This window comes from Mesoplodon mirus (assembly GCF_964341445.2).
Source record: "Mesoplodon mirus genome assembly, chromosome: 3".
In the NCBI taxonomy this organism is placed as follows: Eukaryota; Metazoa; Chordata; class Mammalia; order Artiodactyla; family Ziphiidae; genus Mesoplodon; species Mesoplodon mirus.
In genome coordinates this window covers 23,798,112-23,940,035 of record NC_138978.1, presented here as the reverse complement: position 1 = coordinate 23,940,035, position 141,924 = coordinate 23,798,112, and the positions used below count along the sequence as shown (strand labels likewise).

At 48.4% G+C, this 141,924-nt stretch overlaps 4 protein-coding genes and 1 long non-coding RNA gene across 11 annotated transcripts in view; all 5 read right to left on the bottom strand.

The window, feature by feature from the left end:
• The window catches only part of RPS6KA1 (ribosomal protein S6 kinase A1), a gene marked incomplete at its 5' end in the record, with an annotated part of 36,509 nt that extends 3,740 nt beyond the window's left edge, over positions 1-32,769 (bottom strand). Inside the window, 18 exons of one of the 5 annotated variants that reach the window (XM_082612568.1) lie at positions 6,597-6,755; positions 7,121-7,210; positions 7,432-7,557; positions 8,897-9,027; positions 10,485-10,587; positions 10,843-10,907; positions 11,861-11,949; positions 12,264-12,334; positions 12,712-12,854; positions 13,201-13,238; positions 13,966-14,072; positions 15,646-15,725; positions 15,907-15,987; positions 17,827-17,908; positions 18,180-18,296; positions 26,533-26,577; positions 27,934-27,979; positions 32,640-32,697. In XM_082612568.1, the coding sequence (XP_082468694.1) occupies positions 6,597-6,755; positions 7,121-7,210; positions 7,432-7,557; positions 8,897-9,027; positions 10,485-10,587; positions 10,843-10,907; positions 11,861-11,949; positions 12,264-12,334; positions 12,712-12,854; positions 13,201-13,238; positions 13,966-14,072; positions 15,646-15,725; positions 15,907-15,987; positions 17,827-17,857 (1,314 nt within the window). Of the gene's footprint in view, positions 1-6,596; positions 6,756-7,120; positions 7,211-7,431; positions 7,558-8,896; positions 9,028-10,484; positions 10,588-10,842; positions 10,908-11,860; positions 11,950-12,263; positions 12,335-12,711; positions 12,855-13,200; positions 13,239-13,965; positions 14,073-15,645; positions 15,726-15,906; positions 15,988-17,826; positions 17,909-18,179; positions 18,297-19,144; positions 19,280-21,081; positions 21,142-26,532; positions 26,578-27,933; positions 27,980-28,327; positions 30,516-32,639 lie in introns of those variants that run through there. The other 4 variants (XM_082612569.1, XM_082612566.1, XM_082612567.1 and 1 more) reach the window with 4 other exon arrangements.
• Positions 32,770-38,967: 6,198 nt separating this feature from the next.
• Positions 38,968-48,603, bottom strand: LOC309801441. Its single transcript, XR_014293593.1, has 4 exons — positions 48,498-48,603; positions 40,117-40,188; positions 39,660-39,841; positions 38,968-39,359 (listed from the first exon to the last, which is right to left on the bottom strand). It is a non-coding gene; the product is annotated as an uncharacterized lncRNA (long non-coding RNA).
• A 29,025-nt stretch (positions 48,604-77,628) lies between these two features.
• On the bottom strand, positions 77,629-81,402 carry HMGN2 (high mobility group nucleosomal binding domain 2). The gene is made up of 6 exons (XM_082615644.1): positions 81,200-81,402; positions 80,156-80,200; positions 79,923-79,952; positions 79,507-79,557; positions 78,984-79,079; positions 77,629-78,491 (listed from the first exon to the last, which is right to left on the bottom strand). Exons 1-6 carry the CDS (start codon positions 81,212-81,214, stop codon positions 78,456-78,458), a joined length of 273 nt encoding a protein of 90 aa, XP_082471770.1. The 5' UTR covers positions 81,215-81,402; the 3' UTR covers positions 77,629-78,455.
• Positions 81,403-82,540: 1,138 nt separating this feature from the next.
• DHDDS (dehydrodolichyl diphosphate synthase subunit) lies at positions 82,541-110,707 on the bottom strand. Of its 3 annotated transcripts, none has more exons than XM_082615641.1 (9): positions 110,628-110,707; positions 109,802-109,917; positions 107,637-107,753; positions 105,113-105,255; positions 102,290-102,406; positions 102,076-102,177; positions 95,097-95,211; positions 92,447-92,554; positions 82,541-84,852 (listed from the first exon to the last, which is right to left on the bottom strand). In XM_082615641.1, exons 2-9 carry the CDS (start codon positions 109,862-109,864, stop codon positions 84,613-84,615), a joined length of 1,005 nt encoding a protein of 334 aa, XP_082471767.1. In that variant the 5' UTR covers positions 109,865-109,917; positions 110,628-110,707; the 3' UTR covers positions 82,541-84,612. The 3 variants fall into 3 exon arrangements, with proteins under 3 accessions (XP_082471767.1, XP_082471769.1, XP_082471768.1); XM_082615643.1 differs by having other exon boundaries at positions 82,541-84,849; XM_082615642.1 differs by lacking the exon at positions 110,628-110,707 and adding an exon at positions 110,551-110,598.
• Positions 110,708-115,150: 4,443 nt separating this feature from the next.
• Positions 115,151-127,390, bottom strand: LIN28A (lin-28 homolog A; the record flags this gene model as incomplete). Its single annotated transcript, XM_082616291.1, has 4 exons — positions 115,151-115,432; positions 116,163-116,347; positions 126,713-126,897; positions 127,360-127,390. The coding sequence occupies 4 exons, from the start codon at positions 127,388-127,390 to the stop codon at positions 115,216-115,218; spliced, it is 618 nt and encodes a 205-aa protein (XP_082472417.1). The 3' UTR covers positions 115,151-115,215.
• Positions 127,391-141,924: the final 14,534 nt, after the last annotated feature.

The window sequence follows — 141,924 nt, the reverse complement described above, 5'->3', positions numbered from 1 at the left end:
TTCCGCTCTCAAGAGGAAAAGTCTTTACGATGGCCTGATGGCCCCACCTCATCTCTCCCCTGCCCCCTACCCACATCCCTTGTGCTCTCTGGTCCTCTAGCACTCTCCTCCTTGCTCAGTTGGCTTTGGCCACATCAGCCTCTTTGCTCTTCCTTCAACATGCCAAGCACACTCCTGCCTCAAGGCCTTTGCACTTGCTTTCCCTCTTTCTGGAATACTCTTCCCTTAAGCATCTGCCTGGCTCATTCTCAGTTACTTCAGGTTTCAGCTCAAATGTCACCTTATCAGTGAGGCCTTCCCTAGACCATTCCATATAAAATAGCAATCACGGACCAGTACTCCTTAGTCTCCTCATCCTGCTTTATCTTTTTTTTTTTTTTCGGTACGCGGGCCTCTCACTGTTGTGGCCTCTCCCGATGCGGAGCACAGGCTCTGGACGTGCAGGCTCAGCGGCCATGGCTCATGGGCCCAGCTGCTCCGCGGCATGTGGGATCTTCCTGGACCGGGGCACGAACCTGTGTCCCCTGCATTGGCAGGCGGACTCTCAACCACTGCGCCACCAGGGAAGCCCACCCTGCTTTATCTTTATCCATAGCATTTACCACCATTGGATATTTACTTAATTGTCTTCTGAACCCACCCACTGGAATGTAAGCTCCACGGGTGTTTTGCTCACTGCTGCATCCCAGCATTTAGAATAGTTCCCAGCACAAAGTAGGTATTCAATAAATAACTGCTGAATGAATGGATGAATGACACTTAACTAGTGAGGCCTTAAGCAAATGACTTTCCTCTGGCCCCATTTACTCATCTGTAACCTGAGGGGGCTGAACCACTCCACTTACTTGTCATCCACCCCCTCTCCCTTGGCATGGTTCTATTCATAGTCATTCCTCTAACTATCGCCTAATTATCGACAACTCTCAGATCTCTGACACTAACCCAGAGCTTTCCTGAGTCCACGCTCATATAGCTGCTTACCAGATGGCAACCACTGAATGTCCCATAGACCTTCAAACCCAATACATCCCAGACTAAACTCATTCTCACCCTCCTTCTCCTCCTCCCATGAGCTCCTGGTACTTCCTTGAGCACGGTCAAAGACCTTCAATGGCTCTCTACGACCTGCAAGATAAAGCCTGAAGTCCCCATCCTGGTGTGGAAGGCTCAGCTGTCCGTTCCAGCCTTTGTCCACCACATCCCTCAAGCACCCTGAGCTCAGGCCAGTGGGGGTTCCTTCAGCCATAAATAGCCGTATCTCTCTGTGGAACACTGGCTCACCCCCAGCACCCAGCACAGGGACTCGCACAGAGCAAGTGCTACGTGAACGCTGTGCAATGAATGAATGAATGACACCTCTGAAACACACAGAGACCTTGCAGGTTAGATCAGCTGAGTCTCGCAGGTTAGTTGGCTTTATGAGATGGTCCTTGCATATTCCCCGTAGAGCCAGGCCAACAGGCTCAAGGGGCAGCTGCTGCGCACTCCAGCTGACAGTCATCATACAGCAACTCGGGCCCAGGTTTCAAAAGCAGCCAAATTACCAAACAAGAAAACACCCGCACTGTGGAGGCCAAATGCAGCCACTGAGTCAACAGGCTGTGGCTCTGGCAGAGTTGTGATTTCAGTCAGGAGGCAGATGGGCCAGAGTGTGAATCCTGGCTTTACCAGCAGTAGCTGTGTGATCTTGATGTGTCACTCAACCTCTTTAGTCCTTGGTTTTCTCACCTGTAAAATGGGGCTGATAAGAGTGCTTGGCCCCCCAGGGTTACAGGAAGGAGCATATGAGTTATGTACCAGAAATATTTAGCACAGGGCTTGGAAAATGGCAGCTGCCGTCACAGTAACACCAGCACTCCCTGGGGTTGAACCCCCCATCGTGCTGGACATTAAGATACAGTGAGTGCTTGTAAGGAGCCCTTAGGGCTTCCCTGGTGGCGCAGTGGTTAAGAATCCACCTGCCAATGCAGGGGACACGGGTTCGAGCCCTGATCCTGGAAGATCCCACATGCCGCGGAGCAACTAAGCCCGTGCGCCACAACTACTGAGCCTGCGCTCTAGAGCCCGCGAGCCACAACTACTGAAGCCCACGCACCTAGAGCCTGTGCTCTGCAACAAGAGAAGCCACCACAATGAGAAGCCTGCGCCCCGCAACAAACAGTATCCCCCGCTCACTGCAACTAGAGAAAGCCTGCATGCAGCAGCGAAGACCCAATGCGGCCAAAAATTAAATAAATGAATAAATGTATTAAAAAAAAAAAAAAAAAAGAAGCCCTGAAAAATTAGACGACAAGAAGGGTAGGAAAATGAAGGGACAGATGCTGTCCAAAGCAGCATCCGATCACACACAAGTCAGGGGCACAGACTCTGGGGCCAGTTTAGCGATGAGGCTTTTACTTAAGCTCCCAGAACCTCAGCTCCCTCACTTATAAAATGGGCAGAATAATACTAATACCCTCTTCATAGGTTCGTTGGAACAGTTAAATGAGTTGATGTGCAAAGTGCTTAGGATCTGTCTGGCCTGTGGAAAGTGCTATGTGGAGCAGCGGCATCTCTGTCATCACCAGCACCATCGGAGGATGTGCATTAGGGCGCCTGTGACCAGCCACACACACACAAAAGGGTGAAGTTCTTCTACATAAATCATCTGGCTAAACAGAGAAGTCAAAGTGTGAAGCCCTGCTGAGTTCTCAGACAAGCTGTCCCCGGCATGCTGGGGCCCTTACAGAAACGATATGAGGGAAGCAAGAGACCTGAAAGGGCCCACGTATTAAACAAAGAACTCTTGCAAAATAGATGAAAAAGGCAGACAACCCAATTTCTTCAAACGGACAAAAGACCTGAACAGACATTCCATAAAAGAGGCTGTCCAAATGGCAATAAACCCACGAAGAGGTGCTCAACTTCATCAGTCATCAGGAAAATGTAAATTAAAACCACTATGAGATACCATTCCTCATCTCCTAGAATGGCTGTGATTAAAAAGATGGAAAATACCAAGTGCTGGAGAGTACCAGAACTCTCACACGCTTCTGGGAGGAGTGTAAGTAGGTAAAACAACTTTGAAAAACTGGCAACATCTACTAAAGATGAATATACACTGCACTATGACCCAGCAATTCCACCGTTAGGTTTACACCCAGCGTTAAAATAGGCAAGTGTTCACGAAAGACAAGTGTTAAGAATGTCACGGTGGCATTATTTGTCACAGTCAGAAAACTGGTAACAACTCCATGTCCATTAATGGTAGAAAGGACAGTTAAACTGTGGTCTATTCATACAGTAGAAACCACACGGCAACGAGAAGGAGTGAACTGCAGTCACACGACATCGCAGATGAATCTCAGAGAGTGCTGAGTGGCAGAAGTGAGATATGAAAGAGTACGTTTATATAAAATTAGAAGTTCACGGGCTTCCCTGGTGGCGCAGTGGTTGAGGGTCCGCCTGCCGATGCAGGGGACACGGGTTCGTGCCCCGGTCCGGGAGGATCCCACGTGCCGCGGAGCGGCTGGGCCTGTGCGTCCGGAGCCTGTGCTCCGCAATGGGAGAGGCCACGACAGTGAGAGGCCCACATACCGCAAAAAAAAAAAAAAAAAAAATTAGAAGTTCACTGAGAATGGTTATCCTTGGGGAGGGTGCAGGGACTGGAAGGGGCTCAAGGGGGTTGGGGGGAACTGGAAATCCTTCAGTTCTTGATCTGGGTGCTTGGTTACATGGGTGTATTCACTTTTTTAAGATTTATTGAATTATACATGATGATTTGTTTATGTGATATTTCAATAGAAAGGTAACATTAAAACAAACGGGAGGTCCCAGTGGACCCTGCTCCTGGTCAGCCCCTTCCCATTCCTCGGCTGTCATGAGATTCCCAGCTTCTAGACCACAGATGCTGCCAAAGTATAATCAGCCCCGAGAATCTCCCTCCAAATACCTCCAAGAGAGCTTCCCATTTCCTCATCATCTACCCCTGGTATTTGGAAAGGGCCAGAAACTTTAGAAGCCCATAGATTCCAAAATCCCACAGATTTTCTTTGGGCAAGAAACAATATTCTCCCATGACACCGCACCGAGCAGCTGTCTGTACTGGAGCTCACCAGCCCTCACGGAGGGTCTCACTACTTTTGGAGGCAGCTCCCACTCTATAAAGCCCTTCCCTGCTCTGAGTTGAGGGGGCCCACTGGGAACGCACTGCTTCAGCTCTGTCTTCTAAACCTTCTTTGGGTAACATTGGCTAGTACTCACGTGAGAACAAAACAGGAAAAGGAAGCACATTTATTGTCTGACCTGACATGTTTCCATATCAGTTTGTTTGCACTGGCCATTTCAAAAACCTAAACCACTTCAAACACGACCATTAACAGTACATGTGGTAAACAAACTGAAGCTCTGGTTATGAGGTAAAGATCTTTTTCACAAAACTTTTACTTTATTTTTACAAACCCTAATGGACTGATTCAGGCCAAGGTCCTGAAAGGCTGAAACCATTGCATGAAGGGTTGGTGAGGACCTTTATGATACACCTCAGGCCCATCCACTGCCCGCCACCCATTCACGCATCCCCAGACTGTGACCACCGACACGACTGATGACTAACGGGGGCAACGAGATGTTGGCTCAGGGACATGATGCTTTGTGAAGTACACTGTGCCTCCCATGGAGTGTTATTGACTCCTTGATCCCAAAAAGAAGTTGAAGCTAAACCTAATTAAGACTTTGGAGCACCTTGCAGTTTACAGGAAGTATAGGCAATAGAGAAACAATTAAAATGATGCCATGAGGAAGCAAACAGACACATTCAGAATGTGGGACAGGGAATTCCCTGGTGGTCCAGTAGTTAGGACTCCATGCTCTCACTGTCAAGGGCCCAGTTTCGATCCCTTGTCAGGAAACTGAGATCCCGCATGCCATGCAGCACAGCCAAAAATAAAAACCAAAAAAGATTTGGTGAATCTTGGGACTTCCCTTGCAGTCCAGTGGTTAAGACTCCGCGCTTCCACTGCAGGGGGCGCAGGTTCAATCCCTGGTCAGGGAACTAAGATCCCCCATGCCCTGTGGCTCGGCCAAAAAAAACCCAAAAAAGATTTGGTGAATCTTAAAGGGAAATGTTTTTCCTTGTACTGTTCTCTTCTTTTTTTAAAAACTTTTTATTTCATATTGGCGTAAAGTTGATTAACAATGTGTTAGCTTCAGGTGTTCAGCAAAGTGATTCAGTTATACATATACATGTATCTATTCTTTTTCAAATTCTTTTCCCATTTAGGTTTTTACATTATATTGAGCAGAGTTCCCTGTGCTATACAGTAGGTCCTTGTTGGGTATCCATTTTCAATATAGTGGTGTGTCCATCCCTTGTACTATTCTTTTAACTTTTATATAGGTTTGAACTTTTTCCTCAATAAAAAGTGGGGAAAAATACTCCAGCAACAACAAAAAAGAAAGTAAGAAATTGAAAGAGGGAGAAGGAGGGAGAAGGAGAGGGAAGGAAGAAAAGAGGGAGGGAGTGGGGTAAAAATCTTGACAATTCTTGAATCTGGTTACGGGGGGTTCATTATTCTCTTCTTGTACTTCTTGTATATGTTTGGAATTTTTCATACTAAAAAGTTAATGTTAAAAAAAAAAAAAGGCATAGCAATGATCTGGTCCTATTTCCCCGTAATGTTTCTGTGGCCTTTTCCAGGGGCCTGCACTGGACCATGGTGCTTCCCCGGCACAGCACCTCACTTCATGCCTCATCCAACCTGTGAAGGGGCAGCTCTTACTGTCATGAGTTTGCAGATGAGGAAATGGCTCAGAGAGGTGGGAGGCTTTCCCAACCTAACACGCAGAACTGGACACAGCCAGTCTCATTCCAGAGCCTGCGTCCTTAACCCCCATACTGCCTGACCAGAAGCACCCTAAAACATCATCTCGTCCAGAGAGAAACTCACGCCGACTCTGTTTTCAGCTTTGATACCCTATAAGGACTTTTTCTAGCTCCACCTTGTGCAATGATAAGGACAAGTCCTACGGTTCGGACACACACTCTTCTGTAGCACCTGCTGTGTTTCCAGCAGCGTTTCCTCTTGCATCCACTTCCTCTGTCCTAATAGCCGAACCCATGGCCGGCTTCACCACCCTGAAGGCTTGCAGCTTCCACAGTGATCCTGCTCGTTCCTAACTTAGAGCCTCACTCCCCATCTGTAGCCCTCCACCCAAATTCCTCAGTCAGACATTCTGGCTCCATTCTTCCTGGACTGTGTGACCTTGGGCAAGTGAGCTCACATCTCTGAGCCTCAGCCTTCTTACCTGGAAAGTGAGGCCAATAACAGCACCTACTTAACAGGGTTGTTGTGAAAATCAACTGAGATAATGTAAGGAAAGAAGTCAACATGACGCCTGCCTAGGTCCTGAATAAATGTTCCTTTTCACAGTTTGGCCTCATCTCTCCCTCCCTCCCTTCCTTATGTCCATCCACTCGCTCCCTCACCCATCCCAAGTCTCCCCTCTGTCTGGCTGGTTGAAGACTGCCTGGGCCAGTCACAGTTCATACACTCTGTTTATGGTATGACCCTTGGCTGCCCCCCACGCCCACTTGGTGCCCCCTACCCAAGACTTACCCCCTGGGAGTGCAGATACTCTACGGTCTTGCCGATGGTGTGCAGGACGAAGCTGGCCTCACGTTCCGAGAAGAATTTCTGCCGTAGGATCTTATCCAGCAGCTCCCCTCCCCGCATCAGCTCTGTCACCAGGTACACGTGTTTGCCATCATCGTACACCTGCCAGAGACCTCACCATCAGGTCCCTCCCCTTGATGCCACCAGCTCACCAGGACAGGAAGGAAGGAATGACATGAGGCTTGGGCGTGTGTTCTGCTCTGTGCTTCAGTCACCCTGGCAGGGCCTTCACCTATCTGGGCCCCTGGACAGGATGCTGGCTCTGTCCTGATGGGCAGGAAAGCTCTCAGAGACTGCCTGGGTCTGAAGTGGAGGGCACTTGGGTGCAGCCAGACCAGAGGCACTAAGGGGCCTCCCCATCCAGAAGCAGAGGAGGAGGATCAGAAGTCAAAGGAATGGCAGCCCCAAGACCAGTCCTAGAGTCGAGGGTCCCCAGCCCCAGCCCACTCTCAAGGACCCCCACTTACATCTTTCAGAGTGATGATGTTGGGGTGCTGCCCGTACCGCAGAAGAATCTCAATCTCTTCCGAGGGATCTCGCTTGCTCTTGTCGATGACCTGAGGAGAGGAGTGCACGTGGTGGTGTCCAAGGGACCGACTCCAGACTCCCTTCCCGCCACAGAGCCCGTGCTGCAGGGCGTGGAGTCTCAGCCGCACACCTTTCACCCATCCACAGAGCCTCAGGCACCAACCCTCCCCCACCAACAGGCCAGGGCTACATAGCCCCCGACCTCCACCCCGCCGAGCGGCCCCGGCCGAGACAAGGTCGAGAGGCCTACCTTGACAGCATACTCCATGGTGGTGGCCTTGTGGACACAGCGCTTGCACTCGGAGTAGGAGCCCACACCGATCGTCTCTTTTACCACATAACCGTCGGTAAAAACCAGGTTCTTTCCGTGTAGTTGCTGCAGGAGACCAACAGGTGGGACTGACCCCAAGCTCTAGGAGAGGTCATCCCCCCAGAACCCAAGGCCTTGGCACTGTGGAGATGGCACCGGGCAAGAGGCTGGAGGCCTGGGGTAGAATGTTGGCTGTGTGACCTCGGGCAAGAATCTGCCCCACTCTGGGCCTGTTTTCTACACTATTATGATGGGCACACTCACTCTCTCCAGGGTGCCTGGCTGCAGTCTGTGGTTAGTGGGTGCTGGAGGGGGCAGGCAATAGGCCACAACACACATGGAGTGGTTTGAAGCTCCGAGAAGCCCAGGCAGGACTGAGCGGGATGCAGGAGTCCTGAGCCAGGTCCCAGCTCTGCCACTTACGTGGCCTTCAGTGAGTCGCCTCCCCTTTCCGGGTGACACAGCCCACCTCAAGGGGTGTCTCGAGGCTCTGAGACATTAACAGTATCAGATGCTGCTATGGTGCTGCAAGCGTGGCAGGCACTATTCCAAGCACTTCTCACCAGGTGACCCACAGCCCGTGGACGGCCCTGGTTCATGTCTGTTGTCCTCACATCCAGTCTGGTTTAACGTTTGTCCGCGACCAAGATATCCCAGGTGGATAATAAATCACATAGTCACCTTAACTTTACACACATTAACTCACATAATCCTCGCAACAATCCTTGGAGAAAGGTTTTATCATCACCCCCATTTACAGATGAGGAAACTGAGGCACTGGGAAGGTGAATGTCCCCTCCACAGTCCCTGACCTTGGAAGCTCTGACCCAGGCAGGGAGCTCCAAAGTCTACATTCTTTTTTATTTTGTTTGTTTGTTGGTTGTTGTTGCTGTCGTTTTGTGGCCGCACGGCGCAGCATGCAGGATTCTAGTTCCCAGAGCAAGGACTGAACCCACAAACCCCTGCAGTGCAAGCATGGAGTCTCAACCCCTGGACCACCAGGGAAGTTCCCGAAGTCCACCTTCTTGCCCCTCGACTCTAAATTTCCTACAGAGCCGGGAAAGTGTGTAAATGGGGGACAAGTGGAAGGAGACGCGAGTGCCACGCCACCCACCCCCGTCAGGACCAGCCACTCCCCAGCAGCACCACCCCGGGCACTCCCTGGCATTTACCCAGGCCCTACAATGTCCTGGCTCTGTGTCAGGAACCTCACAACCGTGTTGTTATCCCTGTTTTACAAATGGGGAAACTGAGGCTCAAGGAGGCTGGAGGCCCAATGGGCTCCACAGTGGCATCAGGGTTTGAACCCAAACCTATCCAAGTCCAGAGCCTGTGTTCTCAGCCGTTCTGCCTTGTGGCTTCTAGGTGGAAAAGGACAACTGAGCAGCAGCCCCCTGCCCCTCACCTGTACCACCGAGTGCAGGGGCGCCTGCGTGGCCCGAGGCTTGCCGTCATCCTCCATCAGGCCAGTGGCCACGAAGCTGAAGCCACGGAAGAGCTGATGGGCACCAGCGCTGGGGGGGATGCCTGGGGAGTCTACAGGGGCAGGAGAGGGATGTAAGCCAGAGGAGGTACCCTTGACCCGAGGCAGCCCAGCAAAGTGGACCACAGGGGCTTCCAGGCCTGCCTCAGCAGCTGGCCGTTGTGGCAGCCTGGGCAGGGCCCCTCATCCCCGGCCTTGGTTGGCCCATCTGCCCATGTGGGTTTAGACCAGCCCAGCCCTGACACACAAGGAACAGAAAGACCCTCACCTGCAACACCCGCCCAGGCCAAGGCACTTTATCCCTTCCTGGAGGCCTCCCTGCCTCTGGTCTGCCCCTTCAGGTCCATCTTCTGTGCAGCAGCCAGAGGAGTAGTTCCAAGCACAAGTCTACCCGCTGCCTGTACCCTTCAAATGCTCCCCTCTGCCCTCAGGAGAGCCCAGCTCCTCAGCCTGGCAATGAGGCGCTTGAGAGCTCAGCCTCCTCTCTCCCCACTCCACAGCTCAGCCACGCCAAGCTTCTCAGATCCTTAAGGAAGACTCCGAGGCCCTGCACATGCTGTTCCTGCTAACAACAATCCACTCCTTGTCCATCCTTTGAGGCTCAGCTTACACACTGTTCTCTGAGAAACCTGGCCTCATGCTGCTCCTCCAGCCTCTCGCCCCATTAAGCTGCACTCGTCGTGCTGCCCAGAGCTGTCCTCAGGCCTCCTCCCCCACTACAGCCTGAGCCACAGGAAGGCAGGGCCTGGGTCTGTCCTGTTCACCATCAACGCTCCCATGGCTGGCACACAGTAGGGACTTGGTACGTATTTGTCAGATCAACAAATAAAGATGGGACAGACTGCTTGGAGAAGTGCTAAGCTCCCTGACATCAGAGATGTGCAAGCCACAGTGAGAAAAGCACCCCCTCTGCTAAACCTGCCCCTCCAGAAGACCTTGAGGACGAACACTCTTCCCCAATATCTAGCCAAAATGTTAGGACTTACCAAGTTCCCTCCCAGAAACCCCCTACTTGGCTTCTAGCAGTAACCCCAGAGACTGAGTGGGTCTATGGCTGAGCCCACGTTTCAGATGAGTCACTGAAGCCCAGTGGTCAGAGTAGCCAAAGCCGATTCCCACACTTGCCCCTGACCTGTGGGCACTGTCACCTCTGCTGCCAGACCGTCTCCACCTCACGTGTTTGCCGGGTCAGATACTTTAGCCCTGACGTGAGTGTGAGCCTGATGTGTCTGGTCTTCCCAGTGGGCTGAAGATGCCCGGGGCAGGGGTCCCGACTTCTCTATTGTGGCCTTCACCCCCACCCCCTCACCCAGGCACAAAGAGGCCCGTAGAGTCCCAGAGTGGGACGACCAGGCAGAATGAGATGGAGACAAGGAGTCAGAGACCCATCCACCTGTCTGCCCACACACCTGGGCCTGCCGCAGCCCTGACCACCCCTGTGCCCCAAGAGGCCCCTGACTCCCTGCTTCCCTCCTGTACCAGTCCAAGACAAACCGGACAAAGGGCGCACCCTTGGGCGTGCGGGATGTGAACTCAGTGTCAAAGTAGAAGGTGTCATCGGGTTGTGCCACAGCCGGCTTGAAGGGTGGCTTGATCTCGCGCCGGTACAGCTTCTGCAAGGCGGGGCGGGCACAGTGGTCACCTTCGCACCTCCACAGCCTGCCAGCAGCCCCGTGCAGGAGTCAATAGCCTGGACGGAGCACAGGCTAGGCAGACAGGGCATGACCGCTTGCCCTTGGGAGGCCAGCCCATGCCTCCAAGGCCATGGTGTCACCTCTGCTTCTTATGGGAGGCCCTAGGCAGTAGAAGCCCCCTCCGACCACAGCTGAATCCCTGACTGGGGCTCTGGGGTGGACAGACACACTCACATTCCAGTCAATGGTGGAGTAGAAGGCATGCCGCTTGATTTCCTCTGCCCCGTCAGGGCCGGAGCCTGAAAAAGCCCAGAGGAGAGGTCTGCCCTGGGACGCTCTAACCCGCAGACACCCGCCCTGTCCCCCGAGCAGCCTCGCCTCCCTGTGGGGCAAGTGGCTGGGCTCACGCTGCCCCAAATGCATCCAGCCATCACCCTGAGGCCTACTGCCCACTCGGCATTTTCACTGTCTGGAGCCCCTCTAGGAACAAGCTCCAATGTACTGACAGGAGAAGGAAAGCCCAGAGAAGAGAGGCCAGGCAACTCGCCCAAGGTCAAAGTCAGGACAGGCCGAACCTGTTCCGAGATCTGCAGGGGGCCCCCACCTCCCTCCCAACTCAGGCCTCATCTCTGCTGCTCTTATCCCATTGCCCTTGTCAGCCACTAGACAGGCTCTCACTCCATTCAAGCCCAGGGACCTGGACGGGACCTTACAAAGCTGGTCATGATCCAGGTGAACCCAGGAGCCAAGGAGCCAACACATACTGAGCAGCTGCTACAGGCACATTCGCGTGACTTCATTTAATCAACAGAGCTTGAGATCATTGTCCTCCATGGAGACGAGGACCTAGGGCTCTGGGGGGAGAAGTCAACTGCCTTGGGTCAGTTCGCTCACAGATGGTACTCACTCGATCAACAAAAATTTGTGGAGGGACCACTGGGTACCGAGCAGTGGGGTCCTGTCACGGGGCTGGGACTGGGGCCTGAGCCTCTGACGCCTGAGCTCGTGCTCCTGCCGTGCGGGGCCTCTGTCCTCATCCCCAGGGGGAGTACAGATGACTCAGTTCCTGCCTTCCCCCTACACACAGGTCACCCCACTGCCCCAAACGCCACACATGGAGCCAGAAAGCAGGGTGGCCAGAGGCATTGTCTCCCCACACAAAGGACAAGGGCCCCTTTCAGCCCCCGATGTGGCCCCGTGGCCTAGGCCGCAGCTGTACCCCGCTCCCCTCCCCTGAGCTGGGGCTGCTTACCGAGCCGGTTGGCAGGATTCCGCTTGAACAGGGACCGCAGGAGGCTCTGGGCTTCTGTGCTCAGAAACTGGGGCATGCCTAGCTTTGCCCTGAAACGGCCCCCAGGTCTCATCAGGGCTGAGCTCCGTCCCAGAGGCCCCGTCTCACCTCCCACCTCTGTCCACGCCTAGTTTCCAGATCAGTCCAGACAAGCCATCCTCAAACTCCCCTCCCAAAGACTCAGGGATTCCCCTCCCACAGGCCCCTATGGATGAAAAGGGAGCCCTAGAAAGCACAATGCTCAACCCAGAGGAGTGTCTCATTAATGGGGAATCTGAGGCAGGTGCAGGGTGTTACTCTGGTCCCCAAACTGGGGCCAGGCATGGAGGAGACCCTGAGGTGTCAGAGAGGGGCTGGAGCTTACTTCAGAATCAGTGTCATGGTCTCCTTCCGGTCCTTCCCCTGGAAGGGCAGGGAGCCCGTGAGCATCTCAAACTGCAGAGGACAAGGGTCCGTTCAGGCTCTGGTCCCATCTCCCATGCCCCCCACCTCCTCCCACCCCAGCCACTCAGCTCCATGCCTAGGAGGTCCGCCTGGATCAAGAACTGCATCCGTCCCTCCCCACTCTGTCAATCAGACCACTAGGTACAGTACTAGGGGTCCAAAGCTGGGGAGAGGCCCAGCACAGGGCTCGGGGCTGAGCCTGGAATCCTTCCAAGGAAGGAAACTACAGCTGGGTGGAGGGTGAGGCCAGCTTAGCTGTGAGAGGACAAGAGGAGAGCCTTAGAGACCATCAACCACCCCCTTACACAGATGGGGAAACTGAGGCCCAGAGCCTGGGCTGGATGCTTTACCCCTGCCTGGGCACTCACCATCAGCACCCCATAGGACCACCAGTCTGCACTGTGGGTGTGGCCCTGGCGGTTGACGACCTCGGGGGCCATGTACTCCACCGTCCCACAGAAGGAATAGGCCTTCTTCTCATGGTCAATGGCCTCCTTGCTCAAGCCGAAGTCTGTGACAAGGAGGGCAGAAGACACATCTTCAGGATACCCTGCCTTCCTCGCTGCCATTCCCTGCACACCTATCCCTCCTGCCCAGAGGCCTGAGGGCATCACCCCCATCACACTCAGGAGGAAGCTGAGGCCCAGGGAGGTTAGGTGACCTGCCCAAGGTTACACAGTGGGGAGATGGGATTCAAACCCAGGCCCTTCCAGGTCTGGGGCCTGGGCTTTTGACTGCTTCCAAGTGCCTGGCACAGCCTCTCAGAAAAAGCGGATCGCCTGGCACTCAGCCCAGGCCCATCAAGAGCCCATCCTGCCCTCCCCTGAAACCGGAGGGGTCAGGTGCCCTCCACTCACCAGTGAGTTTGATGTGGCCTTCCTCATCCAGAAGGATGCTGCAATGGAGAGATGGGAGTCAGGGCCCCCCAAGCTGTGGGCCCTCGGTGGGTTCAGGGGACACCATGGGGCCTGTGGGGGCCGGGTCCAGCCCAGAGAAGGTGATCCACCCAGGGCCGCTCATCTGATGAATGGGCAGGTGGAGTGGGTGTTGGTGGTGCCCTGTAGGTGTGTTGCCTACCTTCTTGCTAATTCTTGAAACAACTGTGTGAGGTAGGTACTTTCATGGCCCCATTTTAACAATGGGGAAGCTAAGGCTCAGGGAGGTTAAATAACTCCCCCGGTCATAGAGCTAGTAGGTGGTAGAGACAAGATTTGAATTCGGGTCTGCCTGACTCTAAAGCCACATCTCATTCCACCTCAGCACCTGCCCCTGGCTCCCAAGTTACCACTTGAGGATATTCAGATGTTAAGGAAAATTCTAGAAAAGGCCATATCAAGGAATGACCTTCAATGGTGGCATCTCAGATGTCACACTGGATTAGCAAAAAAAGTAGGCAACACCCAGGCACAGAGGTACCTGGCCCTTGGTAATGGCATTACTAGAGATCAGGCAGCCCCTCGGGTGCGCCGGCTGCCTCCACCACTCTGCTCCACCCACCCGTTCATGGGGCAGCCCATCAGGCTGGCTTCGTCCCCCAGCAGGCTGGCCCTGTCCTAGAAGAGGCCCCAGGGCCTGCCTCTGTACACCCTAGGGAGGCCGGGCACGGCTGGGCCTTCACTCACTTCTCAGGCTTCAGGTCTCTGTAAATGATGCCCAGGCTGTGCAGGTGGTCCAGGCCCAAAGCCAGCTCGGCCAGGTAAAATTTCACATCCTCCTCCGTGAACATAACCTGCAACAGGCGGGAGAGGGCTTCAGCTGGGATCGCTTCTTCCTCAGGAACTGGGTCACTGGGCAGTCAGCAGCTTCCTAGTCCTCCTTAGAGATTCCAGTGCCATACACCCTTCTCTGTATGAAGGGGTCTGAAGAATAAAATGACTAGCAACCAAGTCACTCATGGTAGCACTGAAATGCAAACAGCGAAAGGCTGGAAACAACCCAAGGGTCAAGCAGTAGACTAGAATAAACTCTCTCCCCCACATAATGGAGTGCTATGCAACCATAAACTAGAACAAGGATTCCTCCATGTTCTGATATGGATCCATCTCCAAGACACACTGTTGTGAAAAAAGCAAGATACAGAACAGTACTTTGTATGTAAGAAAGTAGGGTCAGGATTCAGAACACACAATGAATTGGTTTGTATTTCCAAAGAAACGTGGGAAGCTTAGATAAAAACCATTAAATGTTTATCTGTTGGGGGGGGTGGTAAAGGGGGCTGGAGTGGGAGGAAGACTTCTCAATGAATATTTTTCTTTTCAATCACATATTATCTATTTAAATGTTAAAATAACATTTAAAAAATTTAAAAAGTTTGGTTCTCTTCTAAAGTTTAAGTTGTATTAATGGTCCCATTTTTTTTTTTTTTTTTTGCGTTACGCGGGCCTCTCACTGTTGTGGCCTCTCCCGTTGTGCTCCGGACGCGCAGGCTCAGCGGCCATGGCTCACGGGCCCAGCCGCTCCGCAGCATGTGGGATCTTCCCAGACCCGGGCACGAACCCATGTCCCCTGCATCGGCAGGCGGACTCTCAACCACTGCGCCACCAGGGAAGCCCTAATGGTCCCATTTTTATGTTTGGCTCAAATTCTTTTTTTTTCCTAATAAATTTATTTATTTATTTTTGGCTGCGTTGGGTCTTTGTTGCTGCGCGCAGGCTTTCTCTAAATGTGGCAAGCGGGGGCTATTCTTCGTTGCATTGCATGGGCTTATTGCGGTGGCTTCTCTTGTTGCAGAGCACGGGCTCTAGGCACACGGGCTTCAACAGTTGTGGCATGTGGGCTCAGCAGTTGTGCCTCACGGGCTCTAGAACATAGGTTCAGTAGTTGTGGCGCCCGGGCTTAGTTGCTCCACGGCACGTGGGATCTTTCCAGACCAGCGCTCGAACCCATGTCCCCTGCATTGGCAGGCGGATTCTTAACCACTGTGCCACCAGGGAAGTCCTCAAATTCTTTTATGTGAGTTCAAAATCCTTTTGGTTAACTGGACATAATGTTAAAGCATCTAGCTTTCTAGGTGGATTTGGGCTTCTCTGCATCTTTCATAGCCCTGCCCAGAGAAGCCCTGAAAGAATGGAGGTGAAAGAGGTTAGAGCCACCCTTAGCTTCCTGGAATCAGGGCAGCATCAGATCCAGAGCCTGATTCTCCTCAGACCATCTTGGGGGAACCTCTCAGAGGTTTTGCCAGGGAATGGGCTCTGTCCCAGGGTGGGTCAGGGACTGCTGGGCAGGTCTGGGGAGTCTCAGGTTGAGGTCTCACTGTCGTGCCAGCTCCACCCTGGTGCCCTGGCAGTGGGGTGTCAGCTCACCTCTTTGGAGAGCCGTGTGAAGAGGTCCCCGCCACGCAGGAAGTCCAGAATAAGGTAGAGCTTGCCCTCGGTCTGGAAGGCTGGGGAGAGGGGAAAAGGCCATGGTGGAACCAGCTGGGCCCTGGGCCCTGCCCCTCTGATCCCAGCTCCCTTAGCCTGCTGGGTGGCAGACAGTGCAACATACAGGGAAGGCAACAGCCCACCAGCAAGGGCAAAGGCTGGCAGGTAGGGTAGGAGCTCAACTAGGGTCTGCGGTCTCACCGTAGTGCAGCTTCACCACAAACGGGTGGTTTACATCAGCCAGGATGTCTCTCTCCATCTTGGTCCGAACGCGGTCACGCACTGGTCAGAGGAAGAAGGCGGTTACCAAGGGTCTAGCCACCCAACACAGCTACCCCCAGCCCTGGCTAAGAAGGACTCTCTTTTCTACTTGTTCCTCATGTCTCTCGGCAGTGCCCAGGGCTGGCCCTTGGTACCATGCCCATCTCTCTAGCCCTGTCTCTTGCCATGCCCCAAGGAGGCCATTCAATCCAGCCAGTCTAAGCATCCTGTTCCTTGTGTGCCCTTAGCCTCTGCCCCCGTGGCTCCCCTGGGATGCCTTCATCAGCCCCCTCTCCAACTGGCATAAAAATCCCCAATTCCAGTCTAGGGCAGATTCTCTGGGCCTGAAATTCAGACTCATGGGTCTCAGCAGGCATCCCACAAACACTTTTTTTTTTTTTTTTTTTTTTTTGCGGTACGCGGGCCTCTCACTGTGTTGCGGGACACAGCCTCCGGATGCGCAGGCTCAGCGGCCATGGCTCACAGGCCCAGCCACTCCGCGGCACGTGGGATCTTCCCGGACCGGGGCACGAACCCGTGGCCCCTGCATTGGCAGGCGGACTCTCAACCACTGCACCACCAGGGAAGCCCCCCACCTTTTTTTTTAAGGAGTAAAAGTCCCGGGACTTCCCTGGCATTCCAGTGGTTAAGAATCCGCCTGCCAATGCAGGGGACATGGGTTCAAGCCCTGGTCCGGGAAGATGCCACATGCCGCGGAACAACTAAGCCCGTGCACCACAACTACTGAGCCTGTCCTCTAGAGTCCTCAAGCCACAACTACGGAGTCCACACACCGCAACTACTGAAACCTGTGCGCCTAGAGCCTGTGCTCCACAACAAGAGAAGCCACTGCAATGAGAAGCCGGTGCACCATAACGAAGAGCAGCCCCCGCTCGCCACAACTAGAGAAGGCCCGCGTGAGCAGCAAAGACCTAACACAGCAAACAATAAATAAATTTAAACAACAGAAGGCTACTCCCACGTGAGCCCACACCCTTTGAGGCTACGACCCACACTCTCCAGGGCTCCCCGGTCATAGCACCAACCGCACCGCGCTGCAGTCTGCTCAGCCGCTCCGGCCCCAGCCCGGGAGCCCTTCGCAGCATTCTTCTCCTCCCCCCATCCCTACCAGGCTGGCCGTGGGGCACCACAGCTGCATCACCCCACAGACAGCCCTTTGTGGCTCCAGGACCCCAAGGCCAATACCTCCTATTCTCCACTGCCCCCCAGCCCAGCAGGGCCCGCTTCACTTGGTCAGTGGCCACACTGGTTTCCAGGCTGGTCAAAGAGACACTACCCGGCCCAAAGCCCACTGCCAACCACCCTCACGCCCTCTGCAAGTCCAGGGATTCTAGACCTGGGCTCAGCTCCCTTCTCTGAGCCCATGCATCTCTGCGGCCTTGCCTTGACCCACCCTCTCCTACCCACCCAGCTGCCTCCTTTCCCGGGTGCCCTCCTCTCCTCTCACGCCCTTCTCCACCCCGAGACGTCTCCCTCGGACTCTCCTAGCATTGCGAAGCAACTCTGCTGACAGCACAAGGCCCCCCGCAAACACAGTGCACTCACCCCCTGCCTCCTTCCAGGCACCTTCAGCTACAGTCAGCACTTGGCTTAAGGGGAGCGGGAAGGGGTGGGGTTAATCCCCGGAAGTCTGTTCTTCTGAATGGACCCTGTCTTTGCCATCAGCTGAGGTGGGGGATAAGGAGCGGCTGAGAATAGGCCTGTTTCTCTACCTTCGGACCAGGTACTCCTGGTGACAGAGCCATCTCCTCCATCAGACCCAAGGCCCTTGAGAGCTGGGCTGTCTCCTTCAATCTGTGCCTAGCCGGGGCTCCGCATGGGGAGGTACCCCCCACTCACCTTTCAGTGTCGCCTTCTTTAGTACCTTCATGGCATACAGGTGCCCACTGTCAGGCCGGGTGACCTTCCGCACCAGGAAGACCTGAGAAGGCAGCGGCGGGGAAAGCAGGGGAGGAGCTGGGCAGGGGGCCAAACGCATCAGCTCCCACGTGCTCCAGGTCCCAGGCTGACCTCCAACTTCCCTAAGCACCAAGTTGACCTTGTGTCCCCATTGGGTACCACAGTGACCTCTCTCCTCCTCCCCTTAGACCCATCAACCCTTGCCCTCTGATCTTTTAAGCTCCAAGGTGACCCTCCCACCTGTCCTCTGACATGACCAGCGCTGCCCTTCCAGCTGTGGGCTCAGGACTCACTTTGCCAAAGGATCCCTGGCCCAGAACCTTGAGGAGCTCAAAATGGGATGGGTCGGCCTTCTCAGAGCCAGCCTTGACATGGTGCGTGATGGAGATCTCCTTGAGGACGTCCTCATCCTGATGGGGGAACAGAGCTGGTGAGCACGGTGGGCCCCATTCAGGTCCACATAGGGCATGTCCCCCCATCCAAGTCTACTCCCACCGGGTCCCAGCAGACAGGGTCCTGCAGGCCCCACCAGCCAGCTACCCTGACAGGGCCTCCCAGTTCATCAATAGCAAAAGCCAGGGAGGGTCAAACTACCAAGGTGCCAGGTCAGGTGAGCTCCTGTACCTCCTCCTGCTCCAGCCTGTTCAGGTCCAGAGGGATGCCCAGGCGCGGCCAGGTGGAGGCAAGCCCAGGCTCTGGCTGAGGCCCACGAACCTGCCCCAGGTCCTCCCTGTGCGGCTCCCCTCCCCCCTGCTGCAAAGGTTTTGGGTTTGCCACAATAGGAAGTAGGGTTTGTTCTCATACTGGGAAGGCACAACTGGGCTTTTGTTCCTGATCAAGATGGAAGATGGGCTCTCTCTGGCTAGAAGGACAGGGCTGAGATACACAAGAACCCAAGAGTCACCTCAGACTCCCCCACCAACCGGGTAAGTGCCAGTCTGGGGTGGGTAGGAGCTAAGGCCAGAGACGCTATGGTCCACCCTCTGAAACTTCCTTCATACAAGTCTACTAGAAAGCCCTTGCCATGTCCCAGTTGTTCTAGGACCCCTCTGCTCTCCCTCCAATCTGTCCATATGGCCCTGGAGCCCTGAAGTGCCTCCTCACTTCCCCAGAAAGCAAGTCCGGGCAGGGTCCAATCGCCCAGTAGGGACAGGCGTGGGCAAGGAGAGCCCAGAGCCAGCTGAGGCTAAACTGGCTCCCAAGGCACCTGCTCCAAGGGCCACAGTCAGGCCAGGCCCAGACATCTGGGCACACTCACCGAGTCCTGCCTGGGGCCAGAGCCAGGGCCAGGGGCAGGCAGAGAAGTCTGGCTGATCCTGGGCCGCTGCTTCCTGGGCAGCCAGGGGAGCAGGGCCCAGAGCCGCAGACGGGGCAGCTTGGGATCCCGCTCCATCTGCCTGGGCTGGGCCGAGGCACCATGGCAGGAGCAGGCAGCGACCGGGGCTGCTGCGGAGGTGGCCAGGCCCAAGGCGGATGTGCAGGGTGAAGGCGGGGGCTGGGCCCAGCCCAGGACTGCCAATCACTCAGGGCCTGTGGTTTCCCAGCTCCCTTACCGCGCTCCCTTCCTCTCTCTTCCCCCTCCCCATTGCCTGAGGGCTACCCTCTGGCCCTCCTCCCCATCCTCCCTGTGGGCCTTCAAAGGGAAAGCCCCATGCCAACCCAGCTACTGAGAAGTAGATAGGTACCCAAAAGGGAGAAACAGGCAACTAACATGTAGAGGCAGATAAAGAGGGACACCCAACAGGCAGAGACAGGCATCCTACAGGTGAAGACAGAGGAAGGCGGGCATCCAACAGATGGGTAGGAGAGTCCACATGCCCAACAGGCAGGGATGGATAGGGGCACGTGCCCAACAGGCAGAGGTAGGAAGAACACACATCCAACAGGCAGAGACAGATGGGGACATGTACCCAACAAGCGGAGGCAGGAAGGGACTCATACCTAATAGGCAGAAGTGGACAGAGACTCATACCTAACACGCAGAGGCAGATGGGGACACATATCCAACAGGCAAAGATAGATGGGGACATGTACCCAACAGGCAGAGACAGATGGGGATCCAACAGGCAGAGGCAGATGGGGGCCTGCACCCAACAGGTGGAGACAGATGGGGACATGTACTCAACAGGCAGAGACAGAAGGGGACACGACCCAACAGGCGCCCAGCACGTGACATGTACCGAACAGGTGAAGACAGACACTCATGAAGTGGAGACAGAGACAGGAGCTCACCAATAGAGGCAGGTGGGCAGCAGCCAGCATCAGTGAGGCCCAAAGAGACTGACAGATACCCAGGGCACACACACAGGCAGGAAAGACACACAGACACCCCGAGAATCAGACTCTGGACTAAAGGGAAGACCTCCAGGTTCTTGCTGGTCTGCCTGGGGGCAGGAAAGCAGTGAGGGGACATCACCTGCAAACTCCCAACACTTGGGAGAGCAGTCTGGTATTTGTGGCAGACTCATCTCTGAGGAATTCCATTTCTCTGGAGTTTCCTTCCCATGCTATGGCCTGAGGGGCCCAGAATCAAGACACTGGAGACCGAGATGGATGTTTCCTAAGTGCAAACTGATGGCTTTGATCCAAATATCCCAAAGCTGTCATCCCCCACTTCAGGAACAAGAAACTGAGGCCCACAGGACAGTGACTCACCCAGGCTCAAAGTGAACAGGTCATAGAGCCAGCTCAAACCCAAGTTCTTCCCCTGGTTACTGCCTGGCCTGGGGTCAGCAGACCTCAAGTACCAGGAAAGTGTGGGCAGGTAAGTCAGCCAGAGCCACGTCCTGCCTTTCCAATCCTGCCCCCTCCCTTAGTACCAGGACAGTCTGGGGACTTCCCATTCTAGATGTTGACCCTCAGAGACACAGCCCCATCTTCAGGGGACCCTGAACAGCCACAAAAACTGCAGTCACAAAAAGCTGCAGGCTAATCAGGCCCCTGAGTGTAACCCAGTGGGTGGGACAGGCAGAAAGCCCAGCTCAGAGAGGGGCTGGGGAGGGCGAAGACCACACAGCAACCTCTACCCACCCCATTCTGAGGTCTGAATCTCCACCTGTCTGCCTCTGACTGAGAATACTCCCTGGGGACACAGGCAGTCACCCGGAAACCCCAGGGGACACAGCCACCCCCAAACCCATTCCTTGCCCAGAGTCATGACAGACCCCGCTGGAGGCAGGTCAACCCTCTGCTCACCTTTCTGGGACAGGGGAGTGAGTCTCTCTCAACTCTGGGGAAATCTGCCGGGGTCTGCATGGTAGGGCCCAAGCTGGCGGCCAGAGGGCCCAGTTACTCCCCTTACTTCTGCTTTTTCAGCTTTCCTGGCCCAGAAGGCAGGGTCCCTGACCCCCTCCTTCTCACTTCCCCCTCTGCAGGGAGGAGGGACAGAAGATGGCTTAGGCTCCCCTGCTAAGGAGGGGACAGTGCAGACCCCAAACCCAGGGCTCCAGGGTGGGCCCAGAGAGACACCCCTCATCTCCTCTGATACTAAGGAAAGGAGACTAGAACACAGCTAGAAGTTACAAGGAGATGAGGCAGTGACACAGTGGGTACCCCACACCTGCAAACATCCCCTGGAGAGAATGGGGGGCAGAAGTCACCAAGGCTACCATCTCTGACTGTCCCGGTCCAAAGCATGGGAAATCTTTCCCCCGTAGTGACCTTCCCATGGCTGGGCCCACCCAAAATGGCAGCCCACAGAGCAGGCACCACCCTGCCCTAAGAAGCCTGCCAGCCCAGGGCCCTGGGACGGGCAAGGGGGCAGAAGGCCCTAGCATGGACCTCACAGAGGCCTGAGAGGAGGAGCAGGTAGCCATGGGGCAGGGGTTGACCAGGCCCAGCCCTTTGCCACATGGCCTCACCACATCACTGACACCAGTACACCCTCAGAAACTGACACACGCAAATGCACACAGTCCAATGATCGGAAACCATTTCCACAGACATCCCCTATGTGGAAACGCTCCCACGTACACAGAACTTCCCCTTCCAGTCCCCACAGGGCCTCCAATAACTGCCTGATGACGGCCTGCTGGGTGTTGTGAAAGATGCTTCCTTAGACTGAGGCCTCTCATTGTACTCCAGCTTCTTCTGGAGCGTCTGGGGTCTGGAGGCTGGGGCAGTCCTCAGAGCCCCAAAACTCTCTGGTCCAGTGCCGGCTGGGCCCCCCCAACCCTTGCATCCCTCAGAAGCAAAGGAAGACTCTCCATGGCTAGCAGGGTACCGGAAGGGGCAACAGGAAGGAAACTGTCTCGGAACTGCCTTCACTGAAGGGAATGTGCAGGGCTTGTGAGGCCACTGGTGGCAGGAGTAGGGAGGATAGCACCAGACCCCACCCCCTGGTCCCTGCCCCATTCCCCCTAGAGATACTTCCTCTTATTTACTTCCTCCCACAAGGCAGCTGGAGAGAAGCCCAGATCCCCCCAACCTGATCCCTGGCCCGTAGGGTCCCCACACTGGGCCTCCCTCCAGCAGCTGCAGCCCAAGCCCACCTGCTAATCTCTGGCCCTAATGGACACCAACAGCCCCTCCCCCAGCTGGCATCATCTGCAGGGCCTCCCAGGACTGCCCCCTCTGGTGGGACAGATGTCCCCAGACGCCTCTCCCAGCATGCCTCTGGGCAGGTGAGGAGGGATCTACATTCCCCAGGCATCCTTGATAGGGGAGCTGGCTTTGGGCCCGAGGCCAGGACTGGCATGGAATGACAATGAGAACTGTGCCTATTAATTGAACATTTATTGCATGAAGTCATTCTTTCCCTCAACTTTTGTTGGTGTGGATTCTGCCAGGCCCTGTGTCCTAGCTCCAAGGGAAGTACTGATCCCATTTCAGAGAGGAGAAAACTAGACTCAGATAGAAAGTGACTTGCCCAAGGCCACATGGCCAGAAAGGGGGAGAGCTCGGGGCAAAATCAACCTGTTTGCTTCCAAAGCCTACACTCTAAGCATTTCATTATCACCTTCCTTGCAAGGCCTGCCAGCCTGCCTCCCCTCTGGAAATCACTCACAGCTACTGGCCCGCTGCTCTGTCCTCAGGCCAGGAACCAGACACTAGGAGGCGCACATGTGAAGGCAGACTTGCCCCCCAAATAAATACACAGTAACAAAACACAACTATCCTGGGACAGAGTGCAGTCAAGGTGCTGTAGGTACCCAGAGGCTCTAACTATCTGCCTGGGGTGAGGTCCAGGAAGACAGGGCAGTCCAGCTGGACCCTGAAGATGAACAGGAGTTGGCCAGGCAGAAAGGAGGAAAAATTTAGACACTCCGTGTAGGAAGAGACCGGCGTGGAAAAGAGGCTTGAGGCCAGGAGTACAGCGTGGGAAGTTAAGAACCGTCTACTCACTAGCTGAGTGTTCCCAGGCAAATCTCTTTCCCTGTCTGAGCCTCAGTTTCTTCTTCTATAAAACAGAGGTCAAAACTAGATTGTTCCACCCTCAAAAGGTTGTTTCTAGAAGCAAAATGGGCCACAGAAACAAAGGGACGTGGTAAACAGAACTCCCTGGATTACACGAGCACTCTTACTGCCGCAGGGTCTCCTCTGGGCAGGCGGATAGGACAGAGCCCAGCAGGTCTCAGGTGCTGGGAAGCTGGGCTATAGCCTGCCTGGCCAGTCCCAGGGAAGGTCCCCCCAACACCTGAAGCTCCCGAGGCTCCCCGAAGTCCACAGTCACATCCTGCCTGAGCTCCAGCCAGTGGGAGCATGAGGGATCCGGGAGGGATCAGGGTTTCATAAACAGGAAGAGAGGAGGGGAGGGGGGAGACGCTCAGCTCTCAAAATAGACCTGCAGGAGCTTCAAAGGGGTCCAGCTCCGGAGATAGCCGGGGGAGGGGGCCGGGGGCACCCAGTCCACCCCCAGGAAGGGAGGGAGGGTGAATGGAGCCCCAGCATGCCTGAGGGCACCAGGTGCACTCCAGGAGCTCTCACCCTAGACTGCAGTCCTCACTATGGCTGCTAAAACCCCAATCTCCCCTCTGCCTGAAATGGATAAAATAAACAAGCATTAAACACCAATATTATGCCTCAAACCCTGTTGGATTCTTCACTTTATACACATCACATTCCCTCCTCTGGGTGGCCCTGAGGGGTGGACTCTATTCTTTTACAGAAAAGACATCTGAGCCTCAGAGGGGCAAATCACTTGCCCAAGGTTACACAGCAAACAAGAAAGAGGGGCAGGATTCTGAACTCAGAGCGCCTGCCTCCCAAGTCCCCCTCCAAGTCAGGCCTCTCCTCCACCTGGAAGGCCCACTTCTCTTTCCAGCTGCCCAAATCCTGCCTTTTGAGGCCCAGCCAAATGCCAGCTCTGCAGGGAAGGTGACCTGGTGTCCCATGGCCCACCCCAACTCTTCCTCTTCTGCCACACACAGCAGTGACTGTCCTTCTGGTCCACGCTCAGCTCTGAGTTCAGATGCCACTGGCTGGGTTCCCCGGGATGCGCTCATCTCATCATGCCCCCAAGAGACATGTAGGAAGGTGGTATATTTCACTGCCCACTATGAGGCCTGGCGCAGAATGGAGGTCTTAGGTGCCCACAGCCTGTTCTTCCCCATCACAGCGCCCTCCACACAGCTTTCCTGTTACCACTGTTCCCCCAACACTGGGAACTCCCTGAGGGTGGGTGTTGAATTCATTTTGGGGTCCCCAGTGCTACAGCAGGGTGCACTGAAAGTCTGATGTTGCAAAAAATAAACCAGCTTGCTGCCAGCTTGTTCCACTAAACAAAGGGATGAGGTCCTGACCACAGGCTGAGCGCTCCCTGGTGTGCTGAGCCCAGAAGTGGGCACTGGGGATGCTAGGAGGTTCTGGAGCAATGGAGAAGGTGAATGAGCAGGTGCCGAGGAATGATGGAACTTGGGGTCACGGGGACCCAATGCTCCTCCTCTTCAGCACTCAGTATGTTTCCTGGGCTGGGAGGAGGGTGGGTTCTCTGGTCAAGCAAGACCTGACCCTATTGCCCACCAGGTATTTGACCTTGGGCCTCAATTTTCTCATCTGTAAAATGGGGAGAGTTAACCTCCAGGGGTGTTATGAGAACCAAATGCAAAGCTCCTGATATGGTGCTTTCTCTCCCTTAACGTGGCATTCGAGGTTCTCCCTGACCCATCACGTCCAGCCACATCTCCCTTCCCACCCCAGGATCTGCTCTAGAGCAAGAAGGAGTCACAGGCTTGGGATCAAATGTAGGTTGCCCGCCTGGGTAAGTTCCTGCCCTTTCCCAACCAGCCTCTCTAGCACTGAGGTGAGAAGCTGCACTCACCACCAGCTCCCTCAAAGCTGCAAGCACTTCTGCAACTCCCAGAACCATAGCCCCAAGATCTGAACATTCTGGGTCTTCACTGGAGACCTACAGCCCCTTCATTCTGTTACTAGGCAACCAGGGGCAGCTCCTTTGTGGGAAGAGATTCTCCAGACATGGGGCTGAGATAAGCTAAGGGGCCCAGTCCACACCACTTGGACTGCTTTTTGTGGTCCAAGGTTGCCATAGTACCAAAAAAAGGAAGGGGTGGGAGCCGACTTCTGTCAGCCTGCCCTACCTCAGGTAGCTCAGCTCCCTTATCTTAGGAGGCTGAGTCAAGGCAAACATCAGGACCAGCTCTGGGTCTATCTCAAAGGTCAAGCTCATGGTCTGGTGCCCAGGCAGACCCAGGCCAGGAGGGTGTGGCCACAAACAGGCAGTGGAGCTGAGCAATACAGCAGGGCGTTCACGCTGCTGCTGCTGAAGTCACTGTGTGGCAGGCAGTTGCTACCTCATTTGTCCTTCATGTCACTCCTGAGAAGTAGGTTACTATTATTCCCAATTTACAGCTGAGGAAACTTTTGAGAAGCTTCTGGTCAAATGGTGACGGTGGAGCCAGGACTCGAACTCAGGTTGGCTCTACTGCCAGAACCCATACTTTGTCCTGCCTGGCGGCTTCCAAAGCCCCTCCACAGCCAGCAGCTCTGTGACCTCACAGCTCCTCGAGAATTGGAGGAGCTCAACATGGAGATGAGAAAGCCCAGGCCCAGAGGAAACAAACGACCCACCTAAGGTCACACAACTGTCACCCAGCCCTGGCACTTCTGTCAACACACAAAACCAGCAACAGGAGCTGAGGGGCTGAAGGGAGGAACCCAGGGGAAGCAGAGAGAGCAGAGGAGAGGGAGCCAGCCTGGGGCTGGGAGGTGGGATCCCTGAGAAATGGCCTGTGTGCCACATGCCAGGCACTGGGCCCTGGTTAGATTTGAGGCCACCAGGTTCCCTCCAGCGCCAGATGCCCAGATGATTCCAGGCCCACGTCAGGCCCAGCAGACCTGAGCCTCTCTCAGCACCCCTTCACCCTCTCAATAAGTTGGCCAAGCTGCCACGAGTAAATAAACGGAGGAAGTGTCCTGGTCTGGGTGATGCGTAACCAGAGTTCTAGCCTGGATTCTGACCCTGTCTGGGCCACAGTCCCCTCATCTGAGAAATAGGAAGGTTGGAGCAAGTAATCCTGACACACAGGGTTGCCTCGAGGATTAGGTGGGACCAGAGAAAGAAGCTTGAGCTGGGCCAAAGGGCCTCACGCCCAGGGGGGACGAGGGCAGGCCTCCCTCCTCTTCTACTCCATGCAAACGGTCCCCCCACCCCTGACAGTCCCTAGCTCTGGTGCTAGCCCTGGTCCTTACCTTGGACGGCTGAAGTCCAGCTTCTTCCCCTGAGGCTTGTCCATTCTGGAAAAGAGAAGGGAGATGAGGGAACACTGTCAAAACTTACCAGAGTGGCACAAAGCAAAGATAGACCCCATGGGGCACCCCCGCCCTTGGCTGCTCCCGGTAGCTAGGGGGCCGTGGAGGTGAGGGCGGCAGTTCCGGCCATGTCCTCTCTACCTCCACTCTCACAGGGAGGGCACAGGCATCAAGGCTCCTGCAACAGCCCCTCACAACTCAGCAGACCATTTCCCGGCATCTCTCCCTCAGGCTCTCTGCCTGGCAAATACCTCATCTTTGAAGGCTCAGCTCAAATGTCACCTTCTCCCAGTGAGAAGGAAAGGACTCCCAGCTCTGCCACAGACAAATTGTGCATGCCAACTAACCGACTCAAGAGGCCTCAGTTTCCTGATCTGTAGCAGGAGGGTATTTATATCACCTCCCAGGGTTGATGCAAGGGCTGAAGGAAACAAAGTCTGGAAGAGGGTCCAGCCCAGTGATGGTGGCTACCCTGGCCCTGCCTGCTCTGGGACCCCTCCCTATCCTTGCAGAATCACTGCTGCTCCGCTACGGTCCTGCAATCCTTCATTTTACCACTTATCACAATGCAGGGACTATTAACACATGGGCCTGCCCCTCCTAAGAAACGGGGAGCCCTGGGAGGGCAGAGATTAGGGCGTGGTGCTAACAGCTTTTCTCTTCCGAGCCCCTGCCACATGGCCGGCACTGGGCTCAGTGCCTCACACCTGTGGCACCATTAAACCCTCCTGACCTGGGAGGCAGGCCCTGGTCCCACTTGGCAAAGGAAGAAACTGAGGCACAGAGGGGCCTAGTGATGGCGCATAAAGTTACACCGCTGGTAAGTGGGGATTCAAAATCCGGTCTCTGACACCAGGGGGTGCTCAAAAGAGGACTGAGGAAAAGCAGCCCACTGCCCAGCGAGGGGAACTACCTGCAGAGAGGCAGGCACTGGAGCCCGCCCCTGGGCAGTCCTCCAGCCCCCGGACCTCACCCTCAGGTGGGTGCTACTCACCCTGGGGTACACCATCCCTTTCCTGTGTGATATGAGGTGAGTAACCTACCCCATCTGGGCCTTGGGAAGCTGAAAGAAGCTGTCCCCACCCCTCCTGCACAGCAAGAGTGTGGAGAGGCCAGGAAGACCCAGGACTTTGGAGCCAGGGGCCAGGTCCACAGGGCAGCTGCGGCTTTGCTCAGCAGCAGCAGGCATAGCTGTGCTCTGCCCATTACATAATCTCCCTGCCCCTGGAGCAGCCCTCCCCTTATCGCTCCCAGGACATCCTGCCCCAAGCCCCTTTAATGCCCCTAATCCTCCCCAGGGGCCAGTGTTCTATAGGCCCCACCACGCACGCATACACATACCTGTCATCTCTCAGAAGCCTGGGGAGAAGGACCAGGTCGACCAGGGCTGGGGGGAGGGGGAGGCACGGTGCATTTGTAGTTGGAGTTCCACTTCACCCAGCATTCTAGACTCTTGACATAATTCCCCCAGACGGTAACAACGGCCTATACGCCAGCCTCCCCCATTCCAAATCCTCACCCTTCCTAAAACTCAACTGTAATCGTTACACTTGAGTGATCGGCTCCCTTGGTTACTCCCTCACTCCTTTTTGAGAACCTTCTACGTACCAGGCCCCAACCCTTCCATGGCTTCCCACTGCCTGCAGGATAAAGTCTCAGCTCCTTGGCATGGCATTCAAAGCCGTCATCACCAACTGCCCAACACAGGTGATTAATGTGGGTTCTGGAACCTGACCTTGTGGGTTCAAATTCTGGCTTCTACCACCTGCATGACCCTGAGGTTACTTCATTTCTCAAGGCTTCAGTTTCCTCATCTGTGAAATGGGGATAAAAGTAATGTACCTCATTGGGTGGCTGTAAGAAGCAAGCAAAATGGTGTCTGTAAAATACATATACCTGGCACATAACTGGTCCACAAACAATCCCCATTATTGCTATCAGGCCCTATTATGGAACTAAACTGAACAACCTGAGACCCTGAACAGACCAGCTTGTTTCACATCCCCTCGCATTTGCACGGTGGCTCCTCCTACCAAGAAAACCTTTCCTGCCTGGTCACTTTGGCAAACCCCTGGTCTTCTTTCAGGACTCAGTTCTAATGTCATCTCCTCTGCCCACACAGTCTCAAGTCCTTTCCTCCCTCCTCTGGGCCTCACAGCACCGAGCAAACTGCAGATTAACTCAGGGAGGAGCCATGACTTGCCCAGCATCAACTCCTTGGCACCCAGATCAGGGTCCAGCATGTAGCCTGTCAAATGAAAGCTCAACCCAGCAAAGAGAGCAAGGAGGCCAGAGCAAGTTTTTTTTTGTTTTTTGTTTTTGTCACGCCATGCGGCATGCGGTATATCAGTTCCCCAACCAGGGATCAAACCCATGCCCCCGGCAGTGGAAGTGCAGAGTCCTAACCACTGAACCACCAGGGAATTCCCCAGAGAAAGTTCTATTACTCCCATTTTTCAGACAAGGTTCAGAGAGTTGAGGGACTTACCTGTGGTCCCTAAGACATGGGGCCATGACCCAGAGTCATGTGGCTGCAAGCCTGAATCCCTGATGAGGGAGGGGAGGAGGCGGTGGGTGTACCCAGAGGTGTGCGCTTACAGAGCAGTATCTTGGAGGATTCAGGGGGCTCCACAGGCCTTATTTGGTTGCCTCCAATCCAGGGGTCTCTGGCTTGGATGCCATCCTCATGGAACCCCATGCCTGTAAGAACTGTTGCACAAGGTCTCTAGAGGGGAATGGGCAGCCCTGGAGAAAGGACTGCAAGTGCAAAGAGGACCACAGGTGAGCCTCCCCGCTTAGAGCCAGGGTCCTGGGAAGACAGGGCTCATTTGCCCCTCTGGCCTGACTGCTGCACAGATGGTGGAAAGAACACAGGTCTGCAGCCACAAAGACACAGCCACTAACGCTAGCTCTGCCGGCCTCTCACTCTGACCTTGTGTCTGTCACATGACTTCTCTGAGCCTCGGTTTCCTCATCTGTACTACGAGGGCAGGTCCATCTTGTTCACAGCTGTACCCTGCTGCTTGGATTAGTACTTGTCACATGATAAGTGCTCAATAAATACTTGCTGAATGAATGAATGAATGAACGAAAGAGGACAATGATACTGACCTTGCAGAATACTGAATGAAAGACCTTGTCTAAAAAGTCTGGTACAGGAAAGGCCTTTTGGCCTCTTGGAGGATGGAGACCCCCTCTACTCCCTCTTCCTCAGAGAGCACTACTCACGGGGACGGCTGCGGAGGGCCTCCAGACCACTGTGCCCCCTCCCCAGAGGTCAGAGATGGGTTTCACCAAGCATCCTTCCTTCCCACCCAACCAGCTCTGTCTCGGGAAGAGGGGCCAGGGCAGCGTCTGGAGAGGCCGGGCAGCAGATGGACAAAGACAGCACGTGCCCCACAAGCAGGAAGCAGCCCCAGGAGTTGGGTTCAGAGCCCAGCACTGGCAGCCCTGCGCGCTGCTGGAAGCTGGGGGCCAGGTGCCAGGGCCGGCTGGTACCACCAGCCCTCAGCAAAGGCTGGACAGGAAAGCCTGCCAACATCCGGAGCCTCTCCTGGAGCACCTTCCACCTGGGCCAGTTTGATCCCAGCTCTTCCCTGTCCTTAAGCCTCCCCCAACTAGGCTGGAGACAACAAGAGATCTGGGTTCCAATTCGGACTCTGACATTAATTCACAGGCCAGTTCTCCTCTCTGAGTTCAGCTGTTCCATATGAAAATGGGGGTAATAATCCCTACCTTGAGAAGTTGTTTTGAGAGTTGTTTTATTTTAATAAGGTAACAGCGGTGAAGTGGGGTGGGTGGCACATAATGAAGCTCTGTACACAGCGAGGCTGGGCCTGGGGTCAAGGTTACTGCTTTCAGCAAGGCCAGGGAAGGCCCAGGCAGAATCGTCAACCACACTTCCAATGGGTTTACTCCACCTGGGCCACACCCCAGACAAGGCCCTGCCTCCCAGCAGCCCATTTTCAGCAGCGTCATGGGGAGGGCAGGGCAGTCCAGATCCCAGGCCTCTGCCAAACGCCCCCACCAGCCCCTCTGCCTGCCTCCTTCCTGGCCAGGAACCAGCGGCAGCGCCTGTACCTGCAGGTCAGGCTGCCGTATCACTTACATGTCACCTGGGCTAAGAACAGCGAGGCCCTGTTCTCCAGTGAAAACAGCCCAACCCGCGCCCTGGCTGCCCCATGGCTCCTGTTACCCAAACAATAACACCCAGTCGCCTGGCACCTCCATGGAGTGGGGAGGAAGAAAATGGGCAGTGGTGCTCGGGACTCTGTACCCTCTCAGGCCCAGAAAGCAGAGGCCAGAATCTAGCCCTGGCCACTGGAGAAACAGAGGCCCAGAGAGGCTAAAGACTGATTGGGGGTCACACAGTGTTTCCAAGGTGAAGCTCCTAGAGAAATCACAGCCCTCCTAATCCTAGGAAATAAGCCAGTCTCTTCCTCTCAGAGTTCAGCTGCAGCAGTACTAAAACTGAGTTGAGTTTCCTGTTTAAACCTGGCCCCTGCCCCAGGATTCCCCAAAGAGAAACAGGAAGTAGTGCCCTGGACTGGGAATTGAGCTCCTGGGTGTCTTTCTTCCCTACTAGTATAACCCATGGTAAGTCCTCAGATTAAGTCTCTCCCTGGCCCCTCCCAGTCCGCCTTCCTCTAGGGAGGCCTAGGTCTCAACAGATGCCCAGGCAAAGGAATCCACCTTTGAGCACCTCCCCAACCCCCTGTGCCCCAGTCCTTGGGGGGTGGGCTGCGGTGGATAGGGGCTGCAGAGGGCACCTCAGAGGGTGAGTCAGCGAGAGAACTTCTGAACTGAGCAGGACCCGTAAAAACCCCATGGTAGGGATCCCAAAGCAATTTACTCCAAATTGCGCCTTCAGGTTGGCTACCTAATCCTGCCATGCGCCCACCCTCCAATAGCCAGCGTCAGCCATGACCATCCCTTTAAAGGGGCAGCACACCCTGGGTTCTGGGGACCAGGGATCCTCACTCTGATCTCAACCTGTGGCCCTGAGAGGCAGGGCACTTGGTGGTTGCCCCAGTTACGAGAGGGCAGAGGAGGGGATCTAAGCAGGGGCTCCGAGCCCAAGCCAGAAGAAAATCACCTTGGCTCCCAGCCTCACTGAGGTTTCCATACCCTCCCTGCATATCCCCACATCCCCTCTGGAAAGGCAGTATCACCTACCTCCTTCCCAGAATGAGGCTGAGGGAAAAGGTTTTTTTCTCCATCTGCTGGCAGATGGACTTGACCTTGACCCTGGGGGTCAAAGGGCACAGGAAGAGCTGGCCTTCTGCAAGCTTAGGGCCTAGCACCATAGAATCCTCAGAGGGCAGGAGGTGCTTCTGGGAGAGGCTAGGCAGGCAGAGGCCAAACTCCCCAGGGGCCCAGTCCTTCCTACGGGAGGGGGCAGGAACCAACGTCCTCCTCATCTCCAGGAATAATTTTCACAACGTCTAAGGGCTTTTCCCTATTCCCTTCTCCCCAGCCTGAAGCAGGTGACACAGGTGTCCTCTGACCCTAGGCTGGGGCAAAGGAAACCAAGAGTTTCAGCCCCAGACGGGCGGTGTCACCCCAAATTCCACAACTGCTAGGGTCAAGAGGGACAATCCTTCTAGGGTCAGCAGCCGAGAAGCGGGAGCTCTTGGGGTAGGGCGCTGGGAGACATCAAGGAGAAGTGGGGGTTCCCATGATCCTTGTCTCTTGTAGAATCCGAGACATCTGACACCCCGGCCCTGGGCGTCTGCCCTAACGAAGGAAACTCCGACAGCTCCCGGTACAGGTCCTAGGCGTGTGGGGTGAGGCGGGGATCAGATCTCAGCGCACCACGGGATCCCCTCTCCGGGCTAAGGGGTTTCTCGGCGCTGTGGCGGAACTGTCCCTCGCGCACACACACCCGGGGCAGAAGGGGGTGGAGCCGGAGAGGGGGCAAGAGATCGGAGGGCACTCGCGTCCGCGCGGGCGCCCGCCAGGCTACAGAGGCGCCGCGGGCCGCCCCGCCCCTGTGGGGACTCGGGCTCGCCGGCCGCCAGCGCCCGTCCCCCGCCCAGCTCACTCACCTCCGGGTCCAGCGGCACCAGCTCCATGAGCGGCCAGGGCTCCTTGAGCTGGGCGAGCGGCATCGCGCCGCCGCTGGGCGGCCCGCGCTCCACCGGCGGCCCGGGCCGCCTCGCCTCCCAGGTCCCGAGGTCCCCGGCTCCGCGCCCCCGCGCCCCCTCGTCCCCGCGCCCCCTAACCCCCTAGCCCCCGCCGAGACCCTCTCGCTCTGGCTGGGCCGTCCGCGCCGCCGCCGCCGCGGCACTCGCACTTCGGCTCTCTCCGTCACCCGGCGCCGCCGCGCCCATTGGCTACCTGCGCGAGGGGCGGGGCCAACGAAGCCCCGCCCCGGCCCCCGCGGCGCGGCATTCCCAGCATGGACCCCCAGCCCCCGCCGCGAAGAGAGTGCGGGCCCCGCCTTCACCGCGAGCCCTGGGCCCGCGCTCTGCTCGGCCCAGAAGAGGCCCTCCTGGCTCCTCCCTCCCAAACCTGGTCCCCTGAGGGGACCACGCCAGGGCTACCCATCTCCCCCACTCACCTCGTTTGGAATAGCTCCCCAGATGTTCCTTCTCCCCCCCAGCGGGGGCTGTTTCCCCCTGCCACACACACACACACACACACACACACACACACACACACACACACACACTGAATGTCCTGGGCCTGACCCAGGCAAAGGCTAGAAAGGAGCCTGGGCCCTACTCCCCCCATTACAAGGCCCTAGGACCCCCCAACCCCGCCCCGGAAGGCGACACTGGGACCTCTCCTGCGCCCCGGCTCCAGGTAGGGTACAAGTCTTTCGCCACCATCAGGACCCACAGTGCCTCCAAAGTGATGTCTTAATACGCATGTTTTTCTCTTTTCAAGCCGTCTCCCCGGAATCTCTCCCAACTGCTGGCCCAGCTCTGGGCTCATTTGGGCTTGTGCCCCCTCTGAGGAGAGCAGGGACCAGGTTCCCAGGATTGGCCGACACTTGGGCTGCACTTGGAGTGCAGGGAGGCCAGGGAGAGAGATTTCCCCTGGAGAGATTCAGCCTCCGTCTAAAGAGGTGTTAGGGGTTCAGGTGTGATGAGATTTATTCACACGTGGGGGAGTGGAGAGATGGGCTTGCAGGTTTCATGGGTGGGGAAGAATGTCCATTTGCAAAGCTGTTCTAAAGCAGGGTTGTTTATCAGAAGCCTTCTTCCAGTCAGGCTTCACCAATGTATGATCTCCTTGGATCCTCACCACCACCTAGTTTACACATCATAAAACAGCCTCAAAAAGATGAGGTGACTTACCCAAGGTTACACAGCAGATGGGGAACAGATTAGGACTTTAAAAAATCAAAGTCAGTGAGGATTTCTCCTAAATCCAGATGCTCCTGTTATTCCATCACTTTCCAAGGGTAGCACCTCAGCTGTTAAAGTGAATTGAGTTTTGAGTGGAAAAGACTTTGGAACCAAACAAATCTGGATTTGAACCCTAGCTCTGCCACCTCCTTAACATTGGAAAACTCATTTCATGTCTCTAAACCTGTTTCCTTATCTGTGAATGGGGAATTATTAATATAATTCCAATCTTTCAGGTATATCCTGAGGACTAGATTTAATTCAATAAATATTTATGGCTAAATATTACAAGCCAGGCCCTCTTCTTGAGCATGCATTATAAACCAGCCCTGCTCCTCGTTCCTGTGGATATAGCAATAAACAAAAGAAAGTCCCTGTTCTCATGCAGTTTACATTCGGTCTGGTGTGATTAGATAAATTATTAGAGCTAACATTGACATAGCACTTACTATGGACCAGCCACTGTTCTAAGCACTTTACCTGTAAACTCATTTAATCCTCACAACAACCTTATGAGGTAGGTGCTGTTATCCTCTCCAGTGTATAGATGAGGAAACCAAGGACAGAGAAGTTAAGCGTTTCATTTTCTGGGTCCCTCCAAGGTCACACAGCTGGAAAATGGCAGAGCTGAAAGACAACCCTGGTAGTCTAGGCCCAGTGTTCATTCCTTTTTTTTTTTGGCCTCATTGGGTCTTCACTGCTGCGCACAGGCTTTCTCTAGTTGTGGCGAGTGGGAGCTACTCTTCATTGCAGTGCGCCGGCTTCTCATTGCGGTGGCTTCTCTTGTGGAGCACAGGCTCTAGGTGTGCAGGCTTCAGTACTTGCAGCACACAGGCTCAGTAGTTGTGGTGCACGGGCTCTAGAGCGCAGGTTCAGTAGTTTTACGCGTGGGCCTAGTTGCTCCGCGGCATGTGGTTGCTCCATGGCATGTGAGATCTTCCCAGGCCAGGGATCGAACCTGTGTCCCCTGCACTGGCAGGTGGATTCTTAACCAGTGCACCACCAGGGAAGTCCCTAGAGTTCATTCTTTTGTTCACTCACTCTATTACCTCCTTAATGAGGGCTAAACTGGAGGCAAACTGGGCCAAAGTTGGCAGCTGTTATTGACATCAGTGTTAGTATCAGTTGCCTGGAGCCAGTTTCCGATGCCCCAACCCCTGCTGCTCAGGGCTAGTGTTGTAATGTTTAGACTAAAAATTAGACGAAAAAATGGTTGTTGTTTATCTGAATTCAAATTTAACTGGGTGTCCTGTTGATTTGCTAAATCTAGTCATCCTACTCAGGGCTCAGAACAGATTGCACACAGGTGCCAAATATCTGGCTGCAAGCCGGTTTAGGTTAAACTTGGGAAGAGACATTGAGATCTAGAGAATGAGGGCAAAAGACTGCTGGGCGAGGAAAATGAGGTGGATGGATGGGAGGGGCATGGGTGAGGGGAAAACTGGAGTGATTCTACCTTCAATCTGCCCCCTTCCTGGGGCTCCTGGTCTCTTTCTTCCCCTTCGTACAGGAAAGGATTCCATATCAAGTGCATCATCTCAATTTAAGGACCCAGTAGTGACTGTGCTTTCCTATGAATGTTTCACTTCCTGTGTCCTCTCTCCCAAGAGTATTGGGTTATGAGTGGGTTATGCTGGGAAAGGGGGGTGCCCAGAGGACACCTGGGCCCTGCCTGGGAGCTTGGGCAGGTCAGCTTGCCCATCGCTGTTGAAGGGATGTTGCAATCACTCAGCAGAGAGCTGTAGAGACCAATCCATGGCCTACAGTGTGCTGATCCTGCTGCAGCCTCAGCTCACAGTTTCCTCTGTTTCTCTCTAGGCTGCAGCCACACTGACTTCCTTTAGTTCTACTGCCCCAGGGCCTTGCTCCTTGTTCTTGAAACTGTCTGTCTTCCTCAAGCCGGTTTATCTCCACAGTCACTTCCTCCAGGACATCTTCCCTTACCTGCCTGTTATATACACTCATGGCAATGGATACTTCTCCTTAGTGCTCCTCAAGGTGTACTTTTACATTTGTTTTTGTGATTACCTGATTAACATCTAGCTCTCCAATTAGACAGGAAGCTGTGAGAGGGCAGTAATCGGGTCTTCTTGGTTCTTCATTGTCTTCCTGGCACCTGACACACTGCCTGGCACATAGATGCTCAAAGAGGCTAAGTGATATGTACAACATCATCTAGCTACAGTACAGTAAATCTAGGACTCGGACCCAGGCAACCTATCCTCATGCTCTGAAATGCTACACTCTGAGTCATGGATAAATGATAGCTATTATTATTATTCATAATGGGGTGAAAACAGGCTGTTCTGGGCAGTCACTTGTGGTGTTTGTTAAGTGAATGACTCATAAGTGTGAAAGGGCTCTGCTGGACACAGTGAGGTTCTTATTCTGTACCTTGTGGAAGAGGTTATTCTGGCATGAAGCAGGGGGCTGAGCTGACAGGCTGAGCGCTGGGTTTTGGGTCCTTCTACCGCAGCCTGGGCATGTGCTTGCTATAATGTTCAAGAGCACAGGCTCTGGATGGGCCCTGCCCCACAGGAAGAGAGTCTGTCATTATTCTTTCTTGGCCATTCAGTAGAGGAGGGTCTTGGCACACGTGTCTCCTGGCAGCAGGTGGAACAGCATAAGGGGAACAATCATAATGGTAGTTCCCTTTAACAAGTGATTACAAAATGCCAGAACTTGGCTCAGCATTTAAATAGTAATCATCATCAACTATGACAGCTGATTGAGAGAGAACTATGTGACCTGCCTGGCACTGTGAGTGTTTTAGAGGCAAGAGCTCATCCAGTCACCCCAACAACACCATGAGACAGAAATTATTGTCCCCATTTTCCAGATGAGAAAACTGAGGCTCAGGAGTGATGAGATTGCCCATGGCCCAACAGCTAGTAAGTATTACAGCTAGGTTGGGAACCCAATTCTCTCAGACTCAAAATCCAGTGCTCTTATTCACTTCACTACACTGTCAGCCCAGAAGGGGCTTCACGGGTACTCAGTATGCAGAGGTGGGTAGTGGTGAACAAGTAAGGGGGTGGATTCTCTTATCTGCCCCATCCAGGTCTGAGGGATGGAGGTGCTTGAAACCCTCCTGTAGCTCCCCCATCACACTTCAGACAAAATCCAAGGACTTTGCTGGGCCTGCAAAGTCCCACAGGACCTGGCCCCCTCCTCCCCCTGCCCCCTCCTCTCCTACCACTCACTCACTCACTGCCCCCCTGCCACCAGTCTTGCTGCCTGCTCACTGACATACCACACACACTCCCACCTCAGGCTTTGCTCCTGCTGTGCCCTCCACCTGGAACGTTTCTTCCTTCAGCTCTCAGAGTTCACTCCCTCACTTCATTCGCACCTCTGCTCAAATGTCACCTCTTCAGAGAGGACTGACCCTATCTAAGATAGCTCCCCATCGATGGTATCATCTTATGTTTTCTTTTTTTCATGGCATGCCTCTCTACCAGGGATCATATTGTATATTTACCTGTTTGTTTATTGTTTGTTTCTCCCACTAGAACAAAGCTCCATGAGGTAGGACTTGTCTATTTCGTTTACTGCTATCTCGCTGGCTACAGCTGACATATGGCAAGCCTTCAAAATATGCTTGTGTGGGGACTTCCCTGGTGGTCCAGTGGTAAAAAATCTGCCTTCCAATGCAGGGAACGTGGGTTCGATCCCTGATCGGGGAATTAAGATCCCACATGCCACGGGGCAACTAGGCCCACGTGCTGCAACTACTGAGCCCATGGCGCAACAACTGGAGAGCCCACGTACCGCAACTGCGAAGCCTGCGTGCTCTGGAGCCTGCACGCCACAACTAGAGAGACCGCCCACTGCAACTACTGAGCCTGCTCGCTCACCAAAACTAGAGTCCAGTGGTTAGGACTCTGTGCTTCCACTGCAGGGGGTATGGGTTCGATCCCTGGTCAGGGACTAAGATCCTGCAAGCTGCGTGGCATGGCCCAAAACATAAAAAATAAAAAAAAGAACAGCTACCTAAGGCTGTTGGTCAAGCTGTACAGGTTTCTGGCCAGACCAACCAACTCCTTCAGTCAAGTTGTGCTGAAGAGGTTGTTCATGAGTTGCACCAACTGGTGGCCTCTGTCCCTTTCCCAGATGATCCGGAAGGTGAAGCTTCCTGGAGGGGAAGGCAAAACAGGTGTGGTTATAGCAACTAAAACTGATGATGTGCATGCCCAGTAGGTGCCCGAACTGAAGGTGTGTGCACTGCCCCCGGAGCCACATCCCCAAGGCCTGGGGCAAGATCCTCACCTTTGACCGACTGGCCCTGGACTCTCCCAAGGGTTGTGGCGCTGGCCTACTCTCTGGTAAAGACCAAGAGGTGTACAGGCATCTCGGCAAGACCTCAGGAACACCAAACCCTATTTTCCAAGGGCTGGAAGTTCAAGTGCACCAGAGGCTGACAGGCCAGTTGCCACTACAAAAACCAACCCCAGATCCTGCCTTGTTATTAAAAAGATTCTGGATGCTGAGAAAAAAGAAGAAGAAGAATGAGGCCAAAGATAGGGTAGTCAGAGAAGAAGAGGAACAATGGGAGCATCCGGATGGGACAGTCCCAGGGCTACTGGAGAACTAGCTAGTGGGCTCCTCCACTGACCTGGAGACCGGGACGGGGTGGGGGGAACAGAAGCTTGTTGCTGCTGGTTACAGAGAATGGGAGCTGGAAGTAGAGGTGGATATAGTAGCAGCAAGAGATGGGAATGGAATTGGAGGTAGAGGGGCAGAAGAGGAAGCAGTTGGTCATCAACAGATACTTATGGGCAGCTAGGTGCCAGGCACTGTTCTGGGCACTGTGGACACAGCAAAGGAATACACAGAGAGGGTCTCTGCCCTCTAGAATAAGGGTGGGTAAACTATGAACGGCCTGTGGGCCAAATCTGGCCTCTTTTTATGTGCCTATGAGCTAAGAATGGCTTTTACATCTTTAAATGATTGAAGAAATCAAAAGAATATTTCATAATGTGCAAAAATTATATGAAATTCAGATTTCAGTATCCATAAATAAAGTTTTATTGGAGCACAGCCACGCTCCGTTTACGTATGGTCTAGGGCTGCTTTCACACTACAACAGCAGAGTCGAGTAGTTGCAACAGAGACCATATGGCTGAGAAAGCCTAAAATGTTTACTAGCTGGCTCTTCAGAAAAAAAGTTGTTAACCCCTGCTCTAGGAACTTACATTCTCTTTGGTTAAACAAGCAGGTAAACTAATTTCAGAGTGCTTCTGAGGACAAGAGCCAGCTGGCATCTGTAGTTTCTCACACCCTGCTTCTGCCTCAGCCACCTTCCCCTGGAAGGGAAGTGCTCCATCCAGCTGGGTTGTAATACAGCAGCAGAGGAACTGGGGTCATTGTGATCAGCCCCCTGCTTCTGGGCCAAGAGGATCAAGACTTTTCCTGGAAGAAAAAAGTCACTGTCAGTGATTTGCAAAGTCCAGCACCCGCTGGTTCCCCTTCCCCTAACCCAGATCCTCAATCTAGGAACAACTTGTTTATGACTTCAGAGGAACATCATCACCTTTGTCATCAAGGCCTGCCACCTGTGTTCCTGCCAGTTGTATGCAGTGCCTCCTTCTTTACAAAAAGTCTTCTCCCACACTACCTCATGGAGCCCTTATGGGGTAAGGCATGGCTTGGGGTTATTGTTCCCATTTCACAGATGAGGAAACAGAGACTTGGAGAAATAACCTGACTTACCCAGGGTCACATCGCTTGAAATAGCTTGCAAAGCCAGAATTAGAAAGTAGTGCAATGTCAGCTTTGGAAGGGCCTTTTGGACTGTCTCATCCAGAGATAGGAAACTGATGGCCTGAGGCAGAGGTGAATCAGTTAAGGGTGGTGGCCAGTCCTCCATGTGCAAGAAATAAGGCATGCATTTTCTGTAGAGAAGTTTAAAACATTAATGAAACTGGGTGGGTCTGCTTTTTTTTATCACTGTGCCCTGGCAATTCTAAACAATGTCGTTGGTGATAAAATCCTCCCTCCTGAAGAGATCTTTCTTGGTCTAAGTTCTAAATAATTGCCGCGATTATTATATATATATATATATATTTCAAATGAGTACATTTTATCACCTAACCTTTAATAAATAACATATTCTACATGGAAGTTAATTTGAAGAACTCCCAGTTACACAACTGGCGCCAACATATACCTTCAGTTTGAGGGCTCATAGCAGGTCAGCATCATTGGAGCTCACATCAGGAGCCTTCATGTCCCCATGTCCCTGCGTTTAAACAGCAGGTTTGAAATCAATGGCGATAGCACAGTGATTGTAAGACTGTTACTGTAGTTCTCTCATTCTCTGGGCAAGTCATTCTCTGAACCTGCCAAGTTGCCTCTTTTAGAGGCATTTCTTCATGTGTGTGTGTATGTACCTTTTTGTTAAAAAAATACATTAATATAACCATAAACTATTAGTCCTTTACTTTTTTCCCATTTGTACTATAATTTTTATTTTATTTAAAAAATTTTATTGGTCTGAGTATATATATGAAGTTCAATAAAAGCAAGTTTTTACTGTCTCTGTTGCTTTTCTGCCCTTATTATTATTTGTTTTATTTCATGATTATTATTGAAGATAATTCTTGTCATGTTGGGATTAAAAAGATGATCTTTTCTACACACACTACTATATATAAGACAGGTAACTAACAAGAACCTACTGTATAGCAGTAGGGAACTCTACTCAATATTCTGTGATAACCTATATGAGAAAAGAATTAATATATGTATATGTATAACTGAATCACTTTGCTGTATACCTGAAACTAACACATTGTAAATCAACTATACTCCAATAAAAATAAAAATTTAAAAACATGTTTTTTACATTACCAGAAAATCTAAGAAGAAATTCAAGAAAAATAAAATTTGATAACTTGAAAAAAAAAAAACCACATTCTGGGTGTCAAACACACTAGGTTCACCATTGGCTTAAAGACAGAATAGGACATCATTATCTTCTCAATCATAACCATCATTATTTTTTTATTGAGCACCTACTTGGTGCCAGGCACTGTTCTAAGGTTGGACATGTATCATCCCAATTTTTTCCCCATTCAACAAATATTTATTAAGATCCTACCATGTGTGAGGCACCATTGTAGGTGCTGGTGATATGGCAGTGAACAAAATCAAATGCTTTCTCTCTCTTACCCGTGAACCACTGGGCCTGGAGGTAGGATGGGTGTTCTCCTTGTGTACCATCCTATTTTAAGAATAAAGCCAGGGGCTTCCCTGGTGGCACAGTGGTTGAGAGTCTGCCTGCCGATGCAGGGGACACGGGTTCGTGCCCCGGTCCAGGAAGATCCCACATGCCACGGAGCGGCTGGGCCCGTGAGCCATGGCCGCTGAGCCTGAGCGTCCGGAGCCTGTGCTCCGCAACAGGAGAGGCCACAGCAGTGAGAGGCCCATGTACCGCAAAAAAAAAAAAAGAATAAAGCCAGGACCCCACAGACCCAGGATTAGGGTGAGGTGAGTTAAGGCCAAGTCACACAAGTGCAAGGTCATATCCTGTCTTCACGTAAAATGTTGCTATTTTGGTCATCATGGATTTTTTTTTTTTTTTTTTTTTTTTTTTGTGGTATGCGGGCCTCTCACTGTTGTGGCCTCTCCTGTTGCGGAGCACAGGCTCCGGACACGCAGGCTCAGCGGCCATGGCTCACGGGCCCAGCCGCTCCGCGGCATGTGGGATCCTCCCAGACCGGGGCACGAACCGGTGTTCCCTGCATTGGCAGGCAGACTCTCAACCACTGCGCCACCAGGGAAGACCGATTTTTTTTTTTTTTTTGCATTACTTTTAACTTTTGAAAATATATCTTGATTGTTGAGTTTTTTTGGCACCCCCTTAAATTTTGCACCCAAGATGATTCCTCATTAACCTCATTCTGTTAACCTCACCCTAGTCCTGTCCTTGCTTATGTGATCCTCACAACAATCACGTGAAGTAGATGCAATAATTACCCCCATTTTACAGATAAGAAAAGTGAGGCACAGAGAAGCTAAATGACTTGCTCAAGGACATACAGTTAATTAAGTGGTAAAGCTGGTGCATGAACTTCTCTTACTTTAGAATCCATGCTCTTAACCCTACTTTACATTTTGTTTAGTCCATACGGGCTGCTAAATATCTCAAATAACTTGCCATCACTTTAATTTAAAATTAAAAATACAGCACAGTGCATTCCGCAGCCCCTCTGGACTGGGGTCGGGTTGGGAGACCCCTTGGTCCTGGGACACGGGGCACGGCCAGAAAGGCAGCAGCCCCCTCACCTGTCACACAGCACACGTTGGTGGGGTACCTGGTGCTAAACCATTCATAGATGACCTGCTTCTGGGTCAGTGTTTCCTAGATAACAGAGCAGCTCCCTTGCTGGGATCTATTGAAAGTCAGCCCTGGACAGACGTTTTGTAAAAAGAAGGTATTAAAAAAAAAAAAAAAGGAAGAAGAAAATTTAAGATACAGCTTTCCAGCCTCTTTAAAAGTCAGGCCAGGGACTTCCCTGGTGGCGCAGTGGTTAAGAATCCACCTGCCAATGCAGGGGACACAGTTTTGACTTCTGGTCCGGGAAGATCCCACCTGTCGCACCCAAGCCCGAGCACCACAACTGCTGAGCTCGCATGCCACAACTACTGAAGCCTGCACGCCTAGAGCCCATGTTCCGCAACAAGAGAAGCCACCACAATGAGAAGCCCACGCACCGCAATGAAGAGTAGCCCCCGCTCACTGCAACTAGAGAAAGCCCGCGTGCAGCAAGGAAGACCCAACGCAGCCAAAAATAAATAAATAAATTTATTTAAAAAAATAAAAAAGGCCACCTGGGTTCACATTCCAGTTTTGTGGCCATCAGCAGAATGGAGTGGCAGCCTCTCTCAGATAAAGCAAGCTCATCAGGTCACCACAGTCTCCACCACCCACTATTATCTCACTGCCTCCCCCATTTCATTCACTTGCTACCTGTCTGCTCCTGGGGGCATTTAGATTTGGACCCCTAATCTGGTCATCTCACAGATGGAAGAATCCAAGCCCCGGAGAGGAAGAGGTTTACCCAATTCACACAGCATTTGGAGCCTGGGCTCCAAGCCAGGCCTCACACAGCCCTTCAGTGATGAGAGACACTTGTAACTTTACACTCGATGGGAGCTCAGAAAGGGAGTTCCCAGACAGATCAAGCTAACTCCTATTTGCTGAGCACCGCCCAATTTTTGCCTCCAAAGTGGGCATTTCCACATCAACATCTCAGGTGGCCCTCCCAACGACTCTGGCAGGTCAGCCTTGACAACCTCTATATTACACGTGAGAAACTGTTGCTTGGGAGGTTAAGTGACTCTCCCAGGTTCTCACTGCAAGCTTGTGGTAGGTCTAACTTCAGTTCACTAGCTCTTGACGTAAGACCAGAGGAATCCACCTCCTGCTCTCTCCCCAAAACACCCTCTCTGACTCTTACTAGGATTTTCTTGGACTGAGGCTGGAGTCTCTGGGGCTAAATTTACTCTCTTCCAGAAGGATTCTAACACAGGGCAGCCCGAGAGTCAAGCTGGAGCTGTCAGAAGTACTGACTATAGGCCAAGCATATGCTAGATGCTTTTCACAAAGCTTCTATATTCTTTGTGTTTATCTGCATCCTCTAAATTTTCCACAGTGACTGTATTTTACTTCCTATACAAGGAATTGCTTGATCTAGGCCTGGAAATGATTCTACTGAAAGTTTGGGGAAGTTGAGGATATTGGTCCCCAACTTGCAGTTAAGGAAACTGAAGCTCAGATGGATGGCCCAAGGTTACACAGGTCAGAAGTGATGGAATCAGGATTCTGTCCGAGTCCAAGGCCTGTGCTCTTTCCGTTCCACTACTCTGCTTGCCCTTTTTTTTTTTAACACCTTGTTCCACAAAGGAATTCAGGCAATTTGTAAAAATACATTAAAGGAATCAAGCATTTATCCTGTCTTTCTTGTACAAACTATTTCAGGAAAATCAAATAATGAATGAGGAAAAGTTATTCTTTTATTTTTTCATTTAAGTTTTATTTTTTAATTATTTTTGTAATTTTATTTTTTAAAATATTTTTTATTGAAAAGTTGTTCTTTATGGAAGAATTCCAGCTAATGAATGCAAAAAGAATGACAGAGGGACTTCCCTGGTGGTCCAATGGTTATGACTCCGTGCTTCCACTGCAGGGAGCTCGGGTTCTATCCCTGGTCAGGGAACTAAGACCCCACATGCTGCTGGGCGTGGCCAAAAAAAAAAAAAGAATGACAGAATTAGAAAGTCATGGGGAATTCCCTGGCAGTCCAGGACTTGGCGCTTTCACTGCCAGGGCCCGGTCCCCATTTTGCAACACCTAATGAAATAATGGATCATCAGCAGATGCTAAAACCAACAGATAGAAGGTTGATGGGGAGGGCTTCCCTGGTGGCGCAGTGGTTGGGAGTCCGCCTGCCGATGCGGGGGACACAGGCTCGTGCCCCGGTCCGGGAGGATCCCACGTGCCGCGGAGCTGCGGGGCCCGTGAGCCATGGCCGCTGGGCCTGCGCGTCCGGAGCCTGTGCTCCGTAACGGGAGAGGCCGCGGCGGTGAGAGGCCCGCGTACCGCGAAAAAAAAAAGGTTGATGGGGAATTCTATAATGAAAAGAGCAGGCCAAGAGCCCTGAAACCATGGATCAATCAATAAAAATATTTCAACTAAATATGTGCCACTAGATGAGACATGATAATAAGTAGACTGCACCATCGCCGATAAGGTATTCTGGCTAAAGACGTTAAACCTGAATCTAATCAAGCTCTAGATCTAACTTTCAGTTTACTGGAAATACAAGAGACAGAAGAACAAGTTAAACTACACCATCAGGAAGCAATCAGCCAAATCTTCTGGGATGTGGGAACCTTTACAGGGCAAATGCTCTGGTTTCCTTTACAAATAAATAGCATGAAAAAAGAAAGAAAAAAGTGAAACTGTTATAGATGAAAAGTTACTTATGACACATATCAACCAAATGAAATGTGTGAGCCTTATTTGAGTTCTTATTGGAACAAACCAACTATTAAAGAAATGTGAACATGAACTAGGTATTAAATGATTTTAGGGAATTTGTATTTTGTTAGGTATGATAGTGGCATTGTAGTTATATTTGAAAAAGCCCTATCTTTTAGAGATATATGCTGAAGAAATTCCAGTGAAATGATATGATATCTGGGATTTGCTTTATAATACTTCAGAGGGAGGGAAAAGTGGGGAGGTAAATGAAACAAGATTGGCAAAATGTTGATAATTATTGAGGATGGGTTACAGGTACATAACAGTTTATTACATTCTCTCTACTTTCATGTGTTTGAAATATTCCATAACAAAATGTTTTTTTAAGGCTTAAAATTAAGAAAATTAGGACAAAGAGAAAATACAGATCCAGAAATAGAATAGTTCTGAGCTTCTTAGCAGCCAAAACAAAGAGGGAAACAAGAGTCATGATGGCCAACTGTTGAGAAAGACAGTCTCATGCCTGCAGTTTTTTGACCCTTACTCAATCATGTAAGAATGGGCCCTGAGCCTGGAACACTTCCTAACCAAGAGATAAAGAGCCCACACAGCCTGGGCTGGATTTATCACCTTGTGTGGGAGTATCTTTCCTTGTTTCAGGTGTCATGAGTACTCTTTTGTCTCTGCTTAAAGCATGTCGGTCATTTGGCATCTAGCCAACCCCATGGTTATTATCTGTCCTCCTCTTGGAGGGGATAGGGTCCTTTCACTATGGCACAAGAAGGGTGAGCATAGGTGAAGTGCCCTGTGTTGATCACCGGGAGAGATCCCCCAGCAATGAGGGACCAACACCCACTACTGAAGCTGATCCTACTGTCTCTTCTCTACATGACTAAAGCGTTGTTCCATCCGGTGCTTGACTGCATTGTGTCTTCCTTGACTACTCAGATACCAAGAGGAAATGGGTAGAAGTGTTTAGAGTCTTCCCCTGGGAATTATAACTGGTGCAAGGGTACTCCACTTGACACAAAGAGATTTCTAAAACCAACAAACGAGCACAGTTTCTTTTAATCAGAGAGATTCCGGTGCTGGCAAAATTCCTACTCAATATGGCCTATCAATAGGGGGCCAGTCATCTGTCCTGATTTGGGGTATAATGAAGGACTTGCAAAGAGCTAGGGCCAACAGAAGGAGGGGAAAGAGGTGGAGAGAGGTGGACCTTGGAGGATGAGGGAAATGCAGAAGGACATGGGAAAGGCAGGGCATTCTAGGGGGAGGGTACTGAGTGAGCAAAGGCAGAGAGGCTATTTCATTTTCATAAAAGAAAAAATACAAAAAATGCACGCGAACCTGAAGAAAGCTGGTCTTTTATTTGCTCCCTCTTCGCCAAAAGAAATCGATCCAACTCCAAAAAGCACTGACAGGAAACAAAAGTCTTTACCGAAGGTCTCTGGAGGACACTGCAAAGGGATCACACGGCACAGCTCACGGCAAGACAGCCTTTCAGAATCCTCCTAAATCTCTCTTCCTCCAAGTTCCACACCATTACAACAGCTCCCCAAACCTCTTCCTTCTTTCTCTTTTTCCAAATTCTTGACCACCCAAACTCTGCCAGCTCCCTCACTCCCCTCCCTTCTCTCAGAAGCAGCTTTTCCTGATTGGGACTGGGAGGAAATTCCTCCAGTTCTCTCCACTCTTTTGCTTAGGTCTATTCCTCTCCCTCTGCCCTCCTTACAAAGGCTCCTAAGCCTGGGAAGGAGGAAAAGCAGTGCATATTTACATGTGAGTATTTTTGTCCTGATGCCTGGAAAAAAAAAAAAAAAAAGATTGTAAGGGAAGACACCCGAATGTTAACAGGAAGATGCCAGCAAAGCTTTGGAATCAGATAAAGTTGGGTCCAGGTCCTGGCTCTGCCACTTTCTAGCTGTGTGACCTTGGGCAAGCCTCACTGGAGACATTTCTCCAAACCTCAGATTGCTGTTCCGTGAATGACTTAGCATGGTATCTGGCATATAGCAAGCGTTCCATAAAGTGTAGCTTACAAAATAAAGGAGTTAGTTACCTGTAGATAGTAGGAATATGGTGAACTTTATTTTGTCTTTATCCATATTTTTTGCCTTTATCAGTATTTTAAAAATTTTACAATAAGTACATACTTGTAAAAATAAAACAACATAAAGATCATTATAAACACAGGCCTAAGATTAAATGTTTATCAGTAGAAGATCAAATGAATTATGGGGTACCCATATTCTGGAATATTATGAACTCCTTAAAAATGGGGTATCTCTATAAATAATGACACGAAAAAATGTCCACAGTATACAGCAAGTTGCAAAACAATATGTGGTGTGACTCTTTATATATACATATATATAGTATGCTACAAATAAGAAAAACCGCAGCTATCTCACCAGTGAAGATGAGTGTTTTTCATTTTTCAAATCCATATTTTTGTAAGGTTTTAATTAAAAAAAAATAAGACGCATGAATTACTTTTACATAAAAGAAAAACACTGAAAGGGGGGGAAAAAACAGGCAGGTAGGGTTTCCCGTGTGTTTCCCAGGCCCACGGCAGAACACAGCACCAGACAAACGAAGGACCCCAAGATTCTGCGCACCTAAGTCCTATCGCTGAGCCGGTTGAGCTCCTGCCAGCCACTAGGCTGAGCAGGAAGAGTAAACAGGGCACCCCATCTTCAGCCCTCGAAGGCTCCCCCCTGCCCCCACGTCCTGTTTTGCAGACTGCAATAGAAGGGAGCCAGTTGAAATTGCTCCCTTTCTCCCCATGGGGACCCTTCTAATACCTCTGCTAAGGAGAGAAGGTTTGCTGGAGCAGAGAAGAGGGCAGGGGCAAGAGAAGGCCCTGGGGCCTGAAGATCTTTCTAGATGTATGTGGCCTGTGGCCCCCAAGACTTCCCCGCTCCCCCAATCTTGTTGAAACTGAAGATGGGGGGGCTCTGGAGGGACCGCAGGGCCTTGCCGGGTTCTCAGGGTGGGACCCGCCCCGCAGCGTGTGGAGGCAGGAAGCTGCTGAGCCCCCAAACTCTTGGGGAACAAGCCTGAGCAGTTCCCGGAATGTGGGGGAAATGGGTGCCCTATCAGCCATCTCTATAAAAACCACTTGGGGGACCCTATCAGCCCTCTCTATAAAAACCATCGCCTACAGAAGATCAAGCCCCAAGATTGAGTCCCAGGATTTCCTGACTAGTTCCAAGAACCCAACCTAGAAAGTGGGCGTGGTTCCTGCCTCTTCTTCCCCTCCCCACTCAGACCCTTCTCGCTTTTGGGCCCCCAGTCCAGGCCCAACCCCACGGCCAGCCCATTCAGCTCCCAAGTCTAGTCTGCCCTGCACTCCCTCAAACCCACCCCCAGTGCCCGCCCCGCCCCCAGTTCTGCGCCTCCCCCCGCCCCATTTCCGCTTAGTTTGCACTCCCGGCACCCCGCGCGCGCCTCGGGTACCTCCTCGGCCCGCGGCAACTCATGCGCTGAGGCCCCGCCCCTCTGATGCCCCGCCCCAAAGCCCCGCCCTGGCACGTGCCCGCGCTTTGCTTGTTTACCTCTCAGGGTCTGTAAGGGGACCCTTCTACAGGTCAATCCCTGACTATGTTATCAGTCCTTGGGACCTGCATTCGAAGTGTTGGGAAGGGGGTTCGCGGCGTTCAGAGAAGTTCGGAGGAGATGCAGGCCCGGAAGCGGAAGCAGAGAATGGAGAGGGCCGGAGGTCGGGGCAGTGAGGACCACAAAGCTCGAGCGCACGCCCACCTCCTTCCCTCCGGGCCGGCGCACTTGGGAGTGGGACGATATGCTTGGTCTGGGTCCGGCGGGCTCGAGCCTGAATCTGAACAAGGGCTGGCCCGGTACCCGCCAGGTGTGCTGCGCGGGACTGGCGGCAGGGCGGGGTGGCCCCGGGAGCGATTGTCGGGGTTGGAGGGCGAGTCAAGTGAGCTGGGAGTGCCCGGCCTAGTATCGGGAATCGAGGGTCCAGCTGGAGGTATTGAGGTGAGGTGACATTAGGCCCAACGGCTGTCTCACCTGGATGCCGTGACCTGTCCTGGCAAGGGTGGGGAGCAGGAGGCCCAACCATTGGGGCTGTGCCTCATTAGCGCTTCCCAGGTGGGGCATGGAGCTCGACTCTACGCCGCCACCGTGTGGCCGCAGGGAGCAGCGCCTGCCTGGACCCGGAGACGACTCAGGGCTGGGGCGGGGGACCAGGTCCTGGAGACCTTGGGAGAGCAGCCCTAGGGGAGACTGTCTTTCGATACCCTGCTCCTCCCGAGCTGGGTTCCAGGAATGGGATTGAAGTTGCCATGGCGGCGGCGGAGCAGTCGCCGGGCCTTCCTCCAGCCGCTGTGAATCCTCCTCAGGACAACGTGGGATTGTAGTGTGGACACCCATTATCCGCCAGCATCTTGTTGCTCACTGAATAAGGAGGTGTGGAGATGTGGATGAGAATGATCCCTCCCAAAGGCAGCAAGGCCTCCAACAACCAACCAGCTTTTCCTAAGCATCTACTATGTGAAGGGCGTACAAAGATGAATAATTAAAATAAGTAGGGAAAGCCCTCTCATATTTGTGGCTCCCCACTCTCATGAAAATAACAGGTAACTTCTAGGAAGGCTTACTGTATGCCAGACATTTACTGAGTACTTTTATATGCGTGATAACATTAAATTCTCACCACAGTCCTCTAAGGGAAGGCACTATTATTCCTATCCAACAGATGAGGAAGTTCAGGTTCAGAGAAGTTAAGTAACTTGCCTAAAGTCACACAGCTAGATCGAATTTCTAAGCCTTGGCTTGACTTTTTTTTTTTTTTTTTTTTTGGCCGAGCCGTGGGGCTTGCAGTATCTCAGTTCCCCAACCAGGGATTGAACCAGGCCCCTGCAGTGAAAGCCCAGAATCCTAACCACTAGGCCACCGGGGAACCCCCTTGGCTTTTTTTTCAACTGGGACTTTGAAGGGTATGTAGAAGTTTCCAAAGCAGGGGGTAAGAAGGACATTTCAGGCAGGAGAGTTGTATAGAGAAAGATGTAGAGGGATTTTCAGGGTACTTGGCGAGTTTTACTTGAGCAATAGTCCCCAAGCTTTAGTTAGTAAATTGAGTATCAACCTCATGAAGTTTGTCCTAAGCAATAATAGCCATGAAATCCTGGTTTTAGAACGCAAGTTTTATTTCTGAATCCCCATTGAAATAAATATGTTAATCTTTGAAAAATACTTGGTTATATGCCACTGAAATTATCCCTAGAGCCACCAGTGATAGTCATGCCCCATTCTGGAAAACACTACCATAGGGAATTACTGGAGGTACCCTGGGGAGTTAGGATGAGGCCACTGTTTGTTGAGCAAGGGTCATCTGTGTCCCAAGTAAGCTGCTTGCTGCTGTTCATAATTCTCTGAGCCCCAGACCTACCAGCATATTTAATCTTATCTTTCCTGGCTGGCAACACTTTGGTGGCTCCTTATTCTCTTCTAGATAGAAGAGTAAATGCCTTAACATAACCTACAAGGTCCTTGGGGATCCTGGGGTAGGCCCACTATGGCCCCATCAGGCTGGTGAAGAGAGGGAGACAGGAGACAGGATCTCCTGGAGGAAGTGACATCTGAGCTGAAGTCTAACGGATTTATGGGAGAGAACTAGGTGATGGTGGTGAAGAGCTTTTTTAGGTAGAAAGAACAGCAAGTGCAAATTTCCCGAGGCAGGAAGGAACAATGTGCATGTGATCACCTGATCGAGGCACTAGAGGAAGAGTCGGGGAGAGGAGTTTGCAGGAGCCAGACCCTGCCTGCAGTCCCTGGAGGCATCACAAGCATTGTGATCTTAATTCTGTGCCTTACGAGGAGCCATTTAGGGCCTCAAGAACGGTGACTTCAGTTACTTGAATAACAAATACTTTTTGAACACCTACTTCAGGTGGAGCCCTGGGGTTTTTAATAGAAGACTCTCATGGTCCCTGCCATCAGGAAACTTACATTCTTTTACAAACAAAAGTTATACATATGCATGGTTTAAAGAAATAACAAGTATTATAAGGTTTTCTATGAAAATAGAAGGCAGTCCACTACCTCTTCCCTCATTTCCACATTTGCAGAGACATCTATTTTCAACTTTTTTAGCTGACTGTATTTTAGATTTATCTCCATTATCTCTAAGTAATCTTGGTTTGTTTTTCGTTTTTTGAATTTTTGAATTTTATTTAATTTATTTTTTTATACAGCGGGTATGTATGTCAATCCCAATCTCCCAGTTCATCCCACCACCACTACCCCACCCCCCTGCCACTTCCCCCCCTTGGTGTCCATACGTTTGTTCTCTACATCTGTGTCTCTATTTCTGAACTGCAAACCGGTTCATCTGTACCATTTTTCTAGGTTCTACATATATGCGTTAATATGCGATATTTGTTTTTCTCTTTCTGACTTACTTCACTCTGTATGACAGTATCTAGATCCATCCACGTCTCTACAAATGACCCAATTTCGTTCCATTTTATGGCTGAGTTAATATTCCATTGTATATACGTACCACATCTTCTTTATCCATTCGTCTGTCGCTGGGCATTTAGGGTGCTTCCATGACCTGGCTATATTGTAAATAGTGCTGCAGTGAACATTGGGGTGCATGTGTCGTTTTGAATTATGGTTTTCTCTGGGTATGTGCCCGGTAGTGAGATTGCTGGGTCATATGGTAATTCTATTTTTAGTTTTTTAAGGAACCTCCATACTGTTCTCCATAGTGGCTGTATCAGTTTACATTCCCACCAACAGTGCAAGAGGGTTCCCTTTTCTCCACACCCTCTCCAGCATTTGTTGTTTGTAGATTTTCTGATGATGCCCATTCTAACTGGTGTGAGGTGATACCTCATTGTAGTTTTGATTTGCATTTCTCTAATAATTAGTGATGTTGAGCAGCTTTTCATGTGCCTCTTGGCCATCTGTATGTCTTCTTTGGAGAAATGTCTGTTTAGGTCTTCTGCCCATTTTTTGATTGGGTTTTTTTTTTTTAATATTGAGCTGCATGAGCTGCTTATATATTTTGGATATCAATCCTTTGTCCATTGATTTGTTTGCAAATATTTTCTCCCATTCTGAGGGTTGTCTTTTCGTCTTGTTTGTAGTTTCCTTTGCTTTGCAAAAGCTTTTAAGTTTCATTAGGTCCCATTTGTTTATTTTTGTTTTTATTTCCATTACTCTAGGAGGTGGATCAAAAACGATCTTGCTGTGATTTATGTCAAAGTGTGTTCTTCCTGTTTTCCTCTAAGAGTTTTCTAGTATCCAGTCTTACATTTAGGTCTCTAATCCATTTTGAGTTTATTTTTGTATATGGTGTTAGGGAGTGTTCTAATTTCATTCTTTTACATGTAGGTGTCCAATTTTCCCAGCACCACTTATTGAAGAGACTGTCTTTTCTCCATTGTATATCCTTGCCTCCTTTGTCATAGATTAGTTGACCATAGGTGCATGGGTTTATCTCTGGGCTTTCTATCCTGTTCCATTGATCTATATTTCTGGTTTTGTGCCAGTACCATATTGTCTTGATTACTGTAGCTTTGTAGTATAGTCTGAAGTCGGGGAGTCTGATTCCTCCAGCTCCGTTTTTTTTCCCTCAAGACTGCTTGGGCTATTCGGGGTCTTTTGTGTCTCCATACAAATTTTAAGATTTTTTGTTCTAGTTCTGTAAAAAATGGCACTGGTAATTTGATAAGGATTGCATTGAATCTGTAGATTGCTTTGGGTAGTGTGGTCATTTTCACAGTATTGATTCTTCCAGTCCAAGAACATAGTATATCTCTCCATCTGTTTGTGTCATCTTTGATTTCTTTCATCAGTGTCTTATAGTTTTCTGCATACAGGTCTTTTACCTCCTTAGGTAGGTTTATTCCTAGGTATTTTATTCTTCTTGTTGCAGTGGTGAATGGGATTGTTTCCTTAATTTCTCTTTCTGATCTTTCGTTGTTAGTGTATAGGAATGCAAGAGATTTCTGTGCATTAATTTTGTATCCTGCAACTCTACCAAATTCACTGATGAGCTCTAGTAGTTTTCTGGTGATATCTTTAGGATTCTCTATGTATAGTATCATGTCATCTGCAAACAGTGACAGTTTTACTTCTTCTTTTCCAATTTGTATTCCTTTCATTTTTTTTTCTTCTGTGATTGCCGTGGATAGGACTTCCAAAACTATGTTGAATAATAGTGTTGAGAGTGGACATCCTTGTCTTGTTCCTGATCTTAGAGGAAATGCTTTCAGTTTTTCACCATTGAGAATGATGTTTGCTGTGGGTTTGTCATATATGGCCTTTATTATGTTGAGGTAGTTTCCCTCTATGCCCACTTTCTGGAGAGTTTTTATCATAAATAGGTGTTGAATTTTGTCAAAAGCTTTTTCTACATCTCTTGAGATGATTATATGGTTTTTATTCTTCAGTGTGTAAATATGATGTATCACATTGATTGATTTGTGTATATTGAAGAATGCTTGCACCCCTGGGATAAATCCCACTTGATCATGGTGTATGATCCTTTTAATGTGTTGTTGGATTCTGTTTGCTAGTATTTTGTTGAGGATTTTTGCATCTATATTCATCAGTGATATTGGTCTGTAATTTTCTTTTTTTGTAGTATCTTTGTCTGGGTTTGGTATCAGGGTGATGGTGGCCTCATAGAATGAGTTTTGGAGTGTTCATTCCTCTACAGATTTTTGGAAGAGTTTGAGAAGGATGGGTGTTAGTTCTTCTCTAAATGTTTGATAGAATTCACCTGTGAAGCCATCTGGTCCTGGACTTTTGTTTGTTGGAAGATTTTTAATCACAATTTCAATTTCTTTACTTGTGATTGGTCTGTTCATATTTTCTATTTCTTCCTGGTTCAGTCTTGGAAGGTTATACCTTCCTAAGAATTTGTCCATTTCTTCCAGGTTGTCCATTTTATTGGCATAGAGTTGCTTGTAGTAGTCTTTTTTTTAAATTAATTAATTTATTTATTATTTATTTTTGGTTGCATTGGGTCAGTTGCTGTGCATGGGCTTTCTCCAGCTGCGGTGAGCATGGGCTACTCTTCTTTGCGGTGTGTGGGCTTCTCATTGTGGTGGCCTCTCCCATTGCGGAGCACGGGTTCCAGGCACACAGGCTTCAGTAGTTGTGGCTCACGGGCTGTAGAGCGCAGGCTCAGTAGTTGTGGCTCATGGGCTTAGTTGCTCCATGGCATGTGGGATCCTCCCGGACCAGGGCTTGAACCCGTGTCCCCTGCATTGGCAGGCGGGTTCCTAACCACTGCACCACCAGGGAAGCCCATGTAGTAGTCTCTTATGATGCTTTGTATTTCTGCAGTGTCTGTGGTAACTTCTCCTTTTTCATTTCTAATTTTATTGATTTGAGTCCTCTCCCTCTTTTTCTTGATGAGTCTGGCTAAAGGTTTATCAATTTTGTTTACCTTCTCAAAGAACCAGCTTTTAGTTTTATTGATCTTTGCTATTGTTTTCTTTGTTTCTATTTCATTTATTTCTTCTCTGACCTTTATGATTTCTTCCTTCTACTAACTTTGGGTTTTGTTTGTTCTTCTTTCTCTAGTTCCTTTAGGTGTAAGGTTAGATTGTTTATTTGAGATTTTTCTTGTTTCTTTCTTTTTTAAAAAAAAATAAATTTATTTATTTATTTTTGGCTGTGTTGAGTCTTCATTGCTGTGTGCAGGCTTTCTCTAGTTGCGGTGAGCGGGGGCTACTCTTCATTGTGGTGCATGGCCTTCTCATTGTCGTGGCTCCTCTTGTTGCAGAGCACAGGCTCTAGGCGTGCAGGCTTCAGTCGTTTTGGCACGTGGGCTCAGCAGTTGTGGCTCGTGGGCTCCAGAGCTCAGGCTCAGTAGTTGTGGCACATGGGCTTAGTTGCTCTGTGGAATGTGGGATCTTGCCAGATGAGGGCTCGAACCCGTGTCCCCTGCACTGGCAGGCGGATTCTTAACCACTGCGCCACCAGGGAAGCCCCTAGGTGTTTGTCCTTTAATTCTTCTAGGTCTTTGTTAAACATTTCTTGCATCTTCTTGATCTTTGCCTCCATTCTTTTTCTGAGGTCCTGGATCATCTTCACTATCCTTATTCTGAATTCTTTTTCTGGAAGGTTGCCTATCTCCACTTCATTTAGTTGTTTTTCTGAGGTTTTATCTTGTTCCTTCATCTGGTACAAAGTCCTCTGCCTTTTCATTTTGTCTATCTTTCTGTGAATGTGGTTTTCCTTCCACAGGTTGCAGGATTGTAGTTCTTCTTGCTTCTGCTGTCTGCCCTCTGGTGGATGAGCCTATCTAAGAGGCTTGTGCAGGCTTCCTGATGGGAAGGACTGGTGGTGGGTAGAGCTGGGTGTTGCTCTGTTGTCAGAGCTCAGTAAAACTTTAATCCGCTTGTTTGCTGATGGGTGGGCCTGGGTTCCCTCCCTGTTAGTTGTTTGGCCTGAGACGACCCAGCACTGGAGCCTACCTGGCTCTTTGGTGGGGCTAATGGCAGACTCTGGGAGGGCTCACACCAAGGAGTACTTCCCAGATCTTCTGCTGCCAGTGTCCTTGTCCCCACGGTGAGCCACAGCCACCCCCCGCCTCTGCAGGAGACCCTCCAACACTAGCAGGTAGGTCTGGGTCAGTCTCCTATGGGGTCACTGCTTCTTCCCCCTGGTTCCTTATGCACACACTACTTTGTGTGTGCTCTCCAAGAGTGGAATCTCTGTTTCCGCTAGTCCTAAGTCCTGCAATCAAATCCCACTAGCCTTCAAAGTCTGATTCTCTAGGAATTCCTCCTCCCATTGCCGGACCCCCAGGTTGGGAAGCCTGACGAGGGGCTCAGAACCTTCACTCCAGTGGGTGGACTTCTGTGGTATAATTGTTCTCCAGTTTGTGAGTCACCCACCCAGCAGCTATGGGATTTGATTTTATTGTGATTGTGCCCCTCCTACCGTCTCATTGCGGCTTCTCCTTTGTCTTTGGATGTGGAGTATCTTTTTTGGTGAGTTCCAGTGTCTTCCTGTCGATGATTGTTCAGCAGTTAGTTGTGATTCTGGTGCTGTCGCAAGAGGGAGTGAGCACACATCCTTCTACTCCACCATCTTGAACCAATCTCCTAGTAATCTTGTTTTGCCACTTCTAGACATTTCAGTTTTGAACACTATCTCTTGACTTTTCTACTATGGAAGATAAAGTTGTTTTTTCTTTTTTTTTTTTTTTTTTTTTTTTGCGGTAAGCAGGCCTCTCACTGTTGTGGCCTCTCCCGTTGCGGAGCACAGGCTCCAGACGCGCAGGCCCAGTGGCCATGGCTCACGGGCCCAGCCGCTCCGCAGCATGTGGGATCTTCCCGGACCGGGACACGAACCCGAGTCCGCTGCATCGGCAGGCGGACTCTCAACCACTGCGCCACCAGGGAAGCCCTGGAAGATAAAGTTTTAATTGTCTTTCCCCATCACCTGCCCCACCATACACAATAATCCCCACATCCTCAAGTTGCCAACATAACTTTGGTGCGTTCAGTAGTCTTTGTTTACATTATTTTATGTAAGCTATGATTACTTTTCCTGTACAACTTTTTGTTTTCCCCAGAGTCAACAATTGTCCTGTTGTGTCACTTGCTTAGTTTCTGTGTATTCCACCCTCTACCAGTTATCTAAATCTCTTCTCAAGAGGTTCCTACATATCAGGTGTCTCAGATTGGTGTCTCTGGAAGCAGAGGTGGAGATGGACAGGTTTACTAGGGATCAACACCTGTGAAAGGAAGTGGGCGGAAGCAGGATTGGGTAGAGGCAGAGGAACTGCACTGAGGCCTGGAAAGCCTCCGCCCAGCTGGCAGGGAGCCTTAGAGCAAGTATGGCCCATCATATGAGTGTCCTGAGCCCTGCTGAAACGGCCAGGCCTTTATATCCTGCCTGGCTCAATGGCTCAGTCCTGCCTATGGGCTGCTCCAGGAAGGATCTGATCTTGGGCGAGGTAGCTCTCTGCATTGGAGAGCGAACCTGAAGGAGCTGACAGCTGGAGGTGGTCTGCGGCTCGAACTCCCTGCAGCTGGGCCACAAGCCCTTCCTTGAAGGGGACTCTGGGAGGCAGACTCCATGACTACCACATCATGTGTTCTGTCAATTCCATCTTTTTTTTTTTTTAGTGTGGACCATTTTAAAAGTTTTTATTGAATTTACAATATTGCTTCTGTTTTATGTTTTGGTTTTTTGGCCGCGAGGCATGTGGGATCTTAGCTCCCTCTGCACTGGAAGGTGAAGTCCCAACCACTGGACCACCAGGGAAGTCCCTGTCAATTCCATCTTCTTGAAGAAACTTTTCTTCTGCTCCAGTCTGGAGCGTTTGCCCTTTATATCTAGTGAACAGCTATTATTCTGGGCAGGGAAAGATCCAGACTTTGTAGGGTTTAAAGTTTATACAATCTGGGGGCCCTTTAAAAAAAGGAATACAAATTAGCTGTAATTTATTTGGATTGATAAATCAAATTCCTGGAGCTTGAGCTCCCTTAGAGACTCAGGACCTTTTCTTCTGAGCTCGCATTGAGCAATCTAGCAACAGTGCTCTCTGATTGGTTTCTCCCACCTGCCTAGAGAACCCTCTACAACTCCCAGCACTCCCAGCGGCCCGCGGAATGTGCAGGAAGCAGAAGCTTAGGCTTCTAGGTGAGCCCGCATCTGATCCTGGGGTCTTCATGAGCATCTGTCACCTCGCTCCTGTGTTGGATTTCCCTGGGACTGCTGCTTTCTTTACTCTCTCCTTTTGGTGGAGCATCTACTCTAACATTTTCTTGGGAAAGAGGGTGTGTGAGGTGACATTTCTGAGACCTTGCAAGTCTGCAAATACCTTCATTCTACCTTCCCCTTAATAATGTGGTTTGGTACAGGATATATGAAGACTCTGAGAACGGTGCCTGGCACGTAAGTAGTTCTATAGGTGTTTTGCTATCATTATTATAAAAAACTCCCATTGGAGAGACTTCCCTGGTGGTCCAGTGGGTAAGACTCCGTGCTCCCAACGCAGGTGGCCTGGGTTTGATCCCTGGTCAGGGAACTAGATCCTGCACGCATGTCACAACAAAGGATCCCACGTGCCACAACTAAGAGCCGGCGCAGCCTAAATTTAAAAAAAGACAAAAAAACAACTATCTTTGGAGATTATTTTCTTTTAGTGTTACTGTTGAGAAGTCCAAAGCATCCTGATTCCTGGTGCTTTGTGTGTAGTCCCTTTTCTACTTTGGAAGCTACAGGGTCTTCTCTTTGTGTCCCCCTCCACACCTCCCTGACCACCATGGTTCTGATGTCTCACGATGGTACCTCTGGGACAGGTCTGTTGCTACCCATGGCACTGAGCACTTGGAGGTGCCTTTCAACATGGAACCATATGTCCTTCAGTTCTGGGAATTTTCTTCCATTTTTAATTGATGACTCCTCTCTGTTCTGCTTTCTCTTTCTGTAATATCTATTATTCAGATGTTGAGTGTCCCGGACCAGTACTCTAATTTTCTTTTTTTTCTCTCTCTGATTTTCTATCTCTTTTTCTCTTTGTTTTACTTTCTGGAAGATTTCCTCAAATTTATCTTCCAACCCTTCCATTGAATTTTTAATTGCAAGGGCTTTTTGTTTCTTTTGTTTTTTTTTTTCTTCTTTCTTTTTTTATTTTTTTAGCTGTGCTGGGTCTTAGTTGCGGCATGCGTGATCTTCCTTGCGGCGTGTGGGATTTTTAGCTGTGGCATGCAGGCTCTTAGTTGTGGCATGCGGGATCCAGCTCCTTGACCAGGGATTGAACCCAGGCCCCCTGCATTTGGAGCGTGGAGTCTTAACCTCTGGACCACCAGGGAAGTCCCTTGTTAGTTTCTTTTTAAAGTAACATCCTGTTCTTGCATCCTGGATGCACTATGTTTTCTTATCTCTCTGAAGATGTGACCTTATGTCCTCCTCTCAGCCTGGTCAGATTAGCTTTGAGAGAAATTTTTCTGATCCTCTTGCCCAGAGAGCAAAGCCATGGGTGCCAGCTTTCTCGGAGGAAACAGGTTGGGGGGTGTCTCGGCCATCACAGTGTATACGGTCACTTCATCGCCTGATTTGGGAAAGATACCTCCCACCTCCACTGTGCCTGCAGTTTCCCATCCCAGTGATTCTGTTTAATTCTCTTTAGAGAATAAACCTCCAGTTTCCTGCCAGGATTGGGGAAGGGACGTAGGGACCTAACAATTTTGATCCCGGAACATCTTCCAACCTCTTCTCCTTATTTAATACTCCCACCCCCATTTAAACAGGAACCTGAGCCTTTTGGGGGAATCTGTGATCTAAATTGGGTTGGCTCTCCTTCCGCACGTCCAGGTTAGGCAGTAGTTTCCCTGGGTTTGCTGTGTAGTTACCACCCAACCATCTGTTTTCCAGCTTCCCTCATTCTCCTCGTCTCAATGGGTTTGTGCTTTTTAAATTATTTTTATTTATTTACTTTTGGCTGCGTTGGGTCTTCGTTGCTGCCCGCAGGCTTCCTCTAATTGCGGCGAAGGGGGGCTCCTCTTCCTTGTGGTGCACAGGCTTCTCATTGTGGTGGCTTCTCTTGTTGCAGAGCACAAGCTCTAGGCGCGTGGGCTTCAGTAGTTGTGGCACATGGGCTCAGTAGTTGTGGCTCGCGGGCTCTAGAGCGCCAGCTCAGTAGTGTGGCGCACGGGCTTAGTTGCTCCGCGACGTGTGGGGTCTTCCCGGGCCAGGGCTCGAACACATGTCCCCTGCACTGGGAGGCGGATTCTTAACCACTGTGCCACCAGGGAAGCCCTCTTTCTGTAGTTTTAGTGGAGTTTGGGGAGGGACTGAAATTAGACGCATATGTTCAATTTGCCATAATTTTCAGAGCTTCCATTTTTACCTAAACCAGTAAACAGATTAATAATTACAGACTGTGAGAGCTACAGAGGAAACAAACATGAGGCCAAGACAAGAACAATGGCAAGACGACTCAGACCAAGAAATGCAGAGGTGTAGCTTTAAAATATGCACCTTGGGCTCCCCTGGAGGCGCAGTGGTTGAGAGTCCGCCTGCCGATGCAGGGGACACGGGTTCGTGCCCCGGTCCGGGAAGATCCCACATATCGCGAAGTGGCTAGGCTCGTGAGCCATGGCCGCTGAGCCTGCGCGTCCAGAGCCTGTGCTCCGCAACGGGAGAGGCCACAACAGTGAGAGGCCCGCTTACCGAAAAAAATAAAATAAAATAAAATAAAATATGCACCTTGCCTCAGTGTAGAGGGACTTCCCTGGCAGTCCAGTGGGTAAGACTCCGTGCTCCCACTGCAGGGGGCCCAGGTTCAAACACTGGTCAGGGAACTATATCCCGCGTGCATGCCGCATCTAAGACCCATCGCAGCCAAAATAAATAAATAAATAAATAAATATTAAAAAGAAAACTAAGACATATCTTGCGTCTACTTTAAAAAAAATAATAAAATATGCACCTTGCTTCAGTGCAGAGAAGACACGTGAGGAACATTCGTGGAGTCAGAGACAGTGAGGAAGCCACTGGAGATCAAGGTGAATGCTGGCTGGATTGGAAAGGTGATGGCTGTAGAGCTGGAAGGAACCATGTAGAACGTAGACAGACTGTAACCTGAAAAGGGCAGGCACCATGTCCATTTTGTTGCCTGCTCTATATAAACCCAGATATGCGTATTGTGTATATATGCCCAGCTGTCTGGTTACCAGAGACATTTGATAAGTGTTTGTGAGTGGACATGGGTGGGTGAAGAGGGGAGAGGAAATGAGAATGACTTTTCTCCCTCTAGTGTAGACCTCGGAGGCCAACTAAGGGCCGTGGAGTGTGCGGCCAAAGGGAGCCACAGAAGGTCTGGGAGTAAGGGAATGACCAGCAGGTGAGAGCAGGTCTTCACCTGCACACAGGACCTGTATCACATGACCCCTCACCCTCCAGCCTGTCTTCCATCCGTCACTCTCCACTCTGGCCCCTCCAGCAGTTTCTTCTGCCTGACATGTCTTCTCCCCAGCCTCAGCCCCTCACCTGGCCCCTCCACACTCCCATACTGGCCTCAGGAGGCCACAGTCTGATTCTTTTTTTTTTTTTTGTATTAATCATGCTTTTTTATTCTATTTTAAAAATAATTTTTATTGGAGTATAGTTAACTTACAATGTTGTGTTAGTTTGAGGTGTACAGCAAAGTGATTCAGTTATCCATATACATATCTCCTCTTTTTTAGATTCTTTTCCCATATAGGTCATTACAGAGTACTGAGTAGAGTTCCCTGTGCCATACAGTAGGTCCTTATTAGTTATCTATTTTATATATAGTAGTGTGTATATGTCCATCACAATCTTTCAGTTTATCCCTCCCCCACCCACAGTCTGAGTCTTAAACCATATTCTTTTTCTGCAGGCCTCTTACAACAGTTTGCAATTGTGTGGCCATTGAGGGGCTTCTGGATTTAACGTCAGATACCCCCATAGAATATGAGCGTTGTGAGGGATGGAACCTGGCTGTTTTATTTGCCATTGTATCCCTAGCACCTGGGACCAAGCCTAGCCTGCAGAAGGGGGCTTGATAAAATTTTTTAAATGATTTATTTTTATTGAGATATAATCAACATATAACCTTGTATTAGTTTTATTTGATTCAATATTTATATATATTGGCAAATCATTACCACAATACGTTTAGTTAACATCCATCAGCACACAGTTACAATGATTTTTTTTCCCTGCGATGGACTTTTACCATCTACCCTCTTGGCAACTTTCAAATATATAATACAGTATTGTTACCTATAGTCATTTACTGTACCAATAATTGTTGAAGGAACCAAATGAAAGTAGGTGTCATCTCGCCGAGATGGTGGGATGGAGAAGAGTTTGAAGGGGAGACCACGGAGGAGGTATGGCAGTGACTTGGGAAGGAGAGGGCACAGCCAGAGCACAGGCAAGGGGCAGAAGTCCTGAGAGAGGAAGTGACAGGTCTCAGTACCTGCTGGGCTCCAGTTGAGTGAAACCAGCCCTGAGCCTTTGTTTGATGTTGGGCCTGGGCCTGCCCCTTGGGCTCTGCAGACTCAGGTGCATGTGAATGTCTGTAATTCCAGGACTGGTGAGATAAGCTATGAACTATGCTGGTGAGGGCATCAGGGAAGGCTTCCGGGAGGAGGATGCCCTGGAGATGGACTTTGAAAGCTGAGGGAGACATGGCCAGGAGGAGGGGAGTGATTCATAGGTCTCTAAGGTTCTGAGCCTGGCTGAATGGCTGAAGAGTGGGGCCACAGCCAGAGGCAGGGGACTTGGGCTTTAGATAAACTGATCAGTGACCAGGATCTTGCAGGATGGCTAGGGAACTGTGAGGGGGCCCAGGGTGAGGGGCGGAGTACGGCATGCGTCTCAGGCTCACTCCTGCCTCTGCAGAGCCCTCACCCAGCCCTGCCATCCCACCACTGCACACCCTAGCCTGGGTTCCAGGCCACTGAGACCAGGCTGTCCTGGCCCCATGCCTCATCTCACTCCCTGCCTTCATGCAGCCTCTCCCCAGCCGAGCCTGCCCTCCGTTTCCACTCAGGAACCTCTTTTCCTCCCTTCAGCTCCCGCAGGAAGTCCTCTAGGATTTTTTGTGCTGCGTACTTGGCTCCGGACGCGCAGGCTCAGCGGCCATGGCTCACGGGCCCAGCTGCTCCGCGGCATGTGGGATCTTCCCAGACCGGGGCACAAATCCGTGTCCCCTGCATCGGCAGGCGGACTCTCAACCACTGCGCCACCAGGGAAGCCCCCTGTGCTGGGTACTTTGACAGACCTCTCCTTTACCACTTTATGTTTTGTCGTGTACCCCATATTTTAAAGACGGGAAACTGAGGCTCACAGAGGCAAAGTGCCCACAGTCAGGATCAGGGAATTAAATATGGGTCTGCCGAATCAAGCCCACTCTCCTCACTGCACCCCAAAGGCCGAGCAGGCAGGCAGAGAGCCTGGGGGATCAAGGCTGCTTCTCTTAGCCGAAGCTCTCTTCTGGGTGCCCTGGGGTTGGTCATATTGTACTAACAGGAGAGATGCAATAGAGCACAGTGGTTAGAAGCACAGATCTAAGAGTGCTTGGGTTCAAGTCAGCTCTGCTGCCTCCTCCTATACCTCAATTTTCACTTCTGCAAAATGGGATGATAATAGTGCTTACCTTATAGGGTTATTGTGCGATTAAATAATGCACATAGAAAACACTGTTACTGTTATTATATATATATCTCACATCTTTATCCATTCATCTGTCGATGGACATTTAGGTTGTTGCCATGGTTTCCATGGTTGAAACCAGCCATGGTTTCTTGGCTATTGTGAATACTGCTGCTATGAGCATAGGGGTGCATGTATCTTTTTGAATTATAGTTTTGCCTGGATATATGTCCAGGAGTGGGATTGCTGGATCAATCCAGCAACTCTGGCAACTCTATTTTCATTTTTTTGAGGAACCTCCATACTGTTTTCCAAAGTGGCAGCGCCAACTTCCATTCCCACCGACAGTGTACGAGGGTTCCCTTTTCTTCGCACCCTCTCCAGGATTTGTTATTTGTAGATTTTTAATGATGGCCATTCTGACCAGTGGGAGGTGATACCTCACTGTAGTTTTGATTTGCATTTCTCTGCTAATTAGTGATGTTGAGCATTTTTCTGAACATGTCCCTCATTGTCTCATCTCTGGCCTTGCTTATGATCTCAGACCTGAAGCTTGTCTCTTTTCAACATCTTATATTTGCCGTCACCCACTGTTTACTTGTTCGCATAACATTTATTGTTTCGGTCCTGTATACAGGACAGTAGAGGCCTGGTTGGATACGTTATAATACATTAATACTGTATAATACTGGATATCCATGGCTGCACAGCAGTTTCAAAATTAACCTCAATGGACTCAGAATGCTTGAATTCAAATCCCAGCTCAACCATTCATTAGCTTTGTGACTTTGGGGAAATTATTTAACTTTTCTGTGCCTCAGCTTCCTCATCTATAAAATGGGCTAACTATAGTATCTGCCTGGTATAGTTATTGTAAATAATTTGCAATCTAGAATGGAAGCTCTGTAAGGGCAGGATTTTGGTCTGTTTTATTCATTGCTGTATCCTCAGTGCCTAGCCTAGTGCTGGTACAAAGAAGCTATTCAATAAATATCTGTTGAACAAGTCTGTGGAATAGGGCTTCCCTGGTGGCGCAGTGGTTGAGAGTCTGCCTGCCGATGCAGGGGACGCAGGTTCGTGTCCCGGCCCGGGAGGATCCCACGTGCCGCGGAGCGGCTGGGCCCATGGGCCATGGCTGCTGAGCCTGTGCGTCCAGAGCCTGTGCTCCGCAACGGGAGAGGCCACAGCAGTGAGAGGCCCATGTACCGCAAAAAAAAAAAAAAAAAAAAAAAAAAAAAAAAAAATCTGTGGAATAATGAAGTAATGTATATAAAGGAGCACTGTCCAACTAAAACATAATACAACCCACATACATAATTTTAAGATTTCTAGTAGCCATGTTAAAATAGTAAAAAGAAACAGGTAGAATTAATTTTAATAATATATATTTGAACATAATACTGTATATCCAAAATATCATTGTAACATGAGATCAATATAAAAATTATTACTGAGATATTTTCCATTCTTTTTCTCCTACTAAGTCTTCAAAATCTGGTATTTTACACCTATAGCACATTTGAGCTATACAACAATATCTCAAGCAATGTAATAAAGTAAAACGTAGTCCTACCAAAAAATAAAGTTGAAAAAAAAATAAAGTTGTATTTAGCAAACAAATATTTTTAAATTTAATTAAAATTAAATAAAAATTTAAACTTAGTTCCTCAGTAGCACCAGCCACATTTCAAGAGCTGAGTAGCCACATGTGGCTAGTGGCTATCAGGTTGGGACAGCAAAGATATAAAGTGCCCAGCACAAGCTAAGTTCTTAAGAAGTTCAGCCACTATTACTGGTGATCTGGAAGATGTCTGTGCTTTAGGTTGAGTGAAACCAGCCAGTCACTGACCACTGGGTACAACATGACTTCACTTGTGCAAACAAAAAAAAAAACCCCACCTCCAAACTATTTATATATGTTAAATATGTAACCCAGATGTAAGCAGAAGCCTCCTTATGAGGGCTCCAATCCCAGTCCGTGAGAGCAGCAGGAAAAAATGAAACGTACAACCACAGATACCTGCTGAGGAGGGTGGGCCCACGACAATGGAAGGCCTTTGTCTTGGCTCCACGAGGAGCTGGGGAGCTGAACTGCTCGGGTAAGGGAAGGAGGAGAATTTGAATTTCCCGAGTCAGGGAAGGATGGGCAAGGGGCAAGATGGTGGGATGTATGGGGCAAAGGACCAGGCAGAGGGTATTTCTTATTGGCAGGGGTGGCTGAAAGGACTTTGAATCCATCACAGAGATGATGCTTAAAATTGGTTGCTGCATGGGGTACAATGTGAACCCTTCAAGGAACCCCCGAACCCTTTGTGAAGTCTAGTTGGCTGACTGACCAATGTCCTGGGTGCATGAGTTTCAGGGTAGAATCCAGAAAGGGGTTGAGCTCCTCACCTGGGTCAAAGAAAAGAGACGGCAAGGGTAGAACCAAGGGCTGGAGACGGAGGAGACTGGCGACTGGATGCATTTGGGTCCACCTCTTTCCCCCCATGCCTTTCTTGGGGCTCAAGGGGCCCACACCAACATGGTCGTGGCTGCCTCTGGGAGGACAGTGGGTTTGGGGAGGTGATGGGGATTTTCATGGTTCCTCTATGTTTCTAATCCTTGAACTGTTTCAAAGAATATTTTTATAGTGAGCAGGCAATACATTTATGTTTAGAAGGCAAAGAAAACACTCCCCTCACACCTCTCTCCCAGCCCATTCAAGGAATACACAGGCTGTGTGGAAAATTTAGAACATATGGGCAGGCAGGTAAGAATAAGAAACAAAAGTCATTGTTGACTCCACTGCCCAGCAGTGTGACCACTGTGTCCTCAACTGCTAAAACTCTCTGGGGAAGCATCCAGCCTCTGGCTGGTCCCCTGCCACGCAGGCCCTGTCAGGGCCCCACCATTTCCCCCAGCTCCAGAGCAGCCAAAGGTCAGAGTACCCAAAAAGGTTCCTTTTGGGCCCAGGGACTGAGAGGGATCTGGGCCCCTGTGCTGGGAGTGGAAATGGGGCCCTTGCTTTGGCATGGCGCCTGCTGGGCTCAACTGGGGCTATGCCAGGAGCATGGGAGCAGTGCCCACCTGTGGCACCACGGACATTGCCTTCTCCCAGCACAGAGGTCAGGAGTTTGGACAACTTACTAACTGCTCTGGGCTTCAGTGTTCTTTTTTGTAAAATACAGTTGTGAGGGTTTGCGATAATGTATGTCGTACATTTAGCATAAAGTGATCTTAGTAAGAATAAAAACATTCCAGAAACTAGTCTTTGCTCAGCTAAACCTCCAGCCCTGGTAAAGGAAGTGAGAGGGGGTAAAGTTTTTTTCTGTTAAACATAGTGGGTAAGAGATGGGGTCCCAAGGGCCAGTTTTGTCTGATAGCAGCAGCAGGAGACAGAGTTACTGGAGACCCCGTGTGAGGTGGTGGCACCAGCAGGGAAGCTGGATACATTCAGAGGTTCAGTGGTAGAAAAATGGTAGGTGGTGGGGTGGGAGTTGGCAGCTTTAAGGGCTGGGGCATATCATGCAGCCTAGACCAGTGAAGGCAGGTGTAGATTCTGGTCTTCACTCTGCCATCAGTGTGGCCCAGGGAGAGCTCCCGGGGACTCAGAATAGTGTGGAGGTTTCTAATGCAGCCTTCTGGCTCAGACCACCCAAGTTCAAGTCAGATTTAGTCACTTGCCAATTATGCAATTTTGGGCAAGTTACTTAACTTTCCTGTGGCTCAATTCTCCCATCCGTAAAAATGAGAACAATGATGTTACTAGGTTGTAAGAATTAAATAATTCAAATAAAGAATTTAGAAGAGTATCAGGCTTATAGAGGCCTCAGTAAGGATGCAGAGTTGTTGCTATTTCCTGTATGCGTCATTAAGAGTGGAAGGTGATCCTTGGGGTTCTTTCTGATTCTTTCAAGCGTTTGACCCAGACTTCTTAGAAGGTGATTTAAGATCCGTCCCTCCTGTTCAGTTCTACCTGTGGCCCTGAAGAAGCTAAAGTTTTTGAATAACTGAGAAAAACATTCTCTACTCCCTGCATTTTTGTGGGAAAACGAAGAGGACATTTCTGCTGTGGGCAGTCAATAATGCTTCAGCCTTCCCGTCTAGAGCTCAGTCCAGGCTGACAGTTTACATTCACATTTCCAAGCTCAACTCGCTCATTCACACTGAAGATTAAATGTTGTCTGAGCCAGTTTGCAGGACAGAGCCATGGTTTGGGATACAGGGGCTTGGGAGCCAGATGGGCCTGTGCTGGACTCCTGGCTGTGCCACTATAGCACGCATGACCTCATAAGGCCTCAACTTCTCCAAGACCCAGTTTCTTCACCTATAAAGTCGAGAAATTAATTCCCTCTTCTCATTAATGTGAGGATAAAATGAAACAATATATGGAATCAGGGCTGTTTTCAGCTGCAAGTAACAGATTACCTGACAAAAATGAAGGCGTCTCATTATCTCACATAAGTATCTGGAGTTTAGTAGTTCTAAAATGAGCTCACCAGCTCAGTGCTGTCCCAGGCTGTCTGCTCTGTCATCCCCTGTGTATTGGCAACATTTGGCTTTATGGTCACAAACTAGTTGCTGCAACTCCAAGATTCACATTGTCATAGGCCACCACCCAAGCAGGGGGAAGACAGCAACAAGTTTTTCTCCTTTAGAAACTTTCTTCCTCAAACTTTAGTGGACACGAGAATCACCTGAAGAGATTTTTATTTATTTATTATTATTATTTTTTTTTTTTTGCAGTACGCGGGCCTCTCACTGTTGTGGCCTCTCCCATTGTGGAGCACAGGCTCCGAACGCGCAGGCCCAGCGGCCATGGCTCACGGGCCTAGCCGCTCCGCGGCATGTGGGATCCTCCCGGACCGGGGCACGAACCTGTGTCTCCTGCATCGGCAGGCGGACTCTCAACCACTGCACCACCAGGGAAGCCCTGAAGAGATTTTTAAATCACAGAGTCCTGAGCCCCTTCTCCAGCAATCTGAGTCTGTGGGTCTGGGGTAGGACTCCAGACCTGCACTGCTCACAAGTTCACAGGTATTCTGAGGCACTGCCCCAGGGAGTGTTAATAGTGGCTTGGACTGGGGTTGTGTCTTACCCTGGCGTTAACTTTCTTCCTTAAGAAAAGGTTGAGGAAAGAATTAAAGTGCTGATCCTTTACTTGGGAGATGCAAGCCCGGTGACGAGGGTGAGGAAAAGGAAAGATGCAGAGCCATGAAATAGGATGCATTACACACTGGCTACTGCTTCCCAACAAGCTGCAGAGACACAGCAGGCCATTCAGAGGGTGTATCTGCTTGGCACAAGAGCCTTTCCTGGAAGAGCTGAAAGGAGGAAACTTGGAGGCAGACAGGTGTTTACCAGCCCAGTTCCCTCCCCTTTCATCGCCTGTTTGCTATCTTTCAACTTCTGCCTCTGGGGAGCTGACTCCACAGTTCTGAACCAAATCAACCAGCCACTTGGCTGCCTTTTAGGAAGCCAGATCCCATGGCCCAGGAGTGGTCTTTCATCCAAGTCTGCAAGTGGAGGGCTGGCTTGGTGCAGGTGGGATCCAAATGAGAGCTGAAGAGGCAGCTGCGGAACCTCATAGAGTCTGCGTCCACTGTAGGTAGGATGATGCAAACTGGTTGGGTCCAAAACAGATTTTAAAAACTGAGCCAATAGAATTTATCAATGGATTGATCATGAATGGACTGATGGACTGGGAGAGAGAAATTAAGGTTTTGGTGGATGATGGTGCCACTTACTTAGATGGGGAAAGCTTGTTAGGAAAATTAATAAATTTTTGTTAGATTGGTGAAGTCTATTAAGTGGTCTAAGTCTGGATCTGAGGGGAGAGGTTCTGTCTGGAGATAAGAATTTGAGTCACTGTCATGTAGATGGTACTTAAAATCAGAACACTGGTTGTGGACACCTAAGAAAAGAGGTTGGTTGAGAGGAAAAAGGAGATAAGGGAGAATTTTTGACTCTGGCAAGATGTACACCACTGTGGCCTGTTGGGCAAGTGGGGGAGAGGCAAAAGCCTCCTTACTGGAGTGGGTTGATGGGAGACTGTGGGGAAAGTGGTGATGGAGAAAACAAGACAACTTCCTTGAGTAGTTTTGCTGTAAAGGGAAGCAGAAAAATGGGGTGGTGGCTCAAGAGGGCCAAGGGAAGATGCTTTTGAGGTTTGGTGTATTTGTCCACAGGAATGATCCAGTAGAGGAGAAATGGATAAGGCAAAAGAGAAAGGGGACACCTGCATGGGTTTAGTCTTAGAGGAGCTGAGAGGGATGGATCTGGATGACAAGTTGAAGGCTTGGACTTAGAGAAGAGAGGTCTACCCCCATAAGAGGAGGGGATGCAGGTGGTAGGGGAGGAGGTGGGAAGATGAGGGGGCTCCTCTTGACTGCATCTTCCATGACTATGAAGCTTGAGGGGAAGTCACCGATGAGGATGGAGATGGGGTGTTGCAGAGGGGAGATGAGGTAAAGGTGTGGAACAGGTTATCTGAGAGAGGAAAGGTGAATCTTTTAGGGAAATGTAACAGGGGGGTTTGGCAGTGTTTGGGGCCCATTTGAAATGTGGTCTTAACTGTGAAGTGAGTCCAACTGCACAGTAGTGGGTGTTTTCTGCAACGTTCAGCTGTCTGCATGCACATACTGGCTAAGTGCGGGGTGAGAGTGATGGAGGTGGGAGAAGGGAGCTGAGTGTGGCTTCAATGCTGGACAATGCAACCTAAGTTGGGTGAGAAGGGAAATGAAGACATTGAGAGAGGAGGTGACTGATGGAGAAAAAGTGAAAAAAAGTCAATGAATTGGGAGTTTGGGTTGGAAGAGACTAAGTTTATTATATAAAAGCACCAATATAAAGTTAACCATTGAGCAAAAACACACACCTTTCTCAACAACAAAACCAAACAGCTAAAAAAAAAAAAAAAACTAAGAGAAAAAATATATACTACATAAGAACTATATACAAAAAACTTGAAATACATGTAAATATAACATAAAATATGATGAATGCTGCTGTAAAAGGAGTGAGGCATCAGTCACACATCTCCAGATTATATTAAGTGAATAAGCAAGGTGGAGAAATGTATGCTATCTTTATATAAGGGGGAATATAACATTATTTATGTTAGAGGGCATAAGGCAGAGAATGATAAAGGAACAGAAACTAGACTTCTCTGAATACATCTTGTTTTGTAGATTAGACCTGGAACTATATAATTACTTTACATAAGCAAAATTAAACTAGGGAATTCCCTGGCAGTCCAGTGGTTAGGACTCCGTGCTTCCACTGCAGGGGGCATGGGTTCAATCCCTGGTCAAGAAACTAAAATCCTGTAAGCCATACGGTGCAGGAAAAAAAAAAAAAAACCTAAGAAATTCTTAAAGAATGGAAAAATTAAACAGGTTAATAATATAAATGTGTATCCAGTTAAGAGCAAGCCACACAGAGAGGAAGTATACTAAGGAAATTTAAAACCAATTGCAATATGAGACCCTGTTTGGATTCTCAAACAAATAAATTACTTTAAAAAAAAAAAGGGCTTCCCTGGTGGCACAGTGGTTGAGAATCCGCCTGCCAATGCAGGGGATACGGGTTTGATCCCTGGTCCAGGAAGATCCCACATGCCACGGAGCAACTAAGCCCGTGCACCACAACAACTGAGCGTGTGCTCTAGAGCCCGAGCCACAACTACGGAGCCCACGTGCCACAACTACTGAAGCCCACGCACCTAGAGCCCATGCTCCACAATGAGAGAAGCCACTGCAATGAGAAGCCCGCCCACTGCAACAGAGTAGCCCCTGCTCGCCGCAACAAAGACCCAACACAGCCCAAAATAAATAAATTTATTTTAAAAAACACTTAGAAATTTGAGAACTTGAGTACAAGACACTTAGAAATTTGAGAACTTGAGTATTTCATAATATTAAGGAATTAATGTTTTTGATATGCTACTGGTATAGTGAGTATTTTAAAAAGTCCATATCCTTTAAAGATATATACTGAAGTATTTATGGATGAAACATGATGTCACGTTATGGTAAGAGGAGTAAGCAGACAGTGGTATTAAATAAAAGACTGGCCACGAGTTGATAATTACTGAAGCTATGTGATAGGTACATGGGGGTTTGTTAAATTTTCTACTTTTGCACATATTTAACATTTTCCATGACAAAAAAATGAAAAAAATTTTTCCCAAAGTTCACCATTATTTAGGCACTCACTGGAAATGAGTGATAATGGGGAGGGAGGTGGTCATCTGGGCTCACTTTCAGGATGATTGCTTGAGGGATGAAATGCTTTTACCAGATGTGGGACCAGCAGGGGAGGTCAGTTTGTGAACAAAATGAGTTCCATTTTGGTCACGCTGAATTTGGGGTCCTGTGGTATGTTTAGGTGGGACTGCACAGGAAGTTGGTGGAAATACTAAACTCAAGAGAGATGTGGGGGCTTCCCTGGTGGCGAAGTGGTTAAGAATCCACCTGCCGGGACAGTTTTTCGAGGCAGGAGATCGCTGTGCTCCCCCTTGCCTGGCAAAGCAGGAAAGCTATCCTTTTCTACTTCGCCCAAAACTCTGTCTCTTAGATTCAGTTTGACACAGGTGTACAGAGAGGCTGAGCTTTTGGCATCAGGACTCCTGCAGGTAAAGACAGTCCAGTTTTGAGGGCCATGGCTAGTGAGGGGCAGGGGTCGTTAAAGAAATACTGACTCCTATCTTGTTCCGTGCTTTACCCCACCTGAAAAGAAAAAAAATCATCCCTCTGATAAATGCTTATTGAGGGCCTACTCTGGCCTGGGATGCAGGAGGTGGGGGGCTGGGGGGGTCAGGCAAGTCAACAAATGATGCATTCTTATGACAAAAAGATGCAGTCGGGGGCGGGGCTGGGGGAACTGTGGCACGTGAGAGGCAAGCCCCATCTAAAGGCATCCACTAATACAAAACGTGTTAAACACGTCCCCTCTGTGTTTTAAACCCCAAGAGTGAATGACTTCTCCCTTTTGGGAGTTTACCATCTAGTGGGGAAAATCCGGTAAGCTACAAATGAGGCACTATGAGAATATACTGTTTCTCTCTAAATATATATGTATATATACATATAGAGAGAGAGAGGAGAGGGAGGGGGGAGGGAGAAATGGGATGGGGGGAGGGAGAGGGAGACAGGGAGAGAGGAGAGGTGGGAAGTGATGTCTAAATTGAGACCTGAAAGATGAGTAAGTCTGAAATAGGCACTGGGTGGTGAAGGTAACTGAGATTCCAAGATTGCAAGCAGCCCATGTAAAGGGGATTTTTAGCATCTGCCAGACTGCTTATCTTGCATTCCTCGCCTCATAGGGTACTTTGTTCCTGTCCTCTTTTCTTTATCATTGTGTTAGGTTAGGTGATAAACGGGGGCGGGGGGGGGAGGAAGTGGGGGGGTGATGCTTCCATCTGGGTTCCCACCTGTGCTATTTAGGCTGCCCGGGAGTGAGGAAAAAATGTATCTCTAAGGAGACTTTCCATAGGGAATCTGAAAAGGCTGCGGGCAATGAGAATAACATGGGATGTGGGGTTTAGGAGGTGGGTTTTGGGCATGGGGATCTTATTGCTGACGCCATCTCTGAGCAAACGATGTTAATGACAGAATATAACGGCCCCTCCCTCCTTTGTCCCACAGCCCATAGAGCAGTGGTTTTCAAAGTGCGGCCCACAGACGTCCCGGGGTCTGCGAGAAGGAAAAAAAAAAAAACAGAATCCACCTGCCAATGCAGGGGACACGGGTTCGAGCCCTGGTCCGGGAAGATCCCACATGCTGCGGAGCAACTAAGCCCGTGTGCCACAACTACTGAAGCCCGCGCGCCTAGAGAGCCCGTGCTCTGCAACAAGAGAAGCCACCGCAATGAGAAGCCCGCACAATACCCAACGCAACCAAAAATTAAAATTAAAAATATATAAATTTGGGCTTCTTTGGTGGCGCAGTGGTTGAGAGTCCGCCTGCCGATGCAGGGGACATGGGCTTGTGCCCCGGTCTGGGAAGATCCCACATGCCGCAGAGCGGCTGGGCCCGTGAGCCATGGCCGCTGGGCCTGCGCGTCCGGAGCCTGTGCTCCACAACGGGAGAGGCCACAACAGTGAGAGGCCCACGTACCATCAATCAATCAATCAATCAATCAATCAATTTATTTTAAAAAAAAGAGATGTGGGTGGAAGATGAAAATGTGAGTCACTGGATGACATCACTATGAGAAACTGTAGAAAAGGGGGTCTCAAAGGGGTCTGAGTGGTCATAAGGCAAAGACCAGGACAAACGGTGTCTTAGAAAATAGAAGGCCCAGAAAGAGGTCTAGAACAGTTTTTAAAAGGAGGGAATGCTTGGACCTCACACCATATACAAAAATTAACTCAAGATGGTTCAAAAATCTAAATTTAAGAGCTAAAATTACTTAAAACTCTTAGAAGACATAGCTGTAAATCTTTATGACCTTGAACTAGGCAATGGTGGATTTAGATATGACACCAAAGGACCAACAACCAAAAATAAAATAGGCTAAGACTCCATGCTCCCAATGCAGGAGGCCCAGGTTCAATCCCTGGTCGGGAAACTAGATCCCACATGCTACAACTAAAGATCCCGCATGTTGCAACTAAGACACGATGCAACCAAATAAATAAGTAAATACTTTTTAAATGGGCAAAAGATTTCAATAAACATTTCTCCAAAAAAAAAAAAGGAATTCCCTGGTGGTCTGGTGGTTAGGACTCCATGCTTCCACTGCAGGTTCGATCCCTGGTCAGGGAACTAGGATCCCACATGCCATGTGGCAAAAAAACCCCACAAATGGCCAATAAGCACCTGAAAAGATGCTCAACATCCTCGTCATTAGGGAAATGCAAATCAATACCACAATGAAATACCACTTCATACCCACCCGGATGCCTATAATAAAACAGGAAAGTATGTGTTGACGGGGATGTGGGGAAACTGGAACCCTCACACGTCGCTGGTAGGAATGTAAAATGGCACGGCCACTTTGGAAAACTGCTGGTTCCTCAAAAAGTTAAGAGATACCATATGACCCGGCAATTCCACTCCTATGTATATACCCCAAAGAACTGGAAACACGTTCACACAGAAATTTGTACACAATACTCACAGCAGTATTCGAAATAGCCAAAATGTGGAAACAACCTGAACGTCCAACTCATCAATGGATGAAATATGGTATATCATCCATACAATGGACATTTGGCAATAAAATGAAGTACATGCTACAACACGGATGAACCCTGGAAACATGCTAAGTGAAATCAGACAGTTGCAAGACTACCTACTCTTAAGATTTCATTTAGATGCAATGTCTAGAATAGGCCAATCTAAAGACAATGTGGAGGGCTTCCCTCGTGGCGCAGTGGTTAAGAATCCACCTGCCAAGGCAAGGGACATGGGTTCAAGCCCTGGTCTGGGAAGATCCCACATGCCGCAGCTAAGTCCGTGTGCCACAACTGCTGAGCCTGCACTCTATAGAGCCCGTGCTCTGCAACGAGAGAAGCCACCAAAATGAGAAGCCTGCGCACCGCAATGAAGAGTAGCCCCCGCTCACCGCAACTAGAGAAAGCCCGCACGCAGCAACGAAGACCCAACGCAGCCAAAAAAAAAAAAAAAAAAAATTAAAAAATAAAGACAATGTGCATTAGTGGTTGCCTAGGGCTGGGGGGAGGGGGAATGGGGAATGACTGCTAATAGGTATGAGGTTTCTTTTTGGAGTGCCAACAATATTCTGAAATTATTGGTAATTATTGCACAACCTTGTGAGTATTCCAAAAACCACTGAACTACAGGCTTTAAAATGGTGCATTTCATGGTGTGTGAATTATTTCTCAACTTAAAATAAAGGTGGGAGGCTTGTGGTCAGCAGTGTCAAATACTGCAGTCAAGCCACTCAAGGTAAGGCTTGGAGACATCACAGGATCTGAGTGTAGCAGTGATTGTCCACTCAACCCTTCTTCTGTCATCATCTATCCCTCCCCAATTTAATTTCAATAATCCTGGCTGAATCCAAAACAGATTCTGTGGTTCCATCCCCCTTGCCATGATTGGTTTAAGACTGGGCAGGTGACCTACTTCTGCCCAATTAGACACAAGCTACTAAGGCACTTCTGAGAAATAATTCATTATTCTTTTTTTGGCCACACCAAGCAGCATGCGGGATCTCAGTTCCCCGGCCAGGCATCACCAGGGAAGTCCTGCATAATTCACTCTTCTTAAGGAGAAAAAAAGGAACAATCTCCTGCCTCTGGACACTGGTGTCAAGTTGAGGCCTGGAGCAGCTGACTTGGAGGCTGAGGTGGGTGGACAACATTCTGAGGGCAGCAAAGCAGCAAAGCTGGAAAGGACCACCCGGGTCCTTAGAACCACTCTACCTCAGGACTTCTCTTAGGGAATAAATCCTCCCCCTCCTGCTTTAGCCATTTGATTTTTTTTTTTTAATTTAAAGAGCCAAAGCAGCCTAATGCAGGTTACTGGCGACTCTTCCCAAATGGGCTTGGAGACAGGACTAAGGGGAAGAAAACCCATTTTTATATTATCTCTGATTATTTTTAGTTCAGGTCAGGACTGCCACTGATCAAACTATTATGGCTGTCTTAAATGTCCTCACCAAGTTTTCGCATTTGGTTTCTTGATTTTTAAGCCCAGGAACTCTCATGGTCCACAACCAGTCAAATCAGCAAATATTTTCTGGGAAGGAAAAAAAAGTTCAAGTTCACTCTCCTCATCCTAATTTCTAGGTAACACAAAAAGATGGTTACTACTGAGTATAACCCAAGGCAGTCACTTCATATCTGAGTGTGTTTCTTAGCTATCAAATGGGGGTAATACCTACACAGGATTGACCCAAAGATTAAAGGAGAGCATCTGGCCAAACTTCTAGCATCGTCCATGGCTCAACACGTCTCGACAACCTGAACTCTTTAACAAATACTGATGAGATAACCCCAACTGTGGCTTTCCTCAAATCCTGCAACTTCTGGGCAAGTAACAAGTTGCCATACCCCTATTCCTAACAGCTGTATCAGGCTCCACTCTGGAAGATGACACCATCCCTGAATAAATATTAACAACCTACATCCTAGAACTATTTCAGCAATAATGGAAGCAAATGCCTGGAAATTGCCTAAGTGGGCAAACTTTACTTTATCCAAAAGGTGCCCCTTAAAAGTCGAACTCAGAAATTATTTTTGACTAAAGTTGGGGGTTTGAACCAGGACTTTGCTACTCATTAGATGTACTCATAACCGCTTCTCTTTAGATGTACACATAACCTTGAACAAGTCTCTTCATCTGAGCCGTTTCCTCATCTGTAAAAAGGGTGTTAAACACTTGCATTACACAACTGTCTCAAAACTGAAAATGGGAGGGGCCTCCCTGGTGGCGCAGTGGTTGAGAGTCCGCCTGCCGATGCAGGGGATACGGGTTCGTGCCCCGGTCTGGGAGGATCCCATATGCCGCGGAGCGGCTGGGCCCGTGAGCCATGGCCGCTGGGCCTGCGCGCCCGGAGCCTGTGCTCCGCAACGGGGGAGGCCACGGCATTGAGAGGTCCACATACCGCAAAAAGAAAAAAAAAAAAAAAAAAAAAACTGAAAATGGGAGATAATACACAGAAAAGTTATCAATGAAGAGCTTAACTGATATGAAAGCTCTACCGTTTTGACTAAAGGGATAAACAAAAACAAAGCGTTTTTTTTTTTAAATAGCCTCCAATTTACTTTATTCCTCTCAAATAGAGGTGACGCATGAAAACAAATTCAAATTGCAAGCATCAATTTATTACAAGTTCTATCTCCTAACAGATAACTTCTTGCTATTTCCCTAGAGGAAAAGGGTTTAAGTTTTTTTTTTTAAATAGCCTCCAATTTACTTTATTCCTCTCAAATAGAGGTGACGCATGAAAACAAATTCAAATTGCAAGCATCAATTTATTACAAGTTCTATCTCCTAACAGATAACTTCTTGCTATTTCCCTAGAGGAAAAGGGTTCTCTGCAGGGTCTCCAGAATAAGGCACTCAGCAAAGTCCCCATTAAGGTCTTTGCTTTGGGAGCTAGAGCAGTTTACCAGCAAGGACAAGAATTTAATCAATTCACAGAAGATTTGCAGGTCTGCTCAACAGCAGGGTGCCATCTGCCTTACACATCTTACGGCCAACCATGTAGACACACAGGCATTTTCTTCTCCCACAAGAACTATATAGCCATATCTATTAACTTGCTAATTTTACAGAGATCTTAAATGTGAATGAAGGGGAAAGGCTCTTTTACTATCAGCTGCCAGGCCCAAACCTCAGATCTACCAAATACCTGCATTTAAAAATACACTTCAGGTAGTGCTACATAACCAAATACAGAAACCACTTCTCTGCTCCCAGCCTCTTACCACCTGTCTACTCCTGGGATCTTTCCCAAGTCCACGTAGCACTGTGTTCTACAGATGGACCATAAGGACTGACTGTACATGGAACCTCTACACCTCACACCAGAATGCATCCTGTCCCAAGAGACTTGGAGAAACCAGGCTCCCCCACTCCTGGGAAAAGATTAGAGGCAGCATTCCAAGTCAAACTGTATCCAGCTTTATTAAAGATACTTTTCATAAACAATCATGGTATTTCAGGCAGGACATGGGCAGACAATCGTTAACAGTATACAACAACTTTCAAACTCCCTTTTGCAATGGACTACCAAAATCAGAAAGCCACTATAAAACCCCATTAAGTCTTCATGTGATGCTCTGAACAGGGAAAGTTTAGAGTGAGGGTTGACATTTCACATTTAGTATGTTGTTTAACAACTTTTCACAAGCCGACCCTGACTTTCAGGAAATGGAAATGAAAATGGCCAAAGTATCAATCTGAAGATCCACAATCTAAAAAAGGAACCACTGCTCTTTTGAGGGACGCCATCTCAATGGTGACAATGCAAAGTCCAGATTGCCTGACATACTGGTAACCAATTTTGGGGGGTCAGGTTCCAACAGGTCTCTGGGTTAAGGGAGTCAAGTCTATGCTGAAGGTGGAGAGGGAGAAGAGGACGTAAAAACTAATTTTCGTTTCTCCACACCACAAGGCATTTGTGCCAAGGTGGCTACTGTGTGTCAATATCAAGGAACCCCTCCTTCCTGGGAACCAAGAGGAAGTCTCTCAAAACCAGACGGGAAAGGTTTTTTTTTTCCCATGTTCAATCCAGCTTCAGAGACAATCTATTAGTGACATGTGCTCTTCCCCCAAAAAACAACAATGAAGTGTTCTGTATGCTAACAACATAGCTTAAAAAAAAAAAAAGTAAAACAAAATTCTGCATTTTTATAAAACTTGATAAAAAATAGTATTTCAAACTGTACAGTCACCAGAAGTACACAGTTATCAAAAATGCACACTTCACTTGGCATCTCCAGCACCTTCAGCTTTCTGTGCCTAAAAGAAAAACAGACAGATGAATACAATATGTAGATGTGGAAACTCTTCATTCGTATTTCATTTATAGCACTTCTTTGCTCCCAGGCCAAAGTTCAGGTTTTAGGTACTTTGACACTGAGACTCAGTACTTCTTTTGAAAATGACTTGGCAGGTAACTTTGCTAAGTCACCTCCCCTCTGGACCTTACTGTAAAACTGGGGTAGGGGGCACACCAGTATTACAAGATCTGAGGTTATTCCCAACTTGAAAACCATGGTGTAGCATGAGTGCAACACCTAACGACAGGACAAGGCTCATACCACAGCTCTCTTTATTGGACGGCAGAGACTTCAAGAATCCAGATTAAACTCACAGAAAAAAAACACAAGCAAACTCCAGACTAAAAGGCACACTTGGAGTGATACAGATCTAAGAAAAAGGCCATAAAAGCTTTTGGGATCATTAACTGATTGAATGGGCAGACTTAACATAAAGTGAAAATAGTTGTACCTGGTCTGTTTTGGCATCTCCGTTTTCTGCAGGGTTATTCCCATCCTTGCCAGCATCAGCTTTCCCCTTTTTCCCTTTGGGTACCTTCTCTCCCTTCTAAAATGGGGGGATGGGGGAAAAAAGCTGTTTCTCCTCATTTCATATCATCGGGATACAAGTCTACAAGGCTCTGCACAAAGCAGGGTTGTTTATCAAATATAAGATACACACATAAACCATATACCCTCCCCCATTCATAAAAACAAGGCCAAACTGTGGTCTTCAATACATGGAATTCTTTATCTGAGTGTAAATAATAGAACAAGACAGCTTAAACACTTACACTTGTTTAATACCCAAGTGTACAGTTTTCTGTAAATTGAAGACAGAGTTCTTGGTTAAGGACCAGTCCTATTAACTCTGTCAAAACTCAACTCTGTGTCAACAGATGAAGTTGTTATACAGCATGTTGTCAGCAACATGGGAAACTGTTCAGGCTTTTACGTAAATCCTAGATGCATGTTTGTCTCACCGTCCTACTCACCTTTGCAGGGGCCTTTTTAGGCTTGGGCTCTGGCTTTGGAGGAGCAGGTTTCTTTTATTTGGGGGAGAAAAGGGAAGCAGAGAACATTAGTACAATGGACCAAAGCAAACAACCCACAACCAAACCACAGCACCACTGGCAGAGAAGTTTCTCCTACTTTGTAAAGTTTGTGGCGGGCTTTCCATTAGAACTTCATATCTTCAGAAACCCACTCAAGTAACACTCGGAAGTGTCCCACTTTGGCTACAGCCATCACAATTTCAGAACCAGCAAATTCCAAATGGGCAAGAGTCCATAGCAGAGTAAGTCATTCAATACCAGCCACTGCCCGTAATTCATGGGAAGCAAAGGGAACCGTTTTTCAATGCTTTTTAGTTTCAGGGAATAATATGAAAATTTAAAGCAGACACACTTACAGCAGATAACCTTGCAGATCTTCTCTGTGGCTATTTAAAAAAAAATAAAGAAAATTACAAATAAGACAGTTGAACCACTTATACACAAAAAAGTTTTGAAGCTAAATTGTTCTAGACTATAGGAAGTAAAGAGAGCTTACTGAGGCAAATTCAGGACTATGAATATGGGTTAATTACCACTAAAGGAGCCCAAGGCTTTGCGAGACTCCAAAAGCAGTGAGAATTAGACTTACTTCATCCTTCACCTTGGTTTTATCTCCTTTAGCATCCCCTTCAGCCTATAAAAAACAAGCAAAAGCTAAGAAAGTTGCAGCTTCTGAAGCAGTTCTTAATGATTCAGTAAACTTAACGAAGTCCTAAAGGGGGAGAAAAAAATCGAAGGGAATCTTGTACACAACTTTCCTAGGACATACAAATCCTGTTTGTAGCATCCCCAGCTCCTATGCAAATCCCCGAAGTACTCAGAAAGCTCTAGGAACGCTGTTATGTGTCAGCCTCACAGCCGGTCTGGCTCATAACGCGCAAGGACGGCGGGGCCCCGCGAAGCGCGCGCAAAGCTGGAGCGAGGCGCGCGGAGCGCAGCCCGCGCCGCCGCGCCAGGCAGAAGCAACAGCTGCACAAGGAGCAAACAAACCCCTCCGGAGGCGGGGCCCGAGCGCCGTTACCATGGCAGCCGTCGAGGGCGGGAGACGGGAGGAGCACGCAGCCGGGGGAACTCGTGGGCGGCAGCGGCGCGCACCGGGGCGAGTCTCGTGCGCGGGGGCCGTGGGCGGCGCGCGGTGGAGGTGGGGCCACACTGCGAAGTCCCGCCCCCAGGGAAGAGGGCCCCGCCCCCTCACGGCGGCGTTTTTTTTGGCGGCAGCGCGTTCCCCCGCCCGCCAACCCCGAATGCCGCCTTCCCGCCCTTTCGGGTTTGAATTGCCCGCCCGCGGGGAAGGTGGGGGGGGCTAGCGATGGGGGGAGGGGGCGCGGGGCGGGCACGTCGAGCCCAAGGGGAGCGGGATAAACAGCCGCCAACATGGCTCCTCCCGCCGCGGCCGCCGCTCCTCCAATATGGCCTCTGGCGCCCGCGGGCAGCCAAGCCGCGCAGGGTTAGCCCGGGGCCGCCTGACACCGCCTCGAGCTACCGCGCCGGGGGGCTGAGCCTGCTCCAGCTCGCCGCTGATTCGCGCTTCCCAAAGCCGGGGAAGCGGCGGCGGCTGCTGCATTGGTGGTGGTGGTGGTGGCTGTGGTGGCGGCGGCGGCGGCCCAGCGCCTGGGGCCCTCGCGCCACGTACCTTTCTCTTGGGCATGGTGGCGACGGCGGCGGGACGTAGGCGCTGGACACGGGGATGCAGTGGCGCGCGGCTTTGGCCAGTCCAAGGGTCGCTCTCGCCTCTTCTTCACACTGCTCGGGCTCCGGGGGGTTTATAAAGTTTTTATAGCGCTGGGAGCCCCGGACCGGTTAGAACCGGATTTCACCTCCCGCCGCCGCTCATTGGCCCAGCTGGGGTCACGTGGGCGGGGTTTAAACTCACCTCCTCTGGAGGGAGTGAGGAGGGGGGTATGGGGGGGAGGGCGCGCGAGACGGCGGCGCGCCTAGGGGGTGGGGGCGCAGTGGGGGAGGCGCGCGTCGAGGGCAATAAATGAGGGAGGGTGGTGCAACTCGGCGGGCTTTGGGCTTCGGCTCCCGCCAAGAGCTGGCTTTTCCAAACTACCAAGTTCCTTCCACCTTATGCAACCGAGCTACCCACTTCTCCAAGCCATGCGACACTTAGGGCGCATCTCAGCCGCTTTCCTTCCTGTTCCCGCTGGGGGCCCCAGAAGAAGGGTTTGCTAGGCCTGGCCGCACTGCCCTTCTCCGCCGGAGGCGGGAGGAAGCGCGCGGCTTGGAGGCACAGGCTGCAGTTCCCAGGGCCAAGGCTGACGCTGAAGTGGGGAAAGAGCGGGGAAGCCAGCTCGGCGCAGCCAGACGTGCATCCTTCCAGGCTGCCACTCGGAGGACGCCTCTCGGGCACATCACCTGGAAGGCGGTCCACTCGAGGTGGGGTGGGGGTTCCAGGGGGAGACTTTACACGCAGAGGTGCCTTTCGGGTGCAGTGGGGCAGGTAGGAGCTGTCCTTTCAGCACCCGTTGCTCAGCCGCCTCCCCAAACACCAACGAAGCCCCCCCAAAGCCTGTCGGGTGGCTGGCTCTCCTAGGTCCTTGTATTCCTGGACCTCAGAACCCCGCCACCGAATGACGGAGAGTGGCCGCCAATAAGGCCTGCTAGCACTCCCCTCCCTCTAAGCTTTACCCGCTTCGGAGACATGAAGCTCAGCTGCCCCCACCCGATGCAGCCACCAACCCTGGGCGCTGCAGACGCAACTGGCGAAATCCCTCCTTCCACACTGGCAGGCTGGCTGGCTTCCTTTCACTTGCGCGAGGGAAAAGGAGGGTGGAGGAAAGCGTCCGGGCATTAGGAAACAAGTAGAGGTACAGGTGTTGCGATGGAAAAAGGGCTCTTCCAGTGGCTCCCCCCCCGCCCCCAAAGCTAGGGATCCTGGAGGTAGCCAAGTGCACCTGAGGGAGGTAGACAATTGCTGCAGCAAAACATAATCTTCTGTTGCACTGCTCGCAAACAAGTTTTACATCTAAGAAAGAATTTTAAAAATTCTATTTGACACCCGAGAGAACGCAACACGATAAATATCCTCAACTGGGGGGGTTGGCTCACAGGTGGGAGGACATTTAAAAAGGTCTCACCTAATTTCTTGAGGCAAGGGTTGAGCTGGTTTGTACAAATCACACCGGTAGAAAGCAATCACTGCGAGTTCATATCAACTATTTGCAGCCCCTGTTCCTGAGCAGCAGCGATCCCTCCGCCTCTTCTTTCCACCCCTTACACTGCCTCCTGAGGCAGCCACTCTTCACCCCTCCCCACTGTGTACATTTCCCAGAATACAGGACCTCAGGCCAAAGATACCAGCCCTATTAATCACCTCTGCTGTACCCCAATCATAGTAGGGAAAGTCAGATCCAGAAAGGAGACAGGACTCAACAACCATGCTCACAGGGCAGATTCCGTTTGCTGCCTCCAGCCCCTCATTCCCGCCTTAATTGTAGGGCTCTGCATTATAGCCACATAATTCATGCCTCCCTAATTAAGGCTGTCAACAGCCCCCTTGTAAAGCTGGAAAATGTACAGCACCTGCTCTCTGGGAACCCTGTGCCAGGGATTGGTAGTGGGGAGTGCCAGGTGTGTGAGGGGGGGACTTGCCAAAGGGCGCATTGATTGGCTTCTCAATCGCAGTGCCGGGCATTTATGTTTGATTCTGGGAGCAGGGATGATGGCCAAAGGGTCTCTTGTGCCAGGTATCCAGGCACAGAAAGGGGAGGAGACTGGAGTATAGGGAAGTTAGAGGTTTTAAAGAATATGCTCTTAACACTGCTTGCAAGATCCTACCTCTCCCCTAGAGGGAGGTGCTGGGAAACAGTATGCAGAAAGTAAAACGGGAAGACTAAACAGAGTAGCCTTTGGTTGGTATTACCCGCTGGTGCTTGCTGCTCTGGGGCACCTGAAGCACAGAGCTGCTCAGACAGCTCTTCAAAGGCACTAATCCTCTCAGCAGCTCTGCAGCGAGGCCTGGCAGGGAGAGGTAAGGAAAAGGACACGGCCCTTGACTCGGCCCTCTTCTCCCTGCTGGGCAACCTTGGCCCTCACAAGCTGAGACTCTGCCATGCTGGGAATAAATCATCTCACGGTCTACTTAGAGGGACAGGTCAAAAGCTGAGAAAAGCCTCAAAGGCTGTAGAGGTGGGAAGCAGAGTCCGAGATGCTGAGGGCAGGAGGCAGTCAGTTGGGAGAAGTGCTTGTTTCTGTGCTCTTGGTCCTGATGTGATCCAGGGAAGGTGGCCTGTGCTGGATTAGATTCACCAGGGCCTATAGGTCTTCTGTTACCCTGTAGCCATGGAGGGGACCGGTCTCACTGGGGAGTGGAGGCTGGCCCCATGCCCTGCAAGAGGAGGAGAAAAGCTTGTGTGGGCTGAGTCGACAATAGGTAATTGGATTGTAATCACCCGCCTGGCTTCCGCGCGCCACTGGGGTCGCTGCTTTCAGTGAGCAGTCAGCACTGGGTGGTGGGAGGGGGTAGAGACTCAATAGCAAATCCCAGGTGGAGAGCCAAGGGGGAGGAGCAGCAGATGGGCAAATTTCCTTTCTGTCTCTCCCTCCCCTTCCTTGCCTAAATAACGCTGGCTGCCTACTAGCTATTTACCAGCAGATCCAAGGTGGGTCCACATCTTTTGTGAAGACTAAGATGGATGGGTAAAGGGCTAAGGTTTTGGGGAGAACTCTTCCCCGAAATTCTTTGTGTTGAAGGATGTGCTGGTGGAAAAAGAAAGTGCACCTAGAAGTACAGGTAGAGGTGGCAAAGATGGAAGAGCTGGGGCCCTCTGCTCTCTGAATCTATTTGTGATCAGAGTTTGACCTGGATCAGAGTTTGGGTTTAGTGTACTTGTGAGAGACTCTCACCCTCAACCCTCGCCAGGGGCACTGTCCCAGGCAGCCCAAAGATATCTATGGCCAGCAAACCTGGCCTCTGGGGCTCCCTTGCCAAGCAAAGGAAACACAATTCATCATCAGGAGGGAGGTACCTTTCACCAAGAAAAGCAAGGGGAGTGGGGCCCTGGAGGCAGAGGGCAGGGCAAAGTGGCAGGAGGCCAGCCTCACTCAGGCTGATGCAGTGCCCAGACGTGCCAGCCAGTCAGCCCGCTTGAGTTCCAAGGCCTGCAGGAAGCCTTGGACCCGCTCTTCTCGTCTGGCTGAGAGTTTGTGCAAGCGTGTCCGTCGGAGCTGGGCGTCCCCACTGGCCTGGAGCCCCTCTTGCAGCAGCTGTTCTGTCACTGCAGCCTGGTCCCTCTCCAGCTGCTGCCTCTTCCGGTCCTCTGCATACATGTCTCGGGCCTTCTGCTAGAGAAAAGTGGGGATTGGGGTGGGGAGATCATTTTTAGGCGTGGGTGGAATTGGGATGGAGGAGGTAAGGGTGGGGCACAGGACGGGCCACGTTAAGTGGAACAGTGGGAAGTCTGTAGCAGATTTGGAAAGGTTTGGGAGTAGGTGTGCAATGGGTGGTGCCCATGTCGTATAGGCAGGGCAGTAGCAGTTCTGGATCCATCTTGGTTTGTTTTGGGTGGGAGTTTCTATATTTCTTGAAATTCTTCTCAAGTTTGCACTTGGAAGGGAACAAGGCAAATGTGGGTGTGACTTCTGGTTCCCCCACCACCTAGCTTTATGGCTTTGGGCAAATCCTCTCCTAACCTCACTTCTTCATCTGTAAAGCGGGGCGTTGTGCCTACCTTGAAGAGTGGTTTTAAGGATTAGAGATAAAATATGCAAAACCCCTCCAGCATATTAGCAGGCTCTCAAACAGAAACAGCAATTTTACAAGTTATTACTCTGATGCAAGGAAGGTTCTATTCCTGCCTGGGGCACATCAGTGGGTCATTTCTTTGGTTTCCCAGGTCACTCTAAGGGTGCCATCCTCCCAACTCCCTAAAGTTATCTTTCAGAGTCTGGATCCAGAACTGCCTCTCATATGGAGACCAGGCTGACTTGCCCAGCAAATGACCCTCCTGTGAATATTATGAGAAGCAGTTTCAGCTTTCTTAAGCCACTTACTTCATCCTGCCTCTAGAATAGGCATTAGTGTCCATAGTCCACATTTTCTGTTAGAAAAATGAACCCTTGAAGGCTCAGTGGAGCCCTCAGGCTCCTGGAACCAGTTCTGACACCAGGTAAGTGATTATATTCCTTGGCAGCACTTCTCATACCCTGTGTGTATCTTCAGACAAACCATAAACTCCTAGAGGACAGAGACTGTGGCTTTTCCTTTCTGGCACTTGGGGCACCCTGTACATGTGAAATGCTCAGTACACTGACTGTATGATCCCAGGAGGACAAGGAGGATGCTCCTGGCACAGAAGGAGAAAACCCTTCTGGAGCAGAACCAAGGCCTTGCTGTGCCTCACTGATGCTCTCTGCTCCTGCCACTCTAACAGGCTGCAGAACCTTAGCACCAGAGTCCCTCCTGCCAAACCTATTCCATGTGTGAGAAACTCCCCTTTTGCTGCCGATTTGGTATCCTATACCCTTTGTGACCCTTACCACATTCTACCTTGTACTGTGGTATCTGGGTACCTGTCTGTGTCCTACTCAGCCTGTGAACACCTGGATTGCTTTGTTTTAATCCTTTAAGGAATATCTTACATGTACACAAGCACTTCATCTGCAGTCTCACTTGACCCTCCCAAAAGAGTTATGGAGGTACTTTCTATCTGCTGGAGACAGACGTGGAGGTTCAGAGTAGGGAAGCGATTTGCTAGGGTCTCTCAGCAATAAAGACTTACTGCATGAATAAAGATGACAAATGAAAAATCTGGAAAATCCCCCCTCCAGGCTGTTGAATGATCCAAGGCATTCAAGGGTACTCTTCTGCTATGATAATGAACTCCCATGTGGAGCCATGAAGACTAAAACAAGCTTAAAAAGTTGCTGCTAAGGGTCTTCATCTTGTTAGAAGGGCTTCTTCCTGGCCTTAGTCAGGAGGAACCCTGGGTCCTACATACAAGACTTTATTGGGGGTACGGAAATGCACAGGACGTAGTCACTGCAATCCATGTGCTTACAGGCTGAGGAGGACACAGAGATGTACCCAAATACCATAATACAAGGTGGGATGTGGTAAGGATCATCATGGAGTTAAGAGAAAGGGCCATGCAGTTCAGAGGAAAGAAAGTGTGGTTGATGAAGGTCAAGGGGGCAGTGAAATCTCATGGTCAGGCAGAATCTGAGCTGAGCTTTAACCAATGGGGAAGATTCAGATAAAGGTAGAGTGTATGGGGGGAGGAGAATATCAGGCGGGGGAATAATGGGCAAAGACTCAGGAAATCAAAGAGCGTGATCAGGCCAGTGTGAGTCTGCCTGGAATACTGGGGTTTCAGAAGTTTCTGTCCAGAGGACTCCCTCACCTCTCCAAGCCTATTTCTTCATCTGCAAAATGGGGACGACAGTGTCCATGTCACTGGGTGGTTTGAGGGAACATGAGATAATGAATGCCCAATCTGGTGCCTGGCTATTAACAGTTAGCCCTTCTTCTGTCACCACTGCTTGTGGCTAGGACTAAGTAGGCTAAGTCCTGGCTGAACAGGAACGATGAGGGCACCGAGCCACAGAAAGAGGAAATGCGGAGCTGGTTAAAATTGCTCCATGAGGCTCAGGCTTTTTCCAAATGGCAGCCCTAGACTGAGTGCTGAGCAGGGAGGCTGAAGCCAAGCAGACCCTGGCCCCTAATTTGCCAGGAATCAGCGATTCACTGTTAGGATGACAGAGTCAGGGGAGCTCGTAAAGACCATCAGCTCTAGCCTTCTCATTGCACAGACAAGGACACCAAGGCTGAGGTGGGGAGGGGCTTGGCCTAGGTCACACAGTGGGTTGAAGTTCCCTTGGTTTCTCCACTAAGATAACTTTTTTTTTTTTTTTGCGGTACGCGGGCCTCTCACTGTTGTGGCCTCTCCCATTGCGGAGCACAGGCTCTGGATGTGCAGGCTCAGTGGCCATGACTCACGGGCCTAGCCACTCCACGGCATGTGGGATCTTCCCAGACCGGGGCACGAACCCGCATCCCCTGCATCGGCAGGCGGACTCTCAACCACTGCACCACCAGGGAAGCCCTAAGATAACTTCTTGAAAGATCATTGGAAAATGTGTTTCGTGCCTCTGGATAAGCTGTACTTTCTAGGGGTGGAGTGGGGAACCAGTGGCCTGCATCTGGGCACCTCTGTGCAACCTCCACATGGTCTGGATCTACCGCCCTATCTCAAAGGTGTTGTAAGTTCTTCTCAGGTACTCAGCCTCTGAAAATCTAGGCTAGTGGAAGTCCTAATAGTCAATTTCTCTCTCCCTGACCATACTGTCTACTCTCCCTGTATAATGACCAATCAGGGGAGAGGGCGTTAATAATTACCTTAGACACTTCTTATGCAGACCTTATGGTGTAAGGGCTCCAAGGAGCTCGTTTTGAGAAATGGGGCCCTAACCTATTAATATAAATCTCTCCTGGGCATTAAGCCTCTCTGCTCTTGTTCCCTCCTCAGCAGAATTAGGGAACAAGATGTAATAGCCCCTCCAGTATATAAACCCTCAAGTCCTCTGACCTCACTGGGGCATGGAGAGGATGCAGGTCTTGGGTTTCAAAACATTCACTAGCTAATGACAAGTCTTCCCATAAGTCCCCATTTGCCACAATCAATATGCCCAGGTCAGTAGCATGGGGGGTGCATTTCTGAGGGTTGTTAGAGACAGTACCTCTTGCTGGAAACATGATGTTTTGACGAGCACCCAGAGTCTCCCTGCTAAGGGAACGGTACTGGTGATGGGATGAGCGGGGTGCTAAGTGTCTGTGGTTTTTCTGGAGACAGATGAAGTCTGAAGAGCCCAGACACACACATTGTGAACGATATTGGCCACCAGTCTCTGAAAATGAACTCTGTTCCAGCGCTTTTAGTGTATTAGCTTACTGAAGACTTATCACACATCTGTGAGGCAGGTATTATTATTATCATTACTCCTCTCATTTTACAGATGAGAAAAGTGATTCTCTGAAGGGTTAAGTAATTGCCCAGTCAGTCACACAGCTAGAAGGCAGCGCCATGACTCAAAGTCAGAAATGTCTGAGACAATAGCGGAAGTTTTTAACTTCTCTTAAGAAGATAGTGACTACCTAAAGAGCAGCAGAAATAAAATGGTTGATTGTTCCACCCTGGCGTTTAACCTCTGACAAATGCATCAAAGGAAGTTTAGTGGGAATATGTATATTCTCCCTCTATATCATTACAGATTAAGTAGACCGAACACTTATTCCTCATCTCTGTCAAAGATCCCCCCATGGACCTACCATCCATGCAGCTTGTGGCCTCATATTCTGAGGATCTTCCTTGCCCTCATTTTCTATCTGTCCTACTGTGTCATAGTCGAGATTTCTTCCATTTGCCAGCCCCCATTCTCTAAGACTGATGGGTGACCACCTGGAAACTGCCACGGTCCCTTCAGATACCAAGGTCTAGCCTCCAACAATTTGTAGCTGAGTCCCTGTTTCCATTAGCATCCATCAGCTGCCCTCATCCCAGTGAGCTACTATAGATCAAGAACCCAACTCCCTGCCCTGGCTTCCTGCAGGGAATGGGGACATACTGGGCTGGGCTTAGAGACAGAGCAGCTCAGAATTTAACAATGGGAATTTGGGAGATGGGTCAAGAACACAGATGTGGAGGCAGAATACCAAAGGGTATGGGAACAAGGAACTGTGAAGAGTCCAATTTGGTGATGATACAGGATACATACAAGGGAGATATTAGAAAGATCAGCTCTCTGGTCTGAGGCCAAACTGGCCAGGATGTTGTCAGTCTGGATTGTACGCTTAGTGCTTCTGCTGAGGTGCTAAGATTTCTAGAAACAGAGTTTGAGGGCTGCTGGGTAGAGGGAATCTGGCCAAAACCTCTATGAGGTCTGCTGAAAAATGGTTCAGGGCAGTCAATATCTGTTATTACTTTGGTTTCCTCACTCTAAAAATGGGGGCAATTAATAATAGTATCTACCTTATAGAACTACATAGAATATAAGTAAAAGGATGCCTGACACGTAAGAACTCAATAAATGTTTGAAATTATGATTCTTAGGTACCAAATGAAACTCTTAATGGCTGTCCTCAAACACGTTCCACCCCATCCTAGGAAACAGCAGAGCCATCTACCCAGCTGCCCAGGCCAAAACCTAAATGTTTTGGTTCCTAATAACATTAACATTTGTACTCATTTGTTTTATCCTACAAGATGCATAAGAGAGTTTCACAGTTACATCATCAACATTACCACTAATAAACCTCCTAAGTAATGTTTAAGTTAGTTTTCCAGTTTGTATTATCCTTAGAATATATCCTACTAAAAATGTATAGTCAGAGAACTATGTTCAGGTAACTGGAATTAATCCCTTTCTCTGGGGGTTATATTATCAACTTAGTTTCATTTGTTTCTGTTATAACTTTTGTTTTTCCTCCATCTCAGTCCACTCAGCTCTCCCCTTCTCTACAGCTGCAACCCCACCTTGAGGCACATTCTCCCACCTGGACTACTGTAGGAGTTTGGTCTCTGACTCCTGCCCTCTGAAAATCCTGAGTGATTTTTACAAAATGTAAATCAGATCCTGTCACTCCCCTGATCAAAAGTCTTCAGATGTGTCATCATGGCCTACAAGGCCCTCAGTGATCAGAGGCCTGACTCCTAGCCAGCCTCATCCCACATCCTTCTCCCTCATGTGTGCTGGCCTCTTTCTTTGTTCTTCCAAGACCTAAACTTTATAACTTTAGTATCCTTGCCCGTGCTGCTCCCTCTGCAGAGAATAATTCTTTCCCCCTGGATTTTTACCCATCTGGCTATCTCTCATCTCTAATATAATGGCTTAAAAAAGACCTCCTTAGAGAGGCCTTCCTTGACTGCTTTATTCAGCACCTCCTGCTCTCTTCATTACTTTCTAGCATATCACCCTATTTTCTTCATTGCCTTATTACAATCTGAAATTATTGTATATACTTGTTTACTTATTATCTGTCTCCTCAAGTAAAAATATAAGCTCCATGAAGGCAGGGATCTTGTCTGGCCAACTAACTGCTTGACTCTCTTGTGCCTAATACTAACATAGTGCCTGACTCAGACCAGGTACTCAGTAATAAGACATTTATGAAATGAGTGAAACTTGAGGTAATTCCTCTGATAGCCATGTGGGAAAGTATCTGAGAAACCTGAAATTACTAAAAGACTTCTGAGCAGCCAACTTAGAGACAAGAATATCCATACACAAAAGCTCGTGCACCAAGATCCTCTGGGCTTCATGCAAGGCCAGTTTACTCTCACTTTACAAACATAACTCTAACAAGCTTGGTTGCCTGGTTTCCTTGCCTGTAGCTGATTTAAAACTGGAAATAGGAAGAGAAGGGAAGAAGGGATGCTGTCAAAATTAGCCATTGACCATATACAAGAAATCCCAAAGCCAAGTATTTTGGGACAATCTAGCTTAGAGAAAGAGTCCCACCCTTCAAGGCCATCCTGCACAGTGAAGTCCTTCAAGACGGCAGTTACTAACAAAATTATCGTTATCAGCATCATTAGAATGTGATTATTCTAATCATCATCATTACTAGCAAGTGTCTGGTATACAGAAGGTGTTAATGAATTATGCACAAGACCTGTTTCAGAAAGTTTTCTATCAAAATAGGATTAAAAAAAGTTTCAGTTCTTAAAGGGAGACTTGGTCATGTGGAAAAATCTGATATTCATTCCTCTCTGACAGTGGATAATTGAGACTTTGCTGTTTTTCCTTTTACTTGAACTCAACTTCGTTTTTCAATTTCCTCATAGTCTGAGACTAAATGATCAAGCACATGACCAAACCTTCATGATTTGATTGACTTATTCCAGGAGTTCTGGACTTGGGATTCATGGAAAGATTTTAGGAGTTATGTGAACCCCCAGAAGCAGTTTATGTGTTAAAGGGATTAATGTAATTCTATGCAAAATGCCATGTGTTAGAGTGATCTTTGCAATTTTTCTAGGGAGATGGTCTACGGCTTTCGTTAGCTTCTCCAAGGAGTCTGCGATGCCAAGAGGACCGAAAAGCCCTGACTTATATCATTATTTCCTCCTGGCCATTATCTCTCCAGACTCAAGAAGCAGCACCAGCTTTGGGTTTAAAATTCTGTGACCCTGGGACAGTTACCCTGCCCCTCTGTTGCCATATCTGAAAAACGAGGATGCCAAGCCTGCTGGATTGCTGGAAGGGTTAAATAAGAAAACTTACATGAAAACACCAAAGTGCCTTAGTAGACCCTCAATACGTTAGCTGCCACCACCACACACACTGCCATTGTTATTAAGAGTCCTAATCAGACGTAGGTGACTCTGCCTCCTAATGAAACCTGTTTCAAGATCTGGTGATCAAAACTGAAAGCAGAACTTCAAGTCTTGGTAGAACACACTTTCATACAACAGAAAGACAGTGCTATTTCATTTTTAATCCCTCTGGAAGCATCTTGGATTTTGTATACTTCCACTTCTACAATCTTTTATTAGGCTAATTCCTTCAGGGAGTAATGGCCAATCTCTCTGAGAAGCCTTTTCTGGGTTTCCACAGTAAAGAGATTAAAGATTTATAACTTGAATCCCAGTTCCGTCTTTTATTGGTTATGTGTCCTTAGCTAAATAATTTTGATTTACTCGTTTGCACAAATGGGGCTAATAATACCTACCTCATTGGGTTCTTGGGAACATTGAATGAGATAGTGCATATAAACTGTTCACAGTGCCTGACACATAGTAAATACTCAGTAAGTGGTAGCTACTCATCATTATCATTAACATGATTATTAGCAAGTGCCTGACATATATAGCCGTGGGTGGTCAATCAACGCTAACCTTTTCTTCCATTCCATCCAGTCAGGCCAGCCCTGAACTCTTACCTGAAGCATGCTATGGTTCATCTGGAACTGCAGGATGGCCTCACAGAGGTTCCAAAATGTGTATTCTGGCCACAGAACAGGCTGGAACACCAAGCAGGAGTGGGAGGTCTGGGAAAGGTGGGGAAGGAAGAGAGTATGGTTTAATAACATGTTACTGGAACACATCCTTGGTCAGGCTCCAAAGAAAGAGCAGGCTGATCACACCCAGAGAGGAGGTTGGACAGGCATTCTGAGCTGCAGCTGCTGCCGCCAGCCCGGATTCACTCACTAATAGGGGGACGGGTCATCTGAGGCAGTAAAATCACCTGCCTGTAGCAAGGCAGAACTAAAGCGAGACTAGATCAACATTTCCACCAGGATTTTTCTAAGCCAATTTTAGGACTATGAAATAACATCTAGATTATGTTACTGGCTCTTGGCCCTTAGAGGTCATCTGGGAGACACAGTGTCTGATAAAAGTTAGCAATGAACAAATGGTAGCTGCCATTGTTATTTTTAAGTAGCAGAGTATGGGACAATGGTTAAGAGCATGGGCTCTGGGGCCTGACTGCCTGGCTTTGAATTCTGGCTCCACCGTTTACCATCTATTTGACCTTAGGTAAGTTGCTTAACTTCTCTGGGCCTCAGTGTCCTCAACTGTAAAACTGGGTAATGAGAATAACTAGTTTTTAAGGTACTGTGAAAATTTAACAAGATAACATACATAAAGCAGAGCACAGAGCTGGGTGAACTTTTAACAATAATCACTGATATAAGACTCCCTTTTGGAACATTCTTGACAGCCACTGCTTGACACCTTTAGTGGTGAGGAATTCAGTGCCTCAAGGGGGATAACTTTAGCTGTCAGATAGCTCATTAAGTTAAACCAATGTCACCTACCAAGGTCTCAGGTCGTTTCTCTGGAACAACTTTATTTCTTCTTCAAACTGACATTCTTTCAAATATTTGAAGGCTAGCTTAGAACTGCCTGTTATCTGTTCCCAAGGTTGTAATTACTTGTTCAGTTTGTCTTTTCCAACAAACTGTAAGTTTTAAGATAGTAGGGGTTGGGCTTCCCTGGTGGCGCAGTGGTTAAGAATCCGCCTGCCAATGCAGGAGACACAGGTTCGGGCCCTGGTCCGGAAAGATCCCACATGCCTCAGAGCAACTAAGCCCATGCGCCACAACTACCGAGCCTGCGCTCTAGAGCCTTCTAGCCACAGCTACTGAAGCCCGCGCGCCTAGAGCCCGTGTTCCGCAACAAGAGAAGCCACCACAATGAGAAGCCCACGCACGGCAACAAAGAGTACCCCCGGCTCGCGGCAACTAGAGAAAGCCCACGCACAGCAACGAAGACCCAACGCAGCCATAAATAAGTAAGTAAGTAAATAAATAAATAAATAAATGATAGTAGGGATTATTTCTAACTTGGTTACTGCCATATTTCCAGCACAAAGGAGGAACTCAATATTTTTTTCCCAAGAGAATAAACTATCACCATTCTTCTCTTTTCCAGACCATTATTCTTCACTCATTCCTCATAGCAGCGGTCCCCAACCTTTTAGGTGCCAGGGACCGGTTTCATGGAAGACAATTTTTCCATGGACAGGGTCGGGTGGGGGGATGGATGGATGGTTCAGGCAGGAATGCGAGCGATGGGGAGCGGCAGATGAAGCTTCGCTTGCTCGCCCGCTGCTCACCTCCTGCTGTGCAGCCCAGTTCCTAACAGGCCGCAGGCTGGTGGTAGTGGTCCGTGGCCCAGGGGTTGGGGACCCCTGCCTTATAGGACATGAGCTTTAGACTCCTTGCCATCCAGGTTGGCCTCTTCTGCTAAGTCCTCTAGTTTACCAGTGCAATCTCTCAAAACCCAGTGCCCAGAAGTAAACCCTCCAGACATAATCTGACCAGCAGAATGGGCCATAAAACCATAAGCTGCACATTATACTGCTTTCAATATAGCCAAAGACTAAAAGTATCTTCAGTAGCTAAATCTTCTTAGTTCACTCTTAAGACTATGGTCCATTAAAATTTCCAGAACTTTACCATGTGAATTGCTTCCAAGCCGAGTTTCTCCCTTCAGCCTCTCCTTGAACAAGATTTCCCCCAGCCAAGTGCTACCCAGGGGCCAACTTAACAGATGATGGAGATTTTCAAGCAAAGACAAACTTATTTGGATATGGGCTTTTAGAGAACTACCTACACTGGGATAACTGAGCTGATAGGCAATGGCAGGCCCTGAAGAAAGAGTTTGCATACAGTTTATATCTCCTGTGGCCTGTGCTTGTGTAGATGCAGCCCTTTAGTCTAAAGGTGAGAAATTAGTAAATGCAAGGCGAGGTTCTAGCCCAGAGGTGCTGGGTGACATGGCAGGTTACCAGGGCAGGAGCTTATGCTCAGAGACCTAAGGCAGAAGTCCAGTTCCCTGAAGAGAGGTACGAGTAAAGCTTTCACCACAGCTGGATAGCCTTGATTTTTCCCCTGGGCACTTTAGACAGCAAGAACTACACAGGCTCACAAAGCCAGGGACAGATGAGGAAGGGATAGCAAAAGTTACCCAGGCACAGCCTGGAGACATTTCTCTGGATTTTAGCTGACCCTCCAATCTGTTTTGTGGGTGCAGTCACAGTTTTCAGTTTCGACACAAACAGAACAATGGTTGGAAACGACCTACCTGCCAGAGGAGGAAGTCGCTGAGCCTCACTTCCCCAGAAGTCCGTATCAAGATGTCAGGATGAGGAGAGTGGTTGGTATAAAGGCACTTATCCAGCAGAGACTCAGAGACATCGCTAAGGTGAGTGGGGAAGAGACAAAGATAAGTCCACATCTCTTTTTGGATTATTCTCATGGTGAACTTTCTTACATAAAGCTTCCCAGTTTACAGAACACCATCAAATACATTAGCCAATACTACCTGGTATGTAGAAGGCCCTCAGCAAATGCTTGATAAATTAATGAATGGTTTCAATCCTCACAACTACATTAGGTACTTCTATCCTCACTTTATAGATAAGGAAACTGAGGCTCAGAGATGAAAAATTTGCCCAAAGCCATTTAGTTGCAGCCTAAAACCAGATGCACCCGCCAGAATGTGTGTTGTCCTTCACTTAAAACATCTTGTTTTTAAAATGGATACACCCTATGACTCTGCAATTTGATGAAATACTATGCAACTGTTTTATTTTTTTTTAAAATAAGTTTATTTATTTATTTTTGGCTGCACTGGGTCTTCGTTGCTGTGCACAGGCTTTTCTCTAGTTGTGGTGCGCGGGCCTCTCATTGCGGTGGCTTCTCTTGTTGCAGAGCACAGGCTCTAGGCACGCGGGCTTCAGTAGTTGTGGCACATGGGCTCAGTAGTTGTGGCACATGGGCTTAGTTGCTCCGCGGCATGTGGGATCTTCCCAGCCCAAGGCTCGAACCCGTGTCCCCTGCATTGGCAGGCGGATTCCTAACCACTGCACCACCAGGGAAGCCCCCTATGCAACTGTTTTTAATAAAGATAAATCTAAATGCATGGGCTTGGAAAGATGTCTAAGATGTAATATTAAATGAAAAAAGCACGTTTCAGAAAAAATACAGTGTGGAAAATACACACACACACTCACTCACACATGTGAATACATGTATATATAAACAAAGAACAAAATCTAGAAAGGCATACACCATTCTATTAATGGTGATTACCTCTGGAAGGTTGGATAAGAAGGAAATACTATCTCTTTTTACTTTATATACGTCTGTTATTGTTTGAATTTATTATAGAGAACATTTTTAAAACCTTAAATTTGGGCTTCCCTGGTGGCGCAGTGGTTGGGAGTCCGCCTGCCGATGCAGGGGACACGGGTTCGCACCCCGGTCCGGGAAGATCCCACATGCCGCAGAGTGGGTGGGCCCGTGGGCCACGGCCGCTAAGCCTGCACGTCCGGAGCCTGTGCTCCACAATGGGAGAGGCCACAGCAGTAAGAGGCCCGCGTACCGCAAAAAAAAAACAAACAAAAAACCTTAAATTTAAGTCATATGGACCGTGAAACACTGCAAAAAATCCACTTTACTTAGGATTTGAAAAAACAGCAAAATGATGAGCCCTCTTGTGTTTGATAAGAGCTACTTTCCCAAGCAGACACTCAGAAAGGAGACGGAATGAAGGAAGAATGGGGACTGGCAGCACTTATCTTAAGTTAAATTCTCCTGTCCATGGAAAGAGGGTATTTGCAAGACTGGTGTGTGGTGGTTCCAAGAATACTGTTAACCTATCCTGCCAAGTACCTAGAGGCAGGATTCAGAATCTCCAGGTGGTAACAGCTGCATCTTAGGAAGGGTCTAGAAGACAAAATTTCTGGGTGGGAACATTTTTCTGGGAGCATAGTCAAAAAAAAGCAGAGATCTGGGCTGAGTGTTCAGAATAAGGATCTACACTTACTAGCTGTGTGCCTTTGTTACTCCATCTCTCAGTCATCTTTTTGCAAACCACAGAGGGAGCTTTATTTTCTGTACCATCATATGGTAAATAATATTCACTTATGACTGGGCAATAGGAAGGGCTCTGGTTCAGATTTCCCTGACAATTTCCCTGAGTCTTGTCTTGACAGCATGATCTTAATTCTTTAATTAAGAATGTGAAACCTGGGTGTTCCCTGGTGGTCTAGTGGTTAGGATTTGGCACTTTCACTGCCATGGCCTGGGTTCAATCCCTGGTCGGGGAATTGAGATCCTATAGGCCACATGGAGCAGCCCCCCACCCCCAAAAAAGTGAAACCCTGTGCAATCAACAATTTCTCAGCTCTCTTATTTTTGAAATGGCACATTTGTCCTATCTACTTATAGGTTATTGTGAGAGTCAAATCAAATGAAATAACAGATTTGAGTGTACCTTGGGAACTATAAAGCACTACATAAATAAGAGGAATAAAGGTTATTTCCAGACCCACTACCTTGCTGTGGGACTTTGGATCCCCACATAACCCCTCTGAATTTCAAATGTGTCTGCAATTTTTTTTTTTGGCCACGCCGCGCAGCATCGGAATGACATGCAGATCTTAATTCCCCAACCAGGGATCGAACCCTCAGCCCCTGCAGTGGAAGTGCGGAGTCTTAACCACTGGAGCACCAGGGAAGCCCATCAACGAAACTTTTTAAACCTTGGTTAACTGGTCTTACAAAATAAGACAAATAATAGTCACTACCTTATATGAAAATTAGATGAGAATATGCATGATAAACTTCTACTAGTCTCATGCCTGCCTCATAATAAGATCTGATGACTATTGTTTATTTTTAGTGTGTGTGTATATATATATATATATATATATAATTATTTTTTCTTTTGTGTGTGTGTGTGTGTGTGTGTGTGTGTGTGGTACGTGGGCCTCTCACTGTTGTGGCCTCTCCCGTTGTGGAGCACAGGCTCCAGACGCACAGGCCCAGCGGCCATGGCTCACGGGCCCAGCCGCTCCGCAGCATGTGGGATCTTCCCAGACCGGGGCACAAGCCCGTGTCCCCTGCATCGGCAGGCGGACTCTCAACCACTGTGCCACCAGGGAAGCCCCTTCAGTATATTTTTTTGATGTGGACCATTTTTTTTTAAGTCTTTATTGAATTTGTTATAATATTGCTTCTGTTTTATGTTTTGGTTTTTTGGCCACGAGGCATGTGGGATCTTAGCTCCTGACTAGGGATCAAACCCACACCCCGTGCATTGGAAGGTGAAATCTTTTTTTTTTTTTTTTTGCGGTACGCGGGCCTCTCACTGTTGTGGCCTCTCCCGTTGCGGAGCATAGGCTCCGGACCCGCAAGCTCAGCGGCCATGGCTCACAGGCCCAGCCGCTCCGCGGCATGTGGGATCTTCCTGGACCGGGGCACGAACCCGTGTCCCCTGCATCAGCAGGCGGACTCTCAACCACTGCGCCACCAGGGAAGCCCGGAAGGTGAAATCTTAACCACTGGACAGTCATGGAAGTCCCTGATAACTATTAGTTATTAATTTTTTATTTTTTTTTTTTGCGGTACGTGGGCCTCTCACTGTTGCGGCCTCTCCCGTTGCGGAGCACAGGCTCCAGATGCGCAGGCTCAGCGGCCATGGCTCACGGGCCCAGCTGCTCTGCAGCATGTGGGATCTTCCTGGATCGGGGCACGAACCCGTGTCCCCTGCATCGGCAGGCTGACTCTCAACCACTGCGCCACAAGGGAAGCCCCTAATTTTTATTTTTATACTGTGTTTTTGTTCATTTCAACCTTCTTATAAGGCAGTCAGTATGCCATAGTGAAAGAGAACACAGGCTCTGGAGCCAGGTTGGAAATCCTGGTCAACTGTGCGAACTTGGACAAGTTATTTAACCTCACAGCAAGGTTCAATTTATAAAAACAGTATCTACCTCAAAAGGTCTAAGGATTAAATGAAATAATGTACGTGGAATACTTAGCAAGTGCTGGGCACAGAGTAAATGCTTAGTAAACATTAGCAATTATTATTAACACTATTGTTTTAAGAGGAAGACAGAGGCCTACAGATGGTCAAGACCTGCTCAAGAGAGTTTATTAACTATCATTTATGCTAAACCTAATTCCTTCTTCTATAATTTGAGATTCAAAAAACAATCTATTAAAATGACTGCTAGAAAAAAATATATTACCCTGGAGGAAAGGAAAATGAGGAGTTGGATGGTCGTGATGAGAGAATAGAAAAATTCCAGTTATGGGAAGGGTAGAGCCTGACTGTAATTAACTCATTGACTCTCTGTTATAAATATGGATTTGTCTAAAGCTGAATAATGTAAAGAGCACTGCCTCAGGCCCTGATCAGCCCAGTCTGAGTTGAACATCAAGCTTCCTGAGCTGATGGGTTGAGACATCAGCCTCCTTACCCTAGTAACCCACCCAGCCCACGCCATGTCTGCATGACTAACCCACACAGGCAAGTTACTAAACCACGCAGGGCAGAGAAAATGGATATGAGAAAACTAGCTGGGCAAGAAGCAGGGGGTCAGTGGCTACTGCAACGTGGTATCAGTATAAATCACGCTGCACTAGGAGGCAAGATCAGAGTTCCAGTTCCAGGCATGAATGCATATTAAATCTGCTTCCTGGGCTTCCCTGGTGGCGCAGTGGTTGGGAGTCCGCCTGCCGATGCAGGGGACACCGGTTCCTGCCCCGGTCCGGGAAGATCCTACATGCCGTGGAGCGGCTGGGCCCGTGAGCCATGGACGCTGAGCCTGCGCGTCCGGAGCCTGTGCTCCGCGGCGGGAGAGGCCACAGCAGTGAGAGGCCCGCGTACAGAGAAAAAAAAAAAAAAAAAAAAAAAAAAATCTGCTTCCTAAATAGCTTTTTTTCTTTTTAGCATAAACATTTGTCCCTTATTTTTAATATGTTATTTAATTTATACAAAAATTATATAAAACATTAATCATAAAGCACTAAGAATAAAATGAACTATGAAATCATTCCCCAAGCCAAGAATCAGAAAATTATCAATAACTTTCATCTACTTATATATCCCTCATCTACTTATATCTCATCTTCCTGCCCAGCCCCCATACTGCCAACTTAACCAGTATCTTAATGTTTCTTCCCCAATGGCTAATTTTCAATCCACGTATTAATTGACCACTCTACAGCATTTGACACTGTTGCTCCCACCAATGCACACCTGCCACCCCACCTGTACTAACAAACACCCTCTTTTCTTGGCTTCTGTAATACTGGCAGCCCTTTTGTTTCTACCTTTCTGGTTGTTGATTCTCTTTTTTCCTTAAGGCTCATTTCCCTCTACCCAGCCAGTAAAACTTATGAGTTTCTCAAAACTCCATCCTAGGCCCTCTCTTCTTCTCACTCTAGACTCTCCTTAGACTCATGCTCTCTCTTTGCTTCAGGTACCATACTGCTATCTCCAGTCCCCACTTCTCTCTACTGTCAACTTGATATCTGTGTTCAACATCTACAATATATCCCAAACCAAACTCCTGACTTTCTTCCTCAAACTGCAGCCTCTCAAGGTTCTCAGCACAGAGAAGGGCACCACTATCCAGTTTTATAAGTCAAAAACCCTGGAGTCACCCATAACACATCCTTATCCCAGAATCAATCCATCAAGTCCTCTCGATTTTTTTTCTCTCAGTAATATTTTTTTTTGAATTTTATTTATTTTTTAATACAGCAGGTTCTTATTAGTTATATATTTTATACGTATTAGTGTATATATGTCAATCCCAATCTCCCAATTCATCCCACCACCCCGCCGCAAGTCCTCTCTATTTGATCTGCTTCATAGCTCTTAATGCAGTCTGTTTGGTCTATTCCACCATCACCACCATAATCCAAGCTCCCTTCCAAGTACTCTCTACTTGAATTATTCCAACAGTATTTGTGCAACCAACAAGCTCCTCATAATACTGCCTCTTTCCCCAGTTACTGCTTATCCTCTCACCCACTTCTTCCGTCACTTATCATTTCCTTTGGGGAGCCTTCCCTACCAGGTCCATTCCTCTTATTATAAATTCTTGTTGAACCATGCACCAATGCCTTTATCATGTTTATCATCATTATAAATTTATGCTAATTTGTATAATGTTGATAATGTTTGTTTCCCTTACCAGAGATCCACGAAAGCAGGAAATATGTGTTTTTTATTTTTACCACTGTATCCCCTATATACAGCAATGTGTCTGGCCTTTAGTTGGCACTTAAAAAATATTTGTTACACGAATAAATGATTGAATGAATAAACTATGTGGCACAGGAAGATCACTCGGCTGTTGGAGAGGAGAGGGATTCATAAAATAGCCTTAAAAACTGTCTCCTTTTCTTCTTATCTAATTTCATTCTCACTGAGAAACTTCTTCATTTTTAATTTAGTTTCCCAGGAAAATCGAATTACACCCAAGAAGGGAGTCAGAAAAACTCCTGGGTCCCACAGTCCCATATATAATAAAGGTAAGGACAAAAACTCTGGAATCAGACAGTTTTTGATAGGAGTCCCAGCTCTGGCACTTACTAGCAGAATGACCTTGGGACAGTCATTTCAATGTGAGCTCAGTTTTCTCATCTATAAAATGGAGAAAAGACTCAAATCTCTTAAACATGAGAATATTAACTTAATCAAATAAACACAGCATAACACATTGCCTGGCTTGTTTTTTGCTACTATTATTTTACTACTGCTGTTGTGAGTTTACTAATATTATTACCAAAGGTTACACTAATAATAACAGACAGATGGCTTCTAAAGTCTCTCCCAGCTCTAATAATTCTACCGTGCTGCTAACGATGAACAACTTTCTTTTTGAAAAATACCTGGATCTTGCATGAAACTGTAACATGAGAGGGCTAAAGGCCAATACCCCCAACAAGCTACATTCCTGAAAAATCATTCTTAGAAAAACTCTGCCAAAGGGCCAGCAGGGCATCGTGTTTTATTGAATGCCACAGTGTTGCTACAAGCCATGCCATTTTTTCTGGAGCTTCTTGGTTTGTGGTGAACACAGAAATTCTGAAGCAGGCTATAAGAAGTCATTCCAAAGCTCTAAGTGCGGGGGACCACCCCTCTCAAATCTTTCCACATACATTCCCAATTTGACTTCTGGCTCAAGTACATGACTTAGGAGGGATTTTATGGTTCAGTGCATGCCTGTTTTCCCTATCACGCTGAACAACTGCGATACCTGGGATCCAGCAGGCCTTGCTCCACTCCCCAGGCCATCTCTCTCACAGCATTGCTGATCTCATGACGGGATGTGTAAGCAAAACAGACGTTCAGGAAACACCTGAGAAGGGAAGAACAGAATAATTTACCAAAGGGGGACAGGGACTAAGGAGTGGAGTCACTTAGGAGTCATAGATGACCACCGGTCCCTAAGGGGAAATCTGACAACTTACTTGTTGTAGTTCTTGGTGGCCTGCACAGCCCGTGCGATCAGCTCCTGGAGATCCAAGGGCAACAAATGCAGATCACCCAGGACCCGGATACATACCCCATGCTGCTGCAGTTTCTCCCTGATCGGGGGGAAAGGAGGCAGGTTTGGGAGGTGGGACAGAGCAGCTGCTGAGCTGGAGAAAGCGAAGTGCTTAGCTGATACTCAACTACCCGTGTTTGGTGCCTTCCTGTGTGCCAGGCACTGATCTACAAGTCTTATTTCACTGAATGCCCTCAACAACTCTGAAGGGAGTTTACTACATTCCCTGTTCTACAGCAGGAAACTGAGGCTCAGAGAGAATAGTTCGATAGGGATTGCCCAAGGTCATACAGCCATCAAGTGCTGTGTCGGGACCGAATCCCAGGTTTGCCTGATTTGAGAACCCAAACCTCTTTACCACACATGACACCACCTTGTGTGTCCTTGTTGACAAGTTGCATTTCATGTATTCTGTGCTGTTTGTCCCATTTTGATGGGTGAATAAACTCCTCAACAGCAGGAGTTGCATTATTGGTTACTTTTGTAACATCTAACATTAATTATATGTTTACTAAGTGCCAGACATTGGTCTAAGTGTTTTACATGCATTCCATCCTTACATCAACCTTTGACACAGACACCATTATCATTCCCCTTTTACAGACGAAGAAACTGAGGCACAGGCAGGTTAAGTAATTTGTTCAAGATCAGACATATATATATGGAGGCAGTGTAATGTTGTGATTAAAAAGACAGGCTCTGGAACCAGACTCCCTAAGTTCGATTTCTGGCTTTCTACTCACCAGCTGTCTGATCTTGAACGAATTACTTTGTTCAAATGTTACTTTGAATAAGAATACCTAGATTCAGGAATTCCATGGTTCCTCCGTGGTTCTACTGCAGGGGACACGGGTTTCATCCCTGGTCAGGGAACTAAGATCTCACATGCTGTGTGGTGCAGCCAAAAAAAAAAAATAATACCTAGATTCAAGCCCTAGTGCCTAGTGCCACCGATTACTATCTGACCTTGCATAACCACCCCTGTCATACTGTGAAAGTGCTTATTCTCAGACATCAGGCACATGACCTGAGGAAGGAGGTGTAAAAGCCCTGGCGAGGAGCCAGGAGATCTGGGCTCCCAGCCTGGCTCTGCCACTAGCTAGCTGCGTGATCATGGGCAAACCTTTCTCTCCTCTTCACCAGGATTAGTTTCCCAACTGATGAAACTGAACTAGGCCAGTGGTTTTCCAAACTTCTTTTAGCCAAACAAGTCTTTCTTCAAATCAAATCTTAAACAGAAATAGATAAATGCAAACAAGCACTGTATACCCCATTCCCTCTGGGTCCTTGCATGCCCACTCCTCACAACTATGGGGTTCTGTGGAACACTGTTGGAAAACCACCACTAAGGTTTCTTCTTGCTCTGTCTAGGACTTAATAACCTAAGACCATCTTCTCTACTCGTGACTGACTAGAACAATCTCAGGAGCACCTCTACTGCCATGCATTTTCATCTTTTAAGAAGTGTTAAGACTGCTTCTTGTCTCTACAGCAGACAACAGCTCAGCTCTAGAGTCAGAAAGACCCTGTGTGTTTTGGCTCTGCCTGTCTGATAGCTGCGTGACCCAGGATACACCCCTAAACTTCTCTGGTTTCTACTTTCCTCCTCTCTACAACTGGGATAATAATATCTTTCTCACAGGATAATGTGAATTTTAAATGAGAGTACACGTTAGGCTCAGGGCCTGACACATAGTATAAGCACTTAAAAAAGGGAAGATTAGTGTGAAGTACAGAAGAATTTGAAGAATCTGAACACCTGGAATGTGTCCCCATTACCTCTGTCCCCAGTCCCTTGGGTGTGAATTCTGAGCCACATGGGAAGGAGTAATGTCTGTGGCCCAGAGACTAATATGGACAGAGAGAAGCCTGGCTATGCTCCCTGCACCCTGACCCACACAGGGATGGAAATGACAGAACTGTCCTAGGCCCAGCTCCACTCGAGCTCTAAGCTCTCTGTTCTCTCATCTTCCTGGTCCTGGTGTGGGGAGGAGCTGGGCAGAGAATGGTTGTAATGAAGACTTTGGGGCAGTCCTGGCTGAAGAGGGTTCCACGCTTTGAAACAAATAATCTCCACCAAACTTCCACTTTGCCCCATTCTGGCTTTGCTCCCTAAGTTAAGCTTAAACTTAGTGATAGCAAGAATAGTACTGACTCATCCCCATAAAGGCCTTTTATGCATCATCCTGTCCCGTCCAAGGGTATATGCAGGGGTAACTTTTTAGGGATGACTGCACAGCAGAAAATGGCTTTTTCAAAGTCTCTCTCACTCTACTTCCCTGGTCACAGTTCACTGGTCCTGAGGTAGAAATTTGAACTAAGGTGGACCAATTAAGGGTTTTAATTCATTCTGAGCAGCTCTCTTGTAGCAGACAAAGTTAGTCTGCGGAGCAAAGGAAATAAATGTCTGAGGAGGTTCTACCTAATGGATTTCAATTCCTGGCTTTGGTTTTGCCTGAGGTTGGCTATCTTTATCCTTGAATTCTGTGAAATACCTCTATATCCTCAAATAAATGTCCCCTTTAAAAAAAAGAAAGAAAGAAAGAAAGGAAAGAAAGGAAGGAAGGAAGGAAGAAAGAAAGAAAGAAAGAAAGAAAGAAAAACTAGCTTGCCATATTTGCCACTGAAGGGGTCTAACAGTAGAAGGGTTTAGAGTTCCTTAACTAGCCTCAGAAAAGACAGTTGAGGGTTAGGTAAGGCTGGAGGTGGTATAAGAACACAGGCTCCCCCTCTGACAGCATCTTACTTTTCTTCCATCAAGCGGCTGAACTTCTGCCGGGCCAGATCCATTAGCCCATCTACCTCACTCTTGGAGCGTTTGAAGTTCTCAATGCTGAAGGCGTAGACCGTCACCTCTAGGACGCCCAGGTTCAAACACCAACGCAGAGTCTGAGAGGGGAGAAGGCAAGGAGCTAGGGTACAAGGAAAGAGCAGGAAGGGAAACAGGAGGTGCCTCAGCCCCGACTCAGTGAGAGACAGAATTTTCTCCTCCCCAAACTGGGTAAAGCTAGGATAATACCAATGCTTCTCTCAGAATAATGAACCAAATAAGCAGAAAGCCACCACCTGAGAGACTGAAAAATGTGAACTTAATGAGTACTATTAGGCTGATGCTATTGTGGTTTACTGGAAAGAGCTCTTCACTGAGAGAGTAAAGATCTAGGCTCTAGTCTCTCACTCCATCAAGCACTTGCTGTGTGACTGCAGGCATATCATTTAACCTCTCAGGGCCTAAGTCTCCTTATCTGTAAAATAGGATCACAATCCATCCCTCACAAGGTGGCTAAAGATACATAAAAACACAAGGTATTATTACTCACCGCATAACATCATTAATCCAATAGACTGAGAGGCTGATGAGTTATAAGAATAAAAGCAACAATTGCACGGCTGTGTACCATTTAAGTCTGCAAAGGGTTTTCACATTCATTATTTCATTTGATTCTTCAAGCTACCCCTTGAGAGAGGAATTATTGTTTTCATGCCTACTTTAAAGATGATCAAATTGAGGCTCAGAAAGTTGAAGACGAGTCAAAAGTCCACAGCTCTACTGTATGAATCCATTATATGAGGTTCTAGAACAGCAAAAGCTCATCTAGAGTGATAGAAATCAGAAAATGAAGGGGAAGGGGAGGAGAAGAGGAGGGAGGACAGGGTGTGCCTGGGAAGGGGCACAAAGGAACTTGCTAGAGAGATGGAAATGTTCTGTATCTTGACAGGGGTGTGGATTAGACAGATGAATGCAACTGTCAAAACCCCAAATCTGTGCATTTCCCTGTATGAACTTATACCTCAACGAAAAAAGAAGTGAAACTCAAATTTAAACTCAGTCCTTTGGTACTGCTCTAACCCAGTGCCACTAAAGGTGGAGAACAAACTGGAGATGAGAATAACAGTGTTGAGATGGGGAGCCTGGAGGTTAAAGGTAAGGGACAGAAGACATTCAAACAGAACTGAAGAAATAAAGCTGAAGAACTACCTTTCTAATCCCTTATCAGACATACAAACCCATTCACTGCCACCTCAGGAAAATCACCAGAGCAAACCTGACACTTGAATAGGCTTGGGCCCTGAAGATCTTACCAGGCAGCGAACTTGGTGGGTACACCTGGGTCGGAACCCACCACTGACCTCAGTTAATATAGGCTAATAACAACAGCTTCAATTTTTTGAGCACATCCTTTATGTCAGGTCTTGGGCCACATGCTTTTCATTGTGCCATCTTGTTTAATCCTCATGTAATCTCCCCATTTTACAGAGGAAGGAACTGAGGCAAAGGGAAGCTATGTAACTTGCAGCAGGTCACAGAGCCAGGAAGTGGCAGAGCAGGAGTGCCAATGAGTTCTAAGTGACTACAGAGCTTAAGCTCCTAAGCACTAGGCAAAAACTGCCTCTTAGTCACAAAAGAGAAACTGAGATCAACAAACCTGAAGACCTCAGTGTTGGAGAGAACCCCACAACCACTCATTCAAGGCAAAAAATATCACTGCCCTGGCTTCAGGACGTGTTCTTGTGCCAGGAAGCTGGAATCCGTGGGCTAGAGTTTCACAGAGATCGCCATATTCCATCGTTATTTTTAAATTTACTGTTTCCCAATTTGCAGTGGGCATTAAAACCATAAAATGTTGATGACGTTTGGTTGGAGTGATGTCCTGGTTTGTCTGGCACTTTTCCTAGTTTAAGCACTTAAAGGCCTGTGTCCTGAGAAACACCTCAACCTCAGGATGGGTAGTCACCCTCTACCTTTGCTCTGGAAATGTCACTTCTAAGAATTTATTCTAAACTAGTACAATTTATAATGTCCAATAATAGTGGAGCAGCTAAACAAACTATGTCAGATCCTCAGGAAAAATGTTCCACAGCCATTAAAACATATAGGTAGAAAGCTATAGATCAACCTAGAAAAATACTTGCCAAAATGTCAAGAAAAAAATAAGGTTATCAAAGCTATAGATGTAATTTTATAAATGTTAAGTCACATTGAACATATTACAAGGATTGGGATGAGGCACAGAAAAACATAAATTGTTGATTAAAGTGGTAAGAGGAGACAATTTTGTTCTTATTTCTAATATTTTGCGATGATTCACGGGATGACTTGATTTTCTGTTGATGTTGATATGAGATCTATGGCTAGCAAGCAAGCAATAAAACAGACAAACAGCTATAAAAAAACACTCTCAAACCACAGCAAACTCAGGGCCTGGTTTTCTAGCTATAATCCAATTCTCCACAGACCATTCACCTTGGGTTCTGCAATGTGTACCCACCTCAGCCAGTTTGTTGAAGCCCTGTGAGTGACCCTCTTGCCTCTCCACTTGGCACTTCTTGGCATAGCGACGGTTCCCATCCATTATAAATGCAATGTGTTTGGGCATTGGGCCTGCCTGTGTAGTAAGAAGACAAATGAACACATCACATACTCCTCAGAGATAAAGGGAGACAATATTCCAAGCTGACAGGCTTGAGCTATATGATAGAAGCCCTGAGGAAGGGAACTGGGTATTCTGTACTTTTAGCTCAATACATAAGCATTAAGCACTTTTATTCATTTTTATTTATGTTTATCGAGCCCTTACTACATGCCAAGTACTATGCTGAGCTTTTCACATTTCATCTTAATTTTTTATCATACAAACATACGAAGTAAATAGTGTTATCTTCATTTTATAGGTGAAAAAACTGAGGCTCAGAGAGGTCAAGTGACTTGCATAAGTCACACAGCCAAGAAGAGACAAAGTGGGGATTCAAACTTAGGTCTATGTGCTTTCAGAGTTCATCTCCTAACCATATGCCTTTAACCACCACCTTGGTTTCATTAGCCTTCAACTGGAAGGCAGAGGAAGGATATTGATGGGTATGGCCAAATGTAAAGGGCATCCTCCACATAAAAGAGACATACACTTTTCAGTTTTATCCGAGTCCTGTCACACAGGAATGGGGGCCTCATATTGTTGGATCTTCTTATTTTACAAGAGAAGCCAATCAAGATTTTTATAAAAATTTAAATGTCAGGAGCCATTTGAAAACAAACAAAAAAGACATTTTGGGGGCAAAAAAGGTTCTTACCTGGCCTAGAGCAGACTTTTGTTGTCTATCATAGCAAAAATTCACTCCTTGGGCTATTTTTCCTCACTGGAGGGGCTCTTCATAGACCACTTCCCCTGCATCTCCCAAAATTTTCTACTTTTGTCCCCCATATATAGCCATAAAAAAAAAATCCCGGTAAAGTCATGCAGCTTGTTCTCCCCAACATGTGACCGCAGTGGTTCCTTGAGGAGATGCTTTTATATTTCCTGGACTGCCTGAGATCACCTGGCATTTGTGTGTGAGTGTCTGTGTGGGTACAAGGCTTACTTACTCATAAATTCACTGCTACTTGCTGCTTGACAGCCTGTGGCTGAAAAATAAAATCAAGCTGACTGGCTGCAATATCAAACCCTTCATATAAGGAGGATATAACATTGCTGTGATTCCTAGAGAAAAAGCTGAGGGAAGATCTAGGGAGTGGAGTGTAGGAAACAGAGTGATTGTAGTCTTCAAATGGTTGAGAGACAGCCCCAATAATAGTAATTAAAAACTGCTAAACACGGTGCTGAGTGTTTTGTATGTAGTTTCATTTAATCCTCAAAATCACCATATAAAGTCACATGGTTAATAAATGATAGAATAGGACTTTCATTCATGTTTGCCTCCAGAGCCCTCTTAACCATTTATGCTCTACTGTCACATCAAAGAAAGATTAGTTATTTTATCTAAACCCAGAGGTCAGGGACTTCCCTGGTGGCGCAGTGGTTAAGAATCTGCCTGCCAATGCAAGGGACACGGGTTCGATCCCTGGTCCAGGAAGATCCCACATGCCGCAGAGCGACTAAACCCATGGGCCACAACTACTGAGCCTGAGCTCTAGGGCCCGCAAGCTACAACTACTGAGCCCGCATGCCACAGCTACTGAGGCCAGCATGCCTAGAGCCCGTGTTCCACAACAAAGAGAAGCCAGCACAGTGAGAAGCTCATGCACCACAACGAAGAGTAGCCCCCGCTCGCCGCAACTAGAGAGAGCCCGCACACAACAACGAAGACCCAACGCAGCCAAAAATAAATTAACAAAATAAAACCAAAAAAAGCCCAGAGGACAGTACTAGGAATAATAGATCAAAGTTCTAGGGAAACAAATTTCAGGAAGATCTAACAGTCTATGCTGCCCAATGATATTGGGAGGTCTCGGGTTTCCTGAAAATGTGAGAGTTAGGACAATAATCTGCCAGAAATGTAGACCTGGAACTTACCTGCAATTCTAAGGCTCTTTGATACCATTGCTAAATTCTACTACAAATCCATAAACATCATGGGTTACCCAGTTTTTATAACAGGTTTTGATATAAGATTACCCAACGAACCAAAAGGCCAACTGGTGCTTTGGGCCACTGCTCACCTTTATGATGTTGGCACAGAACCGCTCCCAAAACGACAGCTCTCCTTCCTTGATCCATGACATACTTCTTGCCTCAGCAGAAGAAGCACAGAACAATTATACACCAACCAGGTAACCTTGTATAAACAAGACAGAGAATTAGAAGTCACCACACCTGCAAACAACTATGGCTGACTTGCAGGGATTCACCAAAACGGTAGAGATCAGCCAGCATCAGAATCCAAAAACACTGGCCCTGGACTTCCCTGGTGGTCCAGTGGCTAAGACTCTGCGCTCCCAATGCATGGGGCCCGGGTTTGATCTCTGGTTAGGGAACTAGATCCCACATGCCACAACTAAGAGTTCGCATGCTGCAACTTAAGATCCCGTTGCCGCAACTAAGACCCGGCACAGCCAAAAAAAAAAGAGACACTGTCCTAAGCCTCTAGTCTTTCACCACCCAGAATTTATAAGCCAATAGGACCTTTGGGGCAGAGGCCTTTCCTTGGTTCTATGGGCTTGGTGGACCTTGCTCCCATCTCCTTTTTTCTCAGAGTCTGCACTGCCTTTTGCTGAACATGTAAGTCTGCTTCCTGTCACATCATAGTGCCTACATCCTGATCCTTCCCCTTCTTCCTTCTCCATCTTCCACCAGGCTGTTTCCCACTCTCGGGGCTCCGGGTCACTAATCCCTTCAGTTGTTGTACCTGTTACCTCCTACCCCAGAGATTTCCCAATTATTTACTCCCTCACTTGTATCTTCCACTGACCCCTTTGTCTCTCCCACAGCTGCCTCCCGCTCAGTCATCTCTTTCCTCTTCTCTAATCCACCCCCTGAATCCAGCACCTTGACAGTCTCCGCCAGCACCTTTCAACCGCTCGAGGGGACCGACACTTCCTCACGACGTGGCGCTGGAAGAACACGTCATCGTTGGGCGCTGGGACACGCTTCTGCCGTCACCTAATGGGCGGGGCCCTGGCCTGCGCCTGCGCGCTCGGAGGAGGAACGGAGATGAGCGAGAGTTCTCGGCTGTTCGCACTCCTGGGGCGGGGCGGGGCGGGGCGGGGCGGGGCGGGGTGGGGCGAAGGGGATAACCGCGCGGGCTACGCGGCTCCGGGCCACGTGCGAGGGACCCGGCTGGGGAAGGCGGGGTTCAGACCACCTGGGAGATCCGAGAAGTCTGTAGACAGACGGGATAGGTTACGGGGCAAGAATTAGGGGAGCCCCACCTCAGAAATGCTGGGACTTCTTAGCCACTGGTGGCAGTTTGGACTGTTGAGAAAAGGGGTAAGGCAGCGTCCTGCTAACTGGAAGGCCGCAGCACTGGCTTTAGAGCTCTGGTACAAGTGCTTTTTGTTTGGGTTTTTTTTTGGTACAAGTCTTTAAAATCCGGTTTTTATACTGTTTTGTCTTATTTAGTGAATTTTTAATCGTTTGCGAAGTTCCTAGCCGTAGTTAGCCTCACAGGGCACTTAATATCAGTCCATTTTGTGCTGATTTAAGGCACTCAAGATTTTAGGATTTGCATTCTCAGGACCTACCCAAAGAACTCAAAAAAGGGTTAGGCCAGAAACAACCCTAAGAATGACTTCTAAAGTTTAAGAAAGGCCATCAACTAACCCTGACAGAAAAATCAAGGGCATTCATTCTGTACCAAACCTTTAAAGAAAAGGGTTGCAGGAATTTGAGGCACTAACTCACAAAAGATATTGGGAGTTTAGTTTTCTCAAAATTAGAGAAGGGAAAAGAAAAAAAAAAAACTTTACCATTTTCAGAGAACCTTCTTGTAGTTTCTTACTTTGGGTTGCAGTGTCAAGGAAACAAGGCAAGGAAGAGATACTGCAGTCATGACTCCCGATTCATTACGTTTGTCTTCCACTCTTTCTGATGAAAGGGTTATTTTTAACAGAGTGAAATGATCAAAGAATGCCCTCCAGAGATGAGTAACCCACTCATGAATAGTCTCTTAAGCTTTTCCATCCTTCCTGCTTTGCATGTAGGTTAGTAAGTTTCTGCCTAGCTGATTACTTCAATTTTGCAGGAAAACCATTTACTGAAGTCCAGTAGTAGCTTGCTACTTTTAACATCTTCCAATGTCAGCTTTGACTTTTGGTAGGAAGTCCCTAGAGGGATATATGAAACTTCTTATCCTTGTTCTGTTAACATTTCCATGCACTTTGTGTGATAGTTGGTATGCCTCCAATCAAGTCTTTCTTTTCTAAACCGTCCTTCCCTTAGGGGGAGCTAGATGTTTAAATTTAAAAATACAGTGTTCATCAGAAGGCTAGTGAACTTGTTAACATGTGTTTATAGCTGGTCAGTGTATCTCCTCTGGCCTCAATTTCTCCAGTTTCCCGTGTATTTCCATCCCTGGGTTGCTGCAGGGGGTTAATTAATTAAGATTTGTAAAGGGCTTTGAGGAGCAAGGGACAAAGTATTATTAGGGTCTCATGCCCCAAGCCATGGCCCCATCCTTTCATCCCAGTCAGTGGCACAGGCAACCCCATTCTTATGCATGCCAAGCCCTTAATCCCCTCTTGAATGTGGCAGCTTCCAGGGAAAGGACAAGAGGCCTTAACTAGAAACAAAAATCCACTGTAATGAGGTGCTAAAAAGACTGAACTTTCAAGATTCACTCCTAACAAAATGGCTGAACAGAAAACTTAATGGTTCTTCTTGTGACTTCTGAGTCCCAATCCAAGAAAGTGGAAATAATGGTAGGAAGAAAGCACCTTAAATATCAACCAAGGAGATGACAGTTTCGGTACCAATAAGTCTTTATTCATTGTATTTTCCCAAGGAAAAGAAGGGGAAGGGAAAAGGGTCAGCATGTGTGTTACAAAATGATAGCAAATGGGAAAGGAAGTACCTGGCACAGCAAAATCAACCAACAGATAAACACTGCCCAGATGGGGTCGCCAAAGCCCAAGGGGGCTCAGTCTCCTGCAGTTCAGTAATGAGGAGAAGGGATGAAGAACAGGTACATGCTTTTCTACCCTCCCTCCCTCCCCATAAATTCAAGATTTCACACAAAGCTTTGGTTTCTAGCAGTAAACATGGAGTTACATTCGTCCGTCTCCTATTAAACAATTTTGTGGCCACTTTGACATAAGTTTCTTGCACCTGCATAAAAGTTCCTGAGTGACTTGGCTATACATTCATCTTTCCCTTCATGGTCTCCCAACCCCACTTTCTACATGGAAGGCCCCCTCGTTGCTCCTCTCTACCCTAGGATTAGAGATTAAAGTAGGTTTTAATCCATCCAAAGACAGCAGTCTGTTTGGCATGAATCAAATCAAGGAATGGTCATGACTCAGGAGACTGAGAACAAGGGATGGTGAGTTCTTAGCTTCTTCAGGATTTTTGCACAAACTGTTTAATCACAGACACCCCACAAATTAAACGTATAGGTGTATGGACTATTTTGGGGGAGGGCACGAAGAGGGAAAGAAGAAGGGGTAGGAATACAGTTTTTAGGACAGAAAATCTTGTTCGAAATAGGCAGGGGAAGGGAAACACAAAAGAAAGTGTAGTTCAAAACCTCCCACTTTAGGAAGAGGGGCCCCCAAGTTTATGTTTCAGATCTTTTTGGCTGGTGCAGACCTTTTGTCAAAGATGCTTTGGCTATTTTTCTCAATATAAAAAGAAGTTTGTAAACAATAAAACCCCAAAAGAACATGGAGAAGACCAACACATTATATTTACACAAACTAGGCCACCTAGCAATCACCAAATCAGCTACTTGTGAAGTCCTACGAAGTCCAGACAAATACAATAACTAGAGGGGGGCAGCAATTGGGGGAGACAAGAACCCAGGATCAGACACACATCACCCAATGCGTTCTATTGCATTTGCCCCGTTACAACACAGTGAGGTAGGTTTGCAGTGATCTCACAGCATGTAAACGAAACCCCCTTTTCTCCTTTAGCTACCATGACACTAATTACTGCTGCAGCAGGGCAGGACACTGGCTCTGGAAACCACAAAGAAGCCATCACTGATGGTGTCTCTGGAAACCAAGGAGGAAAAATCCAGAATTGTTAAAGATTAAGGATCTTGTCCTTGCTTCATATATCCATCCCTGGGCAGCTCAAGATGGGTACAGAGGCATCATTCTTAAAACCTGTCCTTACCAACTCAGTTTTTACAAAAACGCATACAATACACCCTGTTGTGTATGTTAGGCCTAGCCCAATCCACTGAAGGATGGACCTGGTATGTAAAGCGAGTCCTATTCCCTGGGATTAGAGGTCTGGAACAGGAATCCTTTATCACGCATACAGATGACCTCTGCCTAATCTTGGCTTCCCCTCTCTGCACCTTTTACCTGGCCCAGCCTCTCCTAACCTCTCTGTACCACCTTTTCCTGTTCAGACCAATTTCCAATCTTTCAGTAGAAGGAGACCAAGTCATGAGGCAACCCAGTTAAAACCTAGTCTCCCATGAAACGTTGAAGATGGAGGGGTTTCAAGAGGACACTGTGGCAGAAAAGCCAGCTCTAATTGGCAAAAATGAGGTAGTTCAATAGGCTATACGCTCCAAATAGTTGTCCTCTCTGGTGATAGAGCAACAAAAAGTATTCCTGCTGTGCAGACCCGGAGCTGCTGCCGACTTATCCCTGAGATTGCTCACGTACCTGAGAACACAGTGCAGGAATGAGGGCCTTAGATTAAAATACACAAAAATACAAAACCAGAATATTTATATTATGAAAAAAAAAAGTTAAAATGCACAAGATACGTCATTCGCACACAGCTAGTGCAGTTGGCATCCTGGAGAAAGTGGGACCCAAGGTTCAGTCATCCAAGGGAGCAAATAAATAAAATTGTATTGGCCCGGAATGGGGTGGGAGTGAGCTTAGAAGCGGCAGGTCTGCAGCTGTTCCCTCAGCCCCCCTTTTGCCTATCATCACAGCCCACTGCTTGGGACAGTTCTCTCAGCACTCTCTCCCAGGAGGAGGTTGTGAGCAGACAAGATGTGGAAAACCCTGCCTTACCCCTGAGATATTTCCTCCCACAGAATGCAGTGGCTTGTGGGTTTGGGTCCATCAATCTGGTCTCATGCTTAATCTTTTCACTCTGGCACGGGAAATATTATTCCATATCCTTCTTGAAGAGTAAAACAACTTCCCTATGCAGGCCACTTTCAAAAGCTGGAGACTCTGGGGGTGGAGACTCAGATAAAGCATGCAGGAAGGGTTACCCCCCAAAGCCCTCATGTGCATTTGGATAGAGCATGATTGGAGTTTCTTTGCCTCACCCCTTCCCCCCACCAAGAGGGAAGAGGGGGTGACGCTTTGGCTCCCGGCCTGAGATATATGGCAGTGCCATCTGCCCCCTACCCACCCTGTCCCCACTTTCTCCACTCTGCCGATTGATGCCTCTTCCTCAAAACTTTCTGATCACAAACGGATTAGCCCCCACCCACTGTGGCTCAATTCTGGGCCTCTGGGAGCATGGCAGGGCTATGGATCTCTTCTTCCTCCTCCCGAAAGTAGGCTGGCTTTCCCTGTGAGCTGGGAGCTTGCTGGGCCTTCAGTGGACACGAGGCTACCATATGGTTGATGCTCTGGCAGAAGTGGCACTTCTTGGGCTGGGGTGGCAGTTTGCATTCCTTGGCATGATGGTCTAGACCTCCACAGTTGTAGCACCTAGCACCAAGCAAGATGGTAAAGTTGAGAGAAAGGAGTGAGAAGAGACCACAAGCCTTCCTCTGAGAGAGGACACCTGGGCTCTGGTTCAAGTTGTTACTATACCCACTTGCCTTCCTAGAGACCAATTTCCCCACTTACAAAAGGAGGAACATGACTAGATGACTCTGAGTCCTTTCCAGATACGTAATTGTCTAGATGATATCTTCAGATTCGTGTCAACTTGAAAATACCAAGAACAGAAATCCTGTACCCCAATTGGGAACTACCATACCCTTAAAAAGAGTACCTGTCATTCATTAAAAATATAGAAGAAATTAAAGGAGCCAGACTATGTGATCTGTTTGAGCACAGAACTAAGATGGAAGAAACCAGCCATTTGGAGACGTGAAGAAGCAACAGGTACAGATACACCATCTTGTACTGACCACATCCACTTTCACATCCATGGTCTCTTTTAGTTCTAAAATAATCATGTGAGGTTAGTATCGTGATCCCCGTTTAGCAATCGAGGCTAGTGCTAACAGAACATAATTACTTGTCAAGTAGAAGAGCTAGGTCATGAAGTACCCTCCTCACACACTGCCCTCTCTTCACCTCCCACATCCAGGGGCCGCAGGCTTCCTTTTACCTTTGGCAATCTGGTCCAAGAAAGGGGCAAAATTAGGAGAGTTTTCCTCATCCTCCGCATGTCCCTCCCAACCCACACAAGATGCCTTGCAATCCATACCTGTCTCCCTTTGATCTGCGTTTCTGCATGTTCTTCCCTTTGGGCCGCCTCTCACTCCCAATACAGAACACCCCACCAGGGCCGGTGACTCGGATAGATTCCAGGCCCTTGGCAGACTTCTTAAAGGTGAACTCTACGGCCTCACCCTCCTTCAGGCTCCGGAAGCCCTCCATGTGCAGCTTACTCTGGGGGAGGGAAGCATGGTAGATTTTAATGTTAGTCTCCATGATGACACCAAAACCAAAAAACCCTGCATGCACATGTTCCTCTAAGGTTGGAAGAACACTTCCATTTTATCGGTAAAGAAACTGTGACTCAAAGAGTCATCACGATTAAGAACAAAATATCTACATCACATTAGGAACAATCATTAGGAAAACAGATGCCATAGCATTTTTTGCAGCTATTCTCAAAGTTCTAAGAAAAATAAAACAGAAGAAAAATTCTTAAACATAGCATTTATAAGAAATCAACCAATGTAAAATTGTAAAATATAAAGTAACAGGCCTGGGGCTTCCCTGGTGGCGAAGTGGTTAAGAATCTGCCTGCCAATGCAGGGGACGTGGGTTCGAGCCCTGGTCCGGTAAGATCCCACATGCCGCAGAGCAACTAAGCCTGTGCGCCACAACTACTGAGCCTGTGCTCTAGAGCCGGTGAGTCACAACTATTGAGCCCGCTTGCATAGAACCCATGCTCCACAACATGAGAAGCCACCGCAGTGAGAAGCCCGAGCATCACAAGGAAGAGTAGCCCTGCTCGCTGCAGCTAGAGAAAGCCCGTGTGCAGCAGTGAAGACCCAAATGCAGCCAAAATTAAATATAAATAAATAAATAAACATAAATAAAAATAAAAAACAAATAAAGTAACAGGCCTATACACTTAAAAAATGTCAGTCACGAAAGACAAACCCCAGAGAAGTAAAGAAACTGAATGCAACACGTGACTCTGGATTGGATCTTAGAACAGGAAAAAATATTAGACAAAAAAAAAGAAAAAATTAGAACTGACAAAATTTGCATATGGAATGTAGATAAATGTTTCAATGTTAAGTTCCCTAATTTTGATCGCTGTACTGAGAGTAGGTTAAGGGAATGGCCCTATTTTAGAAAAAACACACTGAAATATTTAAAGATGCTTGATATCTGTCTATCTGTACAAAGAAAAAGAATAATAAAGCAAACGGGACAAAATATTAAGGACTGATAAATCTGGGCAAAGGTTATATGGGAGTTTTTAGTACTATTCTTGCAACCTTTTCCCAAGTTTGAAATTATATCAAAACAATGTTTCTGAAAGTTGAAGGGAAAAGACAGTATGACCCAAGCAGACAGATTAGTGTATTAGAAGGGAAAGTCTACTGGGAGATCCAAGATTAAGTGGAGAAATCAACAGGTGAGGAAAACAATTCCATAAATACTATTGAGAAAACAGTTATCCATTTGAAAATGAAGCCAGAAATCTACACTTTGCATCATATGTATTAAAAACATATTTCGGAAGAATTAAATATCTCAGTGTTAAGAGGAAAAAACTTTGAGACAGTTTTTTTAAAAATCAAGACAGATAACTAAACTGATAAAACTACAAAAAGCTACTATAAGTCACTAAGAAAAAAGAATCACAGAACAGAATATAAGCAGGTAATTTGCAGGAGGATTTAGCATGACACCTATGTTCAGTATCTCACTTGTTCAAAAAAACAACAGAAAACAAAAATACCATGAAGCCATTAAAAAGAACGTAAAGTTGTAAAGTCCCTGTTTTGTTCACTGCTGCATTTTGACACCTAAATAATGCCTAGAACATTTTGGATGAATGAACAAGGAGGTAGGTTTTAATTATTTAACTTGGGAAGATGAGCAAATTGTTAAAGGAAAGGACTTCGAATAATGTGTGGAATGATCTCACTAAAACACTGCATGAGTGGTTGAGAGTCCGCCTGCCGATGCAGGGGATGCGGGTTCGTGCCCCGGTCTGGGAGGATCCCATATGCCGCGGAGCGGCTGGGCCCGTGAGCCATGGCCGCTGGGCCTGCGCGTCCGGAGCCTGTGCTCCTCAACGGGAGAGGCCACAACAGTGAGAGGCCCGCATACCGCAAAAAGAAAAAAAAAAAAAAAAAAAAAAAAAAAACACTGCATGTTTGAACCCAAAAAAAGGGAGTTATTCACACAGCTAGTTGAGTGGCAAAACCAGGGTCAGAAGAACCCAGGGTTTCTGATTTGAAGCTCACAGCCCATTTCACCTTGCCACTTACTGCGTCAACAACACATTAGTGGAGCGACAGCCTCTCCCAGACCCTGCCCAGAACAGGCTTCATTATAGATAGCTTCCAAAACATCCAAAGAGCACGTCATATATGTCAACAAGGTGCAGTCCTCATTGAAAATGCGGTTCAGAAGCAAAAGGGATCATCATGCACCCAGTCCTGGCTTGAGGCATGTTATGCTGCTGGTGGTAGTGACGGGGCAGGGTGAATATTTCAAACTGGGACTTAGGTGAAACATGCTCTTTTGCCAGATGCGATCCCCAATTCCTCAGTCATTTACATTTTTGTTTTAATTTAGATGGTACTGCTTAAGACAAAACTTCCATTGAGGTCATTGGTTAAGAGCATAGGCTCAGGTGCCAGACACAACCTGGTTCATGAAATGCTGTTTCTACCAATTTCCAGCATCATGTGTGACCTTGGTCAGTCACTCACCTCTGGGCCTCAGAGAACAGGATAAAAACCTACCTTAGGGTGTTTTTTTGTTTTTTTTTGTTTTTTGTTTTGGTTGCACTGGGTCCTAGTTGTGGCAGGCGGGCTCCTCAGTTGTGGCCCGCCAGCTTCCCTGTTGCAGCACCGCGTGGGCTCTCCAGTCGCAGCAGGCGGGCCCCCTTAGCTGCGGTTCCAGGTTTCCTTAGCTGTGGCATGCGAACTCTCAGTTGCAGCATGCATATGGGATCTAGTTCTGAGACCAGGGATCGAAGCTGGTCCCACTGCGCTGGGAGTGCGGAGTCCCATCCACTGCACCACCAGGGAAGTCCCTACCTAAGATTTTAATGAAGATTACGCGGGTAGGGAAACATCAAGAATATGTGCTCAATAAATATCAATGAAATATTCCAAAGTTTGGGGATCCTTTCTTCTTATTCCCACAGGAACAGCCAGAATTGTGATGACTCCCCCCACCAATCTTGATGTGGAGCATTAAAGCAGAAAATAAAAACATTTCAGAAAGGTGAAATCTCTTTCCCCCTCCCTGTTGTATAACAACCACACTGAATTTGATGTTAAATCTGACTTGTCTCTTATTGAGCTGGGAAAAGGCAGTGAGTCAGGTGCTGGAGGAGCCAGACCAAGAGCATTCTTGACCCAGGCAAACCCAGCTTTTCCCATTTGCCTAGTGGGCTCTTAGGCTGGAACACTCCCAGTCCTCGCTGTGATTCAGCAGATAGATAAGTGACTAAGAGCCAGGGTTTAGAGTCTGACAGCCTGTCCCTGCTTTCTGTGCTACCCTACAAAATGGAGTAAATAATAATTTTATGGTGGTGCTGTGAGGGTTTATGCATGAAAAGTAGTCAACACATAGCCTGCCACACATAAATCCTGAATGGCAATTATCAACCTCTTCAGACTGGATGAGGGCGGGGTAACAGTGAGAAAGAAGTGTTAAGAGACTGGGAATTTTAACTCTAGTTTTTATCACTAACTGGCAGTGGAAACTCAGAAAAACATCTCCTCTCTGAGCTCCAGTTTACTGAGGTCAGCACTCTCCTCCATCCGCACCTCCTAGGCTTACTATGAGAACCAGAGGATAGTACAAATGGGGACATATGAAATTGACCACCCCTCTCAGCTCACCCACTCCATCACTGGAGGATTTGAGGTCTGCTTAAGACTTTAAAAGGGTGAAAAAAAAAACAAAAACAAAAACAAAAAAACCCCAACCCTGCAGGCACCTCACCATAACCGGTCAAGATTTAGACTGGTGGTCTCCAGGGGTGGCTCCCGGGGATGGGGGTGGGGGCCTACCCCGCCCCTTTCTAAAACACATAGTTTGAATTCCTCTCTTATCAGGTAGGTAATCGGCGTGCAGCCCCACGGAGCCTGCCTCACGGCCTGCATCCGAAAGGAGCCTGAAATTCTTGCTATCACCCCACCCCACCCCCAGCCACACACAAAGCGGGGCCCGGGCCCCGCCCCTCTCTCCATCCCCTCCAAAAAGAAAAGACCTGGGGGGGAGGGGCAAGGCTTGAGCTCCCCCAATAGAGCCCAGCTCCGGGGAAACAAAGAGTTGACACTGGCTGGTTCTGGTGGTCAGATTCCTGGAGTTCCAGAGGCTGCAGATTCCCCCCTGACTCCCCCCCACCCCACATTCACCGCATTCATCAGTTCCTTCCTTCCTCTTCACATAGGGGTTATGGTCACGGTGAGAGAAACGGATACAGAGACACCTTTCTTCCCCAGTCAAGCTTGCTGGTCTGCCAAAGTCACCGCCGCCAACAGCCATCTTTCCTTCTGACCTGCCCTCCCACCTTTCCAGGGCTTTCAGTCAAACCTTTTACTCAGGGACCTAATTAGGGTTATTTATTCAGATAAATTATATTAAAGGTGGGAGGGAGGCAGGCCTCCCATCTTCCTTTCCCAATTTGTTTGAGGTAGGAGGGTGGGCAGTCTATAGTTGGGAGAGGGGAAGACGGCATTTAATCAGACAGAAAACAGTTACAGGAGGCATTTCTCTTTTTTTGGATGGCAGGGAAGGACTTGGGCCAGTTACAGTACTTAGTCCTGCTCCCCTAATACCTCACCACTGCCTACTCTAAGCTTCCCCCACATCAAGTATTAGGCCTTTATAACTTAGGGATAGAAGGGACCTTAGGGGTCACTCAGGGCACGTGGAGTAAAAAGCTCACAGGAACCCGAGTTTCCCTCAACTTGCTCTATGAAATTTGGATAAATAAGTTCTGGTTTCTATAATCATCTGTAAAAGCAGGGGATCAGACTTGATCAAAGCTTGGGTTTCTGGCTTTTCTGCAATACCCAGGGCCATTCCAGCTCAAGACTACCTAGTGCATGTTTATACCCTCAGTTCTAGGTGCCTAGCAGTGCACAAACATTTGTAGAAGAAACTAAGTTCTCTACTATCTAAAATGACTAATATTTAATTTTATTACTAATACTTACTATAGGCTAAGCAGTGTTTTAAGCACTTTACATGTTGTAACACATGTGACCCTCACACCAAGCCTGTGACGTAGACCTTATCATGCCCCCTTACAGGTGAGGTCACAGAGGCAGAGGGGTGAAGCACCTTGCCCAAATTTATAGTGTGAGAGCCCCGAGCAGACTGCAACTAGCCTGACCCTATATCCAGCACTATGCAATATAATGCAAGACGCACAGCCGTTTAAAAACTTTCTAACAGCCACAATGAAAAAGTAAAAAGCAGCAGGTGAAAGTAACTTTAATGACTTGGTCCCAAGGCGTCCTCGCAGTTCAACCCAAGCGTCATTCCTGAAGGTAGGGTTTGGTAGGAGCTAGGAAACCAATGGGTTCTATTAGAAGCAATTTATTTATTTTATTTATTTATATATATATATTTTTTGCGGTACGCGGGCCTCTCACTGTTGTGGCCTCTCCCGCTGCGGAGCACAGGCTCAGCGGCCATGGCTCACGGGCCCAGCCGCTCCACGGTATGTGGGATCTTCCCGGACCGGGGCACGAACCCGTGTCCCCTGCATCGGCAGGCGGACTCTCAACCACTGCGCCACCAGGGAAGCCCAGAAGCAGTTTATTTTGATGATGTGTGTGTCAGGGAGGGTGGGGAAAAGAGATCCGTCCAGAACCAAAGGCTGCGAGCATACAACCCCACACACATCACCTCTGCTCAGACACACCGCCAGGACCACCGGCTCCAGCCTGGAGCTCTCCACCAGATGGCGCTGCTCATCAGCCAGGCTGCACAAAGGCAGCCAGGGGGAGACGGGAGAAGAGAGGAAGGAACCGCGCGGTTCTCAACTCTGCACACAAGTGTTCACCTAGATTGATGTTCCCAGCTCCTTAGGGTGGGCGTCTTCTCCTTGGTCCTTAGGAAAATGCAGTCGCAAGGAGACTGAACTCTGATGAGGACCCAAGCCAGGGTAGGTCCCCACCCCCCCACCACCTACCCATGGAGTGAAGAAAGGGTCCAGGAGTTTTAAACCAGTAACCCAGCTGTTGCTCTGCTCTGTTGACAAAAGCCATTTACTCTCCTTTCCAGTCTGAATTAAGTAACTCCAAGCTGCCTCTGTACTAAGTGTGTACTATTCTTGAAAGTTTTCTCCTCCTCCCCCCCACCTTCTTTGACCTCCCAGATTTAACACTGATAGTAACTGCTATTCTTGCCTGCAGGAAGAAAGGAGGGGTGATTTGCCTAGGGCTGTTTCTCAAAAAAAAAAAAAAAGCACCAGCAAATTCCAATAGGTAGTTTGATTAGGAATGTTCCAGAAACAACCTTGCCCTGGAGAAAATCACTGAAAACCACTTGTATGGCAAGCTTGTGGTGTCACCAACCACAAGCTTTGCTCATGATGGTGGCACAGCCTTTACTTGGGACGCTGTCTAGAAAGCATGTCTCTTCAGAAAGAGAAGGACCCAAGAAGATCCCATAATGCTCAAACCAACTCATGTGCTTCTCTGCCAACTTCCTGAAAAAATCCACTCATTTAAAAAATAGTTTCCTATTAAGATGGAAATGAAATAACTAATGAATGACCCATCAAACCCCTGCCTCCAATATCCTGTCTGGAGCTCAACTGCGATCCATTGACATTCTCTCTACAAGCTTTCATGGTGTTTCTACCGAGTGCCAGGCCCTATTCAGGCCCTAGTCCAGAAAGAGAGAGCAACTATCAGTTAACATTCCCTCCCTACCTCCAGCCTTTTGTGACTGGAGGAAGACTTCTGCTGACAAGGACCCCCAACTGTTAGTGTACTCCTGATTCCTCAGGGGACCCATATTCGTTTCTTCAGCCCAAGTGCTTACTAGAAAATTAACCAGACTGCTAGTCTCTCTCTTCATAGAGTTTACCGGTTAGAGGAGGGGTTAAGACAAGTACATCAAAAAATGAAACATAAGGTGGGTAATCAGAGGCACTAGTAAGGTTATAAACCAGGTGGGAAAGATCCCTTTACATTCTCCCTGCCCCCATACCCAAGAGCCCTACTCTAGATGGGCCTGAGGTTGCTCTCACTACCCCCCGGACTCATCCTTTTCAGAAAAAGCAGGCCACGTGGCTTCAGCAATTTCTCGGTATTGGAAATTTCTTCTCCTAACCCAAACTTGGTCCCTCGGTCAAATTTGGGCTCTTCTTTTGCCTCCAAGCCTTGTAATACAGCATTTTAGCCAGAAAGCCATTTTAAACAGACTTGGGTTCCAAAGAGCTGTGGGAGAAAGCAGGGGACCTTTTCCTCATTTTCAAATTTCTACAAATCTAAGGGGTTTGGGAGTTGAGCCACAGGAAAACAGGAGGTAAGCCAAAACTCTTAAAATGGCCATAGAGAATTGAGAATCCTTGGTGAACCTCAGGAAACCAGGAGACGGTAGTTAGCTCTTTCTTGTTCCACCTTGCGATGTATAACTGTTTTTCAACTGGGGGTGAGTTTGCCTCCCAGGGGGCATTTGGCAATGTCTGGAGACATTTTTGGTTGTCGCAACTGAGGGATGCCCAGAATGAGACATTATCCTGCTCAAAACACGTCAATAGTGCTGAGGTTGAGAAACCTTGATTTAAGGGCTGGCCACCTGCCATTATTATGATTCTTAAATTCCCCCAAATTCAGGGACAGGAAGAGAGTTCTAGCATAAGACCTGTGGTTGAGTAAAAGGGTTGGTACAGAAGTCTCTTTGCTTTATGGGTTTTATTTACTCATTTTTTAAAAAAGCTAAAGGTAGGTTTTCTTTCCCACTCATCCACCCCTGTGGGGCACTGCGTGTTTGACAGGGAGTGTAAAAATAGTGAACAGTGTGTTGGGAACCAAATAGGCCCAACCTTGGAAGGGAAAAGAAAATGTTTAATTGCTCCCCCTTCCTCTTTCCTTAGGAAAGGGGCTCCCTGACCCCCTCCCTTAGCAGATGTTATCTTAGGACAATTATCCTGCTCACCACCCACCCTGCAATTCTAGGGTACCCACCACCAGCAGCCAAAGGAGAGGGTTTCTTGTTAAAGAGAAATGTCTTACTCTCTCTCCTCTTCGGAAACACGCCCCTCCCGCAGGAGGATTTTTAAGGATTGTCCTGCATCTACCTAATTCCTCTATATTAGATCCCCAGGGAGAGATTTCAAATTTCTCAAGTGCAGGACCGGAATCACTAGTCTGACTGCTATGGTCGGGTTTGAGGATCAACCTAAGCCCCAGCAGTGCACAATCGAAAGACAGAGCTACCAGGTAAGGCTCAGGGAACTTCCACCATTGTCCTCTGTGACTGTTAGTAGGGGGTGTTAGGGAGACAAATTCTTGATTCCTTATCCCAGCTCAACTCCTCCTGATAACTTATTCAACTGTGGAATGTCCCTGGACATTCCAAGACCCTAAAGTCCAGTTATCTCCCAGCAAACCCATCTGAAATAACGTGGTATGGGCTCCACTCCCCAAACCAGAAGGTCCCTGCTTTCCTTTATGCCCTCCAATATTTCCCAACTGCTTTCGATCCTAAGGGTAAGTGGGCTGAGGCACAGATCCATTTGCTCAGGAAAACCTTCCTTGGGAGTTGGATATCACCAAAGAACCTCAGAGGGGATACATTCCCCTCAGTCCTTCCCTATTCAACAGCCTTTGGAAGGGAGGCAAGAAAACGTTGGGTTTGACTCTTTTATTCCAAGCCTTCCAAAGTTGGGGAAGCTGTCCAGTCATCTCCAGACCAGGAGAGATTTTAATCTCTTTGTGATCAGATAAATGGAAGAGTGGGGGAGCTGGCCACCCCGCTGAGGAGGGCCATTCAAAGCTGGTTCCTGTAATAAAGTGATTTAATAGATCTAAAGAGGCCAATTCCCTTCTTTCTCCCACAATTACTTCCTGTGGGTTATCATTCACATATGTAAATGAGACAGGGAAGGGGGCAAAGCCACCAGCCAGAATTAGTTGTCTGATGGGGAGGGGGTAAAGTTGGGGGTGGAGGAACTGGTTGAAGCAAGGGGGTAGCCAAGCATTCTGCTGCCGACCCTTCTGGAAAGACGTTCTAGTAGCCCAGTGACCCCAACGTTAACTGGTGGGCCCCCGTCTCCCCATATCCTCTATCTCCCCTGTTCCCCCCATTCTGTGTCCTCGCTGAGGGCCATGCTCAGAGACTTCCCTGCTGCCTCCAACTACTCCACCCAGCATCTCCACCCCTCCCCCTCCAGAATACCATCCCTCAGGCTCCAACCCTTAATCCCCACATCCTCCTTTCCCCTCCCCCACTGCTCCTAAAGCCAACCTCTCAGAAGTAACCCCTCCATGCCCGGCCTGGGTGTCAACCTACCGTGCCTGGGATTAGCAATTTCTTCTCAGGTCCAGCCCCAAACCTCCAAAGGTGGAGGGAACACAAGCAACAACTTCCTTTACGTGGTTGTTATGTGTGGCTTGTGCCCAGGACCACAGAAATGCTTCTAAGATATTCAGGAAGGGGTGGCCAGGGAGGAGGGAAACCTGAAGTCTCTGGTTCCTTGTTTGAGGCTGGGAATGTTAGGACAGCAATCAATGGCTGTCTGGGGCCATAAATGCCAAGCTGAGGAGAATAGGTCCAGAGGCTAGCCTCCCTCCACCCTCTGCCCTGCGACACTGAATTTCACCCCCACTGTGCTGCCTTGCTTTAACTGAGAACTTGGGGTTGCAACCTAACTCCCTCTGAGCCTGGCCCAGTAATCTAAGGCCTGGGCTCCTTGGGTTTTCTTTCCTGATAGGAAATGAACAGTAAAAGCCCAGAGAGTGAACCGTGTGCCTGAGACTGTGTTCTTGAGGAACTTTCAAGCCCCCAGAGAGATCCTTCAAGGATCTGCCAAACCCACCCAGGCCCCAGAGCTTGAGTTTTGGGTGACCACCTGGGTGAGGAGACCCCGCTGACTTCTCAGCTTTACGCCGTAGGGTCCCGAAGTGGTTTCCCTCCCTCTCTCCAGGCCGGGAGCTCCATTTACACCATAGTGAAAGGCGCGGGCACTCAGGGCTCTGCTCTGACCGGGCATGTGCTTCCCTGGCCGGCCTGTTCGCCCTCCCCCCACTGGCAAGCACAATACAACCTTAGTTCTGCCACATGGGGTCATCTCCCTGCCCCCTGCCCCCTGCCCCCTGCCCAGGGGAAAGAGGTAACAGACACGTGGTAAACCAGAGGGGTTCCCGGAGGGGGGTAGGGGTGCTGATACTCGGCTCTGCCCCCAGCTCTCGTCCCGCTGGAGTTAAAGGGGACTCAGAACTGGGGTGCCAAGGCACAGATGGGAGCGCACAATGAGGGCCCTTGATCTCCCTCAACCCAAGAGCCGAGGCCGTCCGCCCACCCTTGGATCCGCGCGCCAACATCCCCTTCCCGCGGCAAAGTTACCGGGATCGGTCTCACCTGGTGCACAAAGACATCCACCGGGGGGTCGAGTGCGACCCCGGCGCGGGCAGTCATGGACAGGAAGCCGAATCCCATGCGCACGTTGAACCACTTACAGATGCCGGCTCCGTGCAGCAGCTGCGGCTCCTCGGCCGCCCGGGCCGCGTCCTCCTGCGCCTCCTCCGGCGCCTTGGCGCCGCCACCTGGAGATTGGGAGGGCGCTCAGCTGGGGGGCCACGGAATTGGAGGACCCCACCAGAGACCCGGCTAGGAGACCCGAGTGTGCAGCCCGCGGGTGGACACCCAGGGCGCTGCAGACCAAGCTGCCGGCGAGAGAATACCTGTCCCGGCTGCCTCCCGCGCTCCCCAAGCTTAAACTGAGGCCAGTGGTGCCCCGAAAGTTTTGCTCATCTTCCCACAACACGTTGCCCGGGGACAGACGGCCAGACAGGCCCCTCCTCTTCTCTGCCCCCCGCCCCCGTAGCTTCAGCTTGCACGCCACTAGGACACCAGGGTTCCTTGCTCCAGAGATCGCCCCCTGAAACAGGAGGCCGCAGACTTAGGGTCCTTCGGCTAGCCTGGGGGACAGTTCCCCCACCTCCCTTTTATGTGGCTCCTGGGCGCCCCTGCAGCCTACTTGTCCCCAGTAAGTCCCGAGGTCGAACCTGCGAACTGCTGGTTTGACACAGAGCCCATGGTAGTCGGCTGAGCCCGCGGCCCCGGGCCCCAGGTCGGCCGGCTGCTGGCCCCAGAGAAGTCCGGAGGCAAAGGGGTGGCTCGGAGAAGAGGCTGCTACATCTTCCCCAGCACAATAGCGGTGGGAGGGCCCACGGCTTTTCAAAGGCTCCCAAATTCTAAAAGACAATGACCCAACCCCCCGCGGGCAGCCCCCCTCCCCTCCCCTCCCTCTCCTCTCCCCTCCCTTTCCCTCCGGCTCCAGCTCCAGCCCCCACCCCCCACCCCCGCCCCATCGGTCTCTGACACCTCTGGGGTGTCCCTTCTCAGAACCTTGAGGTTTGACACCCCCCGCCCCCCCCCCCGCATCTGGAGATTGGGGCTGTCAGCCCTAGAAGTCTTGAGTACCCGGGAATTGGGATCCTGCACTTTAAGGACCCAGTGGGGGTCCCCAAAGCAGCATACAGGTGGGGGGCCTTGTGTGGGGGGATAGTTTTAAAGCCACGTGAGTGCTCCCACACACACTCACACACCACCCCCACCCCCCTTGCACATAATTATACATTCCAGAGAGTTGGGGGAGGGAGGTGTGAGCCTGGCAGCGCTGGCCAATCAGAGACACAAACCACCTGTCAAGGGAGAAATGGATGAGCCCTCCCCCTCCCCCATCCCTTGAGCGCCCCTCCCCCTCCCTTCCCCTTCAGGTCTCAGAGCTGACCCGGCAGCTCAGCGCTGACCCGCTCTCACCCCCACCCCCGTGTGCTTAGATAGACCTGGAGTTCAGGACACTAGGAAGCCTAGGATGGGGAAGCAGGGGGGAGGTTGGAGACCCAACAGGGCTGATCTCCACTCCTGACCTAGGTGCAGCCTCTCAAAGTCTGTCTCTGACTAACTGAATGTCTCTGCCTCCCTCCGTTTCCGACTGAGTTTTTCTGGATCTCTCAAAGCGCTCCTAAATTGATTCTGTGTAAAGAATCCTTCCTTGTTTCCTGTGTCTAAAACTGACCCCACGTGGAGTTCCCTGAGAGAACAGGAGGGACCCAAAGAGGCTTGAAGGGTGTTCCTCTCTCCACCAGCTGCCCTCATCCTGCCCCCATTCCCATCCCATCCCTATCCGTTGCTGGGATCCCGACACTCTCAGGCTCCCAAACCCTCCTCGTTTGAGCCCCATCCTGAAGTGCGCTCTCTTCCCCATCGTGAAGTTGGTAGGGGAACTGGAGTAGGGGCTCTCCTCATTTGAAGAGTTAGCCTCCCCTTCTAGAAGATAAAGAGGGTTGGCCAGGGGGGTGGCTAGTGCCCTGGTCGGAGATGGACAATGGCCCGGGGCTCAGTGCACGGCCCTGGCCCTGCCCCTTCACTTCCGGTGCTCAGTTCAAACTGGACAATGCCAGCTCCGGCCAGTTCCCCTCCCCCACTGCTACAACCCATTTAAAGGGACAGAGCCTGCTTTCGGGGGCATCCGCTCGCTCGGAATTCAGTCGTCTCCACTAAGTGTGCAGGAAGCTCTCGTGTTTCTCACCCTGCGCCCGCGCGCGCGCACGTGTGTGTGGGTGTGTGCGCACGCGCGCGCACGTGTATACTTGAGAAAGAGAACGGGGATGAGTGGGGGTAGGGAACGGGAAGATGGGGAGGAGAGCAAGGGGCTGCGAAGAGATTATTTCTCTCTCTTTCCTGCCAGGAGTGCTCTCCAAGAGACTAAAACTTCAGTATGAGATGGGGGATAGGACTTTGGGATAAAAAGGACAACAGTGGCCCTTTGCTACTCAGCCTAAAAAAATACAAATCATTAAAAAATATCACTAACAATGCCACACTCCCATATGAGGACCCTGATTTAGATCTTCCAAGAGTTGTGCGAGTACATCAGCCAAAGCCATTTTTTATATATATGATACTCCTCACCCAAGTCTTGTCTCCTCCCGTTACTAGCCCCCTTAAAATATACTCTCTCTCTGTACCCCGGTTCCTAAGATTCAGGAGCAGGTGACTGAGGTCTCGCTGAAGAAAAGAGGGAATAAGGGAATTTAGCGCTCTGCTTTCCCTTGGTCTGCTCTCAAGTCAGACTTGTTCCCGGCAGGGTCGACCAGCTTCTCTGTCCAGGGTCCTGAAGGCGCCCGGAGCTCTGTCCACGGTGCTGAATAGAGACCCGCTCTCCCGTCTCCCAGCTCCCAGCTTTGAGAATGCCTTCTTGAGTTCTCACCTCCAAGTCCTTCCCAGAAAACCTGGTTCTTCTCAACTCCCCAGTGACCCTGACACATTTGAGACGAAGGAACAGACTTTTCTGAACGCTAAAGAGAGGGCATTTCCAGACGTACATGATTCTGTGAGAGCAGTGCAAGTATCGCAAGCTCCCCTTCAGAAAAATGGGTATAACTATGAAAGTAGCCAGAGAGTGAGGAAAGAGGAAATAATATTTTTGATTCAAATAATATGAGACTAGAAGAGAGACTAATCTTTTTTTTCAAATTATTTCTCTAATTATTAGCACTTTTCATGGGAACACAGACGTTGGAATCAGATTGTCCATGTTTGAATATCTATTTATAGCTCTGACACCTGGGGCAACTTCTTTATCTTTTTTATGCCTCAGTTTCCTCCTCTGCCCAATGGGGATAATGAGGATTTAACTCTCAGAGTTATTATGAGGATAAAGTTAGATCATCTAGGTAAAGCTTTTAAAATTGTGTCTGACATATAGTTAGTTCTTAACAATGAAAATTATTACTATTATTATAGCTATTGTGCACCTGCTTCTGTGATCTAGAACTTGCTGGACCATTTGCTCCCTGAGGATTTGGACCATTCATGTGTTATTTCTTTCTGCATCTTCTCTCACATCCTTACCAGTATTTAGCACAGTGGCTGGCCCACAGAAGACACCCAAGAAGAGTTTCCTGAATAGGTTTTTTAAAATTTATTTTTTATTGAAGTATAGTTGAATTTCAATGTTGTGTTAACTACTGCTGTACAGCAAAGTGACTCAGTTATACATATACATACATTCTTTTTCATAGTCTTTTCCATTATGGTTTATCACAGGCTATTGAATATAGTTCCCTGTTCTATACAGTAGGACCTTGTTGTATATGCATTCTATATATACCAGACTGAATAGGTTTTGATTGAAATAATGAATGTTGTTACAACAGTCATAATACTTATTCTTCTAGGCTGCCTCTCTCAAGTCTAAGCAATACAAACCCAGGAAGGCTCAGGACTCTATAAAGTTGCACATGTGGAGGCAGAGGATGATTTAGGAAGGGACACATGGCTCCCAACATAACTGATTCCTCATCCACATTGGGTTGTTTCCATGTGGGAGTTGGAGGCTCCTGACTAAACTTTCTCCCTTTCTTGGGTCCCCATCTCAGTGAAAACTTATTAGGTAGCTACTATGATCCAGTCACTGTGCTAGCTCACACATTTGGTGGAGGAATCAGGTACATAATATGCACTAAGCAGTGTAATGACCAAAAATGTACCCCCAAAAGTAAAGAAGAAACATTTCCTGCCATCCAAGAAGTTACAGTCTAGTTAGGGGGACAAGACATGATATAGCTAAGTATGGCAAATTTCTTGTGTATTGGTTTCTGGGAATAATATTATCTAGGTAAAAGGAAGAAAAGGGAGCTCTTCAGAAAAGACAAAGTTGTCTAGTATCAACACAAAGAACATCTCCCCTTTATAGTACTTTGCTAAGTTTCTCTTGTGTAGGCTCATATCTCCATAAAAGGAAGAGTTGAAAGAGGTCTTAGTAATAATAATAACTCATCAACATTAAAAATATATATATTTATTGAGCACTTCCTCTATGGCAGGCATTGTTTTAAGTGTTGGGAGTAAACAATGCAAACAAAAATCCCACCTTTGTGGAGCTTATATTCTGATAGGTGATAATAATAACAGCTATTATTTATCAAGAATACAAGCACTTTTCTTGTCTCATTCGAGCCTGTCAATAAATCTAAGTAATAGGTATTAATGTTTCTACCTTACAGGGGAGGAAACAAGCCTAATGAATCAATACAGCTTGGCGGATGTAACTCAGCTAATACATGGCAGAGACATATTTGAACCCATATGTTTGACTCCAAAGCTCACATTCTTTCCACAGTCCCAGTATGTTGTTATCATGACTGGTACAGTCCGCATTTTACCAATGAGGAACAAGATATGTGCAAACAAAATGGCTGTGAGGGGAGGCTATATGTTCTATATAATTAGTAAATAGGACTCAAGCTTGTGATTCCTCTTCCCTGGGCCAGAGCTCTAGTCTGCCATTTCTACTGATCACCCTCCCCCAAACTCCTTGACTTTCTAAATCAAAGAGCTGACAAGAGCCAAAACAGGTCCTCTTTTGGGCAATCATCCACATCCAGCTCACATTTCTGAAGTGTTTTGAGAACCCTGTGGTGAGGTCCAGGGTGGTTGCTTGGAATTAAAGCCTTGACCATATGCTAATATGAGTGATGGTGTGCATTTGAAAAAAGTATTTTCCGCAATGTGTCCCTCAGGATACTAGTTCCATGGGATCATTAATACATCTTATCATTTTAAAAAAGTCTCTATAGTGAAATCATTTGGAAAATGGTATGTTAAGTAGGTTTCTTATACAGGACTTTGTAAAGCCTTTAGTATGGTAACATGCTTTGTGATTCATGAGGAAGGGAATACGATGTGTGCAGTGTTTCCATTCATTCATTGGTTCATTCACTAAGTCATCTAACAAATATTTATTGAGCATCTATTATGAGTCAGGTGGCACTGTTTGCAACACTGGGGATACATCAGTAAACAAAACAGATGAAGTTCCTGCCCTCATAGAGCTTACATTCTAGAGGAGAGGGACAGATAATAAACAAATAATTAAGTAAAATGTATAATATATATAGTTCCAGCCTGTTAATTTGTCCTGTGATCTCAAGAAAGACACCTAGGTTTATGCTTTAAGGGTAAAATGAGGGAGTTGGGTTAGCTCTTAGACAAATGTTTCTTCCGTTTCTGACATTCTAAAGTGATATGATGTGTGTGTTTGTGTGTGTGTGTGAGAGAGAGAGAGAGAAAGAGAGAGAGAGAGAGAGACCCCATTCTTAACTGCTCTGAGAAACAATCTGTTTTCACCCCATGCTGTCATCTTCATCCCTCTCCAAGGACCAGGGCTTCCTACATCAAGCAGGATTGTGCACCTCTCACCTCTTAGGCCTGTTGAATTGGCAGAAGGAGGATGAGCCAAGGGAGTCCCCTTCCTTCTTTCAGTCCTGCTCCCCATGTGGGCCTTGCTTCACAGAGCAAGACGCCAGGCACTTGCTTTCACCAATAATGGCTTCATTACTTTGAAAGGAGACTAGAGTGACCTCAGTGAAATAGACTTCCTGACCCCAGCTGACCTCTGACCCTCACCCTGACAGCCTCTAAATCTTTTCCTTCTGACATATCCCCCACAAAGTACAAGCAAGAGGAGGAAATGATGAGCCTGCTATAGCCCACTGTCCAGAGACTGTAACTCACCAGGTGTCCTCTTGCAGTGGAACTTGCCAAGCCGAACTGTAATTTCCCTCCTGGCTGCTGATCTTTTCAGTGTTCCTCACTGTGATTCTACTCTGGCCTGTGAGTCACAACTCATCCAGCTGTCTTTCACCTGGTGTCCATTTGTATGTGTCCAATGATTGTCATGCACCATGGAGGCAAAAGGCAGGGTATCTCAGCGAATGCTGTCATTTCCCCAAAACAACTTTAGCCTAGTCCTTAACTTATTCTTCCCTGATGCTGCAGTTACTGCTTGAGAGCTGATTATATACCAGGTATGAGCTGAATGCTTTGTGTATATTGTCTCTTTCTGTCCTCAACCATCCTACTTTGATCCCATTTTACTGGAGAGGGAACTGAGACTCAGTGGAGTTAAGCGACTCACAAGTCACAAAGGGTGCACCCCAGATCTAGCTCACTCCAATATTCTTCCTCTTCTTCTTCTTCTTCTTCTTTTTTTTTTTTAGCAGTTAAAGTAATTAATGCATGTGGTTAAAAAAATCAATTCGTATTGAAAGAATTATAATGAAAAACAACAGTACCCTGACTACCCTACCCCCTCCACTCCCACAAGTCATTTCTTCTGGAGGATATTTCCATGTCTCTAAATAATATGCATGTACCTCTGTTCCTTGATTTATCAATTTTAGATATTATCTATTGATTTCCTGTTATGGTAGATGAGGACTTACCTTGTGTACAGGGCCTACCTCTCCTTTCCTCTTCTTCCCAGTACAGTTAAATCACCATTTGCAACTAGATTGATGACCAGTGTTTACATTGTCATGATTATGGAAATGTTCACTGCATTGCCAAGTAGTATACTAGGACAACGTTTCTTTTCTTATACTCTGTTTTATTTTCCCTGGACTCTCTAACCTCCTCTCTCTCTCCACAATATTTGTCATTGAAATATCCTCAACTGTTTTCAAGGGCTCCATCATATTATCTTTTCCACTAAGCCCTTTCCTGAAGCCCTCCCTCCTGGTTGCTCTCTCGACTTGCTTCACAGCTGTCACCTTCACAACCTCTCACTACAGTGGATACAGCCACTCTTTCCTGGATCTTTTTTTTCTTGCTTCACACTGGATGAGCATCCTCAAGTAACCACCTAAGAAAGGCTGCATGGGGGAATTCCCTGGTGAGCCAGTGTTTAGGACTCCACTTCCACTGCCAGGTGCCCGGGTTCGATCCCTGGTCAGGGAACTAAGATCCCGCAAGCTGCACAGCGTGGCCAAAAAAAAGAAAAGGAAAAAAAGAAAGGAGGCACGGGAGGGGGATTTTTTGGACCTTACAAGTCTGAGCCTACTGCTTCTTAACATTACTTTTTTGATGGTTTCAAAGCCATACTCTTTACCACTCTGCTCTGCTGACCCCTAGCAGAATGAAAAAAGACACTTGGCTTGCTTTGAGGATATCGAAGTTGGAGATGTCTTTTCTAGATGCTGAGGTTGTGAACCCAGAGCTGTCAATGGGATAAAAATTACAACCATTGGGCCTCCCTGGTGGCGCGGTGGTTGGGAGTCCGCCTGCCGATGCAGGGGATACGGGTTCGTGCCCCGGTCTGGGAGGATCCCATATGCCGCGGAGCGGCTGGGCCCGTGAGCCGCGGCCGCTGGGCCGGCGCGTCCGGAGCCTGTGCTCCGCAACGGGAGAGGCCACAACGGTGAGAGGCCCGCATACCGCAAAAAGAAAAAAAAAAAAAAATTACAACCATTAACGCTTTTCGAAGGTTCTCCATGTGCTAGGCACTGTGCTGAGTGCTTTACATAAATTAGCTCATTTATTTCTCACACCAAATTTATGAGATAGACATGGTTATTGTTCCCATCTTACAGATGAAGCTGAGCACAGAGGGGTTAAGTAACTCCCTGAAGGTCATGGAGTAAGTGATAGAGTCAGGATTAAAACCCTGGTAGGTTGACTCTGGAATTAGCATTCAGATTCAATAATCTACACTTCACTTCTTCTATTAGAAGAGGCTTATAAGTTAGTATCTTCAGACTTTATCTTCTCCCAACCTGTTTTGTAAATGTGGAAACAAGACCTAAAATCCAAGAGACTTGTTCAAGTTCCATAGCTAGCTAATAATAAGAACTAGAAACTCAGGTTTCCTAGTATTTCCCTTTTCAGTCAGGGAATGGGGCTTCAAATTCAGGATTGGTTTCTGTACCTTGGTTTCCCTGTCTGTTTAGTGGGGAGAAAACTAGTGGAAAGGACATGTAAAAGATATACTGGGTTGGCCAAAAAGTTTGTTGGGAAAACCCGAATGATCTTTTTGGCCAATCCAATATATCCCATCAGATTGTGTCTGGGACATATAATAGAGACATATGTAATGCACTGTGGAAACAATGAAAGCTGACTCATTTTATATGTTATGGAAGGCTTCCCGGGGGGAGGTGGCATTGCACTGGACCTTGCATAGGAGTTTGAAAGCCAGGGGAGGTCAGGGCATTACAGAGAAGAGCAACAGCAGAAATGAAAACAAGGAGGCTTGAAAGTGAACAGCCACAGAGTTTGGTTCCCACGTTAGCAAGTCCTGCACGTCCCTGTGAAGACATCCAGAGAGACCTGTACTCCCTTCATTCAATCTTCAATCACACATTCATTCAACATTTTGTCAATAATAGAGATAGAATTGTATGGTAAGAAAGTTCTGGTTCTAGTCCTAGCTCTATCAATAACTCACTGTGCGACCTTGAGCAAATCTCTTCTTCTCTGGGCCTCAGTTTCCTCATCTATTAAATGGGAGTACAGATTTATGATTTCTAAGGCCTTTTCATACTTGCTGCATCTGTGATAATTACAGAGCAAGAATAGGACAAAAGGTGTCGAGGTATCTTTGACTCCCCTCCATTAGCGGAAGGAAGGAAATAACATCTGTTAACTTCTGCTGTGAGCCGAGCCTAGCCCCCTCCAACCACCCTATGAGGGAGATGTTATCTCCTCACTTAACAGAAGAGAAAAATGAAGCTCTGACTGTTTGAATAACTTCCTCAAATTCTCCCAGCAAGTAACAACAACAAAATAAGAGCTAAAATGTTTGAGTGTTTACCACATGCCAGACACTGTATCAAGACCCTACATTAGCTCATGTAATCCCCCAACAACCTTCATTTTTAAAAAATTTTAAAGTGTAGTTGATTTACAATGTTGTGTTAATTTCTGCTGTATTGTGAAGTGATTCAGTTATACATATATATATTCTTTTTCATATTCTTTTCCATTATGGTTTATCACAGGATATTGAATATAGTTCCCTGTGCTATACAGTAGGACCTTGTTTATACATCTTATAGATAATAGTCTGCATCTTCTAATCCCAAACTCCCAATCCTTCCCTCCCCCATGCCCCACTCCCCCTTGGCAACCACAGATCTGTTCTCTATGTCTGTGAGTCTGTTTCTGTTTCATAGATATGTTTATTTGTATCGTATTTTTAAATTTCACATATAAGTGATATCATATGGTATTTGTCTTTCTCTTTCTGACTATCTTCATTTTCAAATGGGGTAACGGGAAGTGTCTGATGCTGTAGGTTATGCTCCTAATTACTAAGCCACACTTCATCTCAGTGATGACGTCTGAGACAGCGCCAGACTCCATATAAGGTACTCTGGAGTCAAAGCCTCCAGATAACAGGGGACCACCTCTTCCCTCTCCTCACCACTGGGCTCCTGTGGTTTGGCCATCGTGGAAGAAGGACGAGAGAAGGACAGACGCATGGAAGCTGTCCCTTCTTTCCTCCAGCCTCTCGTGAATGCAAGCTGCACTTTGAGGTTTCTGCAAAGAGATGCCCCCACTGCTGTTCTGTTAAAGGATGGGTCGTGGGACAAAGAGAAAGGAGACCCAGGATCCTTGAGTCCATGTCTCTCAGAGCCAAAAGTGACCTTACAGATCGGCTGACTCCCTGCCAGATCCCAAGCTTGATATCAACCATTTTCTAGCCTCAGCTTACAAACCTCCAGCAACAGAGAGCTTACTGCTTTTGGAAGCCTTCTCCATCCCCTGATAGTTAGGACTCTTAGAAAGTTCTTTCTTCCGTTGAATTGAAGCTGATGTCGATAGCCTTTACCCACTGGGGTCTTTACAACAAGTCCCCTCCCTCTTGGGCAGACTCTGGGGTCAAGCTTTCTGTTCAAACCCCAGTCCCACCCCTCCCCGGTTGTGTGACCTTGAACAAATTTACTGGAGGCTCAATGCCTCAGTTTTGGTTAATTTCCCACTGTTCCTGTGGAAGTTAGCCTAAAGCCAGATTTACCTAGCTTGATCCTCAGTGATCCATAGCTCCTTTCCATTGTCTGTGCATTACTTTGCACAATGCTTTTCCAACCACAAAGTGTTTTCCCATGCATTATCTCACCAGACCCTGGAAAACAGGGCTGCTGGAAAGGAGGGAGGCATGACTGGCATGTGGTTATCTCAGTTTTGCAGGTGAGGCAGGTCTCTGACCCCAATACCAGACTTACCTCCTAACTTACGCTCCTCACTCCTCTCACAGTCAGCATTCCAGGGCCTCCGAATGCCTTGCTCTCTCCTCCCTGGCGTTTCCCATGCTTACCTTCTGCCAGCAGCACCATTTCTCCTACCTCACTTTGCTGATCACTATTCATTCTTTAGGCTCCAAAGATGTCACACTTTGTCCAGGGATCTCCTTGCTTCCACCCACTCACTTACCCAACACCACTCTCATGTGTTCTTTTTTTTTTTTTAAAGACCTAAACTCCCCGATGGCTTTTGGGGGAAGGGTTTTTATTTTTTATTTTATTTATTTATTTTTTGGCTGCGTTGGGTCTTTGTTGCTGCATGTGGACTTTCTCTAGTTGCGGCAAGCGGGGGCTACTCTTCCCTGTGGTGCGCGGGCTTCTCATTGCAGTGGCTTCTCTTGTTGCGGAGCACGGGCTCTAGATGTGCTGGCTTCAGTAGTTGTGGCATGCAGGCTCAGTAGTTGTGGCTTGCGGGCTCTAGAGCGCAGGCTCAGTAGTCGTGGCACAAGGGCTTAGTTGCTCTGTGGCATGTGGGATCTTCCCAGACCAGGGATCGAACCTGTGTCCCCTGCATTGGCAGGCGGATTCTTAACCACTGTGCCACCAGGGGAGTCCCTCATATGTTCTTATAGTACCCTGTGCTTCTTTAACAGACTGTTTGCCCCCACTTTATTATATTTTTTAATTTATCTTTCTCTCACACTGGCTACTAGAATGTAAACTCCATGAGGACTATGTCTGTCTTATTCTTGTGTGGCCAGCATACAGCACAAAGCTTGGAATAGAGTAATTGCTTATTAAATGCTTGTTGAATGAATAAATGAATGACTTGCCCAGTATTCCATAGTTAATAATGGCCTAAATTAGAATCCAGGTTTTATTTCTAAGTCCAAGAATTCTTTTTACCATCTTCTGAACCTAACCTAATTCCTACCCTAACCCCTACTGTCCCTGTTCCCACTTAATTCCTTAGAATCTTAGATTGTTTATTTGGAAGGAATGCTAGCGCTCATCTGATTAAACCCCTTCATTTTATACATCAGAAACCTAAGATCCATAGAGCTTAAGTGGTTTGCCTGAGGCCACACTGCAAATTGTGGCCATCCTTCCTGACTACCAGACTGGTGCTTTCGCACTGAGTTCACCGATGCGTTCATGGACTCCTAGGGCTTTGTCTTGGGGGTGGGATTAGTAGTAAATAATTCCACCCAAATCCCTGCTTTATACTCTCTAGTTATTCCAAAATCCAAACACAAAAAGTCTGAGACATCTCAGAGGCAGAAGTGTCAGACAGGACTGGATGGAGAAGGTATGAGTGTGTGTGTGTGTGTGTGTGTGTGTGTGTGTTGGGGGATCATGGGAAGCCAAGGATGCAGACATGGAAACCAGGCTATGCAGCACAGCCCCACTGTTGCGGGGTCTCTGGAGGCTCCCACTGTGGCCACACCACTCCCTCTGCCCCTGAAGCTGACCTTTGGGGCCAGAGATCAATAACCCAAGCTTTGGCTTCAGCCCTCTTTAGCCCTCCAGTGACCACAGGATGCTTAGAAGAGCAAGTGGGACTCAGGGTCCTTAAGTAACTGTCACTCTTCCCCAGCCCCACTTGGGGCACTGCTGGGGGAGGGGCCAGGGATGGGAACCGTTATGGAGAGACACAGGTGTGGTCGGTTCTCCCCTCCCCACCAGAGGAAGAACGAGACCTCTATCTCTCCTTGACCCCCACCCTCTTCCCCTTCTTACCGTCACCCAAGATTTCCTCCTGCCCTCTCTGTCTCCTCCCATATTTTTAGCACTGAGCCCTGGCTCCCCTCACTGAACCCTAAACTCCTATCTGAGCCTCCATCTTGGTTGCTGAGCCCCATTCCTCCCTCAATGAAATCCTATATTTCTCCTAGCCCAACCTCCTTCTATGATTCCCTCCCCGCCACCCCCCACCCCATGCTGTATAATCTGGAACAAGTTTTCTTCTTTTTCTTTTATTTTTTGGCTGAGCCCCGCAGGATCTTAGTTCCCCAACTAGGGATTGAACCTACGGCTCCTGCGTTGGAGTGCGGAGTCCGAACCACTGGACCGCCAGGGAAGTCCCAATGTGGAGCAATTTTATGCTTTTTCAGTCAAGGCAGTCAATGGGAATTCCTCATTCACCATTTTCTAAATATCTCGTCCCAGGTACCTTCTCATCCCTCGCATCCCTGCAAGAACAAACCCATTGTTCTGGCCATAATATTAGCAGGACCCTGTTTCAGAAGCACACTCACCACCCACCCTCGCCCCCCATCCCACCAACTTTCCATGCTCCCTGCCCACCATTCCTTTCCCACATCCATCCACCACAGTGCCCTAGCCAATCACTTCTGATTGATTGATTAGGGAGGAGGAGAAAAAGGGGTCGATGGAAGAATCTGGGCCTATTCTATTGGAAGCTAAAGGTCCAGGAGGGAGGGATATTAATTGTGGGGAAGCTCAGGGGATGGTCCCTATGGAGCTGTGTGGGGTGGTCTGCCGTGTCGGGGAGGATGGGTGCAGAGCTCAGACCCTGCTCTGAAGCTTGGGAGGAGAGCTGTGGTGGAGCTGATAGAAGTGAGAGGGAATAAATCTGTAGGAGTCTTCCCAAGACTACCCCACAGATAAGAAATTTACCGCCCCACTGTTCTTCCCAGGGCAGGGAGGAGTCCTGGGTCCCTGGTACTCCACGTGTCCAGTAGGGGGCGTTCCGTCCCCACATTTCCCCTTTCCTCACCCATCAGAGTCAAGTCTTTCCTTTCCTTCTTCCATTCAAAAATATTGTTTGAGCACCACTGTGTGCCAGGCACTGTGCACCAGACAGTATGCCATGGACTGCAAAAATGCAGGCACCAACGAGACGGAAGGACAGACAAACCAGGTCCTAGGCTTCGTGGTGCTGGCAGGGTAGGATTACAGTGAATAGATAATTATTGTGATTTAATTTAAGGGAAAGGGGATCAGACAAAGCCTTCCTGAGCAACTGCCTTTTAAACTGAGACTTAACAGATGCCTAAATCTTGACCAGGTGACAATGTGGAAAAGAGGTGAAGATGGGATGTGCAGGGGTGTGTTTCAGACAAAGGGAACAATGTGCTTCAGAAACCTGAAGCAGGAAAGATGAGCGTCCCTTCAGAAGGGAGGAAAGAAGCCTGCCTTGTGGCTACATCCAGCGTTGGTCAGAGGTTTAACCTCTTCTATTGTGGAACATGCACAGCTAGAGCCCTCAACTTTCCAAGGCTCAGTTTTCTTGAGAATTGCATTTTCGGGGGAGAAGGGGAGGAGAGAGAGCCAGCAGGTCTCTGGGGCCTTTCTAGAGTAACCAAGCTTGGGAGGGAGAATTCCTGTTCATGCCCTCCCTAAGCTCAAAACTTTTTGTCCAGAAGGAGTGGAACAGAAGTCGATTTAGTTTAAAACTCAGGGCCCCTCCCAAGGCTGTGGAGGGAGCCAAGTCATATGCTCACTTTTTTTTTTTTTTTTTTTTTTGCGGTACGTGGGCCTCTCACTGTTGTGGTCTCTCCCGTTGCGGAGCACAGGCTCCGGACTCGCAGGCTCAGCGGCCATGGCTCACGGGCCCAGCCGCTCCACTGCATGTGGGATCCTCCCGGACTGGGGCACGAACCCGTGTCCCCTGCATCGGCAGGCAGACTCTCAACAACTGCGTCACCAGGGAAGCCCTCACATATTTTTATAAAATGTGAACAAATGAAAAAAAATTTTTTTTTTGGCCACACAGCTTGCAGGATCTTAGTTCCCCGACCAGGGATTGGAGACGCAAGCCTGTTGCAGTGGAAATGCGGAGTCCTAACCCCTGACCTCTGGGGAATTCCCCACAAATGAGATATTTAATCACAGTTGGAAATCTGAAATGTGAAATACCAGCCACTAGTCTGGTAAAAAGTAGTACAGAGGTGTGCCAGACAATTAGTTAATACAAATATATTAGTTAACACAAATATAATACAAACATATTTTATGATGTTAAATAAAATTTATGATTCATCATAACTTCTTTTCTCATTCTAAATAAATGTTCACTTGGGTTATATATTTTATATTTATTATCTTGTATTTCTTTTCTTAAAGAGGGCCTCCTAAACTGTAAAAGCTCCAGGCCCAATAAGACCTGCATCTGCCTGAGTGGGACTCCAGAGCCTGACTGCTGGCTCCAGACCTTAACTGGCCCCTGGATCCTTCCTCTCCCTTTGATCAGTCTGCCTGTGGTCCGATGGCTCATGGGTTATAGGAATGCCAGGGAGGGGCCCTTTGGAAAGAGGGGTGGAGAAGCATGTTGAGGGCTACAGAGCATTGGAGCTGCCCCTCCTCAGCCCTTCCTTAGCTGGCCCCCAGAAGAGGAGCCACCTTCAACTATCCAAGGTATTTAGGCTGAAATGAAAGTCTGTGTGCATGCCAATGTCCATTCACCCACTAGTTCATTCCTTCATTATGATGACCCATCCAGCAGCTCTAAGGGCCTCAGTGGCTTTGACATCTACTTCATGGATGTGTGTTAGTCCTGAGTCAGATGTGTCTCCA

Coding starts and splice junctions, on each gene's coding strand:
- DHDDS (XM_082615641.1), bottom strand. CDS start 109,864: ATGTCATGGATCAAGGAAGGAGAGCTGTCGTTTTGGGAGCGGTTCTGT. Junction 102,407..105,112: donor AGCCGCTTGATGGAAGAAAA/GTAAGATGCTGT, acceptor CCCCCCGATCAG/GGAGAAACTGCAGCAGCATG. Junction 84,853..92,446: donor TGAACCATAGCATGCTTCAG/GTAAGAGTTCAG, acceptor ACTTTTCTCTAG/CAGAAGGCCCGAGACATGTA.
- HMGN2 (XM_082615644.1), bottom strand. Junction 79,953..80,155: donor AAACCAAGGTGAAGGATGAA/GTAAGTCTAATT, acceptor TTTTTTAAATAG/CCACAGAGAAGATCTGCAAG. Junction 79,558..79,922: donor GATCTGCAAGGTTATCTGCT/GTAAGTGTGTCT, acceptor CCCAAATAAAAG/AAACCTGCTCCTCCAAAGCC.